The sequence below is a fragment of the Oncorhynchus gorbuscha genome, linkage group LG01 (assembly GCF_021184085.1).
Source record: "Oncorhynchus gorbuscha isolate QuinsamMale2020 ecotype Even-year linkage group LG01, OgorEven_v1.0, whole genome shotgun sequence".
Taxonomy (NCBI): Eukaryota; Metazoa; Chordata; class Actinopteri; order Salmoniformes; family Salmonidae; genus Oncorhynchus; species Oncorhynchus gorbuscha.
This window is the reverse complement of record NC_060173.1, coordinates 25,415,986-25,531,866: the sequence shown is the minus strand read 5'-3', so window position 1 is coordinate 25,531,866 and position 115,881 is coordinate 25,415,986. Positions and strand designations below refer to the sequence as shown.

Sequence of the window (115,881 nt, the reverse complement as noted above, 5' to 3'; positions counted from 1 at the left end):
TATTTAGTAAGAATATAGGCCTAATGGAATATAACAAAATACAAATAATATTTTCCCCACACAACTTGTGTCACGGGAACGTGTGGAAACGCTGTCATATAAAAAAAGCCTATGCATTATTTTTTTATACCCCCGTTATCTCCCAAATTGCAATCCAATTTTGATCTCGTCTCATCGCTGCAACTCCCTAACGGGATCGAGAGAGAGAGAGGCGAAGGTCGAGTCATGCATCCTCCGAAACAGGACCCGTCTAACCTTGCTTCTTATATCAAATCAAATGTATTTATATAGCCATTCGTACATCAGCTGAAATCTCAAAGTGCTGTAGAGAAACCCAGCCTAAAACCCCAAACAGCAAGCAATGCAGGTGTTGATGCACGTTGGCTAGGAAAAACTCCCAAGAAAGGCCGAAACCTATAGAGGAACCAGGCTATGAGAGGTGGCCAGTCCTCTTCTGGCTGTGCCGGGTGGAGATTATAACAGAACATGGCCAAGATGTTCAAATGTTCATAGATGACCAGCATGGTCAAATAATAGGTCTGGGACAGGTAGCACGTCCAGCGAACAGGTCAGGATTCCATAGCCGCAGGCAGAACAGTTGAAACTGGAGCAGCAGCACGGCCAGGTGGACTGGGGACAGCAAGGAGTCATCATTCCAGGTTGTCCTGAGGCATGGTCCTAGGGCTCAGGTCCTCCGAGAGAGAGAAAAGAGAATTAGAGAGCATACTTAAAATTCACACAGGACACCGGATAAGACAGAAGAAGTACTCCAGATATAACAAACTGACCCTAGCCCCCCCCGACACAAACTACTGCAGCATAAATACTGGAGGCGGAGACAGGAGACACTGTGGCCCCATCCGAGGACACCCCCGGACAGGGCCAAACAGGAAGGATATAACCCCACCAGGCAGAGACAGCAAGGGCGGTTCGTTGCTCCAGAGCTTTTCCGTTCACCTTCACACTCCTGGGCCAGACTACACTCAATCATATGACCCACTGAACGGTTGACAACTCCATTGTGTCCTCCTCCCAGAGCGCTAAGAACCTTGGTGTGATCCTGGACAACACCCTGTCGTTCTCAACCAACATCAAGGCGGTGGCCCGTTCCTGTAGGTTCATGCTCTACAACATCCGCAGAGTACGACCCTGCCTCACACAGGAAGCGGCGCAGGTCCTAATCCAGGCACTTGGCATCTCCCGTCTGGATTACTGCAACTCGCTGTTGGCTGGGCTCCCTGCCTGTGCCATTAAACCCCTTCAACTCATCCAGAACGCTGCAGCCCGTCTGGTGTTAAACCTTCCCAAGTTCTCTCACGTCACCCCGCTCCTCCGTTCTCTCCACTGGCTTCCAGTTGAAGCTCGCATCCGCTACAAGACCATGGTGCTTGCCTACGGAGCTGTGAGGGGAACGGCACCTCAGTACCTCCAGGCTCTGATCAGGCCCTACACCCAAACAAGGGCACTGAGTTCATCCACCTCTGGCCTGCTCGCCTCCCTACCACTGAGGAAGTACAGCTCCCGCTCAGCCCAGTCAAAACTGTTCGCTGCTCTGGCCCCCCAATGGTGGAACAAACTCCCTCACGACGCCAGGACAGCGGAGTCAATCACCACCTTCCGGAGACACCTGAAACCCCACCTCTTTAAGGAATACCTAGGATAGGATAAGTATTCCCCCCCCCCTTTTAAGATTTAGATGCACTATTGTAAAGTGACTGTTCCACTGGATGTCATAAGGTGAATGCACCAATTTGTAAGTCGCTCTGGATAAGAGCGTCTGCTAAATGACTTAAATGTAAATGTAAATGAGTCTTCAGTAAAGACGTAAAGGTTGAGACAGAGTTTGCGGCTCTCACATGGGTAGGCAGACCATTCCACAAAAATGGAGCTCTATAGGAGAAAGCCCTGCCTCCAGCTGTTTGCTTAGAAATTCTAGGGACAATTAGGAGGCCTGCGCCTTGTGACCGTAGTGTATGTGTAGGCATGTACGGCAGGACCAAATCAGAGAGCTAGGTAGGAGCAAGCCCATGTAATGCTTTGTAGATTAGCAGTAAAACCTTGAAATCAGCCCGTGCCTTGACAAGAAGCTAGTGTAGGGAGGATAGCACTGGAGTAATATGATCAAATGTTTTGGTTCTAGTCAGGATTCTAGCAGCCATATTTAGCACTAACTGAAGTTTATTTAGTGCTTTATCCGGGTAGCCGGAAGTAGAGCATTGCAGTAGTCTAACATAGAAGTAACAAAAGCATGGATACATTTTTCTGCATCATTTTTGGACAGAAAGTTTCTGATTTTTGCAATGTTACGTAGATGGAAAAAAACTGTCCTTGAAAGAGTCTTGATATGTTCGTCAAAAGAGAGATCAGGGTCCAGAGTAACACCGAGGTCCTTCACAGTTTTAATTGAGACGACTGTACAACCAAGATTAATTGTCAGATTCAACAGAAGATCTTTGTTTCTTGGGACCTAGAACCTCTGTTTTGTCCGAGTTTAAAAGCAGAACATTTTCCGCCGTCCACTTCCTAAGGTCTGAAACACAGGCTTCTAGGGAGGGCAATGTTGGGGCTTCACAATGTCTCATTGAAATGTACAGCTGTGTGTTGTCCGCACAGCAGTGACTGTTAACACCGTTTACGAATGACATCACCAAGAGGTAAAATATATAGTGAAAACAATAGTGGTCCTAAAATGGAGCATTGAGGAACATCGAAATTTACAGTTGATTTGTCAGAGGACAAACCATCCACAGAGACAAACTGATATCTTTCCGACAGATAAGATCTAAAACAGGCCAGCACTTGTCTGTGAAGACCAATCTCTCCAAAAGAATGTGGTGATCAATGGTATAAAAAGCAGCACTAAGGTCTAGGAGCACGAGGACAGATGCAGAGCCTTGGTCTGACGCCATTAAAAGGTCAATTTACCACCTTCACAAGTGCAGTCTCAGTGCTATGAAGGGGTCTAAAGCCAGACTGAAGCGTTTCGTATGCATTGTTTGTCTTAAGGCAGTGAGCTGCTGCGCAACAGCGTTTCAAACATTTTGGAGAGGAATGGGAGACTTGATATAGACCGATAGATTTCAAAAATATTTTCTGCGTCACAGTTTGGCTTTTTCAAGAGGCTTAATCACTGCCACTTTTAGTGAGTTTGGTACACGTCCGGTGGATAGGGAGCCGTTTATTATGTTCAACATAGGAGGGACAAGCACAGGAAGCAGCTCTTTCAGTAGTTTAGTTGGAATAGGGTCCAGTACGCAACTTGAAGGTTTAGAGGCATGATTATTTCCATCATTGTGTCAAGAGATATAGTACTAAAACACTTCAGTGTCTCCCTTTATCCTAGGTCCTGGCAGAGTTGTGCAGACTCAGGACAACTGAGTTTGAGGAAAACGCAGATTTAAAGAAGAGTTAGAAATTTGCTTTCTAATGATCATGATATTTTCCTCAAAGTTCATGAATTTATCACTGCTGAAGTGAATGCCATCCTCTCTTGGGGAATGCTGCTTTTTAGTTAGCTTTGCGACAGTATCAAAAATACATTTTTGATTGTTCTTATTTTCCTCAATTAAGTTGGGAAAAAAATAATAATAAAATCTGATGATCGAGCAGCAGTGAGGGCTCTTCAATACTGCATGGTACGGTCTTTCCAAGCTAGTCGGAAATCATCCAGTTTGGTGCAACGCCATTTCCGTTATAATTTTCTTCAGAGCTCGGGTATTTTCTGTATACCAGGGAGCTAGTTTCTTATGACAAATGTTTTGTTTTTGTTTTTAAGGGTGCAACTGCATCTAGGGTGGTTAACTGATTTTTGTACTTCGATGTCCTTGGGTAGGTGGAGGGAGTCTGGAAGGACATCTAGGAATCTTTGGGTTGTCGAGAATTTATAGCACGGCTTTTGATGAGCCTTGGTTGGAATCTGAGCAGATTATTTGTTGTGATTGCAAATGTATTAAAATGGTGGTCCGATAGTCCAGGATTATGAGGAAAAACATTAAGATCCACAACCTTTATTCCATGGGACAAAACTAGGTCCAGAGTATGACCGTGGCAGTGAGTAGGTCCGGAGACATTTTTTTTTTGTAAATTGAAATTTGCTGTCAAATGTCCGCCTTTGCGGGATGGGCGGGTTTGGTCACTATTGTAACCAGGAGGTGAGGCCTCATTTAATACAGTAAATTCATCAGGCTTAAGCCATGTTTCAGTCAGGCCAATCACATCAAGATTATGATCAGTTCATTGACTATCATTGCCTTGGAAGTGAGGGATCTAACAATAAGTCGCCCTATTTTGAGATGTGAGGTATCATGATCTCTTTCAATAATGACAGGAATGGAGGTCTTTATTCCAGTGAGATTGCTAAAGCGAACACCGCCATGTTTAGTTTTACCCAACCTAGATTGAGGCACAGACAGTCTCAATGGGGATAGCTGAGCTGACTACACTGACTGTGCTAGTGGCAGACTCCCCTAAGCTATCAGGCTGGCTAACAGCCTGCTGCCTGGCCTGCACCCTCTCTCATTCTGGAGCTTGGGGATTTAGAACCCTGTCTATGTTCGTAGATAAGATGAGAGCACCCCCTCCAGGTACTCATCAGCAGGCTTGGTCCGGTTTGTGAGTGAATCCCAAAAGAGGGCCAATTATCTACAAATTCTATTTTTTGGGAGGGGCAGAAAGCAGTTTTCAATCTGCGATTGAGTTGTGAGACTGCTGTAGAACTCATCACTCCCCCTAACTGGGAGGGCGCCAATTACTTGATGTCTACACATCTGTCTAGCTGATTTACACGCTGAAGCTATGTTGCGCTTGGTGACCACTGACTGTTTCATCCTACCGAACCCAAGCGCTATCGTGCATAAATTTATTTTGCCCCCCCACACCAAACGCGATTATGATACACAGGTTAAAAATATCAAAACAACCTCTGAACCAATGACATTAATTTGGGGACAGGTCGAAAAGCTTGCACTTACTAGCCAACGTCAATGTGTCCTATTTAGCTAGCTTGCTGTTGCTAGCTAATTTGACCTGGGATATAAACATTGAGTTGTTATTTTACCTGAAAAGCACAAAGTCCTCTACTCCGCCAATTAATCCACACATAAAACGACCAACTGAATATTTTCTAGTCACCTCTCTTCCTTCCACGCCTTTTCTTCTCTTGACTTTATATTGCGGTTGGCAACTTTCATAAATTACGGGCATTTACCGCCACTGACCTCATTCGTCTTTCAGTCACCCACGTGGTTATAACCAATGAGGAGATGGCACGTGAGTACCTGCTTTTATAAACCAATGAGGAGATGGGAGAGGCAGGACTTGCAGCAAGATCTGCGTCAGAAATAGAACTGATTCTATTTTACCCCTTGGCAACGCAGACCCCCTCGACTCAATAATTGAATAACATAGATTTCACTGCGTAGTCAGTCTGTAACATCGTTGGTGCCGCCGTGTATAACAGTATCCCTATACTCGCCATTTTTAGCCAGCACAATCTTCAGATTAGCCTTAAAGTCTTTACCACTGCCCCATGGTAAACAGTGTATGATCGCTGGATGATTTGTTTTAACTCTAATACTGCGGGTAATGGAGTCGCCAATGACTATGGTTGGTTTTCAATTTGTCAGAGCTAATGGTGGGATGATGCGGTGTCTCAGACCTCGTAACGGGAGGATTAGAGACCAGAGAAGGATCGGCCTCTGACCGTTGCTTAATGGGGAGAACCAGTCGTAAATTTCTGTCGGCTGAATGAGCGACACCGGCTGAGAATTCCTACAGCATTTCCTTCCAAAAGCCATGAGAAAATTGTCTTGCTGCGGGGACTGTGCGAGGGGATTTATACTACTATCTGTGCATATTGGTGGCACAGACGCTGTTTCATCCCTTCCTACACTTACATTACCCTTGCCTAACGATTGCGTCTGAAGCTGGGCTTGCAGCAAAGCTATCCTCGCTATAAGGTGATCGTTCTCCTGTATATTATGAGCACAGAAACTGCAATTAGAAGGCATAATGTTAATGCTACTACTTAGCTGCGGCTGGTGGAGGTCCTGACGAACCCTGTCCTGGGTGAAAAAGTTGAATGAAAAAAGTCAAGTGAGGGAAAAATATACAAATATAAAACGGTAATTAAAAAGTAAAAAAAAAAAAGTTGGCAGGTAGCAAAGTAAGGTTAGCAACAAACCGCACTGCAGCAGGTAAAGAAGTCTACAAGTTGTGACCGGAAATGACGTCAAGCCAATAAGTTAAATAAAGGTTCAATTAAAACAACAAAAAAACATCCCAAATTCATACAAGCAGTACACCTAAGCTACTTATCACAGTAAGGTTTGACCCCTCTTTGAGGGGACTTGGTTGTGGTTTGATCTGATTGGATATATGGTTGGTTTCTGTCTGTGGTTGGTCAACTCTGGTTTGAAAAAGTCTAACCTTTAGATGGGTAAAGATGCAATGAAAGTCTTTATTGCTCTTCTTGTTTTCCTGTTCAATTTTGAGGTAGTAATGCTACGAGGCATGGTCTACAGATCATGGATCCTCTCTTCCCCTTCTTCCCTCTAGATACTTAGTTCATCGCCATCTGGACCAGATAAGGATAAACTTGCCGGGAGGTAAAGATTGGTGCAAACTACAGGTGACAACCTGGAGGCAGTTGATTTAACACATTCAGAAACCACCCTTCCCTTCCCTCTAACACTGACTGCATTCAAGGCACTCTATGGCCATGTAATACCACTTCTCAATGTCCAGATTCCTCCACACGGTCTTATACAGCCCACAATCTGAGAACAGGTGGCCTTGGCACTGGAGCACAACAGCTTCAATTGCCACATGTGTTGGGGCATCCACAAGAAAAACATGTTGCAAAGAAGGGGGCAGGTGAGGTTAGTGGCAGTTCTTGGTTGGTCTCAGAATGAACTCGATGTTTCCAGAACTGTCCCTCTGAAACAGGGCCCGGCTCACCAACTCCTGTTGCTCAGGCAGTAGGGATGTCTGCCACCTTCCAGGAAGAAGAATCTGCAAAAGACAGACAGACAGACAGACAGACAGACAGACAGACAGACAGACAATGGAAACGTTACTCTCTTTGCTTCCCTCATCAGACTATGATATTGTGACCATAACCATGAACACCAAGGTTCCAAAGACACCCCCTAGGATTGTGGTCAAGATACATTTTGAAACATTTAATCATGAGCTATTTCTAAATTATTTGGCTGCTGTACCCTGGGACGCTGATTTATCTAGAGGATGAACTAAATTACACTACAGAATGTTTTATTGATTTGCCCACTGAGGTAATGGACCATCATGCCTCTAAAAGAAAGAGTACAGTTGGTGCTCGTCCATCTCCATGGATTGATGATGAACTGGGTGAGGCTTTTTCTCAAAGAAATATGGCAAAAATCTTAGCAGCCAAGTCAAAATTAGAAATTGATTAACAGAATTATAGAACATTACGTAATTATGCTGTTAAATTTAATCAAAAGAAAAAAAAGTTATTTTACAACAATGCTTTTATTGATTGTAAAAAAAAATCTAAAAAGTTATGGAACACAGTTAAGGGCTTACTTGGTACATCTATCTCATCATGCCCATCTAGTGTGGAGGTTGATGGGAGAATAGTAACAAAACAAGTTGATATTGCCAATCATTTTGCAGATTTTATTTACAAAGAAAATTAATTTACTAAGCAACAATGTAAACATACATTCTTCCAAAAAAGCTATTTTGGAGGAGGTGTTAAACCTATTGAAGTCATTACCTGATAGTAAATCTACAGGTTATGGTCTTATGGACAATTGTTTTGCTTCGCTGTGCTGCTCCCCAGATTGCAGTTCCACTGAGATACATATTTAGTTGGACACTGGAAAAGGGGATGTTTGCAAATGTATGGAAGAATGCAAAACTGTGTCCTATTCCGAAAGACAGCAAAGAACCCATTACTCCTGCCAATAGTCGATCAATTAGTTTTCTCCCTACACTCAGTAAGATATTGGAGGGTATTGTGAGTAGACAAATATGGGAGTACATGGAACATAATTATTTGATTACAGCCAATCAGCATGCTTATTGCAAAAAACATTCCCACTTCAACTGCATTGGTTGACATGACGGACCAGTGGCTCAATGCTATGGATAATGGCAAGTTTGTGGGTGTACTATTTTTAGATTTCAGTCCAGTATTTGATTTAGTGGATCATGAAATAACTTTGAATTGGGTACAGTCATATCCAACTGAAAACAGTCCACCTATATCAATGGTTCATTTTCTACCCCTAGTGTTAAACTGTGGAATACCGCAGGGCAGCTGCCTTGGTTGGGCCACTTCTTCATTTAAGATATGCCAATGACTTTCCCTATGCCTTAGCTGAAACTCAAGCTACTATATTTGCAGAAGATACTACAATTTCTGTAGCAAGACAATCGGTTCAACAGGTACAGCAAGCTTTACAAGGAGATTTGGAGAATATCAGGGAGTGGGTTTACCAGAACAAACTTGTTGTAAACACCAAGAAAACCAAAGTTATGTTGGTCTGTTCCACTAGGAAAAGGCCAAAAAAGCATGGGATACAATTAAGTATGGGAGGAGTACAAATTGAAGAAGTGGCAGAAACCAAACTATTGGGAGTGCAGCTAGATAACTGCTTATCATGGTTGTCTCAAATAACTAATCTATGTAAAAACAAATCTTAATACAGCATTCATAATCAGAAGGATAGCTAAATATTTACCAGGAAAAATTATTAAGCAAATAACACAAGCATTAATTGAGAGTCAGGTGAACTACTGTTCTGTGGTCTGGGGAGATGCATCATCAAGTGAAGTTAGGCTGCAGAATACACAGAACAAAGCAGCAAGGATTGTTTTAAGTTGGAGATATGGTTCTTCTGTTGCAGTCATGCTCAATGTTCTTGGTTAGTCATCAATCGACAAGATAATTGAAAAAAAATGCTTATTTTTTTCATAATATACATAATTTAAAACGGCCAAGTTCTATTCACAACGGTATTCAGTTGGTAAGAGACAGACATTCCGTAAATACTAGGAATAGATTGTCCATCATCTATGTGTTATCCAGACAGAAAAGAGAAATAGGCAAAATAACATTTTGATTTAGAGCAATAAAGAAATGGAATAAATTAACTGAGCAAACCAGAAACCTTTCAATATATAAATTTAAACATGATTTTAAAACCATTTAAATATAATACATAGAAATGTTGTGGGACTATAGTAGATGAAGAATCAATATTTTTTAGATTGAGTATTTATTAGGTCATTATGTTAGTATATTATGTATGTTTATAATAGTGTGTTTTTTGTGAAAATGTGTGTGTATTATACATTGTATTTTAATGTTTAAGGACTCTTGAAAGATTATTCCAAATGGGGACTAAAAGAGATCCAAATAAAATCTAATCAAACATAACAATCTGTACCAAGGCAGAAAGATGAGCCACTCACCTCTGCAGCAGGCAGGTACAGGTGCTTGTTTAGGCTGCTGGGCAAGAGCAGCCATTGCTCCAGGGAGTCCCTGGTTGTGTGGGCTCCTGTGGAATTCTGGGTCGGGTTGATGGACCTGGGAAAAAAGCACAAAAGTCAACGGGTGTGTTTGAGCAGTAAGGTTAACGAAGTCAACTGTAGACCAAAGTCGGCGAGTGAAGTTGGGGAAGGTGCATCTCCGACAGTCGAAAGTCGGACAATGTAGTGGTTTTCCAACAGCAAGGCTCAGATCAACAGGGCAGTGTCAACATACATGGACTCCTGCTCGAAGAACATCTCATTCCAAAATCATGGGTATTAATATGGAGTTGGTCCCTGTTTGCTGCTATAACAGCCTCCAATCTTCTGGGAAGGCTTTCCACTAGATGTTGGATCATTGCTGAGGTGACTTGCTTCCATTCAGTCACACATACTTTTGAATATATAGTGTAACCTGCTATTGTTTATAACGGGTTGTCTTTATAAATATCAAAATAAACTTTTCTATACCCCCATATCACACACTCTCAAACTGAAAGCATAAAGTGTGTACAATTAATAGTTTAATAGTTTAGAGAGAGGTCTCAAATATCACTTTAATTAGTATCCCCTGTAGCTAGCTTTAGAATCACTGCATAGTTGGTTCCTGTTTCAGTCACATCTTTGGACACTTTTGTGTGGGTCAACCAAAACACTAATAATTGGTTGACAAATAGTGCTTCCCACAATGCAGGTGATGGCTGTATGGTGCAGTTGGTGAGAACAAAGATGATATATTATATTGACAAGATAGTCGAGTGACCGTTCTAACAATGGAAATACATGACCTCAAAAATGGAATACAGGTGGGAGGAAGTGAGATCAGGTGGGACTAGGGCTGTGGCGGTCACGATTGTCAAGCCAATAACTGCGGTCTCACGGTAATTGACCGTTAATGAACATAAACACATTTAGCATCTCCTGGCTTTCACACATAGTGAAGTATAATAAATACCTGTAATATAGCCTACACCTTCATAATAAATCCATTACGGTAATTATTTTAGACAGGTCTAAAGAAGTATGATATCAAGAAAATGTAGTCTATTTCAGCATGAAAAGAATAGCATACTCTGAGTTGTCTTTATGTTAGGTCCTGATGTGGCTATGTTAAATGGCTGTGGGATACAGTTTATTTTATATAGTTTATTTAGCAGACAAGATTAGCTTATAATTCGTGGTATTATTTTATATTATGAAGAATACAATTGAACAAAGCTGAATAAAATATAAATATTTTCCCCAAACGATTTAAGGGAGTGCGCACATACAGCTATTCTGTGTTGAGCGGTTAACAATAGGTACTCTTATATGCTTAATTTAGAGTTAATTTAACTTAAGTTGTTCTTCAACCGTTGGGCTATATGTTTTGATTTTTAATACATTTTAAGGCTGCATGATGAGACTCTAATGATGATTTGAAAAAAGTCGCTTGAAAGGCATGAGCTCTGCTTTGTTTTTTTTTTTGCAAGCTATACACACTACAGTAGTCTCTCATTCACAATATGACAAGCACTTGATAATACCTTGAATTTCACGTTGGCATCCCCTTTGTGGTCCTAATGCACCCTAAAAAAATCCATGCCTTTTGTGGGCGGGGGATGCCTTAATCGACATCCACGTCTTCGGCGCCTGGGGAACAGTGCCTTGTTCAGGGGCAGACAGACTGATTTTTACCTTTGGATTTGATCCAGCAACCTTTTGTTTACTGGCCAAACGCTCTAACCAAATGTCCTCTGGTCTGATGAACCAAAAATATAACTGTTTGGCCATAATGACCACTGTTATGTTTGGAGGAAAAAGGGGGAGGCTTGCAAGCTGAAGAACACCATCCCAACCGTGAAGCACGGGGTGGCAGCATCATGTTGTGGGGGTGCTTTGCTGCAGGAAGGACTGGTGCACTTCACAAAATAGATGGCATCATGAAGGAGGACAACTATGTGGATATATTGAAGCAACATCTCAAGACATCAATCAGGAAGTTAAAGCTTGGTTGCAAATGGGTCATCCAAATGGACAATGGCCCCAAGCATACTTCCAAAGTTGTGGCATAATGGCTTAAGGTCAACAAAGTCGAGGTATTGGAGTGACCATCGCAAAGCCCTGACCTCAATCCTATAGTAGATTTGTGAGCAGAACTGAAAAAGCGTGTGCGAGCAAGGAAGCCTACAAACCTGACTCAGTTACACCAGCTGTCAGGAGGAATGGGCCAAAATTCACCCAACTTATTGTGGGAAGCTTGTGGAAGGCTACCCAAAATGTTTGACCCAAGTTAAACAATTTAAAGGCAGTACACTCAATTAGTATTTGGTAGCATGTGAACTTCTGACCCACTGGGAATGTGATGAAAGAAATAAATCTGAAATAATTCATTCTCTGTACTATTATTCTGACATTTCACATTCTTAAAATAAAGTGGTGATCCTAACTGACCTAAGATGGACTTTTTACTAGGATTAAACCTTTGGCTAAGGTGTATGTAAACTTCGACTTCAACTGTATGTATTCCTCTTGTTCAGATGGGATAGGACAGTGTGATGGCGATTGCGTCGTTTGTGAACCTTTTTGGGGTGGTATGCAAACTGAAGTGGGTCAAGAGTGGCAAGTAAGGTGGTGATATGATCCTTGACTAGTCTCCTAAGCACTTCATGATGACATAAGTGAGTGCTATGGGGCGAAAGTCATTTAGTTCAGTTATCTTTGCCTTCTTTGGTACAGGAACAATGGTGGCCATCTTGAAGCATGTGGGGACAGCAGACTGGGAGGGATTAAATATGTCCGTAAACACGCCAGCCAGCTGGTCTGCGCAAGCTCTGAGGACACGGCTAGGGATGCCGTCTGGATCAGCAGCCTTGCGAGGGTTAACATGTTTAAATGTCTTACTCACATCTACCACAGTCCTTGGGCTGCTTTGGTGGCACTGTATTATCTTCAAAGCGGGTAAAGGTGTTCAGTATGCAGTACGCATTTGTGTGAAATGGCTAGCTAGTTAGCAGTGCGCTTGTAGCGTTTAATGAAGTTATTTAAGGGCCACGGCTTTTGTGGAGTGATAATTATTCATGGGAAGCAGAAATTAAAGCAGGAAGCACCAGTGACTTGGTCAATAAAAAAGTGGTCAGATGAAGCAGATGCTAAACTACAGGACTGTTTTTCTAACACAGACTGGAACATGTTCCGGGATTCTTCCGATGGCACTGAAGTGTACACCACATCAGTCACTGGCTTCATCAATAAATGCATTGACGACGTCGTCCCCACAGTGATTGTACGTACATACCCCAACCAGAAGCCATTAATTACAGGCAACATTCGCACTGAGCTATAGGGTAGAGCTGCCGCTTTCAAGGTGCGGGACTCTAACCCGGAAGCTTACAAGAAATCCTGCTATGCCCTGCGACAAACCATCAAACAGGCAAAGCGCCAATACAGGGCTAAGATTGAATCGTACTACACCGGCTCCGACGCTCGTCTTATGTGGCGGGGCTTAAAACTATTACAGACTACAAAGGGAAGCACAGCCAGGAGCTGCCCAGTCACACGAGCCTACCAGACGAGCTAAATCACTTCTATGCTCGCTTCGAGGCAAGTAACACTGAGGCATGCATGAGAGCATCAGCTGTTCCCGGATGACTGTGTGATCACGCTCTCCATAGCCGACGTGAGTAAGACCTTTAAACAGGTTAACATACAAAAGGCTGCGGGGCCAGACGGATTAACAGGACGTGTGCTCCGGGCATGTGCTGACCAACTGGCAGGTGTCTTCACTGACATTTTCAACATTTCCCTGATTGAGTCTGTATTACCAACAGGTGCCATTAATGCAGGTAACAAGGGGAGGACAGAGGAGCCTCTTAAAGAATAAGTTACAGGTCTGTGAGAGCCATAAATCTTGCTTGTTTGTAGGTGACCAAATACTTATTTCCCACCATAATTTGCAAATAAATTCATAAAAAATTCTACAATGTGATTTTCTGGATTTCTTTCTCTCATTTTGTCTGTCATAGTTGAAGTGTACCTATGATGTGGGAGAACTTGCACAATTGGTGGCTGACTAAATACTTTTTTTGTCCCACTGTACATACTACCTCAATTGGCCCGACCAACCAGTGCTCCCATACATTGGCTAACCGGACTATCAGCATTGTGTCCCGCCACCCCCTCTTTATGCTACTGCTATTCTCTGTTCATCATATATGCATAGTCACTTTAACCATATCTACATATACATACTACCTCAATCAGCCTGAAGAACCGGTGTCTGTATGTAGTCTCGCTACTGTATTTAGCCTGACGATGCAATCTCAACCACACTGCACACTGCCCTAACCCATCTGGACAAGAGGAATACATATGTGAGAATGCTGTTCATCGACTACAGCTCTGCATTTAACACCATAGTGCCCTCCAAGCTCGAGACCCTGGGTCTCGACCCCGCCCTGTGCAACTGGGTACTGGACTTCCTGACGGGCCGCCCCCAGGTGGTGAGGGTAGGCAACAACATTTCCACCACACTGATCCTCAACACTGTGGCCCCACAAGGGTGCGTTCTGAGCCCTCTCCTGTACTCCCTCTTCACCCACGACTGCATGGCCACGCACGCCTCCAACTCAATCATCAAGTTTGCGGACGACACAACAGTGGTAGGCTTGATTACCAACAACGACGAGACGGCCTACAGGGAGGAGGTGGGGGCCCTCGGAGTGTGGTGTCAGGAAAATAACCTCACACTCAACGTCAACAAAACTAAGGAGATGATTGTGGACTTCAGGAAACAGCAGAGGGAACACCCCCCTATCCACATTGATGGAACAGTAGTGGAGAGGGTAGTACGTTTTATGTTCCTCTGCGTACACATCACAGACAAACTGAATTGGTCCACCCACTCAGACAGCATCGTGAAGAAGGCGCAGCAGCGGCTCTTCAACCTCAGGAGGCTGAAGAAATTAGGCTTGTCACCGAAAGCACTCACAAACTTCTACAGATGCACAATTGAGAGCATCCTGTCGGGCTGTATCACCGCCTGGTACGGCAACTGCTCCGCCCACAACCGTAAGGCTCTCCAGAGGGTAGTGAGGTCTGCACAACGCATCACCGGGGGCAAACTACCTGCCCTCCAGGACACCTACACCACCCGATGTCACAGGAAGGCCATAAAGATCATCAAGGACAACAACCACCCGAGCCACTGCCTGTTCACCCCGCTATCATCCAGAAGGCGAGGTCAGTACAGGTGCATCAAAGCTGGGACCGAGAGACTGAAAAACAGCTTCTATCTCAAGGCCATCAGACTGTTAAACAGCCATCACTAACATTGAGTGGCTGCTGCCAACATACTTACTCAACTCCAGCCACTTTAATAATGGGAATTGATGGGAAATTATGTAAAATATATCACTAGCCTTTAAACTATGCTACCTAATATGTTTACATACCCTACATTATTCATCTCATATGTATAGCAACAATACTGTACTCTATATCATAGAGTATATCATATATACTGTACTCTATATCATCTACTGCATCTTTATGTAATACATGTATCACTAGCCACTTTAACTATGCCACTTTGTTTACATACTCATCTCATATGTATATACTGCACTCAATACCATCTACTGTATCTTGCCTATGCCACTCTGTACCATCACTCACTCATATCTTTATGTAATTATTATTTATCCCCTTACACTTGTCTATAAGGTAGTAGTTTTGGAATTGTTAGCTTGATTACTTGTTGGTTATTACTGCATTGTCGGAACTAGAAGCACAAGCATTTCACTACACTCGCATGAACATCTGCTAACCAGGTGTATGTGACAAATAAAATTTGATTTGATTTAGAGGGTGCTGTGAGCCAACTATTCAACTACACAGACAGATTGAGGTGTGCTGAGCCTGCCATCGGCTGCATTTAGACAGCCCAATTCTGATATGCTTCCTCTCACGAATTGGTCTTTTGACCAATCAGATCAGCTTTGAAAATTATGTGATGTGAAAAGATCAGATGTGATTGGTCAAAAGACCAATATCAAAATTGGGCTGCCCGTCTAGACAGTCCATCATGACCTAGAATGAGTTGTGAATACACGTCATGAATAAATGTTACTACTTAAACCTTTAATATGCATGTCTTATTGGTTTAAGTTACCACATGTATTGTCCATTGCAAATTAGATGAACCTCCAGTCAGTCCATTGTCATGGATACCTGGAGTGATGTCACAGGTAAGGACAAGACAGTGTGAGTTTAATCTGTTTTGTCAGGTGAACAATGCTTGGGTGTATAAGCACGTGTAAAACTACATGTATGCATGAGTGTTTGTGCGTGTTGGCATGTAGTGTCAAGGGTGGCAGAAAAATACAAATATTAGTCCAAAATCATCACAAGAAAGAAATTGAGGCCATCATTGTTGAAGGATGTCGTCGTTTCACCACAGCATTTATTTTATTAGCAAAATAATGGAAATTAGTCCACTATTAGTCCCCATCCAATGGAAACAGAAGGGTTGGGGGTTAGGGGGATATGCAACCTGAAACCATTATGAAACTTATCGTCAACATCATAACAGTGCAAATACACCCATTCACCTCCCTTTGTCCCCCTAGTCTGCTACAAGGCTGTAGTTGTCATCCTCTTTTCAAAGTTTCTCTTTAAAATAATGATTTGGTGTAGGAATGTTACCATCCGCAATGTCACACCAACCATGTGACGTCGCATTAAATGTACATTTGCCTTTTTGGTACATGTTCCAGAAAACAAGACTGAAAGAGGATGACAAGTAAAAAGAGTCCCTTTGTATTTATATCCACACATTCATGCATGCTACTCACTCACTCACTCAAGCATACAGTCATGCAGCAAAGGCACTCACACACAGTCATGCACAAAGACACACACACAGCTCTCAGTATGTAAGAGTGAGTTGGTCTATCGAGAGCAAGTTGGTCTTAATTGGTCTATTCCATCATTTCCATGGATACAATAATTCTGATATGTCAGTCATGGAAACCATATTTGGAACCAAATAGAGCTAATATTTGCGGAGGGTGGTGTAATTAATTATAACATCTAAATACATCTATTACAATTTAGCTAACAAAAACAAACACACTGCAACTCAGGCATGCAAAGGCACAAGTACCTACAAATAGAAAAAAGTGTCCATTCCTCTCCTAGAATAAGAAGAAACAAAATGCAAAGGCCCCCCTTTAAAAAAATAAAACCTTGACCTCTAAACAAAAACATTTTAAAAACAGTGAAAAACTCCAGCCTTAGTGACAGTTGTACAAATATTTTACACAAACGTTTTCTACAAGGCATTTTAAACCCTTTCAGAGATCAACATAAGGTAAGAGGTTAAAAGAGACGTCCTTTACAAAGTGTCCATGATCCGCCCCCCTCCAGTCACAGACGTCCCCAAGAAAGTCACTGAGCGCACTCTGGCCACCACACTGCCTGTACAGAAAGAGGGTAAAACAAAATGTTTAGATAACACCTCTGATATGCTAGGTACCTTGTCATAATGCCGATACAATCCCTTCAGACATACACACCAGGTTTGGGGGGGGGGGTTTATTTGAGTATCTGGGCAATTGAGCATCTGTCCAGGCCTGACTCCGGAAAGTCTTAAGGTCCCGAACAGTTATTCCGATTCCCATGTAAAATAGCCTTTTGAGTGACAAAATATTTTTCCCAATAAAAATGCTAAATTTTTAAAATATTTTTTATGACTTTCTCGTATGTCAAATTACCAGGAAGTCTGAAAAGAAAGACTGAGTGGGCGGGGAGCTAAAAGGCTGAGTGGGTAGAGAGCTCACCTTCTCTGACAGTTCTTTGAAAACACCTATGGTGAGCAGTATTGCAGTGAGGTTATTTCAAGCAAATTTTCTGATACACAAAGCAACAAACATTACAATTGCATTCTTCATCCAATCCTGTCATACATCACATAAGGTTTAACACATGATTTGTTTATCCAACTGTTTGGTTATTCTAACAGCATCAGTATAGACAAAATGTTGGCTATATCATTTTGCTAGGTAGCCCAAATGGAATTGTCAGCACTGTTTATCATGCTAGCTAGCTCATCTTGGACAATTTTAGTTGAAAATTTGCAGGGTGAAGTCAGGGTACATGACATATATACAGTATATTGACTGTCAGACAATATTAAGACACCGATTATTGGAGGACCAAAAAAGCCGATACCGATTCAAATCAGTCAATAAATTTAAAAACAAATTGTAATAATGACAATTACAACAATACTGAATGAACACTTATTTTAACTTAACATAATACATCAATAAAATCAATTTAGCCTCAAGTAAATAATGAAACATGTTCAATTTGGTTTAAATAATGCAAAAACAAAGGAGAAGAAAGTAAAAGTGCAATATGTAAGAAAGCTAACGTTTCAGTTCCTTGCTCAGAACATGAGAACATATGAAAGCTGGTGGTTCCTTTTAACACGAGTCTTCAATATTCCCAGGTAAGAAGATTTAGGTTGTAGTTATTATAGGAATTATAGGACTTTTTCCCGCTATACCATTTGTATTTCATTAACCTTTGACTATTGGATGTTCTTATAGGCAATTTAGTATTGCCAGTGTAACAGTATAGCTTCCGTCCCCCTCCTCGCTCCTCCCTGAGCTAAAACCAGCAACACAACGACAGCCACCATCGAAGCAGCATTACCCATGCAGAGCAAGGGAAACAACCACCCCAAGGCTCAGAGCGAGTGACGTTTGAAATGCTATTAGCGCGCGCTAACTAGCTAGCCATTTCACTTCGGTTACACCAGCCTCATCTCGGAGTTGATAGGCTTGAAGTCATAAACAGTGCAATGCTTGACGCACAACGAAGAGCTGCTGGCAAACGCACTAAAGTGCAGTTGAATGAATGTTTACGCGCCTGCTTCAGTCTACCACCGCTCAGTCAGATACTTAGATACTTGTATGCTCAGTCAGAATATATGCAACGCAGGGCACGCTAGATAATATCTAGTAATATCATCAACCATGTGTCGTTAACTAGTGATCGATTGATTGTTTTATATAAGATAAATTTAATCCTAGCTAGCAACTTACCCTGGCTTAATGCATTCGCGTAACAGGCAGTCTGCATGTGGAGTGAAACGAGAGAGAGGCAGGTCGTTATTTTGTTGGACTAGTTAACTGTAAGGTTGCAAGATTGGATCCCCCAAGATGACAAGGCGAAAATCTGTCGTTCTGCCCCTGAACAAGGCAGTTAACCCACCGTTCCTAGGCCGTCATTGAAAGAATGTGTTCTTAATTGACTTGCCTAGTTAAATAAAGGTATAAAAAACATATATATATATATAAATAAAAATCGGCGCCCAAAAATACCGATTTCCGATTGTTATGAAAACTTGAAATCGGCCCTAATTAAAATCGGCCATTCCGATTAATCGGTCGACCTCTAATCATAACTATCAATTATGTCAAGAAGTTTATAGGAGTCTCCCGTTTTACATGTCTCATGATGTAATGACATGACAAATGCGAAACCCTTCCCCCGCTTTTGTTCCATGCAGGCTGAAGACCTAGCTAGCCAGTAACTAGCGAACACCTGACACAGATGAAAGTGGAATCCTAAAAGTATTCATGGTGCAGCAGTCTAAGGCACTGCATCGCAGTGCTAGATGCATTACTACAGACCCGGGTTTGATCCCAGGCTGTGTCGCAGCCGGCCATGACCGGAAGACTCATGATTCGTTGCACAATCGGCTCAGCGTTGTCTGAATTAGGGGAGGGTTTGGCCAGCCAGGTTGTCCTTGTCCCATCGCACTCTAGCGATGGCGGGCGCAGTGCATGCAGACTTTGGTCGCCAGTGTACTGTGTATCCTCTGAGAAATTGGTGCGGCTGGCTTCCGGGTTAAGCGAGCAGGGTGTCAAGAAGCAGTGCGGCTTGGCAGGGTCGTGTTTTGGAGGACTTATGGCTTTCGACCTTTGCCTCTCCCTAGTCTGTACGGGATTTACAGCGATGGGACAAGACTATCTATTGGATAACACGAAATTGGGGAGAAAAAGGGGGTAAAAAGTACAACAATGTGTTGTTACAGCCTGAATTCTAAATGGAATATATTGTATTTTTTTCTCACCCATTACTGGAAATGTGCCAGTACATATGTGCCCATTAGACACTTTGTAGTAGTCAGCAGGATAAGTGCACTCTGTGTGTGTGTGTGTCTAGGTCATTAGACGACACCATTGGACATGCACCTGTCTGGGGAGTGGGCATGTCTATTTATTTTTGTACCATTGATATGGCATGTTTCTATGCCCTAATGTGAAACCAAACTACAATTTGTGCAAGGCAAAAAGATAATGGTGGCTAAATCATTAACATAAAGAGTTATTATGTGTGAGACGTAAGGATGAAACCTGTATAAAGTGTGTGCCAAGGCTGGAAAGGGAGTTACTTCATGAACCAGCTCGGCTTGTAATACTTTATAAATTAATTAATAGAGGACTGCTCAGACAAGAAAATAAATCTGTGGTTACTGCTTTATAAATTAATTGTAAATTGAGGTGGCTCTCTGCAAAATCCCCGGATGTTTTGGAATTACTGAACATAACGCGCCAATGTAAAGATTTTTGGATATAAATATGAACTTTACCGAACAAAACATACATGTATTGTGTAACATACATGAGTGTCATCTGATGAAGATCATCAACGGTTAGTGATTAATTTTCTCTCTATTTCTGCTTTTTGTGACTCCTCTCTTTGGCTGGAAAAATGACTGTTTTTCTGTGACTTGGCTCTGACCTAACAATCGTTTGGTTTGCTTTCGTCATAAAGCCTTTTTGAAATCGGACACTGTGGCTGGATTTACAACAAGTGTATCTTTAAAATGGTGTAAAATACATGTATGTTTGAGGAATTTTAATTATGGGATTTCTGTTGTTTTGAATTTGGCGCCCTGTAGTTTGATGAGGTGGGACGCTACCGTCCCATGTACCCTAGAGAGGTTAATACTTATGTTTTGTATTTCTCATTGCTTTGCAAGTCTTGTGCCATCACTCTCTTGGGAACCAGAAGGAGAAAGTGGAGAAACTAAAAGCAGCACAGCTGAAGTGAAGGAAGTCTCCAGCTTCAGCTGGAATGTCATTCTGTTGTGTGATGAGAGATAGAAATAAGATTGTTCTATGATCACACCATACAGAGGCCATAAGTCTCTGAGTTTTTAAACATCACGGAAAGAAGGTGAACCTGAATCAAGACGAGAGGTTCCCCGTCCGGTGATCCCAGGGGACCAGGTCTACATCAGAGTGTTCCGAAAAAAAAAAAAAAAATATATATATATATATATATATAATGAAAAACATATTGACTGTTCAGGACCTTTATTACAACCTTTGTTATTACTGCACGTAATGAATTGCCTTTTATGAACAGAGTATTTATAACATTACGTTATACACGCTAAGTTATATTTAAGCAATAAGGCACCTTGGGGGTTTGTGGTATATAGTTAATATACCACGGTTAAGGGCTGTTCTTAGGCACGACGCATCACGTCGCGAATGTTATAAATGCCTTACTGCTATTAAAAACTGGTTACCAAAGTAAGTAGAGCAGTAAAAATAAATATTTTGTCATACCCGTGGTATACGGTCTGATATATGGCTTTCAGCCAATCAGCATTCAGGGCCGAAACACCCAGTTAATAATTATGTTTTGCCTACCCTAGAAGAGGCCACAGTCCTTCAGGTTGTTCTTGATGATGACATCGGTGACTGCATCGAAGACAAACTGCACATTCTTGGTGTCGGTGGCACAGGTGAAGTGGGTGTAGATCTCCTTGGTGTCCTTCCTCTTGTTCAGGTCCTCAAACTGACACTGGATGTAGGCCGCCGCCTCCTCGTACGTGTTGGAACCTGGGAGAGACGGGGCAAGGAGAGAGGGATGTACTGTCTGTTTTTCCTTAACCATTAGGAGTTCCTGAGATGTTAAACACTTTTCCAGGTGTTGCAAGATCTAATAATCTGCACAATGTGACTGCAATTAAGACAACTTGGAATGCGCTGTGTGTTCGAGTCAATTGACCCGAGCAAGACTTCTGATTCACCAGAATTTGGAATTCAAGATGATTTGTAGATAGGGTAACAGATGGTGTGTGTGTGTGTGTGTGTCTCTTACCTGCGTACTCCGGGTAACAGATAGTGAGAGGACTCTTCTTGATCTTCTCCTCAAACAGATCCTTCTTGTTGAGGAAGAGGATAATGGAGGTGTCTGTGAACCACTTGTTGTTGCAGATGGAGTCAAACAGCTTCATGCTCTCATGCATCCGGTTCTGAGGGACAGAAAGACAACCACACAATGCTTTTAGTTACATGTTCAGTGATCCCAGATCTTTTTGAACCGACTTGCCGGAAAAATGACCATTGTATTGGCAAGACAGCACAAACAGATCTGGGACCAGGCAGGCTAGTCTAGGCTTGGATGGTGTACCGTATACAGTGGCTTGCGAAAGTATTCACCCCCCTTGGCATTTTTCCTGTTTTATTTCCTTACAACCTGGAATTAGAATAGATTTTTTGGGGGTCTATATCATTTGATTTACACAACATGCCAACCACTTTGAAGATGCGAAATATTTTTGGGTGAAACCAGCAAGAAATAAGACAAAATAATAGACAGAAAACTTGTGCGTGCATAACTATTCACCCCCCCCCATAGTAATTTCTTTGTAGAGACACCTTTTGCAGCAATTACAGCTGCAAGTCTCTTGGGGTATGTCTTTATAAGCTTGGCACATCTAGCCACTGGGATATTTGACCATTCTTCAAGACAAAACTTCTCCAGCTCCTTCAAGTTGGCTGGGTTCCACTGGTGTACAGCAATCTTTAAGTCATAGCACAGATTCTCAATTAGATTGAGGTCTGGGCTTTGACCAGGTCATTCCAAGACGTTTAAATGTTTCTCCTTAAACCACTCGAATGTTGCTTTAGCAGTATGTTTAGGGTCATTGTCCTGCTGGAAGGTGAACCTCCATCCCAGTCTCAAATCTCTGAAAGATTGAAACAGGTTACCTCAAGAATTTCCCTGTATTTAGCGCAATCCATCATTCCTTCAATTCTGACCAGTTTCCCAGTCCCTACCGATGAAAAACATCCCCAACAACATGATGCTGCCACCACCATGCTTCACCGTGGGGATAGTGTTCTCGGGGTGATGAGAGGTGTTGGGTTTGAGCCAGACAGTGTTTTCCTTGATGGCCAAAAAGCTCAATTTGCCTGATCTGACCAGAGTACCTTATTCCATATGTTTGGAGAGTCTCCAACATGCCTTTTGGAAAACACCAAACACAGCCACTCTTCCGTAAAGCCCAGCTCCGTGGAGTGTACGGTTTAAAGTGGTCTTCTGGACAGATACTCCAATTTCCGCTGTGGAGCTTTGCAGCTCCTTCAGGGTTATCTTTGGCCTCTTTGTTGCCTCTCTGATTAATGCCCTCCTTCCCTGGTCTGTGAGTTTTGGTGGGCTGCCGTCTCTTGGCAGGTTTGTTGTGGTGCCACATTCTTTCCACTTTTTAATAATGGATTTAATGGTGCTCCGTGGGATGTTTAAAGTTTCTGATATTTTTTTATAACCCAACCCTGATCTGCACTTCTCCACAACTTTGTCCCTGACCTCTTTGGTGAGCTCCTTGGTCTTCACGGTGTCACTTGCTTGGTGGTGCCCCTTGCTTAATGGTGTTGCAGACTCTGGGGCCTTTCAGAACAGGTGTATATATACTGAGATCATGTGACACTTAAATTAAGTCCACCTGTGTGCAATCTAACTAATTATGTGACTTCTGAATTGATTGCACCAGATATCATTTAGGGGCTTCATAGCTAAGAGGGTGAATACATACCCACGCACCACTTTCCCGTTTTTATTTTTTTTAGATTGAAAAAAAAATGTTATTTTTTAAATTTCACTTCACCAATTTGGACTATTTTGGGTATGTCCATCATATGAAATCCAAATAAAAAACTGCAACAAAATAGCTAAAATGCCAAGGGGATGAATACTTAAAAGCAATGTATACCATATACCTGGGTATTTTGATTATATATTTTTTTCTTCTTCAAAACAATTTCTTTGAAGTTTATTAATACATTTTTAGTTACTTTAACATAATACCTGCAGTCAATTTGTGCAATAAATTAGGAGATTACTTTACAGATATTAAATTTTTTATTTCACCTTTATTTAATTAACTAGACAAGTCAGTTAAGAACAAATTCTTATTTACAACGACAGCATACCGGGGGAACAGTTGGTTAACTGACTTGTCACAACTTGCAGACTTGTTTACGTGTTGCTGTGCGTTTTGTTGCCAACCTTACTTTGCTACCTGACAACTTCACGGTTTTTACTTTTTAATTACCGTTTATATTTTTTCCCCTCACTCAACTTTTTTTCATTCAACTTTTTCACTCCGGATGCTTTATCTGGACGTGGTTCGTCAGGACCTCCAACAGCCGAAGCTAAGAAGTAACATTAACATGATGCCTTCTAATTGCAGTCGCTGTACTCATAATATACAGGAGATCGATCGCCTTATGGTGAAGATAGCTGTGTTGCAAGCCCAGCTTCAGACGCAATCGTTAGGCAAGGGTAATTTCAGTGTAGGAAAGGATGAAACAGTATCTGTGCCACCAGTAAGTACAGATGGTAACGTTAGTATAAATCCCCTCACACGGTCCCCGCAGCCAGAAAACTTTCTCATGGTTTCTGGAGGGAAATGCTGTAGGAATGCTCAACCGGTGTAGCTCATTCAGCCTACAGAAACTTTCAACCGGTTTTCCCCATTAAGCAGCGAGTCGGAGCCTGAGTCCGAGCCTTCTCTTGTCTCTACTCCTCCCATTACGGGGTCTGAGATACCGAAGCTTCCCACCATTAGCTCTGACAAATTGAAAACCCTAGTCATTGCCTGTTAGCCAGCCTGCCAGCTTAGTGGAGTCTGCCACTAGCACAGTCAGCGTAGTCAGCTCAGCTTTCCCCATTGAGACAGTGTCTGTGCCTCGACCTGGGTTGGGCAAAACTAAACATGGCGGTGTTCGCCTTAGCAATTTCACTAGGATAAAGACTTCAATTATTATAGTCATTATTGAAAGAGATCGTAATACCTCACATCTCAAAATAGGGCTACTTAATGTTAGATCCCTTACTTCAAAGGCAATTATAGTCAATGAACTAATCACTGATCATAATCTTGATGTGATTGGCCTGACAAACATGGCTTAAGCCTGATGAATTTACTGTCTTAAATGAGGCCTCACCTCCTGGTTACACTAGTGACCATATCCCCCCCCGTGCATCCCGCAAAGGCGGAGGTGTTGCTAACATTTATGATCGCAAATTTCAATTTACAAAAAAAAAGACGTTTTCGTCTTTTGAGCTTCTAGTCATGAAATCTATGCAGCCTATGCAATCACTTTTTATAGCTACTGTTTACAGGCCTCCTGGGCCATATACAGCGTTCCTCATTGAGTTCCCTGAATTCCTATCGAACCTTGTAGTCATAGCAGATAATATTCAAATTTTTGGTGACTTTAATATTCACATGGAAAAGTCCACAGACCCACTCCAAAAGGCTTTCGGAGCCAACATCGACTCAGTGGGTTTTGTCCAACATGTCTCTGGACCTACTCACTGTCACAGTCATACTCTGGACCTAGTTTTGTCCCATGGAATAAATGTTGTGGATTTGAATGTTTTTCCTCATAATCCTGGACTATCGGACCACCATTTTATGAGGTTTGCAATTGCAACAAATAATCTGCTCAGACACCAACCAAGGAGCATCAAAAGTCGTGTAATAAATTCGCAGACAACACAAAGATTCCTTGATGCCCTTCCAGACTCCCTCTGCCTACCCAAGGACGTCAGAGGACGAAAATCTGAGGAACTCAATTTAACCTTGCGCAATACCCTAGATGCAGTTGCACCCCTAAAAATTAAAAACATTTCTAATAAGAAACAAGCTCCCTGCTGTACAGCAAATACCCGAGCTCTGAAGCAAGCTTCCAGAATATTGGAACGGAAATGGAGCCACACCAAACTGGAAATCTTCCGACTAGCTTGGAAAGACAGTACCGTGCAGTATCGAAGAGCCCTTCCTGCTGCTCGATCATCCTATTTTTCCAACTTAATTGAGGAAAATAAGAACAATCCGAAATTACTTTTTGATACTGTCGCAAAGCTAACTAAAAAGCAGCAATACCCAAGTGAGGATGGCTTTCACTTCAGCAGTAATAAATTAATGAACTTCTTTGAGGAAAAGATCATGATTATTAGAAAGCAAATTACAGACTCCTCTTTAAATCAGCGTATTCCTTCAAAGCTCAGTTGTCCTGAGTCTGCACAACTCTGCCAGGACCTAGGATCAAGAGGGACAAGTGTTTTAGTACTATATCTCTTGACACAATGATGAAAATAATCATGGCCTCTAAACCTTCAAGCTGCATACTGGACCCTATTCCAACTAAACTACGGAAAGAGCTGCTTCCTGTGCTTGGCCCTCCTATGTTGAACATAATAAACGGCTCTTTATCCACCGGATGTGTACCAAACCCTGTATCATTGTTATTCTAACTTCCGCGACGCATATAAGGCCCTCCCCCGCCCCCCTTTCGGGAAAAGCTTACCACGACTCCATTTTGTTGCTCCCAACCTACAGACAGAAACTAAAACTATTGTCCCTGTTCCCATGAAAGCTAAGGAAACTGAACTAAACGACTACCGCCCCGTAGCACTCACTTCCGTCATCATGAAGTGCTTTGAGAGACTAGTCAAGGACCATATCACCTCCACCCTACATGACACCCTAGACCCACTCCAAATTGCTTACCGCCCAAATAGGTCCACAGACGACGCAATCGCAAGCACACTGCACACTGCCCTAACCCATCTGGACAAGAGGAATAGCTATGTGAGACTGCTGTTCATCGACTACAACTCAGCATTTAACACCATAGTACCCTCCAAACTCGTCATCAAGCTTGAGATCCTGGGTCTCGACCATGCCCTGTGCAACTGTGTACTGGACTTCCTGACAGGCCGTCCCCAGTTGGGGAGGGTAGGTAACAACATCTCCACCCCGCTGTTCCTCAACACTGGGGCCCCACAAGGGTGCATTATGAGCCCTCTCCTGTACTCCCTGTTCACCCACGACTGCGTGGCCATGCACACCTCCAACTCAATCATCAAGTTTGCGGACGACACAACAGTGGTAGGCTTGATTAGCAACAACGAGACGGCCTACAGGGAGGAGGTGAGGGCCCTCGGAGTGTGGCGCCAGGAAAATAACCTCACACTCAACGTCAACAAAACTAAGGAGATGATTGTGGACTTCAGGAAACAGCAGAGGGAACACCCCCCTATCCACATCGACAGGACAGTAGTGGAGAGGGTAGTACGTTTTAAGTTCCTCTGCGTACACATCATGGACAAACTTAATTGGTCCACCCACACAGACAGCATTGTGAAGGCGCAGCTGTGCCTCTTCAACCTCAGGAGGCTGAATAAATTTGGCTTGTCACCAAAAGCACTCAAACTTCTACAGATGTACAATCGAGAGCATTCTGTCGGGCTGTAGCACCGCCTGGTATGGCAACTGCTCCGCCCAAAACCGTAAGGCTCTCCAGAGGGAGAGCTCAAAGCCATCAGACTGTTAAACAGCCACCACTAACATTGAGTGGCTGCTGCCAAGACACCGACTCAACTCCAGCCACTTTAATAATGGAATTGATGGAAAAATATATATCACTAGCCACTTTAAACAATGCTACTTAATGTAATGTTTACATATCCTACATTACTCATATACTGTACTCGATACCATCTACTGCCATCTATTGCATCTTGCCTATACAGTTCTCTACCATCACTCATTCATATATCTTTATGTACATATTCTTTATCCCTTTACACTTGTGTGTATAAGATAGTAGTTTTGGAATTGTTAGGTTAGATTACTCGTTGGTTATTACTGCATCGTCGGTACGAGAAACACAAGCATTTCGCTACACTCGCATTAACATCTGCTAACCATGTGTATGTGACAAATAAAATTTGATTTGAACTCACGGATAAGTTCTGGCCTGGTTTAGATTTTATCTGTTGGAAAGATATCAGTTTGTCTCTGAATAATTTGTCCTCTGACAAATCAACTGTAAATTTCGGTGTTCCTCAAGGTTCCGTTTTAGGACCACTATTGTTTTCACTATATATTTTACCTCTTGGGGATGTCATTCGAAACATAATGTTAACTTTCACTGCTATGCGGATGACACACAGCTGTACATTTCAATGAAACATGGTGAAGCCACAAAATTGCCCTCTCTAGAAGCCTGTGCTTCAGACATAAGGAAGTGGATGGCTGCAAACTTTCTACTTTTAAACAACTCGGACAAAACAGAGATGATTGTTCTAGGTCCCAAGAAACAAAGAGATCTTCTGTTGAATCTGACAATTAATTTTAATGGTTATACAGTCGTATCAAATAAAACTGAAGGACCTCAGCGTTACTCTGGGCCCTGATCTCTCTGAACATATCAAGACTTTCAAGGACAGCTTTTTTTACATCTACATTTTTTTAAATCTGAAATTTCTGTCCAAAAATGATGCAAAAAAATGAATCCATGCTTTTGTTACTTCTAGGTTAGACTACTGCAATGCTCTACTTTCCGGCTACCCGGATAGAGCACTAAATAAACTTCAGTTAGTGCTAAATATGGCTGCTAGAATCCTGACTAGAACCTAAACATTTGATCATATTACTCCAGTGCTAGCCTACCTACACTGGCTTCCTGTCAAGGCAAAGGCTGATTTCAAGGTTTTACTGCTAACCTACAAAGCATTACATGGGCTTGCTCCTACCCATCTCTCTGATTTGGTCCTGCCGTACATACCTACATGTACGCTACGGTCACAAGACGCAGGCCTCCTAACTGTCCCCAGAATTTCTAAGCAAACAGCTGGAGGCAGGGTTCTCTCCTATAGAGCTCCATTTTTATGGAATGGTCTGCCTACCCATGTGAGAGCCGCAAACTCTGTCTAAACCTTTATGTCTTTACTGAAGACTCATCTCTTCAGTGGGTCATATGATTGAGTGTAGTCTGGCCCAGGAGTGTGAAGGTGAACGGAAAGGCTCTGGAGCAACGAACCGCCCTTGCCGTCTCTGCCTGGCCGGTTCCCCTCTTTCCACTGGGATTCTCTGCCTCCAACCCTATTACAGGGGCTGAGTCACTGGCTCACTGGTGCTCTTCCATGCCGTCCCTAGGAGGGGTGCGTTACTTTAGTGGGTTGAGTCACTGATGTGATCTTCCTGTCTGGGTTGGCCCCCCCTCTTGGGTTGTGCCGTGGCGGAGATGTTTGTGGGCTATACTCGGCCTTGTCTCAGGATGGTAAGTTGGTGGTTGAATATATCCCTCGAGTGGTGTTGGGGCTGTGCTTTGGCAAAGTGGGTGGGGTTATATCCTTACTGTTTGGCCCTGTCCGGGGGTATCATCGGATGGGGCCACAGTGTCTCCTGACCCCTCCTGTCTCAGCCTCCAGTATTTATGCTGCAGTAGTTTGTGTGTCGGGGGGCTAGGGTCAGTTGGTTATATCTGGAGTATTTCTCCGGTCTTATCCAGTGTCCTTGGCTCTGTCATAACCTCACATGGTCTCTCTTATCATTGCTATGCAGACGACACACAATTAATCTTCTCCTTTCCCCCTTCTGATGACCAGGTGGCGAATCGCATCTCTGCATGTCTGGCAGACATATCAGTGTGGATGACGGATCACCACCTCAAGCTGAACCTCGGCAAGACGGAGCTGCTCTTCCTCCCGGGGAAGGACTGCCCGTTCCATGATCTCGCCATCACGGTTGACAACTCCATTGTGTCCTCCTCCCAGAGCGCCAAGAACCTTGGCGTGATCCTGGACAACACCCTGTCGTTCTCAACCAACATCAAGGCGGTGGCCCGTTCCTGTAGGTTCATGCTCTACAACATCCGCAGAGTACGACCCTGCCACACAGGAAGCGGCGCAGGTCCTAATCCAGGCACTTGTCATCTCCCGTCTGGATTACTGCAACTCGCTGTTGGCTGGGCTCCCTGCCTGTGCCATTAAACCCTTCAACTCATCCAGAACGCCGCAGCCCGTCTGGTGTTCAACCTTCCCAAGTTCTCTCACGTCACCCCGCTCCTCCGTTCTCTCCACTGGCTTCCAGTTGAAGCTCGCATCCGCTACAAGACCATGGTGCTTGCCTACGGAGCTGTGAGGGGAACGGCACCTCAGTACCTCCAGGCTCTGATCAGGCCCTACACCCAAACAAGGGCACTGCGTTCATCCACCTCTGGCCTGCTCGCCTCCCTACCACTGAGGAAGTACAGCTCCCGCTCAGCCCAGTCAAAACTGTTCGCTGCCCTGGCCCCCCAATGGTGGAACAAACTCCTCACGACGCCAGGACAGCGGAGTCAATCACCACCTTCCGGAGACACCTGAAACCCCACCTCTTTAAGGAATACCTAGGATAGGATAAGTAATCCCTCTCACCCCCCCCCCCTAAGTTTTAGATGCACTATTGTTAAGTGACTGTCCCACTGGATGTCATAAGGTGAATGCACCAATTTGTAAGTCGCTCTGGATAAGAGCGTCTGCTAAATGACTTAAATGTAATGTAAATGTAAATGAATTTAAGTATGCCCTCTCCAATTCTCTCTTTCTTTCTTTCTCTCTCTCGGAGGACCTGAGCCCTAGGACCATGCCTCAGGACTACCTGGCATGACTCCTTGCTATCCCCAGTCCACCTGGCCGTGCCGCTGCTCCAGTTTCAACTGTTCTGCCTGCGGCTATGGAATCCTGACCTGTTCACCGGACGTGCTACCTGTCCCAGACCTATTATTTGACCATGCTGGTCATTTATGAACATTTGAACATCTTGGCCATGTTCTGTTATAATCTCCACCCGGCACAGCCAGAAGAGGGCTGGCCACCTCTCATAGCCTGGTTCCTCTCTAGGTTTCTTCCAGAGGTTTTGGCCTTTCCTAGCCAACGTGCTTCAACACCTGCATTGCTTGCTGTTTGGGGTTTTAGGCTGAGTTTCTGTACAGCACTTTGAGATATCAGCTAATGTACGAAGGGCTATATAAATACATTTGATTTGATTTGTTCAGGGGCAGAACGACACATTATTACCTTGGAAGCTCAGGGATTTGATCCAGCAACCTTTAGTTTACTTGCCCAATGCTCCTACCCGCCAGTAAGGGATGACAAATGTGCAAAGCATGAGAGAGTGTAGGAGGGGGATGAGGAAAGGAAGAAAATGAACAAGGATGACAGAGGGAGAGTGCACAATAACAATGACTGATGCGCAGGGGCTGAGAGAGAGAGATAGATAGAATGAGGGCAAGGGAGGGATGAATCTCACCATCTCCTCGTCCTCGGCCAGCACCAGGTCGTAGTCACTCAGCGCCACACAGAAGATGATGGCAGTAACTCCCTCAAAGCAGTGGATCCACTTCTTCCTCTCTGACCTCTGACCCCCCACATCAAACATCCTGGGGAGAAAATATAAATACAGACTTAGCATGAACGCGCAAACACAAATGAAAACTCAAAGTATTTTCAAACATCACACTACTCATTAACACTACAGCCAGCAAACTTCAGACCTGAATTGAACACTCTTAACTATAGAGGGTGACACACACCCAGAGGGTGTTGTGAGTTGGCTTAGACTATTGAGATAGACCCTTAGAGTGGGTACACTAGAGACTGTCTCACTTGAAGTGGAGGTCTTTGAAGGTGAAGTGCGTCTCCACAATGCCGGTGGTCTTCACCCTGGTCCTCAGCACATCCTGCTGGGTGGGTACGTACGCTCCGTGGGATATCCTATCCAGGTCATTCAGATAACTGAGAGAGAAAAGGCGGAAGGAGAGAGTGGGAGTAAGATGAGGGGGGGATAGGGAGGTCTGTCTGTTGTAGTTGTATGAAGGATGTTAGTGTACTCTGAAGCAGGAGTGTGTGCGCAAGGTTCTCCCCAAAGAATGTAAGAGGGGCACACAGACTCCTTGTGGACTTGGCTGCGCCACCATGTAAAAATCTACCCTCTGAAAAAGATGATGTCCGAAAGCGCCCTGCATTTCTAATATACAGTACCAGTCAAAAGTTTGGACACACCTACTCATTCAAGGGTTTTCCTTTATTTTTACTATTTTCTACATTGTATAATAATAGTGAAGACATCAAAACTATGAAATAACATATGGAATCAAGTAGTACACAAAGTTAACCAAAACAAAATATATTTTATATTTGAGATTCTTCATAGTAGCCACCCTTTGCCTTGGTGACAGCTTTGCACACTCTTGGCATTCTCTCAACCAGCTTCATGAGGAATTATTTTCCAACAGTCTTGAATGAGTTCCAACACGCTGAGCACTTGTTGGCTGCTTTTCCTTCACTCTGTGGTCCAACTCATCCCAAACCATAGCACTTGGGTTGAGGTTGGGTGATTGTGGAGGCCAGGTCACCTGATGCAGCACACCATCACTCTTTTTCTTGGTCAAAAAGCCCACACACAGCCTCAAGGTGTGTTGTGGGTCATTGTCCTGCTGAAAAGCAAATGATAGTCACACTAAGTGCAAACCAGATGGGATGGAGTATCGCTGCATAATACTGTGGTAGCCATGCTGGTTAAGTGTGATTTCGACTCATCAGACCAAAGGACAGATTTCCACCGGGCTTATGTCCATTCCTCATGTTTCTTAGCCCACACAACTCACTTCTTCTTATTGGTGTCCTTTAGTAGTGGTGTCTTTGCAGAAATTCGACCACGAAGGCCTGGTTCACACAGTCTCCTCTGAACAGTTGATGTTGACATGTGTCAGTTACTTAAACTCTGAAGCATTTATGTGGGCTGCAATCTGAGGTGCAGTTAACCTCTGGGGTCGGGGGCAGTATTTTGACATCCGGATGGTAAGCGTGCCCAAAGTAAACTGTGCCTGTTACTCAGGCTCAGAAGCTAGGATATGCATATAATTGGTAGATTTAGATAGAATTATGTCTGTGAGTATAACAGAACTGTTTTGGCAGGCGAAACCCCGAGTATAAACCATCCCCCAAAAATAAACATTTCAGTTTACCACTATTTTCAATGGCTAGTACTATAAATATAAGCCCAAGTCCTCCCAAATTGCAGTTCCTATGGCTTCCACTAGATGTCAGTCTTTAGAAAGAGTTTCAGGCTGGTTTTTGGAAAAATGACCCAGAAATTGCAGATTTTCTCAGTGGCTCCCATTTTGGCTGTAGTGTTTCCAAGCACGTGGAGGAAAGCGCGTTCTTTCTTATTTATCTCTGGTAATGAACATACTATTCTCAGTCTTAAACTTTATAGTTTATTTGCGTATTAGGATACCTAAGGTTTGATTATAAACGTGGTTTGAAAAAGTTTATTAGTAACGTTTGGGATTAATTTTGTATGCATTTTGATGGAGGAAAACAGTGGATTATTGACTGAAGCACACCAGCTAAACTGAGTTTTTATGGATATAAAGGACATTATCGAATTACCATTTGTGATGTAACTGGAACCTTTTGGAATGCCAACAGAAGATCAAAAGGCATTTTTTATATCGCTATTTCTGACTTTTGTGTCGCACCTGCCTGGTTGAAATATCATTTTCATGTGTTTGTATGCGGGGTGCTGTCCTCAGATAATCGCATAGTTTGCGTTTTCATTTAAATGCATTCCAGGAGACCACCTCATGAAGCTGGTTGAGAGAATGCCAAAAGTGTGCAAAGCTGTCATCAAGGCAAAAGGTGGCAACTTTGAAGAATCTCAAATATAAAATATATTTTGATTTGTTTAACACTTTCTTGGTTACTACATGATTCCATGTGTGTTATTTCATAGTTTTGATGTCTTCACTATTATTCTTCAATGTAGAAAATGTTTTGTTTTTTAAAATAAGAAAACCCTTGAATGAGCAGGTGTCCAAACTTGACTGGTTGTGTGTATGTATATAAAAATAAGACCAATATGAAAATACAATATATAGTGCATTCGGAAAATATTCAGACCTGACTTTTCCCACATTGTTACGTAAAGAGCCTTATTCTAAAATTGATGAAATTGTTTCCCCTCAATCTACACACAATACCCCATAATGACAAAGCAAAAACAGATTTAGTAATTTTTGCAAAAAATACATGAAACAATATGGAAATATGACATTTACATAAGTATTCAGACCCTTTACTCAGTACTTTGTTGAAGCACCTTTGGCAGTGATTACAGCCTCAAATCTTCTTGGATATGACGCTACAAGCTTGGAACAAATGTATTTGGGGAGTTTCTCCCATTCTTCTCTGCAGATCCTCAAGTTCTGTCAGGTTGGATGGGGAATATCGCTAAACAGCTATTTTCAAATGTCTCCAGAGATGTTCGATTGGGTTCAAGTCCAGGCTCTGGCGGGGCCACTTAAGGAAAATCATAGACTTGTCCTGAAGCCACTCCTGTGTGCTTAGGGTCATTGTCCTCCTGGAACATGAACCTTCGCCCCAGTCTGAACTCCTGAGCGCCATGGGGCAGGTTATCATCAAGGATCTGTCTGTACTTTTCTCCATTAATCTTTCCCTCGATCCTAGGACTAGTCTCCCAGTCCCTGAATAACATCCCCACAGAACGATGCTGCCACCACCATGCTTCACCGTAGGGATGGTGCAAGGTTTCCTACAGACGTGACGCTTGGCATTTCAAGCCAAAGAGTTCAATATTGGTTTCATCCGACCAGAGAATCTTGTTTCTCATGGTCAGAGTCCCTTAGGTGCCTTTTGGCAAACTCCAACCGGGCTGTCATGTGCTTTTTATTGAGAAGTGGCTTCCGTGTGGCCATGAAGGCCTGATTGGTGGAGTGCTGCAGAGATGCTTGTCCTTCTGGAAGGTTCTCCATATAGGTACTCTAGAGCTCTGTCAGAGTGACTATCGGGTTCTTGGTCACCTCCCTGACCAAGCCCCCCCCCCCCCCGATTGCTCAGTTGGCCAGGTGGCCAGCACTAGGAAGAGTCTTGGTGGTACCAAACTTATTCCATTTAAGAATGATGGAGGCCACGTTGTTTTGGGGACCTTCAATGTTGCAGAATTGTTTTGCTACCCTTCTCCAGATCTGTGCCTCGACACAATCCTCTCTATGAGCTCCACGGACAATTCCTTTGACCTCATGGCTTGGTTGTTGCTAAACTATGGGACCTTATATAGATTGGTGTGTTCCTTTCCAAATCATGTCCAATCAATTGAATTTACCATAGGTGGATTCCAATGGTTGTAAAAACATCAAGGATGATCAATGGAAACAGGATGCACCAGAGCTCAATTTCAAATCTGATAGCAAAGGGTGTGAATGCGTATGTAAATAAGGCATCTTTCTTTGTAAATGTGCAAATGTCTACAAACCTGTTTTTGCTTTGTAATTATGGGGTATTGTGTGTAGATTTGAGAAAAATAAGTATTTAATCCATTTTAGAATAAAGCTGTAATGTAATGAAATGTGGAAAAAGTCAAGGGATCTGAATATTTTCCAAATGCACTGTATATAAATAAATGTATGTGGACACCCCTTCAAATTAGTGGATTTTGATATTTCAGTCACACCCATTGCTGACAGGTGTATAACAATTGAGCACACAGCCTTGCAATCTCCATAGACAAACTTTGGCAGTAGAATTACCTTACTGAAGCGCTAATCCAAAATGTTAATCCAAAATGGTGTTTGATGGAGTCGAGGGCTCTGTGCAGGCCAGACAAGTTCTTCCACACCGATCGAGACAAAACATTCCTGTATGGACCTCGCTTTGTGCACATGGGCATTGTCATACTGAAACAGGAAAGGACCTTCCCCAAACTGTTGCCACAAAGTCTGAAGCACATAATCGTCTAGAATGTCATTGTATGCTGTAGCGTTATGATTCACCTTCACTGGAACTAAGGGGCCTAGTCCGAACCTTGAAAAACAGCCCCAGACCATTATGTACACTACCGTTCAAACATTTTTGGTCACTTTGAAATATTTTTTTCTTTCAAAAACAAGGACATTATTTGTCCATTAAAATAACAAATCGATCAGAAATACAGTGTATACATAGTTAATGTTGTAAATGACTATTGTAGCTGGAAATGGCAGATTTGATATGGAATATCTACAGAGGCCTATTATCAGCAACCATCACTCCTGTGTTCCAATGGCACGTTGTGTTAGCTAACCCAAGTTCATAATTAAAAAAAGGCTAATTGATCATTTGAAAACCCTTTTGCAATTATGTTAGCACAGCTGAAAGACACCTCAAGTCCTCAACTGGCAACTTCATTAAATAGTACCTGCAAAACACCAGTCTCAAAGTCAACAGTGAAGAGGCGAACCTGGGATGCTGGTCGGCTTCAATAAGTGCATCGACGAAGTCATCTCACAGTGACCGTACGTACATATCCCAACCAGATGCCATGGATGAAAGGAAACATTCACACCGAGCTAAAGGCTAGAGCTGCCGCTTTCAAGGAGCGTGACACTAATCTGGAAGCTAATAATAATAGCTGAATAATGAGCTCCTGTATATATTGAGATTTAAATGTTTTTTTAGAGTGAAGTACATCAAAAAAATCAAGAGAAAACTGCAAGACTCAATAGAAGACAAAACAAGGAACAAACCAAAAAGACAGGCTTTTGAAAAATTAACTATTTTTCATAAAATTGTACAGTTATCTTAGCTAGCTGAATTGCTAGCAGAATTGTTTACTTGTTGCTAAGCAGTTGCTAGGGACTCTCCTGGAAGAAGCTAGCTAGCTTACAAAGAATAACAACAAAAAATATCTAGTTAACAGAAGAAAGGAAGACAAAATAAGGACAAAAGAAGGACAGAAGAAAAAGGAAAAGAGAGAGGACAACATAGTGAAACAGTCAGCACTTCTATTGCAACTTGTATTTCGTCGTCCTAACGTAGTCTACACTGCTATCTGCCCAGCAGCTAGCCAGCTAGCATACGTCCACCGTCTACCGAATAGCAGCACTGTAAAAACTATTACACTCAACTGAACGACTTGATTAGTGTAGTGTTAGCTAGCTACATAGTTGTCTTTGCTTCGTATCCAAGATAATTGTGTAGTTTAGAGCGTGTAGTCTTAGAGTGATTATCTTAATTTACTGAGGTTAGCTAGCCAGCTATTTGTCGTCCTTAACGTAGGAGACACTGCTAGCTAGCCAACAGCTAGCCAACGTCTACTGAATAGAACTTCCGCACTCAACAACCCGGTCGCATTCCGCTTCGCTTCACAGGTAGTATCACATTTTTCATTTCATTTCATTACAGCACAACGGTTTGATTTGTTTGATCGTAGCTAGCTACATAGCTAGCTACATAGCCGTCTGTGTATCAAAGATAATTGTTGTCGTTCTTTTAACGCAACGTAACGTAATCAACACTGCTAGCTAGCCAGCTAGCCCCCGAATAGCAGCACTGTAGAAACTATTACACTCAACGGAACAACTTGATTAGTGTAGTGTCAACAACGCAGCCACTGCCAGCTAGCCTACAAAGTCAACAACGCAGCCACTGCCAGCTAGCCTACTTCAGCAGTACTGTATCATTTTAATCATTTTAGTCAATAAGATTCTTGCTACGTAAGCTTAACTTTCTGAACATTTGAGACGTGTAGTCCACTTGTCATTCCAATCTCCTTGCATTAGCGTAGCCTCTTCTGTAGCCTGTCAACTATGTGTCTGTCTATCCCTGTTCTCTCCTCTCTGCACAGACCATACAAACGCTCCACACCGCGTGGCCGCTGCCACCCTAATCTGGTGATCCCAGCGCGCACGACCCACGTGGAGTTCCAGGTCTCCGGTAGCCTCTGGAACTGCCGATCTGCAGCCAACAAGGCAGAGTTAATCTCAGCCTATGCCTCCCTCCAGTCCCTCGACTTCTTGGCACTGACAGAAACATGGATCACCACAGATAACACTGCTACTCCTACTGCTCTCTCTTCGTCCGCCCACGTGTTCTCGCACACCCCGAGAGCTTCTGGTCAGCGGGGTGGTGGCATCGGGATCCTTATCTCTCCCAAGTGGTCATTCTCTCTTTCTCCCCTTACCCATCTGTCTATCGCCTCCTTTGAATTTCATGCTGTCACAGTTACCAGCCCTTTCAAGCTTAACATCCTTATCATTTATCGCCCTCCAGGTCCCCTCGGAGAGTTCATCAATGAGCTTGATGCCTTGATAAGCTCCTTTCCTGAGGATGGCTCACCTCTCACAGTTCTGGGCGACTTTAACCTCCCCACGTCTACCTTTGACTCATTCCTCTCTGCCTCCTTCTTTCCACTCCTCTCCTTTTGACCTCACCCTCTCACCTTCCCCCCTACTCACAAGGCAGGCAATACGCCGACCTCATCTTTACTAGATGCTGTTTTTCCACTAACCTCATTGCAACTCCCCTCCAAGTCTCCGACCACTACCTTGTATCCTTTTCCCTCTCGCTCTCATCCAACACTTCCCACACTGCCCCTACTGGATGGTATCGCGCCGTCCCAACCTTCGCTCTCTCTCCCCGCTACTCTCTCCTTCCATCCTATCATCTCTTCCCTCTGCTCAAACCTTCTCCAACCTATCTCCTGATTCTGCCTCCTCAACCCTCCTCTCTTCCCTTTCTGCATCCTTTGACTCTCTATGTCCCCTATCTTCCAGGCCGGCTCGGTCCTCCCCTCCCGCTCCGTGGCTTGACGACTCATTGCGAGCTCACAGAACAGGGCTCCGGGCAGCCGAGCGGAAATGGAGGAAAACTCGCCTCCCTGCGGACCTGGCATCCTTTCACTCCCTCCTCTCTACATTTTCCTCCTCTGTCTCTGCTGCTAAAGCCACTTTCTACCACTCTAAATTCCAAGCATCTGCCTCTAACCCTAGGAAGCTCTTTGCCACCTTCTCCTCCCTCCTGAATCCTCCTCCCCCCCCCCCCTCCTCCTCTCTGCAGATGACTTCGTCAACCATTTTGAAAAGAAGGTCGACGACATCCGATCCTCGTTTGCTAAGTCAAACGACACCGCTGGTTCTGCTCACAGTGCCCTACCCTGTGCTCTGACCTCTTTCTCCCTCTCTCTCCAGATGAAATCTCGCGTCTTGTGACGGCCGGCCGCCCAACAACCTGCCCGCTTGACCCTATCCCCTCCTCTCTTCTCCAGACCATTTCCGGAGACCTTCTCCCTTACCTCACCTCGCTCATCAACTTATCCCTGACCGCTGGCTACGTCCCTTCCGTCTTCAAGAGAGCGAGAGTTGCACCCCTTCTGAAAAAACCTACACTCGATCCCTCCGATGTCAACAACTACAGACCAGTATCCCTTCTTTCTTTTCTCTCCAAAACTCTTGAACGTGCCGTCCTTGGTCAGCTCTCCCGCTATCTCTCTCAGAATGACCTTCTTGATCCAAATCAGTCAGGTTTCAAGACTAGTCATTCAACTGAGACTGCTCTCCTCTGTATCACGGAGGCGCTCCGCACCGCTAAAGCTAACTCTCTCTCTCTGCTCTCATCCTTCTAGACCTATCGGCTGCCTTCGATACTGTGAACCATCAGATCCTCCTCTCCACCCTCCCGAGTTGGGCATCTCCGGCGTGGCCCACGCTTGGATTGCGTCCTACCTGACAGGTCGCTCCTACCAGGTGGCGTGGCGAGAATCTGTCTCCTCACCACGCGCTCTCACCACTGGTGTCCCCAGGGCTCTGTTCTAGGCCCTCTCCTATTCTCGCTATACACCAAGTCACTTGGCTCTGTCATAACCTCACATGGTCTCTCCTATCATTGCTATGCAGACGACACACAATTAATCTTCTCCTTTCCCCTTCTGATGACCAGGTGGCGAATCGCATCTCTGCATGTCTGGCAGACATATCAGTGTGGATGACGGATCACCACCTCAAGCTGAACTTCGCAAGACGGAGCTGCTCTTCCTCCCGGGAAGGACTGCCCGCTCCATGATCTCGCCATCACGGTTGACAACTCCATTGTGTCCTCCTCCCAGAGCGCTAAGAACCTTGGCGTGATCCTGGACAACACCCTGTCGTTCTCAACTAACATCAAGGCGGTGGCCCGTTCCTGTAGGTTCATGCTCTACAACATCCGCAGAGTACGACCCTGCCTCACACAGGAAGCGGCACAGGTCCTAATCCAGGCACTTGTCATCTCCCGTCTGGATTACTGCAACTCGCTGTTGGCTGGGCTCCCTGCCTGTGCCATTAAACCCCTACAACTCATCCAGAACGCCGCAGCCCGTCTGGTGTTCAACCTTCCCAAGTTCTCTCACGTCACCCCGCTCCTCCGCTCTCTCCACTGGCTTCCAGTTGAAGCTCGCATCCGCTACAAGACCATGGTGCTTGCCTACGGAGCTGTGAGGGGAACGGCACCTCAGTACCTCCAGGCTCTGATCAGGCCCTACACCCAAATAAGGGCACTGCGTTCATCCACCTCTGGCCTGCTCGCCTCCCTACCACTGAGGAAGTACAGTTCCCGCTCAGCCCAGTCAAAACTGTTCGCTGCTCTGGCTCCCCAATGGTGGAACAAACTCCCTCACGACGCCAGGACAGCGGAGTCAATCACCACCTTCCGGAGACACCTGAAACCCCACCTCTTTAAGGAATACCTAGGATAGGATAAAGTAATCCTTCTCACCCCCCCCCTTAAAATATGTAGATGCACTATTGTAAAGTGGCTGTTCCACTGGATGTCATAAGGTGAATGCACCAATTTGTAAGTCGCTCTGACACGTGCAGCCCAGTGACGCAAGCCTACAAGACGAGCTAAATGCCTTTTATGCTTGCTCCGAGGCAAGCAACACTGAAGCACGCATGAGAGCAAAATATCTAACGGACGACTGTGTGATCACACTCTCCGCAGCCGATGGAAGAAAGACCTTTAAACTGGTCAACATTCACAAGGCCGCAGGGCCAGATTGATTACCATGCGCGGAGCATGCGCGGACCAACTGGCAAGTGCCTACACTGACATGTCCAACCTCTCCCTGACGCAGAGTCGAATACCAACATGTTTCAAGCAGACCACCATAGTCCCTGTGCCCAAGGAAGTAAAGGTAACCAGCCTAAATGACTACCACCCCGTAGCACTTATGTCGGTAGTCAGCCAAGGCTGGTCATGGCTCACATCAACACCATTATCCCAGAAACCCTAGGCCCACTTCAATTCGCATACCGCCCCAACAGATATAACCGCCATCGATAAAAGACAGTACTGTGCAGCAGTCTTCATCGACCTTGTCAAGGCTTTCGACTCTGTCAATCACCATATTCTTATCGGCAGACTCGGTAGCCTCGCTTTTTCCGATGACTGCCTTGCCTGATTCACCAATTACTTTGCAGACAGAGTTCAGTGTGTCAAATCGGAGGGCATGTTGTCCGGTCCTCTGGCAGTCTCTATGGGGGTGCCACGGGGTTCAATTCTCGGGCCGACTCTTTTCTCTGTGTATATCAATGATGTTGCTCTTGCTGCGGGCGATTCCCTGATCCACCTCTACGCAGACGACACCATTCTATACACTTTCGGCCCGTCATTGGACACTGTGCTATCTAACCTCCAATCGAGCTTCAATGCCATACAACACTCCTTCCGTGGCCTCCAACTGCTCTTAAACGCTAGTAAAACCAAATGCATGCTTTTCAACCGATCGCTGCCTGCACCCGCATGCCCGACTAGCATCACCACACTGGATGGTTCCGACCTTGAATATGTGGACACCTATAAGTACTTAGGTGTCTGGCTAGACTGCAAACTCTCCTTCCAGACCCATATCAAACATCTCCAATCGAAAATCAAATCAAGAGTCTGCTTTCTATTCCGCAACAAAGCCTCCACTCACGCTGCCAAGCTTACCCTAGTAAAACTGACTATCCTACCGATCCTCGACTTCGGCGATGTCATCTACAAAATTGCTTCCAACACTCTTCTCAGCAAACTGGATGCAGTTTATCACAGTGCCACGCCTTTTGTCACTAAAGCACCTTATACTACTCACCACTGCGACTTGTATGCTCTAGTCGGCTGGCCCTCGCTACATATCCGTCGCCAGACCCACTGGCTCCAGGTCATCTACAAGGCCATGCTAGGCAAAGCTCCGCCTTATCTCAGCTCACTGGTCACGATGGCAACACCCATCCGTAGCACGCGCTCCAGCAGGTGTTGATTGATCATTGATTCTCATCATTCATCATTCTCATTGATCATCCCTAAAGCCAACACCTCATTCGGCCGTCTTTCGTTCCAGTACTCTGCTGCCTGTGACTGGAACAAATTGCAAAAATCGCTGAAGTTGGAGACTTATCTCCCTCACCAACTTCAAACATCAGCTATCTGAGCAGCTAACCAATCGCTGCAGCTGTACATAATCTATTGGTAAATAGCCCACCCATTTTCACCTACCTCATCCCCACAGTTTTTATTTATTTACTTTTCTGCTCTTTTGCACACCAATATCTCTACCTGTACATGATCATCTGATCATTTATCACTCCAGTGTTAATCTGCAATATTGTAATTATTCGACTACCTCCTCATGCCTTTTGCACACATTGTATATAGTCTCCCCTTTTTTCTCTACTGTGTTATTGACTTATTAATTGTTTACTCCATGTGTAACTCTGTGTTGTCTGTTCACACTGCTATGCTTTATCTTGGCCAGGTCGCAGTTGCAAATGAGAACCTGTTCAACTAGCCTACCTGGTTAAATAAAATTTTAAAAAATCCACAGCTAACACAATCTCAATCGTACTCCACACTGCCCTTTTCCACATGGACAAAAGGAACACTTACAGTTGAAGTTGGAAGTTTACATACACTTAGGTTGGAGTCATTAAAACTTGTTTTTCAACCACTCCACAAATTTATTGTTAACAAACTATAGTTTTGGCAAGTCAGTTGTGTCATGCACAAAGTAAATGTCCCAAGTAATTTTTCCAACAATGGTTTACAGACAGATTATTTCACTGTATCACAATTCCAGTGGGTCAGATGTTTACATACACTAAGTTGACTAACTTTAAACAGCTTAGAAAATTCCAGAAAATGATGTCATGGCTTCAGAAGCTTCGGATTGGCTAATTGGCATCATTTGAATTAACTGGAGGTGTACCTGTGGATGTATTTCAAGGCCTACCTTCAAACTCAGTGCCTCTTTGCTTGACATCATGGAAAAATAAAAAGGAATCATCCAAACAATTTTTTTTTGTAGACCTCCACTTGTTTGGTTCATTATTGGTTACAAGTCCAATGCTCTAACCACTAAGCTACCTGCCACGCCAACGACAATGAGGTCTACACCCGTTGTATTCAGCTCATTTTTGATTGGATTAGTTCTCTTTATTTCCCCACCTTTATTTAACCAGGTAGGCCAGTTGAGAACAAGTTCTCACTGCGACCTGGCCAAGATAAAGCAAAGCAGTGCAACAAAAACAACAGAGTTAAACAAATGTACAGTCAAAAACAAAATAGAAAAATCTATGTACAGAGTGTACAAAATGTAAAAGATTAGGAGGTAAGGCAAAAAAATAGGCCATAGAGGTGAAATAATTACAATTTAGCATTAACACTGGAGTGTGCAGATGATGATGTGCAAGTAGAGATACTGGGGTGCAAAAGAGCAAAAATATAAAAATCAATATGGGGTTGAGGTAGTTGGGTGTGCTATTTACAGATTGTACCTGTACACAGCCAGGGATCGGTAAGCTGCTCTGACAGCTGAAGCTTAAAGTTAGAGAGGGTGATATAAGACTCCAGCTTCAGTGATTTTTGGAAATCGTTCCAGTCATTGGCAGCAGAGAACTGGAAGGAAAGACAGCCAAAATAGGTGTTGGCTTTGGGGATGACCAGTGAAATATATCTGCTGGAGTGCATGCTATGGGTGGGTGTTGAAATGGTGACCAGTCAGCTGAGGTAAGGCGGGGCGTTACCTAGCAAAGACTTCTAGATGACCTGGAGCCCGTGGGTTAGGCAACGACTATGTAGCGAGGGCCAGCCGACCAGAGCATACACGTCGCAGTGGTGGGTAGTACAGTGGGGCAAAAAAGTATTTAGTCAGCCACCAATTGTGCAAGTTCACCCACTTAAAAAGATGAGGCCTGTAATTTTCATCATAGGTACACTTCAACTATGACAGACAAAATGAGAAAAAAAAATCCAGAAAATCACATTGGATTTTTTATGAATTTATTTGCAAATTATGGTGGAAAATAAGTATTTGCTCAATAACAAAAGTTTCTCAATTCTTTGTTATATACCCTTTGTTGGCAATGATTGAGGTCAAATGTTTTCTGTAAGTCTTCAAACACTGTTGCTGGTATTTTGGCCAATTCCTCCATGCAGATCTCCTCTAGAGCAGTGATGTTTTGGGGCTGTTGCTGGGCAACACAGACTTTCAACTCCCTCCAAAGATTATCTATGGGGTTGAGATCTGGAGACTGGCTAGGCCACTCCAGGACCTTGAAATGCTTCTTACGAAGCCACTCCTTCGTTGCCCTGGCGGTGTGTTTGGGATCATTGTCATGCTGAAAGACCCAGCCACGTTTCATCTTCAACCTCCTTCCATCAGCAAGGGCATTTTCACTCAAAATCTCACGATACATGGCCCCATTCATTCTTTCCTTTACACTGATCAGTTGTCCTGGTCCCTTTGCAGAAAAACAGCCCCAAAGCATGATGCTTCCACCCCCATGCGTCACAGTAGGTATGGTGTTCTTTGGATGCAACTCAGCGTTCTCAACTCAGCCCTCCAAACACGACAAGTTGAGTTTTTACCAAAAACATATATTTTGGTTTCATCTGACCATATGACATTCTACCAATCTTTTTCTGGATCATCCAAATGCTCTCTAGCAAACTTCAGACGGGCCTGGACATGTACTGGCTTAAGCAGGGGGACACACCTGGCACTGCAGGATTTGAGTCCCTGGCGGCGTAGTGTGTTACTGATGGTAGGCTTTGTTACTTTGGTCCAAACTCTCTGCAGGTCATTCACTAGGTCCCCCCTTGTAGTTCTGGGATTTTTAATCACCGTTCTTGTGATCATTTTGACCCCACGGGTGAGATCTTGCATGGAGCCCCAGATCGAGGGAGATTATCAGTGGTCTTGTATGTCTTCCGTTTCCTAATAATTGCTCCCACAGTTGATTTCTTCAAACCAAGCTGCTTACCTATTGCAGATTCAGTCTTCCCAGCCTGGCGCAGGTCTACAATTTTGTTTCTGGTGTCCTTTGACAGCTCTTTGGTCTTGGCCATAGTGGAGTTTGGAGTGTGACTGTTTGAGGTTGTGGATAGGTGTCTTTTTATACTGATAACAAGTTCAAACAGGTGCCATTAATACAGGTAACGAGTGGAGGACAGAGGGGCCTCTTAAAGAAGAAGTTACAGGTCTGTGAGAGCCAGAAATCTTGCTTGTTTGTAGGTGACCAAATAGTTATTTTCCACCATAATTTGCAAATAAATGCATTAAAAATCCTACAATGTGATATTCTGGATTTTTTCCCCTCATTTTGTCTGTCATAGTTGAAGTGTACCTATGATGACAATTATAGGCCTCTCATCTTTTTAAGTGGGAGAACTTGCACAATTGGTGGCTGACGAAATACTTTTTTGCCCCACTGTATATGGGGCTTTGGTGACAAAACGGATGGCACTGTGATAGACTACATCCATTTTGCTGAGTAGAGTGTTGGAGTCTATTTTGTAAATGATGTCGCCAAAGTCAAGGATCGATAGGATAGTCAGTTTTACGAGGGTGTGTTTGGCAGCATGAGTGAAGGATGCTTTGTTGTGAAATCGGAAGCCGATTCTAAATTTAATTAAGGATTGGAGATGCTTAATTTGAGTTTGGAAGGAGTGTTTACAGTCTAACCAAACACCTAGCTATTCGTAGTTGTCTACATATTCTAAGTCAGAACCGTCCAGAGTAGTGATGCTAGTCGGGCAGGCGGGTGCGAGCAGCAATCTGTTGAAGAGCATGCATTTAGATTTACTAGCATTTAAAAGCAGTTGTAGGCCACGGAAGGAGTGTTGTATGGCATTGAAGCTTGTTTGGAGGTTTGTTATCACAGTGTCCAAGGAAGGGCCGGATGTATACAGAACGGTGTCGTATGAAGTTTCATATGAAGTGTGTGTGTGTGTGTGTGTGTGTGTGAGAGACTGCCTTGCTCAGTTAGCAAGCTAGCCAACTAACAAGCTAGTGCACATTATTAAACCTAAACAATTTTTTTATTTTATTCAAGCACAAAACTCTTTAGCTAGATGTAAAATATGTAAAGACTTGCTACAGAAGCTTTTAAGGTAAAACAAATCAATTGTTTACATTAAATAAAAATGATATTTTGATATTCAAATTAGTAGTTAGTCTTGTCCCATCGCTGTAACTCCCGTACCAACTGGGGAGAGCCATGAGTCCTCCGAAACACATCCCCTGCCAAGCCACACTGCTTCTTGACACTGCTTGCGTAACCCAGAAGCCAGCAGGACCATGCATGCACCCAGCCGGCCACAGGAGTTGCTAGAGCGCAATGGGACTAGGCCATCCCGGCCTTGCCAAACCCTCCCCTAACCCAGACAATGTTGGGTCAATTGTGCACCACCTCATGGATTTCCCGGTTGCGGCCGGCTTTAGAATAGCCCTTGATCGAACCAGTGGCTTAGACCGCTGTGCTAGTCGGGAGGCACCAAGTTACAACAATTCTGATGTCGGCTCCCAATTGGCTGAAAGTCAAGTTGTCGTCCACTGCCGACTGCCGAGCAAGTAGAAACAGCAGCTTCTTTGTTACAAGGTCGGTATGCAGCAGTAAATATTTCGTTCTCGCAAGATAGGTAATTATCATAGGAGGCAATTAATTATCGGCAGTCAGATTTTCTGTCTCACACTTAAGGAATGGAACACAAAAATTATTTCCACATGTTTTTCTTAACAGAACATGGTTTTTCTTTGCCCGAATCAACTTAATTGGCTGTTTAAAAAAAAGATGTGTATACTGTGGAAAATATTTCAATAAAGAAATTAAATAATGTATTTGCACTTAATCACTGTTTGCTACTTTATTTGTTATCATTTAAAGCTTTAGGTTACAGGAAATGGCAGTTACAGGTGTTCATTTACATTTTAGTTTCTCTTATCTTGCATTTGTCAAGTGCAAGTGTTGGTTTAGGAGAGGAGGGTTAGGAAGGGGATTATTTAAGATACTCTTTGAAGAGATCAGGTTTCAGGTGCTTTGGGATGGGAAGGGACTGCTGTCCTAGCTTCAGGGGGAAGCTGGTTCCACCATTGGCGTGCAAAGGACTGAGAAGAGCTTGGGCTGAGCGTGAGCTGCCCTCTCGTAGGGGTGGTAGGGCCAAGAGACCAAAGGTGGCAGAACAGAGTGCTCGGGTTGGGGTGTAAGATTTGAGCATAGCCTGAAGGTAGGGAGGGGCAGTTCCTCTTGCTGCCCATAGGCAAGCACCATGGTCTTGTTGTGGATGCGAGCTTCGACTGGAAGCCAATTGAGTGTGCGGAGGAGAGTGACATTGGAGAACTTGGGAAGGTTGAAAACCAGGCGGGCTGCAGTGTTCTGGATAAGTTGCAGGGGTTTGATGGCACAAGCGAGGAGCCAATCCAACAGCGAGATGCAGTAGTCCAGACAGGATGTTGTAGAGCAGGAACCTGCAGGAGCGAGTCATTGCTTTGATGTTTGCAGAGAACGACAGGGTGGTGTCTAAGGTTTTTCCCGGCAAAAAATATATTTTGTCGACAGAACGTTCCTTGTTCTTTTGACCAATCGATTTGATTTAAATTTTAAAACTTGGATTTTTCCATATATAAAACACACCCCTTTGTGTTTTAATAAAATAAACTATATGCATTGAGCTCGTCTGATGCTTTACACACACTGATGAAATAAGTCTCAAATGACTCAAGGAGGGAGCCAGAGACCAAGACAACCAGAAGAAAAAAAACGTAACCTGACCCTCTTCCTCTCGGCTTTCGTAGATTCTGCCGTTACGCTCCTGAAGTTGCCGACAACAGGTTACACAAGGAGTCTGCAACATTTCATGTGGAATGCCAATTTATCTTACCATTTTTACCAATCTGAGTTCCAGTAATAGTTTTTATATGCACATTTTTCACTTGAATTTATAATATCATCTTCATATCTCAAAATCATTGTCAGGTGGTTAATCAATATATAAATGAAAATGATAAACCTAAAAAGTAACTTCTATTGTCAACTATGTAAAAATAGCCAAAAATGACAAGAAATAAAAACATTGCAGCCTGCGGATAGAATATATCCTAATAAAAATAAATATCCTATAAATCACATTGGCTCATCATGGCCTGTCCGCAGTTAACTCGAAACATTGTATGAACTATTAACTTGGGCCTGAGTTTCCAGCGCCAGTGAGCTCGGGACAGACACAGCTGTAGGCAACTTGCGCAAGGGATAAGTAATCAGGTAGGCCTATTTTATGATGTTTCCACTGGATCAGAGCATGACATTTTTCCCCTTTTACGCTGAGTGGTTATCGAAAGGGAGAGAGCTGGAAATATTTTTCAAATACATTGAGGAGCAATTGTCACTCTCAATGGATGTAAAAACAGACTTACTTTGCCTCATACAGCAAGTATGAGCAAAGTAAACACAGCTCATTAGCAGTGGTGCGTTAAGCCAATCAGAAATATTATCAGATCCCCAAATGGGCACATTTATATGCCTACATTTGTGAGCAGGCCATGCAACCTATAGGCCTACTTCTATACGCAATCCTTACTCAACATTGATAGCAGCGCTCCAAACGAAAGACAATGACAAATTCACAAAAATCATAAATGGAATGAAATAAACCAAAACTTGTTTTCACAAGTGTTAGCATACGTTCTGCAAACAATGTGCCCACTACAACAATGAGATTGGTAAAAGACTGGTAAAAGACTGGAATAATAATATATTGAATGCATTAACAGAAATGATCGTAACAAAACAAACATTGTAGATTAGAAATTAAAGAAATGAACGGTAAATATACTACTACTGATGTGTGTAATTAGGAAATTGATTGACAGACAATCAAACAATTCACACAAGGAAGTTACAAAAAAAATGTATGTACACAAGTTGATGGGAGAGAGCGAATTCTGGAGAGAGACATTCATTGTGCATTTTAGCCACACTTCCTTTCTTCTTGGACTGTGCCATCCCGTGGCCTCCGCAATGGATTAGTTAAGTGAGATGGGCTTGAATAAGACAGGTGTCTCATGTGCCATAAAATATATAAATGTTCTGCTGGACAAAAATATAAATTCAAAAAAATATTTTGACCAACAGCCTATCGACTAATTAGGGTCAGCCCTACCAGGGTCACACTAAGGTTCTTCGCACTCTGGGAGGGCGGCACTGGAGTTGTCAACAATGGAGGTCTTTGGGTGGGCAGGCCTTCCTCGAGAGGAAGAGCAGCTCTGTCTTGTTGCAGTTGAGCTTGAGGTGGTGGGCCGACATCCAAGCTGAGATATCTGCCAGGCACGCAGAGATGTGTGTCGCCACCTGGGTGTCAGAAGGGGGGGACAAAAGTAGTTGAGTGTCATCTGCATAGCAATGATAGGAGAGACCGTGTGAGGATATGACTGAGCCAAGTGACCTCGTGTATAGAGCGAAGAAGAGAAGGCCTAGATTTGAGCCCTGGGGGACACCAGTAGTGAGAGTATGTGGTGCAGACACACATCCAGGAAATTAGCTTAGCAAAGTGTCAATCTCATTGAGGAACTTTCCAAGGGCACCTGGGTGGGCAATAGATGGCAAAGTTGAGTGGAGAAGTGACATCATGGAATTCAAATGAGGATGGACAGGTGAGAGTGAGATGGGAAAATCTCCAGTTAGGAGAAATGAGTATCCCTGTGCCACCACTATGACGACCATATGCTCTTGGACTATGAGAGAAAACGTAGTCAAATGGAGAGCAGATGGAGTAGCAGTGTTCTCTGGGGTGATCCAGGTCTCCGTCAAGGCCAAAAAGTCAAGGGACAATGGCAGCATAGGCTGAGATGAACTCGGTGTTCTTCACCGCAGATCGGCAGTTCCAAACGTTACCAGAGATACGGAATTCCACTGGAGTTGTGCGTGCAGAGTACATTAAATTAGAAGGGTTGCAGCCAAGGCATGGGGAGCATCTGTCAAGCCTACAAGGAGAGGAGTAAACAGGTATAGAAAAACAGTTCCCAAAGCTACAAAAGAGCTTAATTAGATAAAAAAAATAACTAGGTAAGATACTGGTGTGGTGCCTTTCTCAAAGAACAGAACAGTCTTAGTTTTGGCGACAAGACCGCCACTCACGTGACCGCCACAACTGCTGCTGAGAAACCAGGGGAGACTGAAGTACTAATAGCAGAGGTGAAGAGGACACCTCCCTGTACTTATTGCTGACTGCCTAGAAGAGGAGAAACCACTCCCCCTCCTAAACAGTCACTGATAACCCAAACCAGTCACAAATTGCCCTGCCCCTTAATCCTGGTTGATGTGTCAATCATCTGCAAGTTATGAGCAGTAAGTAGTCCACACACCAAGTAGGCCTCTAGGAAGACAGGCAGCACATAACGTAGACGGACCTAGCGAGCAAAAAGATAAGTACCATCACTCATCAGGGGTCCTCTAGTTATAGAATGGTTCAAAAACGCACTGCCCCCCACCTCGTAACTCATCTTCACCACCTTGTTAAAGAACCTTGGGGCAGAACTCTGTTGTGTGTGTGTGTGTGTGCTACTCACTAGGCGGCGGAGTCGTTGAGCTGGTACTCTCGTGACCGGCTGAAGCAGGACTGGACCCCCCCGTCCTTCCAGAGGCGCTGGATGACTCCGGCCAGTTCGCCGGTCATGAAGCCCTCCTCTGCCGATCCCGCCAGCACAAACAGCTGACGAGCATCATCCTGGTGGGGGACAGGAGACACAACCAACGGTTAGGAGGCAAAAGCAGTAAGGTAGGGTTTATTCTGACATTCTCACCATTGTTTTAAACCTAATATGACTTGCAGAGCCTCTCCCACCCTAGCTGGGTGAAGTTTGGGCTATTCAACTATATTCTTAGAGGGGATAGATTTTAAAATGGTTATTAACTGGGGGGCCCAGACATTTTCTACATGGGATTACACTTCCTAAAACCGGTATATAAAACAATGCACAAATTACAATCTTATAAAGCACTTTTAATTCAAATTAAATGTTGCTGTAAGTGCTTTACAATTAGCCTAATTCTGTGCATCAAATTGTTTAAATAGTGGAACACATTTGTACTTATTACACACTGGACCTGTATCACATCACATGACTGATTTACATAACTTAATCTAAGTTTTTATTTACACACAGGAAACCTTTAACGCATGACATTTCTCAGTTGACCAGCATCATATTGGCTCCCAAGTGGCGCAGTGGTTTAAGACACTGCATCTCAGTGCAAGAGAACTGCAGTACCTGGTTCAAATCCAGGCTGCATCACGTCTGGCCGTGATTGGGAGTCCCATAGGGCGTCGCACAATTGGCCCAGTGTTGTCCGGGTTTTGATGAGAATAAAAAAAATTCCAGAAAATCACATTGTAGGATTTTTAATGAATTTATTTGCAAATTATGGTAGAAAATACATATTCGGTCACCTACAAACAAGTAAGATTTCTGGCTCTCACAGACCTGGAACTTCTTCTTTAAGAGGCCCCTCTGTCCTCCACTCGTTACCTGTATTAATGGCACCTGTTTGAACTTGTTATCAGTATAAAAAGACACCTGTCCACAACCTCAAACAGTCACACGCCAAACTCTACTATGGCCAAGAGCAAAGAGCTGTCAAAGGACACCAGAAACAAAATTGTAGACCTGCACCAGGCTGGGAAGACTGAATCTGCAATAGGTAAGCAGCTTGGTTTGAAGAAATCAACTGTGGGAGCAATTATTAGGAAATGGAAGACATACAAAACCACTGATAATCTCCCTCGATCTGGGGCTCCACGCAAGATCTCACCCCGTGGGGTCAAAATGATCACAAGGACGGTGAGCAAAAAGTCCAGAACCACACAGGGGGACCTAGTGAATGACCAGCAGAGAGCTGGGAACAAGTAACAAAGCCTACCATCAGTAACACACTATGCCGCTAGGGACTCAAATCCTGCAGTGCCAGACGTGTCCCCCTGCTTAAGCCAGTACATGTCCAGGCTCGTCTGAAGTTTGCTAGAGAGCATTTGGATGATCCAGAAGAAGATTGGGAGAATGTCATATGGTCAGTTGAAACCAAAATATAACTTTTTGGTAAAAACACAACTTGTCGTGTTTGGAGGACAAAGAATGCTGAGTTGCATTCAAAGAACACCAATACCTACTGTGACGCATGGGGTGGAAACATCATGCTTTGGAGCTGTATTTCTGCAAAGGGACCAGGACGACTGATCCGTGTAGAGGAAAGAATGAATGGGGCCATGTATCGTGAGATTTTGAGTGAAAACCTCCTTCCATCAGCAAGGGCATTGAAGATGAAACGTGGCTGGGTCTTTCAGCATGACAATGATCCCAAACACACTGCCAGGGCAACAAAGGAGTGGCTTCGTAAGAAGCATTTCCAGGTCCTGGAGTCTAGCCAGTCTCCAGATCTCAACCCCATAGATAATCTTTGGAGGGAGTTGAAAGTCCGTGTTGCCCAGCAACAGCCCCAAAACATCACTGCTCTAGAGGAGATCTGCATGGAGGAATGAGCCAAAATACCAGCAACAGTGTGTGAAAACCTTGTGAAGACTTACAGAAAACGTTTGACCTCTGTCATTGCCAACAAACGGTATAACAAAGTATTGAGAAAAACTTTTGTGATTTACCAAATACTTATTTTCCACCATAATTTGCAAAGAAATTCATTAAAAATCAAACAATGTGATTTTCTGGATTTTTTTTTCTCATTTTGTCTGTCATAGTTGAAGTGTACCTATGATAAATTACAGGCCTCTCATATTTTGAAGTGGGAGAACTTGCACAATAGGTGGCTGACTAAATAGTGTTTTGCCCCACTGTACATATTAGATGAATAATGTAGGGTATGTAAACATATAAAAGTAGCATTGTTTAAAGTGGCTAGTGATGCATTTGTTTTTACATGTATGGCAGCAGCCACTCAATGTTGGCTGTTTAACAGTCTGATGGCCTTGTATGAGATATTCCGTCAATTTCTCGCATGGAATAGCCTTAATTTCTCAGAACAATAATAGGCCGACGAGTTTCAGAATAAAGTTAATTGTTTCTGGCCATTTTGAGCCTGTAATCAAATCCACAAATGCTGATGCTCCAGATACTCAACTAGTCTAAAGCTGGCCAGTTTTATTGCTTCTTTAAATCAGCACAACAGTTTTCAGCTGTGCTAACATAATTGCAAAAGAGCCTTCTAATGATCAATGAGCCTTTTAATATGATAAACTTGGATTAACTAACACAACGTGACTTTGGAACACAGGAGTGATGGTTGCTGATAAATGTATATATTCCATTTAAAGAAAAAAAAATCTGCCGTTTCCAGCTACAATAGTCATTTACAACATTAACAATGTCTACACTGGATTTCTGATCAATTTGACGTTATTTTAAAATGGGCATTTTTTTTGCTTTTCTTTCAAAAACAAGGACATTTCTAAGTGACCCCAAACGTTTGAATGGTAGTGTATGTGTTGCCACCCTAGGGTCACACACTACTCAAAGCAAATGTAGAACTTTTATTAAATCAAAAACATGTCAAACCGTCAAAAATACCATATGACATATGTTGGCCATATCGCCCTAATCAACCCTACCCCTGCCTCTTACAGTCGAACCCTACCCCCTGCCGTTTAACCCCATTGACTCACAACCTCATCGACTCCCAGTCACAGATCTAGGATCAGCTTTCCCCTCACCAAATCTTAACTAGGGCCAGCACGATACTAGTATCGCGATACTTGTTTGTATCATGGCGAGGAAACAAAACACGAAGTGGATTAACTTCTTTAGGAAAACAGCCTGATGTTGGAAACCAACATCATTTGTTGTCATCCAGAGTCACATGTATTTATTTTCCATACTATAGCACATAATTTTATATACAGACATTTTTTTTAAAGGACCAAAGAGTTTGGAAGGACCAAAGATGGGTCTGCTTCATGTTTTCATTTTAGCGACACTGGCATCATACTAGCCCTAATCCTAACCTGAACTATAAGGAGTTAAAAGCACGAAACTGCTCTTGGATCAGTGTCTAGTGCTCCCAGTGTCCTACTCCACTCACCGCTCTGGCTGCATCAGAGAAATCGATCTTGAGGCGCCCCATGGCTCTGATGATGGCGATTATGGACTGGATGGTGTTGCTGTACACCACTGCTTTGTACTGCTTACACTCTTCCTCTGAATAGCCCGCCTCATGGATGATCCTGGGAGAGAGATGGGGGGGGTTGGCTCTGTACTCAAGCATTTTGGATTTGAAAATGCTACAATGACTATAAGGTTATTAAGGTGCAGACTGTCAGCTTTAACTTGGTGAACTTTTTAGAAATTACAGCATGTTTTGTACATAGTCTCCCCATTTTTAGGAGACTAAAAGTATTGGGACAAATTCACTTGTGTATTAAAGTAGTCAAAAGTTTAGTATTTGGTCCCATATTCATAGCATGCAATGATTACATCAAGCTTGAGTCTATGAACTTGCTCAAAGCATTTGCTGTTTGTTTTGGTTGTGTTTCAGATTATTTTGTGCCCAATATAAATTAATAGTATATAGTGAGTCATTTTAGAATCACTTACATTGATAATAAGAATTGATGTTTGTAAACACTTCTACATTAATGTGGACGCTACCACGATAACGGATAATCCTGAATCGTGAATCATGAGTAAGTTCCAGAAAAAGAAAAAAAAATCATACCCCCAAGACATGTTTACCTCTCACCATTAAAATAAACTTGGGAGGTTAGCATTTTTTGGGGGTGATATTTGTGCATTTAACTTTCCTCACTCATTATTCAGGATTCATTCAGGATTATCTGTAATCATGGTAGATTGCACATTAATGTAGAAGTGTTTACAAATATATTATATTCTTATTTACAATAAAAGTACCTACAAAACAACAATTTATGATGTGTGAATGTCCCAATACTTTGTGTAGATAACGAAAAACTTACTTCATCTGTTTGACAATTGTACTCTTCCCTGACTCCCCCGCACCTGAGAGAGAGAGGGAAAGAGGCCAATTAGTGAGTGATAGGCAGACATTACACATTTAACACATTCATTCATCGCTGTTTTGACTTGAGAAATTGGGCTGATCATAACTTGTTGTAGGCCTAACTCACATTTTACACAATGCCCTACGAGAGTTACCTGTCCAGATACTGAGTAGCTAAAGCTATACAAAGTTGAGAAACCAAGTGTCTGATCAGCTCTTATACAGGCATTAGTTTAAATTGGATTAATCAACTGGATCCTCCCACCAATGAGATTATAGCTCCAGCGTGACAGACAAACTGATTTCACATAGGATTTACGGTATTTTGCCGTGAAAAAAATGGCCAATGTTTATATGACCACCTTACAAACCGGCCCAGTTTTACCACATTCTTGCCTGCATACGCCTTTAATACCTCTTTTATATCTCCCATACGGATGCTGGTGATGAGTGGTAGTAGTGGTGTGCAGATGTGGGTGTGCATCAATTTTAATAAATCCAGTGAATATACACCATCAAAAATAAATACATTATTAATTTGTTTAGGCATGTCCTAAAACAAGACTAATAATGAAATAAATGGTTAATTAAAAAGAGACAAGACACACATACCCCGATCACAGTAAACACACATTTTATAGTATGAATATAACACAAATATTTGTGTCACAGGAACATATGGAACCGGTGTCATATAAAAGTGATATTTTGAAACAGAGCTCAAACCCATGCTTTTTCGATCCACCTTTCCTCTCCTTCCTACCCTCACTCCACTTTGTAAGGGAGCAGGCTTAGGGTCTTACATTGAGAGTATCCTCATCATGACACTGTTAGAAAATAAAAGCAATCCTATTTTCAAAAGCATGCGAGTCTCATGTACAACTAGCCTTGCACATCTTGCGGAATATTCAGAGTTGGAAACTTGCCATCGGAATTAACAGGAAAATATGCAAATTAATATAAATACCATTTTAAATGTAGATGTTTTTTGCAATGGATATATTTACCATAACATATGGAGTCAAAAACCTTTACATTATCATGAGTAGAGAATTGCAAATGATTAAATCCTTCCAATAGGAACAAAACAATTTAGTTACAAATTGAACTTTAATTATACGAGTTGACTCTTCACATGGGATGATTTCACTCAACAACAAAAGAAAGGGAATATTGAATGATCCATCGCATCTCCCAAAAACGTTTTCAACATACATCTGTAAAATGACAGTCTAGAAGCTAAAGCTTTGGTTGTCCATGTCTTGTCCCTGGACCTCCTCAATGTCCATGTCTTGAACATTAGACTCTGAGGCCTCATCTTCACTGTCACTTTCCAACCTTGTTGAGGGTGGCTCGTTATCAGGCTTAAAAAGCCTCAAATTTGCGCAGATGGCCATCCAATTTTTCAACCCTTGTATTGGTCAGCCTGTTGCGTGCCTGCCTTGGTGTGTGTTCCCGAACTAAGACCATCTGCACTCTGAGGTGACTGATGTTGGGATTTGGAGGATGATGGAGGCAACAGGGGAAAGAACCTCAGATCCACAAGTCCCTTCCACCAGGTGGCTGATGAGATGTTGGCACAACTGCCATATTGCATCTCCATCCCAAAGCCCTTGCTTGGAAGTGTATTTCACCAGACTGCCAAGAGCCTTGCCCTCATCCAGGCCAAGTTGGCGAGACACGGTAGTGATGATACTATAGGCCTTGTTGATCTCTGCACCAGACAGGATGCTCTTGCCAGTATACTTGGGGTCCAACATGTATGCTGCAGCGTGTATGGGCTTCAGGCAGAAGTCTTCACACTTTTTGATGTATTCCAGAACTGCAGTTTCCTCTGCTTGGAGCAACAGCGAAGTGGGCAGGGTAGTACAGATCTCTTTTCTTACATCTGCAAGCAGAGTCTGAACATCAGACAGGATGGCATTGTTTCCCTCAATCCGTGCAATGGCTACTGCTATAGGTTTCAGGCTGCTTACCACTCTCCCAAAATACATCATCCAGGAGGATCCCCTTGATAGGGCTGTCCACAGCCGCAGACTGTGATATGGCTAGTTCTTGGAGAGACTCTTTCCCCTCCAGGAGACTGTCAAACATGACGACAACGCCACCCCAAATGGTGTTGCTGGGTAGCTTCAACGTGGTGCTCTTATTCTTCTCACCTTGCTTGGTGAGGTAGATTGCTGCTATAACTTGATGACCCTTCACATACCTAACCATATCCTTGGCTCTCTTGTAGAGTGTATCCATTGTTTTCAGTGCCATGATGTCCTTGAGGAGCAGATTCAATGCATTAACAGCACAGCCAATGGGTGTGATGTAGGGTAGGACTCCTCTACTTTAGATCAAGCAGCCTTCATGTTCGTGGGCATTGTCTGTCAGCAGTGCAAATACCTTCTGTGGTCCAAGGTCATTGACGACTGCCTTCAGCTCATCTGCAATGTAAAGACCGGTGTGTTCGTTGCCACTTGTGTCTGTGCGCTTGTAGAATACTGGTTAAGGGGTGAAGATGTAGTTAATTATTCCTTGCCCACGAACATTCGACCACCCATCAGAGATGATTGCAATAGTCTGCTTTATCTGATTTCCTTGACCTTCACTTGTAGTCTGTTGAACTCTGCATCCAGCAAATGAGTGGATAAAGCATGTCTGGTTGGAGGGGTGTATGCTGGGCGAAGAACATTCAGAAATCTCTTCCAATACACATTGCCTGTGAGCATCAGAGGTGAGCCAGTTGCATACACAGCTTGAGCAAGACATTCATCAGCATTTCCCTGACTACTTTCCTCGATTGAGTCAACTCCTGATTCCGGGAAGACCATGAGCTGTTGCTATCGATGAGGTGTCCGAATACTTCTATTCGAGATGAAAATTATGAGAGATACTTTTGTCAGAGGTTGCTTGTTGTGAGCGCTGAGGGAACTTGATGCACTTGGCCAGATGATTCTGCATCTTTCTTGGATGATTTGGCACAGTATTTGCAAATGTACACAGAATTTCCTTCTACAATAGCTGCAGTGAAATGTCTCCACACATTATATAGTACCGGTGTTGCATTTTCCTGTAAATAAACCCCAAATACAATTCCATGTCCAGATAAATAGTTAAGCAGTTGATTAAACAACTCTTTAGTAAGATTTGTATTTATTTAAATGAAACATGTATGGAAACATGTATGGAAACAGGTGAATGAAAACTCAGTTAACAGGCTCAAGCAACCTAAAACCCACATGGTAGCAAAAACTAAACAAGCAGAAATGGTTAAGTTAGAAATTATTTAAATACACTTTGCTGTAGGCTACGATTTATTAGTTAACAAAAAATAATGTAATATAAAATATATTCACCCCACCCAGTATTGTAATCAAAACTTACCAGAAAACATGTAGTCCTTGGTTCGGACAGTGTAGTAGTGTCGGCTCAAAAGCATCTCATTAGCGTGCAAACTCTTGAGAATCAGCTATACATGTGGTGGAAGAACGCACTGTGCATGCAGAGGGTTGCAATTCCATTAAATCGGGGATAGTTTAACCAAAATATGCCACAAGACCAAGAATTGCCTTGTGTACCCCCACAAAAAAAGGTTCACTGTTATAAGCTAACTTGTTTTGATGAATTTAAGCAAAATTCCCAGCTTAACTTCCTATGGAAAATTTCTGGAAATTTCCTCCCAAGTTTCCAACCCAATGTACAACATCTGCGGGCTTTTGAGTTGCCTATAAAGTGACCGAGCAAAATAATAGACCTACACTTGATTTGGGCTACATTATTGGATGCTAAATGTTTCTGATCAGTGACAGATGAGCAAACAAATAGATGAGCTATGCCACTACTACTTATTTGCCCAGTGAGAAACCAGTTAATCAAATAGCCTATACAAACAGCAATTCGGTGAAACAAAATCACATTGATTGAGACAAGTCAGAAGTCACAGCCTTTTGCTCGTGAGTAGGCCTAGGCTACTAAGCGACTGCGAGTCAAGAGCAAAATAATCCACTTGTTAAAACTACACTGAACATAAATATAAAAACAACAACTTAATATTTTACTGAGTTACAGTTCATAAGGGAAATCAGTCAATAAAAATAATTCAGCTCTAATCCATTTCACAAGACTGGGAATACAGATATGCATCGGTTGGTCACAGACACCTTAACTTTTATTTATTCACGCACCCCAAGAAAAATGGGGTGCGTGAATAAAAAATAAAAAAAGTCTGGTGTGACACCATTTGCCTCATACAGCGCGGCACATCTCCTTCCCATAGAGTTGATCAGGCTGTTGATTGTGGCCTGTGGTATGCTGTCCCACTCCTATTCAATTTCTGTGTGAAGTTGCTGGATATTATAAAGGAAATGGAACACGCTGTATTACACATCAATCCAGAGCATCCCAAACCTACTCAATGGGGTGACATGTCTGGTGAGTACGCAGGCCAAAGAACTGGGACATTTTCAGCTTGTACAGATTTTTGCGACAAGGTGCCATGCATTATCATGCATAAACATGTGATGGCGTCGGATGAATGGCACGAAAATTGGCAGTAGCTTATGACTGCCCATACCATAATCCCACCGCCACCATGGGTCACTCGGTTCAACGTTGACGTCAGAAAACCACTTGCCCACACGACACTATACATGCCGTATGGCCGGTACAGTTAAAACCAGGATTCAGCTGTGAAGAGCACACTTCTCCAGCGTGCCAGTGGCCATTGAAGGTGAACATTTGCACACTGAAAACGGTTACGACGCCGAACTACAGTCATTTCAAGACCCTGTCGAGGATGACCAGCATATAGATTAGCTCCCTTGAGATGAATTCTGACAATTTGTGCAGAAATTCTTCAGTTGTGCAAACCCACAGTTTCATCAGCTGTCTGGTGGCTGGTCTGAGACGATCCCGCAGGTGAAGAAGCTGGATGTGGATATCCTGGGTTGGACGTACTGCCAAATTCTCTAAAGCTACGTTGGAGGCGGCTTATGGTAGAGAAATTCAATCTGGCAACAGCTCTGGTGGACATTCCTACAGTCAGCATGCCAATTGTACGCTCCCTCAAAATGAGACATCTGTGGCATTGTGTTGTGTGACAAAACTGCACATTTTAAAGTGGCCTTTTATTGTCCCCAGCACAAGGTGCACCTGTGTAATAATCATGCTGTTTCATCAGCCTCTTGATATGCCACACCTGTCAGTTGGATGGATTATATTGGAAAAGGAGCAATGCTCACTAACAGGTATGTAAACAAATTTATGCACACAATTTGAGAGAAATAAGCTTTTTGTGTATATGGAACACTTCTGGGATCTTTTATTTCAGCTCATGGAACATGGGACCAACACTTTACATGTTGCATATATTTTTGTTCAGTGTACATAACACGCTGGCAAAATGTTCTAATAAATTGAGACAACTAGATAAGATGATCATGAGCAGCACTCACCTCAATTTAGCTAACATTTCCCCAGCTTAATTGTAGCCTAACCAATATCCCAACGGAGATTCAGTGTACACAAAAAGCTGACATTTATTTATCAAGACGAGTCCCCACGCTTGTCTCAAAGCAGCCAGATAGCGCTGTCCCAATCAAAACGGTGCAGAAATTGTCATCTAGTTGACCACATGCAGGTAGGCTATTGCTTCAAATATATTACGATTGGATGACTTTGGGATTTTCAGTAAGAAATCATTTGATACATGCCTTCAATTGCATTAGCGTACTTTATTCCAATATTTTCATAATTCAGTGATATTTAATCGCACAGTAATTCAGTTGTGGTTAAGAAAACAGTGCATGCTTAGTGGTGGGCTATGCGAAGAGATGGAAGTGACATGCCTCTAAGTTTTTAGAACTGGAAGGAGGACGGTGCTGCCTAGCAACCATCAAGAGTTTAAAAGTACAGTGCGTGCCAATGCCACCTTCAGCATTAGTTTCACACTAAGCTGTAGGCAGATGTTTACCGAAATGATTACTAGGTTGTCAGGCGGGGAAAAAAATTCCGCTTTGATACCGACAATACCTTTCAGATTTAAGGTATGGTAAAGTCGGAGAAACAGCTCAGTATTAAAGGTTGGTGCAGTTCAGATATTACCTAGCAGGGATATTCTACTCTTACCCTATGAGGTCCGGAGCCTGCTGGTTCTGTTCTACCTGATAATTAATTGGTGTCTGAGGTCTAAAATCAGTCCCTGATTAGAAAGGAACAATACATTTTTTTTAAAGTGGGACTGGCTTCGAGGTCTAGAGTTGCGTTTGAAGGACCTAAAACATCCTTTAACAGTTCTGATAAAAGCGAAAGAAAGTAGTAAACCTTGAAGCGTGGCCTCTCATCCTCTAAAGCCTTGGTTGGTGTATTGAGCTCCTCACACATTTTAATTACCTCCGCTCTGCTGAGGGCTTGAGTTCCCTGGAGAGCACTGCTCTCCAATTCGCTGTCCCACATGACAACACACACATCCCGTATAGGAAACACACATGGCTAATTTGTCACTGAAGTAACACACAGTTAACTGTCTCACTCAGAGGTAACACACACAAGCACACACCTCAGGAAACCTCACTGATTACATTGCTATTTAATCTAAAAGTCTGTCAGAGCTCAAACACAGCCCAAGACACACAGTTTGCTGGATGGACAAATAAGACTGCAGGCCTTGTAGCTCAATTTGTAGCTCAGTTGGTAGAGAATAGCCTTTTGCAACGCCAGGATAGTGAGTTTAATTTCCAGGACCACCCATATGTAAAAATGCATGCACCCATAACTAAGTCATTTTGAATAAAAGAGTCTGCTAAATTGCACATCAACTCAGCAAAAAAAGAAACGTCCTCTCACTGTCAACTGCGTTTATTTTCAGCAAACTTAACATCCCTGACCAATAGGGGGGGGTCAAAATCAAAAGTCACAGTCAGTATCTGGTGTGGCCACCAGCTGCATTAAGTACTGCAGTGCAACTCCTCCTCATGGACTGCAACAGATTTGCCAGTTCTTGCTGTGAGAGGTTACCCCACTCTTCCACCAAGGCACCTGCAAGCTCCGGGACATTTCTCAGGGGGAGTGACCCTAGCACTCACCCTCTGATCCAACAGGTCCCAGATGTGCTCAATGGGATTGAGATCCAGGCTCTTCACTGACCATGGCAGAACACTGACATTCCTGTATTGCAGGAAATCACGCACACAAAACAAGCAGTATGGCTGGTGGCATTGTCATGCTGGAGGGTCATGTCAGGGTGAGCCTGTAGGAAAGGTACCACATAAAAGAGGAGGATGTCTTCCCTGTAACGCAGAGCATTGAGATTGGCAGCAATGACAACATGCTCAGTACGATGATGCTGTGACACACCGCCCCAGACCATGACGGACCCTACAACTCCAATCAATCCTGCTCCAGACCTAGGTGTAATGCCCATTCCTTCGATGATAAATGCGAATCCGACCCCGAATCACCCCTGGAGAGACAAAATCGCGACTCATCAGTGAAGAGCACTTTTTGCCAGTCCTGTCTGGTCCAACGACGGTGGGTTGGTGCCCATAGGCGACATTGTTGCCGGTGATGTCTGGTAAGGACCTGCCTTACAACAGACCTACAAACCCTCGGTCCAACCTCTCTCAGCCTATTGCGGACAGTCTGAGCATTGGAGGGATTGTGAGTTCCTGGTGTAACTTGGGCAGTTGTTGCCATCCTGTACCTGCCCCGCAGGTGTGATGTTCAGATGTACCGATCCTGTTCAGGTGTTGTTACACGTGGTCTGCCACTGCGAGGATGATCAGCTGTCCATCCTGTCTCCCTGCAGCCCTGTCTTAGGCGTCTCACAGTATGTACATTGTAATTTACTGCCCTGGCAACATCTGCAGTCCTCATGCCTTTTTTATGTGGTGTTTTTCAGAGTCAGTAGAAAGGCCTCTTTAGTGTCCTAAGTTTTCATAACTGTGACCTTAATTGCCTACCGTCTAAGCTGTTAGTGTCTTAACGACCGTTCCATAGGTGCATGTTCATTAATTGTTTATGGTTCATTGAACAAGCATGGGAAACTGTGTTTAAACCCTTTACAATGAAAATCTATGAAGTTAATTGTATTTTTACGAATTACCGTTAAAGACAGGGTCCTGAAAAAGGGACGTTTCTTTTTTTGCTGACTTTATTGTAGGTCAACACGAACACCACTGGCCCAGGGGACGGAAATGTCCTTCTGAGCATCTGAAATAGAAACATTTCTTCTAAGCACAATACACAATGAGACAACTCACAGCTCCAACACACAATCTGTGAAGATCCACCCATTCAAAACGAGTTTAATCTAAGGATGCATGCCGACACCACCAGCGCAATTCCTGGCATAGGAAAATCAATGTGCTTATGAGTCAGTCTGACTGCACACACACAAAGGATATCCCATTTAAAGCAATGTAGTGGATCAACGTGTTAAAGATTTAAGATTACAGACAACCAAATGTTCTGTTGAAGACACTTGTCCACATACCCCCTCCTGTGGAGTGCTCCTGAACTGCTTAGAGCCAGCCAGCCAAGCCCCCCCCCCCCCACCCCACACACACACACATGCCCCATGCAGGTGCTACTGTGGGGAAAAGAACCTGCCATAAAAATTCAAATTAGGCTCATCTAAAATGACACGTTGTCTACACATCACCATCAGAGTATGTGAGAGGTCGGAAATCACACTCATCACTCATGGAGTGGAGCTCCACATTCTTTCCAACCGCTCGGCTAAACACTCCGCTCACAGGAAAGAGAGAGGAAAAAAAAAAGAACTGCCACTCAAAATCACTCCATTCATAAAATTTCTATTTAACCAACACCCATCTATTTTTGTGACTACCTGGACCTACCATTTGGTTTTGAAGTATTGAAACCAAGCCATATGATTTGAAAGATAAAGTATTTTAATGTACATGAAAAGGTGAATGTAAGAAGCGCTCATCATTTCAAATAGGCTACATGTCGTATTAAAACGGCATATAAACACTAAATTAAGTAAGGAACCAGATAGGGAGCCTAAGAAGGAACAAAAATGAATTATTTTGGCTATATTACTCCAAGGCTATAGCCTACAAACAAATACTCTGAAGCACTTGCGAGTGCGACACTAGGCTGGTAGGGACATAAAGCACTCAGCATTTCATTGAACTCAATCATTATAGTCCATAAATTGCACATATATGCTGTGACTTACTTAGAATTAAATACAAATGAAACAAAAATGCCTTAGCCTGCAGTGCCTTTGAATTTATTTTTAGAAACAGAGTTTGGCCAGAGTCTGTGGCTTCAGGCTTGCCTGGAGAGCAGGCCAGCAAGTGGAGAACATCCTCTCCATGCTTGGAGAACCACTGGGAATGCTCAACACCCTTCGGGCCACTCTTGCCAGGCTGGGCAGATAGGCCTACCTATTTAAAAAAATATGCATAAAGGTTTAAAGGCAAAATAACCCCAACAAAACAGAAAGATTCTTGAAAGTGGGAATATGCCAGGCCTATTGGGCCAAAATCAATTACAGCCAACTGTATAGCCTATATAATAGATTTTTTTTTTTTTTTAAATCTGATTTTTTTGTTTCTAAAATACTTTGCTACAATGACACACTTAGCGACCCACCTCGTTCCTTTCTTTTAGAATGTTCACGTAGTACACCATCATGCTTTCAGGGACAAGTGTCTTTCCAGATTCCACAATTTCACAAAGCCCCACCGGGCCTTCACAACTGGACTGCCGACGTTATCAACCCCTTCGGGTAATCAGGCTGGCTCCTCCGTCGCGACGTTACCTGAACGCCCATCTGCGGCCTGCTAACCGTTAGCTGTCTTACCAGCTGCTATCTGAATAGACATATCGGACAATTTATTTATTTTTATTATTATTATGTTTTCTTCTTGGGCCTCTATAACTATATCTATTGTTTTTATTTTTGTTGTTGTGTGATTTGGATTAATCCCCTCTACCACACGGAACCCACTAATCTACTGATGGAACGCAAGAGGTGGCTAATAACAGACCTCCATCCTATGCTAGCTTGCTACAGATGGCCTGGCTAGCTGTCTAAATCGCCGTGACCCCCAACCAACCTCTCCACTCACTGGACCCTTTTGATAACTCGACTAAGCATGCCTCTCCTTAATGTCAATATGTCTTGTCCATTTCTGTTCTGGTTAGTGTTTATTGGCTTATTTCACTGTAGAGCCTCTAGTCCTGCTCACTATACCTTATCAAACCTATTAGTTCCACCACCCACACATGCAATGACATCTCCTGGTTTCAATGATGTTTCTAGAGACAATATCTCTCTCTTCATCACTCAATACCTTGGTTTACCTCCACTGTATTCACATCCTACCATACCTTTGTCTGTACATTATACCTTGATGCTATTTTATCGCCCCCAGAAACCTCTTTTTACTCTCTGTTCCAGACGTTCTAGACGACCAATTCTTATTGCTTTTAGCCGCACCCTTATTCTACTCCTCCTATGTTCCTCTGGCGATGTAGAGGTGAATCCAGGCCCTGCAGTGCCTAGCTCCACTCCTATTCCCCAGGCGCTCTCTTTTGACGACTTCTGAAACCGTAATAGCCTTGGTTTTATGCATGTTAACATTAGAAGCCTCCTCCCTAAGTTTGTTCTATTCACTGCTTTAGCACACTCTGCCAACCCGGATGTTCAAGCTGTGTCTGAATCCTGGCTTAGGAAGACCACCAAAAATCTGGAAATTTTAATTCCAAACGACAACATTTTCAGACAAGATAGAACTGCCAAAGGGGGCGGTGTTGCAATCTACTGCAAAGATAGTAGGACAGAACTCTGCAGGCTATCCAGGTCTGTACCCAAACAATTTGAACTTCTACTTTTAAAAATCCACCTCTCTAAAAACAAGTCTCTCACCGTTGCCGCCTGCTTTAGACCACCCTCTGCCCCCAGCTGTGCTCTGGACACCATATGTGAACTGATTGCCTCCCATCTATCTTCAGAGCTCGTGCTCCTAGGCGACCTAAACTGGAACATGCTTAACACCCCAGCCATCCTACAATCTAAACTTGATGCCCTCAATCTCACACAAATTATCAATGAACCTACCAGGTACCTCCCCAAAGCCTTAAGCACGGGCACCCTCATAGATATCATCCTAACCAACTTCCCCTCTAAATACACCTCTGCTGTCTTCAACCAAGATCTCAGCGATCACTGCCTCATTGCCTGCATCCGTAATGGGTCAGTGGTCAAACGACCTCCACTCATCACTGTAAAACACTCCCTGAAACACTTCAGCGAGCAGGCCTTTCTAATCGACCTGGCCGGGGTATCCTGGAAGGATATTGATCTCATCCCGTCGGTAGAGGATGCCTGGATATTTTATTAAATGCCTTCCTAACCATCTTAAATAAATCAAATCAAATTTTATTTGTCACATACACATGGTTAGCAGATGTTAATGCGAGTGTAGCGAAATGCTTGTGCTTCTAGTTCCGACAATGCAGTGATAACCAACAAGTAATCTAACTAACAATTCCAAAACTACTGTCTTATACACAGTGTAAGGGGATAAGGAACATGTACATAAGGATATATGAATGAGTGATGGTACAGAGCAGCATACAGTAGATGGTATCGAGTACAGTATATACATATGAGATGAGTGTGTAGACAAAGTAAACAAAGTGGCATAGTTAAAGTGGCTAGTGATACATGTGTTACATAAGGATGCAGTCGATGTTGTAGAGTACAGTATATATACATATGCATATGAGATGAATAATGTAGGGTAAGTAACATTATATAAGGTAGCATTGTTTAAAGTGGCTAGTGATATATTTACATCATTTCCCATCAATTCCCATTATTAAAATGGCTGGAGTTGGGTCAGTGTCAATGACAGTGTGTTGGCAGCAGCCACTCAATGTTAGTGGTGGCTATTTAACAGTCTGATGGCCTTGAGATAGAAGCTGTTTTTCAGTCTCTCGGTCCCAGCTTTGATGCACCTGTACTGACCTCGCCTTCTGGATGATAGCGGGGTGAACAGGCAGTGGTTCGGGTGGTTGATGTCCTTGATGATCTTTATGGCCTTCCTGTAACAACGGGTGGTGTAGGTGTCCTGGAGGGCAGGTAGTTTGCCCCCGGTGATGCGTTGTGCAGTCCTCACTACCCTCTGGAGAGCCTTACGGTTGAGGGCGGAGCAGTTGCCGTACCAGGCCGCCAGGATGCTCTCGATTGTGCATCTGTAGAAGTTTGTGAGTGCTTTTGGTGACAAGCCAAATTTTTTCAGCCTCCTGAGGTTGAATAGGCGCTGCTGCGCCTTCTTCACGACGCTGTCAGTGTGAGTGGACCAATTCAGTTTGTCTGTGATGTGTATGCCGAGGAACTTAAAACTAGCTACCCTCTCCACTACTGTTCCATCGATGTGGATAGGGGGGTGTTCCCTCTGCTGTTTCCTGAAGTCCACAATCATCTCCTTAGTTTTGTTGACGTTGAGTGTGAGGTTATTTTCCTGACACCACACTCCAAGGGCCCTCACCTCCTCCCTGTAGGCCGTCTCGTCGTTGTTGGTAATCAAGCCTACCACTGTTGTGTCGTCCGCAAACTTGATGATTGAGTTGGAGGCGTGCGTGGCCACGCAGTCGTGGGTGAACAGGGAGTACAGGAGAGGGCTCAGAACGCACCCTTGTGGGGCCCCGTGTTGAGGATCAGCGGGGAGGAGATGTTGTTGCCTACCCTCACCACCTGGGGCGGCCCGTCAGGAAGTCCAGTACCCAGTTGCACAGGGCGGGGTCGAGACCCAGGGTCTCGAGCTTGATGACGAGCTTGGAGGGTACTATGGTGTTGAATGCCGAGCTGTAGTCGATGAACAGCATTCTCACATAGGTATTCCTCTTGTCCAGGTGGGTTAGGGCAGTGTGCAGTGTGATTGAGATTGCATCGTCTGTGGACCTATTTGGGCGGTAAGCAAATTGGAGTGGGTCTAGGGTGTCAGGTAGGGTGGAGGTGATATGGTCCTTGACTAGTCTCTCAAAGCACTTCATGATGACGGAAGTGAGTGCTACGGGCGGTAGTCGTTTAGCTCAGTTACCTTAGCTTTCTTGGGAACAGGAACAATGGTGGCCCTCTTGAAGCATGTGGGAACAGCAGACTGGTATAGGGATTGATTGAATATGTCCGTAAACACACCGGCCAGCTGGTCTGCGCATGCTCGGAGGGCGCGGCTGGGGATGCCGTCTGGGCCTGCAGCCTTGCGAGGGTTAACACGTTTAAATGTCTTACTCACCTCGGCTGCAGTGAAGGAGAGACTGCATGTTTCCGTTGCAGGCCGTGTCAGTGGCACTGTATTGTCCTCAAAGCGGGCAAAAAAGTTATTTAGTCTGCCTGGGAGCAAGACATCCTGGTCCGTGACTGGGCTGGATTTCATCTTGTAGTCCGTGATTGACTGTAGACCCTGCCACATGCCTCTTGTGTCTGAGCCATTGAATTGAGATTCCACTTTGTCTCTGTACTGACGCTTAGCTTGTTTGATAGCCTTACGGAGGGAATAGCTGCACTGTTTGTATTCAGTCATGTTGCCAGACACCTTGCCCTGATTAAAAGCAGTGGTTCGCGCTTTCAGTTTCACGCGAATGCTGCCATCAATCCACGGTTTCTGGTTAGGGAATGTTTTTATCGTTGCTATGGGAACGACATCTTCGACGCACGTTCTAATGAACTCGCACACCGAATCAGCGTATTCGTCAATATTCCCATCTGACGCAATACGAAACATGTCCCAGTCCACGTGATGGAAGCAGTCTTGGAGTGTAGAGTCAGCTTGGTCTGACCAGCGTTGGACAGACCTCAGCGTGGGAGCCTCTTGTTTTAATTTCTGTCTGTAGGCAGGGATCAGCAAAATGGAGTCGTGGTCAGCTTTTCCGAAAGGGGGCGGGGCAGGGCCTTATATGCGTCGCGGAAGTTAGAGTAACAATGATCCAAGGTTTTACCACCCCTGGTTGCGCAATCGATATGCTGATAAAATTTAGGGAGTCTTGTTTTCAGATTGGCTTTGTTAAAATCCCCAGCTACAATGAATGCAGCCTCCGGATAAATGTTTTCCAGTTTGCAAAGAGTTAAATAAAGTTCGTTCAGAGCCATCGATGTGTCTGCTTGGGGGGGGATATATACGGCTGTGATTATAATCGAAGAGAATTCTCTTGGAAGATAATGCGGTCTACATTTGATTGTGAGGAATTCTAAATCAGGTGAACAGAAGGATTTGAGTTCCTGTATGTTTCCTTCATCACACCATGTCCCGTTAGTCATGAGGCATACGCCCCCTCCACTCTTCTTACCAGATAGATGTTTGCTTCTGTCGGCGCGATGCGTGGAGAAACCCGTTGGCTGTACCGCCCTGGATAGCGTCTCTCCAGTGAGCCATGTCTCCGTAAAGCAGAGAACGTTGCAGTCTCTGATGTCCCTCTGGAATGCCACCCTTGCTCGGATTTCATCAACCTTGTTGTCGAGAGACTGGACATTGGCAAGAAGAATACTGGGAAGTGGTGCGCGATGTGCCCTTTTTCGGAGTCTGACCAGAACACCGCCGCGTTTCCCTCTTTTTCGGAGTCGTTTCCTTGGGTCGCTGCATGCGATCCATTCCGTTGTCCTGTTTGTAAGGCAGAACACAGGATCCGCGTCGCGGAAAACATATTCTTGGTCGTACTGATGGTGAGTTGACGCTGATCTTATATTCAGTAGTTCTTCTCGACTGTATGTAATGAAACCTAGGATGACCTGGGGTACTAATGTAAGAAACAACACGTAAAAAAACAAAAAACTGCATAGTTTCCTAGGAACGCGAAGAAATTTAGAACCAGGAACAGATATAGCCCTTGGTTTAACCAGACCTGACTGCACTTAACCAACACAAAAACATCCTATGGCGTTCTATGGCGTTCTGCATTAGCATCGAACAGCCCCCGTGATATGCAGCTGTTCAGGGAAGCTAGAAACCATTATACACAGGCAGTTAGAAAAGCCAAGGCTAGCTTTTTCAATCAGAAATTTGCTTCCTGCAACACTAACTCAAAAAAGTTCTGGGACACTGTAAAGTCCATGGAGAATAAGAACACCTCCTCCCAGCTGCCCACTGCACTGAAGACAGGAAACACTGTCACCACTGATAAATCCACCATAATTAAGAATTTCAATAAGCATTTTTCTACGGCTGGCCATGCTTTCCAACTGGCTACTCCTACCCCGGTCAACAGCACTGCACCCCCAACAGCAACTCGCCCAAGCCTTCCCCATTTCTCCTTCTCCCAAATCCGTTCAGCTGATGTTCTGAAAGAGCTGCAAAATCTGGACCCCTACAAATCAGCCGGGCTAGACAATCTGGACCCTTTCTTTCTAAAATTATCTGCCAAAATTGTTGCCACCCCTATTACTAGCCTGTTCAACCTCTCTTTCGTGTCGTCTGAGATTCCCAAAGATTGGAAAGCAGCTGCGGTCATCCCCCTCTTCAAAGGGGGGGACACTCTTGACCCAAACTGCTACAGACCTATATCTATCCTACCCTGCCTCTCCAAGGTCTTCGAAAGCGAAGTCAACAAACAGATTACCGACCATTTCGAATCTCACCATACCTTCTCTGCTATGCAATCTGGTTCAGAGCTGGTCATGGGTGCACCTCAGCCACGCTCAAGGTCCTAAACGATATCTTAACCGCCATCGATAAGAAACATTACTGTGCAGCCGTATTCGTTGATCTGGCCAAGGCTTTCGACTCCGTCAATCACCACATCCTCATCGGCAGACTCGACAGCCTTGGTTTCTCAAATGATTGCCTCGCCTGGTTCACCAACTACTTCTCTGATAGAGTTCAGTGTGTCAAATCGGAGGACCTGCTGTCCGGACCTCTGGCAGTCTCTATGGGGGTGCCACAGGGTTCAATTCTTGGACCGACTCTCTTCTCTGTATACATCAATGAGGCCGCTCTTGCTGCTGGTGAGTCTGATCCACCTCTACGCAGACGACACCGTTCTGTATACTTCTGGCCCTTCTTTGGACACTGTGTTAACTAACCTCCAGGCAAGCTTCAATGCCATACAACTCTCCTTCCGTGGCCTCCAATTGCTCTTAAATACAAGTAAAACTAAATGCATGCTCTTCAACCGATCGCTACCTGCACCTACTACTCTGGACGGCTCTGACTTAGAATACGTGGACAACTACAAATACTTAGGTGTCTGGTTAGACTGTAAACGTCTCCTTCTAGACCCATATCAAACATCTCCAATCCAAAGTTAAATCTAGAATTGGCTTCCTATTTCGCAACAAAGCATCCTTCACTCATGCTGCCAAACATACCCTTGTAAAACTGACCATCCTACCAATCCTCGACTTTGGCGATGTCATTTACAAAATAGCCTCCAATACCCTACTCAACAAATTGGATGCAGTCTATCACAGTGCAATCCGTTTTGTCACCAAAGCCCCATATACTACCCACCATTGCGACCTGTATGCTCTCGTTGGCTGGCCCTCGCTTCATACTCGTCGCCAAACCCACTGGCTCCATGTCATCTACAAGACCCTGCTAGGTAAAGTCCCCCCTTATCTCAGCTCGCTGGTCACCATAGCATCTCCAACCTGGACACGCTCCAGCAGGTATATCCATCTAGTCACCCCCAAAACCAATTCTTTCTTTGGCCGCCTCTCCTTCCAGTTCTCTGCTGCCAATGACTGGACGAACTACAAAAGTCTCTGATACTGGAAACACTTATCTCCCTCACTAGCTTTAAGCACCAGCTGTCAGAGCAGCTCACAGATTACTGCACCTGTACATAGCCCACCTATAATTTAGCCCAAACAACTACCTCTTTCCCAACTGTATTTTATTTATTTTGCTCCTTTGCACCCCATTATTCTTATTTCTACTTTGCACATTCATCCATTGCAAAACTACCATTCCAGTGTTTTACTTGCTATATTGTATTTACTTTGCCACCATGGTCTTTTTTGCCTTTACCTCCCTTCTCACCTCATTTGCTCACATTGTATATAGACTTGTTTATACTGTATTATTGAATGTATGTTTGTTTTACTCCATGTGTAACTCTGTGTCGTTGTATCTGTCGAACTGCTTTGCTTTATCTTGGCCAGGTCGCAATTGTAAATGAGAACTTGTTCTCAACTTGCCTACCTGGTTAAATAAAGGTGAAATAAAAAATTTTTTAAATTAAATTCTATATAGTCAACACTACATCACTGCACTCGGTCCTCATCTTTGTAAGTCATCTTGATTTTTCACCTGTGTCTTGTATCAGTTTCTTTATAAAAACATTTAGTGAACTCCATGACAATAGCTAAAGCAAGGGGTTATAGCAGCAAAGAAGTAAACTACAAATGCATGCTGGCCCAGACATGCCCTGAGCTTGTGATGTGAGCGCAACTGGAGTGAAAATGGATAGGCCTCTTGGCCCAGGCAAATTGGGAATACTTTGCTCCAGCTCTGCTCACACTCTCTGATCCCCATACTGCTGCTGCAGTGAGCGTAATGTGCAATGTTAAGGTCTCCTACTCTGACCATGATGTTTGATATTAGCTAACGCAGGGTGGTCCACTGTGGAAAAAATATGGGAAAAAACTCTGGCTATTACAGACAGGAGGTTGGTGGCACCTTAATTGGGGAGGACAGGTGTGTGTTAATGGCTGGAGTGGAATGGTATCAAATAAAACACAAGGATTCCATTTGTTTGATGCCATTCCATTAGCTCCTTTCCAGCCATTATTATGAGCCGTCCTCCCCTCAGCAACCTCCACTGGTATGTACTCATGAGCTTATTTCAACTGTCATACCCCATCAGGAATAAAAAACATAAGCTTGTTTTACTGTTTGGAAACAAAGTACATGTAAACAAACACTATAGTCTCAAAACATGGTTAAAACTACACATTTTTATTTAATGGATGATCAGTCCTTGCATCCATAGCTCTAACAATTCAAAAGAGGTTACATTTCTCCAGCCCTATCCCTCTGCTTTTTACCAGTGGTGGTGATAACACTATTGTTTTAACTGCTAACCAAAAAAAAAAAGAATCCCAACTCAGAGTAGGTTTTAGAATGATGTTTTAAGACACTTCCCAGACAAACTGAGCCAGGACTAAAAACAGCTCAAAAAGGTATTTCAGCTAGTAATCACGACAGTTTGCGGTAACGCAAAGGAAAACTAGTGATGACGGCACTCATTGGTTATTCTTCCTCATTTGCAACAATGTCAAACTCGATGAGGCGTTGCCAGATGTGAACTCTATAGCACAATTTAGACCACGACAGTGAATGTGACTGTACATTGAATGTTGCAATGGTAAACCTTTTGATAAACAGTGCCTTCGGAAAGTATTCAGATCCCTGGACATTTTCCACATTTTGTTAAGTTACAGCCTTATTCCAAAGTGGATTCAATAAATTTCTCCTGTTTCCATTGATCATGCTTGAGATGTTTCTACAACAACTTGATTGTTGTCCACCTGTGTTAAATTCAATTGATTGGACATGATTTGGAAAGGCACACCTGTGAGTGTATTAATTATATATATACACACACACACACACACACACACACACACACACACACACACACACACACACACACACACACACACACACACAGGTGTGCCTTTCCAAATCATGTCCAATCATATATAGCAAAAACCAAGCCATGAGGTCTGAAGGAATTGTCCATAGAGCACAGAGACAGGATTGTGTCCAGGCATAGATTTGGGAAAGTGTACCAAAAAACTTCAGCAGCACTGAAGGTCCCCAAGAACACAGTGGCCACCATCATTCTGAAATGGAACAGGTTTGGAACCACCAAGATTCTTCCTAAAGCTGTCCGCCCCGTCAAACTATCCAATCGGGGGAGAAAGGCCTTGGTCAGGGAGGTGACCAATAACCCGATGGTCACTGATAGAGCTCCAGAGATCCTCTGTGGAGAACAACTCTCCCCTGCAATCAGGCTTTTATTGTAGAGTGGCCAGACGGAAAAAAAGGCACGACAGCCCACTTGAAGTTTGCCAAAAGGCACCTAAAGGACTCCCAGATCATGAGAAACAAGATTCTCTGGGTCTGAAACCAAGATTGGCCTGAATGCCAAGCGTCACATCTGGAGGAAACCTGGCACCATCCCTACGGTAAAGCACGGTGGCAGCAGCATCATGTTGTGGGAATGTTTTTCAGCGGCAAGGACTGGGAGACTAGTCAGGATCGAGGCAAAGTTGAACGGAGAAAAGTACAGAGAGATCCCTTGATGAAAACCTGCTCCAGAGTCCTCAGGACCTCAGACTGGGGTGAAGGTTCACCTGCCAACAGGACAAACGACCCTAAGCACACAGCCAAGACAACACAGGAGTGGCTTCAGGACAATTCTAAATGTCCTTGAGTGGCAAAGCCACAGCCTGGATTTGACCCTGATCGAAATTTGTTGGACAGACCTGAAAAAACCTGTGCAGCTACGCTCTCCATCTGCAGAGAAGAATGGGAGAAACTCCCCAAACACAGGTGTGTAAAGTTTGTAGTGTCATACCCAAGAAGACACAATGCTGTAATCTCTGCCAAAGGTGCTTCAATGTACCAAGTAAAGGGTTTGAATACTTATCACATTTACATAGAATTTGAGTTCATAAATTAGAAATAAAACAATAACTTTTTTTCTTGCCTAATGTTGACATGAATAACCTTTTAACCAATTCTGATATTTTGAATGCGATAGGCATATTGCACTGAATCATACATGGTTGTTAATGGCAGAATTTGGATAACACCCTAACTCTAAATCACTTTGGCACAGTAGGCATCAAATCACTTGTCAATAATGTTGCAGAAAATGTTTGAAGGGTCTATCATTTTCACCGAAAACAATCAAAGGTTAACATAGGCCCTAGGATGCTTTCAATTGCCCAAAGTATAGACATCTAAAAATAAAATACAAGTGATATTGCACTCCAAAGGGATAAGTTGAACTAACATGTAGGTTAATGAAATAATCAAAATAAGCCTAGTTGATACGTATTTTGCCATTTCATGTGAATTAGGCCTCATGCGAAATCGTTGTCAAAATACTGTTGCATATAGGCCTAGATTATTTATGGATCCGTCATTACAAAAGACCCCCCCCCCCCAAAAAAACAACAATTCTACAATTACAATTGTGCAGGAACCACAGACTCACTTCCTACTTAATATGTCAACTAGATGGAACTCATAACTAAAAAGTAGATTCATGCATAGCTTTTATTTTTACTCATACGAGTAAAATGTTTATTCTCAGTACTTATGACCAATTTTCTATACTTGAGACACTTTGTGGATACAGCACCTGATACTGCAATTAAGCCCTGGCCTAGAACATGCAGAGAACCCAATAGCTGGGAAAAGCTGCTTTAATGCCAGAGACCCTACTGGCTAATTGGGGCAGATTCACAGCAGTCAGGTAAGTTTGGTTCACCCAATCTTAGAGCTGAAGTGACTTCAGAAACTGTTCCACATTTTGTTGTGTTCCAAAATGAATTTAAAATGGATTACATTCAATATGTGTGTCACTGACTTACAATACCCCATAGTCAAAATTGAATTATGTTTTTAAAATTTTTGACAAATAAAAAAATCAAAAGCTGAAATGTCTTGTTAATAAGTATTAAATCCCTCTTATGGCAAGCCTTAAGTTCAGGAGTAAAAATGTGCTTAACAAGTCACAAGTTGTATGGGCTCAATGAGTGCAATAGTGTTTAACATATCTTTTTTAAAAGCAGATGGAATTAAAAACATACTTTATTGGCTGTGATAGGAGAAAACGGTTATGCCATAACACTAACCTAATTGACAGAGTGAAAAGGAAGCCTGTAGAGAAAATAAATATTCCAAAACATGCATCCTGTTTGCAACAAGGCACTGAAGTAAATCTGCAAAAAAATGTAGCAAAGCAATTAACACTGTTTTCAGGAGAAAAAAAGTTGTTTGGGGCAAATCCAATAAATTACTGAGTACCATTCTCCATCATGTTATGGGTATGCTTGTAATCATTAAGGACTGGAGAGTATCTCAGGATAAAAAATATTAACATAATGGAGCTTAGCAGAGGCAAAATCCTAGAGGAAAACCTGGTTTATTCTGATTTCCAGACTCCGGGGGATTAATTCCCCTTTCAGCAGAACCATAATGTAAAACCAGTGGTATAAAGTACTTACGTACAAATACTTTATAATACTACTTAAGTAGTTTGTGGCATTTATATTTTTGCCAACTTTTACTTCACAACATTTCTAAAGAATATAATATCCATACATTTTCCCTGACACCCAAAAGTACTCGTTAATTGGACCATTTTCATGTCAAAATGTAACACGCTTATCAACATAACATCCCTGGTCATCCCTACGCCTCTGATCTGGCGGACTCACCAAACACAAATGCTTCGTTTGTTGGTGTGTGCCCCTGGTTATCCGTCAATTTAAATAAAAGAAAAACATGGAAAATGTGCCATCTGGTTTGCATAATAAAGAATTTTAAATGGTTTATACTTAAGTACATTTGAGCAATTCCATTTACTTTTGATTCTTAAGTATATTTAAAACCAAATACTTTTAGACTTTTACTCCAGTAGTATTTTGCTGGGTGACTTTCACTTGACTCATTTTCTATTAAGGTATCTTTTACTTATGTATGACAATGGCGTACTTTTTCCCCAACACTGCCTAAGACAAGGCCAAATCTACACGGAAGTTGCTTACCAAGTAGACAGAGAATGTTCCTAAGTGGAAGAGTTACAGTTTAGACTTAAATCTACAGCAAGACTATAGATATGATTGTCTAACAATGATCAACAACCAATTTCACAGAGCTTGAATAATTTTGAAAAAAAATAAGAAAATGGGCAAATGTTGTACAATCCAGGTGTGGAAAGCTCTTGGAAACTTACCCAGAAAGACTCATCTGTAATCGCTGCCGATGGTGCTTCTACAAAGTATTGACTCGGGTGTGGGTACTTACAATATGTAAATGAGATTTCTGTATTTAATTTTCAATAAATTTCCAAACATTTCTAAAAACATGCATTCAATTTGTCATTGTGTGTAGATGGGTGAGAAAATATCCATTTTGAATTCAGGCTGGAACAACAAAATGTGGAATAAGTCAAAGGGTATGAATACTTTCTGAAGGCACTGTAGGAGAGTTCAGTTCATCCCCAAGCCTTAGAGCCAGGTAAGTTTAATTAATAATGCCTAGGTCTTCCAGCAGCAGTCAGGTGAGTGGTTCATCATGCCCCAGTTGCGTTTGTTCAGCCTGCTGTTGACCTCACTGCTGGTAATGTGAACCAGCCTGTGCATGTTGCCAAGCAACCGCCAACCACCAACTGGAGAGACAGGACTACCAAATGGCTGAGGGAAGTGACTAACACAATATACTCAAAGATATAAATGAAGTTCATGGGTAAAAAATAAACTTACATATTTTTCTAATTGATACAGAATATTATAATCCCTGAAAGGCAATAATAGGAAATGATCAAAGTAATATGATTGTGTCTCTGGTTGTATTTATTATACTGAACAAAAATAAAACTCCATGTGAAGTGTCATGTTTTTATTTCATTAATTGGTAGTTAGTCTTGTCTCATCGCTGCAACTCCCCTACGGACTCGGGAGAGGCAAAGGTCGAGAGCCATGCGTCCTCCAAAACACGACCCTTGACACACTGCTCGTTTAACCTGGAAGCCAGCCACACCGATGTGTGGGAGGAAACACTGTCCAACTGACGACCGACGTCAGCTTGCAGGCGCCACAAGACACTAGAGCACGAGTCCAGGAAATCCAGGCCAGCCAAACCCTCCCCTAACCCTGACGACGCTGGGCCGATTGTGCACCGACTCATGGGTCTCCCGGTCACGGCCGGCTGTGACACTGCCTGGGATTGAACCGGAGGCTGTAGTGACACCTCAGCACAGCCTTAGACCACTGCACCACTTAATGAGCTGAAATAAAAGATCCAATAAGCACAAAAAGCTTATTTCTCAAATTTTGTGCACAAATTGATTTACATCCATTAGTGAGCATTTTTCCAAGGCCAAGATAATACATCCCCCTGGCAGGTGTGGAATATCAAGACGCTGATTAAACAGCATGACCATTACACAGGTACCCCTTGTACTGGGGACAAAAGGCCACAAAAGAAAATGTGCAGTTGTGTCACATAACAAGTCACGTGCAATTGGCATGCAGACAGCAGGAATGTCCACAAGAGCTGCTGACAGAGAATGGAATGTTAATTTGTCTTATATGTCTAACCGGCTTCACAAACTCAGACGACCATGTAACCACGCCAGCCCAGGACATCCACATCCGGTTTCTTCACATGCGGGATGGTTTGAGACCAATCACTCAGACAGAAATACTCCTCAGTTTCATCAGCTATCTGTAATAAAGCCCTTTTGTGGGTAAAGACACACTAATTGGCTGGGCCCGGCTCCCCAGTGGGTGGGCCTAGGCCCGACAATGGCTGTGCCCCTGCCCAGTCATGTGAAATCCACAGATTAGGACCTAATTTATTTATTTCAATTGACTGATATGAATTGTAAACCCAGTAAAACCGTTGAAATTGTGTTTCTATTCTTGTTCAATATATTTACTTTTCTTTGGTCTTTTGTGATATTTGTATATTGTTCTGTACAATGTTCGTGTGATAAAATAAAAATATTTATGGCCATCCAAAGTTTAGGCTAAATCACAAGTTTAGGGAAGAAAGACTGGGGTAGACATTTCCTACAGAGGCTTTGGGTAGCACTTTTTGCAACAGATGTGTGTAATGTAGCTCGTCATGGCCCTCAAAGGCAAGCATGCCAGGTACACTGGCCCCTTTCCAATTTGCCTAACACTGCAACAGATCCACCACGGAAGATGCCATTGCCATCGCTATTCACACGACCGTAGCACATCTGGACAAAAGGAACACCTGTGAGAATGCTGTTCATTGACTACAGTTCAACATTCAACAGTAGTGATGCACCGATATGACATTTTTGGCCGATATTGATATCCAATATTTCCCTTGCCAAAGAAAACCCATACCCAATATTTAAAAAATGTGCGGCCTTTTAACAATTTAACTGTACTAGAATGCTCAACACACACACGGACACAAAGGTCTAAGGCAATGCGTGTCTCAGTGCAAGAGATGTCACTACAGTCCCTGGTTCGAATCCAGGCTGTATCACATCCGGCCGTGATTGGGAGTCCCATAGGGCAGCGCACAATTGGCCCAGCGTCGTCTGGCCAGTCATTTTCAATAAGAATTGGTTCTTAACTGACTTGCCTAGTTAAATAAAAGGTTGCACACACAAACACTGACCAAAAAGTTATTTTATTGGAATTTATATATGTCCCCAACTAGGGGGCACTATTTTTAATTTTGGAAAAATAACGTTCCCAAAGTAAACCGCCTATTTCTCAGGACCACATGCTAGAATATTCATATAATTGACAGCTTAGGATAGAAAACACTCTCAAGTTTCCAAAACTGTAAACATATTGTCTGTGAGTATAACAGAACTGATATTGCAGGCGAAATCCTGAGAAAAATCCAATCAGGAAGTGACTTTTTTTGAAACCCCTGTCTTTCTATGCATCCCTATTGCCCATTGAAAGGGCTATGGAACCAGATTTTATGTGTCTTCCCTAAGGTGTCTACAGACTTTAGACGTAGTTTCAGGCCTTTATTTTGAAGGATAAGCATAAACGACTACATTGCGTCAGTGGCAAGCTGAGGGCTCTCAGAGTGATTCTTGCGTAAAAGACAGAGGTAGTCATTTTTCCTCTCGCTCCTACTGAAAAGCCAATTGTCCTGGTTGATATATTATCGAATAGCTATTTGAAAAACACCTTGAGGATTGATTGTAAAAAAACGTGTGCCATGTTTCTGTCGATATTATGGACATAATTTGGATTTTTTTCTGCGATGTCGTGACCGCTATTTCCGATGGATTTCTCAACACAACGTGACCAACAAAAGGAGTTATTTTGGGTATAAAAATAATCTTTATGGAACAAAAGGAACATTTGCTGTCTAACTGGGAGTCTCGTCAGTGAACACATCCGAAGATCAAAGATAACCAGTTAATTTGATTGCTTTTCTGATTTGTGAAAAAGCTTCCTGCTGCTAGCTGGACATAATGCTATGCTAGGTTATCGATAAACTTACACAAACGCTTGTCTTGCTTTGGCTGTAAAGCATCATTTCAAAATCTGAGATGACAGGGTGATTAACAAAAGGCTAAGCTGTGTTTCACTTGTTTTAATGAATATGAATATTTTCTAGTAATATTTTTTGACCGTTGCGCTATGCTAATTAGTGTAGTTGATGACAATTCTCCCAGATCCGGGATGGGTAGTTCTAAACATAGTCAAAACCTATTTCTTTCACTTACTTGCTGTGCTGTTTTGTTGTTAATTTATTTCATTCTCAACCAGGATTTCTATGAAACACCGTTTGGGTCTTTGAGTGTCACATAACACTATTTGACATGTCATATTACACTATTTGACATGTTATAAGCTTGTTGACCAATCAGGACTTGAATATGACTGCACGTCACAATTTAACACGTTCATACATTTTTTACGTAGTTATTACACCATCACTCGTATTCCATATGTCACAACGATACATCGATACGTATGCTATGATGCTGGTAAAGTTGTCTTGTGCACCTACAGTGCTGGCCATAAAAAAAGCTAGCTAGCTCATGGAAGCAAACAATGTTCCCCAAAAACATTGCAAAACGACAATCTAGGTGTCACCTAAAATAACCCTCATTTATAAGACAGTCCTTATTTGATTATGTGAAGCTAGCCACAATAAGGATTAGCCACAATAGCGGACTTTGTGGTTAGCCTTCAAAATAAAAGTATGGCATAATTCTACTATTTGTATTCATTTGCATCACTGTCAATGGCATACTTTTATTTTGAATGCAAACTGCAAATTCCACTATTCTGCCTAATCCTTATTGTGGTTAGCTTCACAACACATAACTGTTAAGTGACTGTCCCACTGGATGTCATAAGGTGAATGCACCAATTTGTAAGTCGCTCTGGATAAGAGCGTCTGCTAAATGACTTAAATGTAAATGTAAATGTAATAACCGTGTCGAGCCTGACTAGCCAGATAAAGTTAGCTTTGGGCAACAGGGTTAAGTAGCTGGCTAACTATTTATTTTCATAAACTGAAGTTCAATTTCAAAAGGCAAACAACAATGCTTACACACAAGGATTCCTAAATCATTGCTAAGAATAACGAAAATGACTGCAGTTTCTACTGGTCATTGTTTTCAGGCTGGTTGTATTGGTGCTAGCTAGGTACCAAGCTAAAGCTAGCTACCCCAGAAGTTGCGGTCAAATCGATTGCGTTATTACCAACACGGTATTGTAAACATATCGTTCGTGGCTGGTGCTACTGTATCTTTTTTGACATGTAAAGACCCAAACGGCATTCTTTAGTATGTATGTCATGAAGCGAATAGAAGTGACGAAATTACTGTGCAACTCCGGTAGGTCAACATCTGAAAAATAGCGTGGTAGTGTGTACCGGTGCTCGACCAGTCGGCTAAAACCAATATCACCCACGACAGAGAACTGCTGATTGTCAAAGGCAATGAATTCTATTATCTTGACTTCAATGGATTTTGCATTCAAGTAGTCTCGCTGAATTTCTCTTGCTCTTTCTAAATGACTGCTCGACTTGTTGACTGCTCGATCCAAACAGCAGACATTGTGTGGGCTAGGTTAGGAATGCTGTGTTGCACAACATTTTACGTGGCGTTATTACGTCATGTACCTACGTTATATAGGTATGCACGGTAGCTTTGACATCAGTTTTTAACATCGGTGTTAAACTAGATAATCGGGCCGATACCGATGTTGCCATTTTCAGCCAATATCGACCAATTCCGATATGTTCACCGATATATTATGCATCCCTATTCAACATTATTGTCCTCTCCAAGATCGACACCTAGATCAGAGCCCTGGGTCTGGACACCAGCCTCTGGCAACTGGATCCTCGACTTCTTGACTTGCAGACCGCAGGCTGTGAGGATTGGCAAAGCTGATTGTTGATTTCAGGAAGCAGAAGAGGTTACATTCACCGATCTACATCAATGGGACTGTAGTAGAGACTCACAAGTTCCACATCACCGAGGACTTACCATGGACCAACACCACCACTTGTCAAGAAGACAACAGCGTCTGTACTTCCTAAGGTGGCTGAAGAAGTTTGGCATGCCGCCCCAGGTCCTCTCCAAATACTACAGCTGCACCATTGAGAGAGGGCCTGATCGGCCTGGTACGGGACTTGCTCCATCCACAACCGCAAGGCCCTCCAGTGGTTGGTGAAGATAGCCCGTGCTTCCACTCATCCAGAACATCTACTCAAAACGGTGCCTGAGGAAGGCACGCAGCATCATCAAGGAACCCCCACACCCCAGCAACGAGTTATTCTCTCCCTTAACATCGGAGCATGACTTCTGATACAAACAGGCTTAGAAACCGTTTATGGATAAATATTTGACAGACAAGACACAGTGTGTGCTTTCTATAATAGAATAATAATAATAATAATAATAATATAGCTACCCCAGAAGCTTTCTGATGGTGTCAAGTCCAGTTTCCTCTACTATGAAAGGTGTACTGCAGGGGTCAATTTAAAACCTGTTCTCTTCACAATTTTCATAAATATTTGTCTATGTATTATATCCTGTAATATTCATCTGTATGCAGAACATAAGTTTATGTATGCCATTGCACCAAATGTTTGTTGACCAAGCTGTTAAGAGTTGCAATCCGATTGCTACATACAGAAACCTTGTTGATTTAAAACTTGTACTTAATGCGGGCAAAACTAAATAGATGTTCTCTAATTCACAGAAGTATTTGTCAGATGGGCTACATATTCACTCATTGGATGGTTCTTTCATCGAGTGGGTTCCCGTCTATAAATATCTGGGTGTTTGGATTGATAAAGATCTAATGTTTAAAAATATATACATACTGATGCTAGTTAAGAAGCTACAATTTAAAGTGGACTTAAGAAATAAAATGTTGCCTCTCCATGAACAGCAGGAAGCAGATTGACTGCACAATGTTCCTGCCAGTTCTTGACTATGACGACACCATTTACCAGAATGCAGCAGCCACTACTCTTAAACCTTTGGATGCAGTCTACCATAGCGCACCTAGTTTTATTACAGGTGAGTTTTGATACTCATCACTGCATCCTGTATCAGAGGGTCTGCTGGACCTCACTAAAATCCCATAGATCACTTCTTTACTCCCTTCTCGTTTACAAAGATCTGATCCACAAGCTTCCAACATAGCTCACAAAAATATGAGATACCAAACCAGTTCGAATGAGAGGTCCTGCTCGTCTCTACAGTTTGGTAGTTAACTTTTTGTTAACGCAGCACAGTTATGGAATACCTTATAAAACAAATTACAACCTGGATTCCCTGGTGCTGATAGGACAGTTTAAAAAGCTTGTTGAATAAGTTCACTGAAGAGTGCAACGGTTTCAATTGATTTGTACAACTTGTTGTAATAACCTGATACAATGCATTTATAGCCATCTTGAAGTCATTTTTTGTTGTTGTATCGAATTAATTTTTTTGGTCCTCAGGGCACCATTACAAAATGAGACAGGTCTCAAATTGAGTTCCGCTGAACATGTAAAAGTTACTAAAAAATATCTACAAGTGAGACTGCTGAACACTTGAACGATGACCTGCTCTGATTCTCCGCACATTAGCACACGTCACAACTGCTGCTACCAGACTCCTATTAAACACTTGACCCCCAATACACATGTAAATATTGTTCTATAAAATTGTGCCTTCCTGTACTATACTTAAGCTGGTCATTTATGAACATTTGAACATCTTGGCCATGTTCTGTTATAATCTCCACCCGGCACAGCCAGAAGAGGACTGGCCACCCCACACATGCTCTCTCTAATTCGCTCTTTCTCTCTCTCGGAGGACCTGAGCCCAAGGACCGTGCCCCAGGACGACCTGACATGATGACTCCTTGCTGTCCCCAGTCCACCTGACTGTGCTGCTCCAGTTTCAACTGTTCTGCCTTGTTATTATTCGACCATGCTGGTCATTTATGAACATTTGAACATCTTGGCCATGTTCTGTTATAATCTCCACACGGCACAGCCAGAAGAGGACTGGCCACCCCACATAGCCTGGTTCCTCTCTAGGTTTCTTCCTAGGTTTTGGCCTTTCTAGGGAGTTTTTCCTAGCCACCGTGCTTCTACACCTGCATTGCTTGCTGTTTGGGGTTTTAGGCTGGGTTTCTATACAGCACTTTGAGATATCAGCTGATGTACAAAGGGCTATATAAATACATTTAATTTGATTGATTTGATTTAAGCTAAAATGTTTATTATATTCTGCAATTTACTATGTTCGTATTCCTATTTTTTTAAATTTACCATTCCTTATTGTTGCTGCATTGTCAATAAGGAACGTACGAGTAAGCATTTGTTTGATGATGTATACCATGCATATTCCGTACATGAACTCAGCAAAAATAGAAACATCCTCTCACTGTCAACTGCATTTATTTTCAGCAAACGTAACATGTGTAAACATTTGTATGAACATATGATTTAATAACTGAGACAAACTGAACAAGTTCCAGACATGTGACTAACAGAAATTGAATGTGTCCCTGAACAAAGGGGGGGGGGGGGTTGTCAAAATCAAAAGTAACAGTATCTGGTGTGGCCACCAGCTGGATTAAGTACTGCAGTGCATCTCCTCCTCATGGACTGCACCAGATTTGCCAGTTCTTGCTGTGAGAGGTTACCCCACTCTTCCACCAAGGCACCTGCAAGTTCCACATGTCTGGGGGGGGGACATAGCCCTCACCCTCCAATCCAACAGGTCCCAGATGTGCTCAGTGGAACTGAGTTCGGGCTCGTCACTGGCCATGGCAGAACACTGACATTCCCGTCTTGCAGGAAATCACGCACAGAACGAGCAGTATGGCTTGTGGGATGCTGGAGGGTCATGTCAGGATGAGCCTGCAGGAAGGGTACCACGAGGGAGGAGGTTGTCTTCCCTGTAACGCACAGCGTTGAGATTGCCTGCAATGACAACACGCTCAGTACGATGATGCTGTGACACACCGCCCCAGACCACAACGGACCCTCCACCTCCAAATCGATCCCGCTTCAGAGTACAGCCCTCGGTGTAACGCTCATTCCTTTGATGATAAATGCAAATCTAACCATCACCCCTGGTGAGACAAGTGAAGAGCACTTTTTGCCAGTCCTGTCTGGTCCAGCGACGGTGGATTTGTGCCCATAGGCGACATTGTGGCCGGTGATGTAATGCAGGTCCTCACCAGACAACAGGCCTACAGACCTCAGCCCAGCCTCTCTCAGCCCAGCCTCTCTTAGCCTATTGCGGACAGTCTGAGCACTGATTGAGTATTCCTGGTGTAACTCGGGCAGTTGTTGCTATCCTGTACCTGTCCCGCAGGTGTGATGTTCGGATGTACTGATCCTGTGCAGGTGTTACATGTGGTCTGCCACTGTGAGGACGATCAGCTGTCCGTCCTGTCTCCTAGTAGCCCTGTCTTAGGCGTCTCACAGTACGGACATTGCAACTTATTGCCCTGGCCACATCTGCGGTCCTCATGCCTCCTTGCAGCAAGCCTAAGGTATGTTCACACAGATGAGCAGGGAACCTGGGCATCTTTCTTTTGGTGTTTTTCAGCAGTCAGTAGAGAGGCCTCTTTAGTGTCCTAAGTTTTCATAACCATAACCTTAATTGCCTACCTTAATTGTCTGTAAGCCATTAGTGTCTTAACAACAGTTCCACAGGTGCATTAATTGTTTATGTTTCTTTTAACAAGCATAGAAAATAGAGTTTAAACCATTTACAATGAAGATCTGAAGTTACTTGGATTTTTACAAATTATCATTGAAAGACAGGGTCTGGAAAAAAGGGACAATATTTTTTGCTGAGTTTATAACTAATAAAACTTTAACACTAGACTACTGGAGTTGTCAATGGACATTCTCTGGGAAGCCAGGGTGTGGAGGCGGAGTCTTTGCATGTAAACACACCACACAGACAGCACTCCTGAGCCCTATACTACAAATCAGGTTTGAGGTGTTGGCAAAGTAACTTTGGTCCACTGAGTTCAAAATGGGATAACCTGTACCACGAAAGTGGCTTACCTTTTATCCAGGTACATTTCTATAGCAATGAATCCTTCAGAACTAACCTGTTCCGAGGCAGGCTAATACAGGGCTAACTCCACTTATCCTGAATGAAGTGCCTGAGACACAAGTTGAGGACCAATGAAATCTGATACCCTCCCGTTCACAAAGATTGTGTTATCACCCCATTCATTTGAGAAAGACAACAGATTAAATATGTTATTAATCAAATGTGTGAAAAATATTACTGTTAAAATACCTATCACATTACACATTTAGTATGGAAGCAAATGCTGTCATTACTACGTTTTCACACGATTGCATTTAGAAATCTGAGAAAGCCAAACCAACAGTGGCAACCAAATATAGACATAATGGATGGCAGTTCCCATTCAAGTCAAGACTGGCAGCTATTGCTAGCGTACCCATGAGTCGAACAGTAAAAGTGCCAGTGTTACAGGTTCCACAACCCTTTTATGGATTACGTCTATGGCCACAACACAACAAGCTGTTCCACAGATAGGAGTGATAGGAGTGGGGGAAAAAGCACTTGTGCATTGATAAGCACACTAAAGACTACATTAACGATAACCTGAGTACATTTTTTTAAAGACAGCACTTCTAAATGCCTATATCACACCATAGCCTGCTGAATTTGAAAGATACCCTTTCTTTCAGTTACAAGCCCCAAGCAATATCCACCGTTGTAGTTCGGATGAAGCCTGACCTGGAATGTGAGGCGAACTGAAGCTGGCTATTAGGGTTGCAAAGGGTCGGAAACTCGCAGGTGAATTTCCAGAATTTTTCCATGGCAAGTTTAACCCAGGAATTTTGCTTAAATTCATCAAAAAAAGTTAGCTTATGACAGTGAACCTTTTTTTGTGGGGTACACAAGGCAATTCTAGGTCTTGTGGCATATTTTAGTTAAACTATCCCCAATTCAATGGAATTGCAACCCTCTGCATGCACAGTGCACTCTTACATCACATGTACAGCTGATTCTCAAGAGCTTGCACACTAATGAGCTATTGAGCACACACTACTAAACTCTGAGCCAAGGACTACATGCTTCCGGGTAAGTTTTGATTACAATACTTGGTGGGGTGAATATATTTTATATGACATACATTATTTTTTGTTAACTAGTAAATAGTAGCCTACAGCAAAGTGTAAATAATTTCTAACTTGTTAGTTTTTGCTAGCATGTGGGCTTTTAGCTTGTTTGAGCCTGTTAACTGAGTGTTAATTGAACTGCTTCCATTTCTTACAAATGAGTTGTTTAATCTAACTGCTAAACTATTTATCTGTACATGGAATTGTATTTGGGTTTTTTTTTTACAGGAAAATGCCACGGTCACTATCTGATGTGTGGAGACATTTCACTGCAGCTATTGTAGAAGGAAAATCTGTGTACATTTGCAAATACTGTGCCAAATCATGCAACAAAAATGCAAAATCATCTGGCCAAGTACATCAAGTGCCCTCAGGGCTCACAACAAGCAACCTCTGACAAAAGTCGCTTTGGATAAAAGCGTCTGCTAAATGGCATATATTATTATTATATTATTATTAAGTCCCTCTACTTCTATCAAGGTGAAAATGATGAATCAGACACCTTATCGATAGCAACAGCTCATGGTCCTCCCGGAATCAGAAGTTTGACTCAATGGAGGAACGTAGTCAGAGAAATGCTGATGAATGTCTTGCTCGAGCTGTGTATGCAACTGGCTCACCTCTGATGCTCACAGGCAATGTGTATTGGAGGAGATTTCTGAATGTTCTTCGCCCAGCATACACCCCTCCAACCAGACATGCTTTATCCACTCATTTGCTGGATGCAGAGTTCAACAGACTACAAGTGAAGGTCAAGGAAATCAGATAAAGCAGACTGTATTGCAATCATCTCTGATGGGTGGTCGAATGTTCGTGGGCAAGGAATAATTAACTACATCTTCACCCCTCAACCAGTATTCTACAAGAGCACAGACACGGGACAAAAGACACACCGGTCTTTACATTGCAGATGAGCTGAAGGCAGTCATCAATGACCTTGGACCACAGAAGGTATTTGCACTGCTGACAGACAATGCCCACGAACATGAAGGCTGCTTGGTCTAAAGTGGAGGAGTCCTACCCTACATCACACCCATTGGCTGTGCTGCTAATGCATTGAATCTGCTCCTCAGGGACATCATGGCACTGAAAACAATGGATACACTCTACAAGAGAGCCCGGGAAATGGTTAGGTATGTGAAGGGTCATCAAGTTATAGCAGCAATCTACCTCACCAAGCAAGGTGAGAAGAATAAGAGCACCACATTGAAGCTGCACAGCAACACCATTTGGGGTGACGTTGTCATCATGTTTGACAGTCTCCTGGAGGGGAAAGAGTCTCCAAGAACTGGCCATATCAGTCTGCCGATATGGACAGCCCAATCAAGAGTATCCTCCTGGATGATGTATTTTGGGAGAGTGGTAAGCAGCCTGAAACCTGCAATATGGCAGTTGTGCCAACATATCTCATCAGCCACCTGGTTGAAGGGACTTTGTGGATCTGAGGTTCTTTCCCCTGTTGCCTCCATCATCCTCCAAATCCCACCAACAGCAGCCGCCTCAGAGCACAACTGGTCCTTGTTTGGGAACACACACACCAAAGCACGCAACAGGCTGACCAATACAATGGTTGAAAAATTGGGGGCCACCCGGGCAAATGTGAGGCTTTTTGAGCCAAACAACAAGCCATCCTCAACAAGGTTGAAAAGTGACAGTGAAGATGAGGCCTCTGATGTTAAAGAAGTGGACATTGAGGAGGAAAACATGGAAGCCTGAGAGGAAGACAACCAAAGCTTTAGTTTCTATACTATCATTTTACAGATGTATGTCGAAAGATGCGATGGATCATTCAACATTCGTAACTAAATTGTTTATTTTTTATTTCTATTGGAAGGATTTAATCATTTGCAATTATGTCTACTTATAAGGTAAAAGATTTATGTTTCTGTCTCCATATGGTATGGTAAATATATGCAATGCAAAAAACTGTTGTTTGCACCTCTGAATATTCCCCAAAATGTGCAACCCTACTGCCTATCTTTAAAATAAATAAAACATTTAATATTTTAATAGTACACACAAAACATACATCTATTCGAGAAGCAAACTGAGAAACATAATAAATGATAAAGCCTGACCATCACACAAATAACGTGGGTACAGACAAACAGACACATTATTATGCTGTGGGAATCTTAGTTAGAACTATTATTACAGCAAAAAGGAGGGTGGAAGAAGCCATGTCCATTTTCAGCAAGAGTTTAATGATTCATCTACTACGATTTGTCATATGGCTCAATTCCAAGTCTAGCTAGCTAGCTAACTATATGACTACTTAACCATAGGATGAATTCATTGCAGTTTTGTAGCCAGATTAGCTTGCCAGATACACTACATGGCCAAAAGTATGTGGACACCTGCTCGTCTAACATCTCATTTCAAAACTTTGGGCTAACCCAGATTCGTCCGTCGGACTGCCGGATGGCGAAGCATGATTCATCACGCCAGAGAACACGTTTCCACTGCTCCAGAGTCCAATGGCGGCAAGCTGGCGGCAAGCTTTACACCATTCCAGTCGATGCTTGGCATTGTGTATGGTGATTTTAGGCTTGTGTGCACTGCTCGGCCATGGAAACCCATTTCATGAAGCTTCCAACGATCAGCTCTTGTGGTGACAATTTGGAACTCTCTAGTGAGTGTTGCAACCAAGGAAAGACGATTTTTACACGCTAAGTGCTTCAGCAGTTGGTGGTCCCGTTCTGTGAGCTTGTGTGGCCTACCACTTTGCGGCAGAGCAGCTGCTGCTCCTAGACATTTCCACTTCACAATAACAGCACGTACAATTGACAGGGGCAGCTCTAGCAGGGCAGACATTTGACAAACTGACTTGTTGGAAAGGTGGCATCATATGACGGTGCCACATTGAAAGTCATTGAGCTCTTCAGTAAGACCATCCACCCCAATGTTTGTCTATGGAGAATGCATGGCTGTGTGCTCGATTTTATACACCTGTCAGCTACAGGTGTGGCTGAAATAGCCAAATACACTCATTTGAAGGAGTGTCCACATACTTTTGTATATATAGTGTAGCTATGAATCATTATTTTTCAAGCTATCTGAGTGCACACACAGCTGAACATTTGAGAGCCCTTTGTTCAATAAATCAGGGTCAATCAGAATAACCTGGCTGTAGTAGCTCAAACGGCTTTGCTAAGGCAGTGCAAATCAAGACAGGATACTTTGGTTTACTAGCTAGGTAATGTAAACCACCTAGTTAATCTGATCATTGAGACTAACATTAACGTTAGTTAGCCGTGACACCTGAGTCACTGAGATACCTAGACGGATTTAGCTAGGCGTTTAAACTCAATTCCACCATTTACAATGGAGTTGAGCAGCAACAATAGTTGCAATAGTTCAGTACAATAGTATATGATAAAAACAATTTCATGTGACGTCAGAGCTCTAGTCCGCTCACACTAATCCCCGCTCAACTCCATTGTACATCGTTGAGTTTAATCGGATAGGGATTAGCTAGCCAATAAGGCTAGGGATAGTTACCTAGCAAGCTTAGTTAGTTCATTGTCAGTAGGACTAACTCAACAGGACTAGCTAAATAGCTAACGTTAGCTAGAAATTTGAATGTGTTCATTTTTATTCCATTCATAAAAAGTTGCCAATATTGGCACTATCAAACCCTTGTACACCACCTGTATAAAACTAGTTAACATTAGCTGGGTATATAGCTAGCTAGTTAACCAAGGTTAGCGAACTAGCTAATTTTTAATTCAACCATTCATTCGTTCAACACTCAGTCTTGGTCTCACCGAGCAGAAGCAGTTTAACCTCCCGTGCTGCTTTTTCCCCGTCGTCCCGTAAATTTCGGTCGATCATTTTACTGCGCTCCTGCGCCTGTTTATCATCCGTGCTCAGAGTACACCCCATCTTCAAGCCGATTCCCAAAACGTAACAGTTATAAAGACCAAATATATACAATGCAATAACATGCACAAGCTAAAACAAGGAGGTTGTCTCCCTCTGAGATTCAAACACGCCCTTGCCTCGCACCCAGTCTAGCCAAATAAATTGTTTCTCAGCCTCACTTCTAAAATTACTTTCCTTCAAAAAAGCTTTTCGTTGTGGTTTCTATTTATCTTCTATAACGATTTAAAGGTACTCAGATGATCATTTCACAATTTTAAAAAGAGCAACGGTTAAGCAGCATTTTTTTGCCTGTTTGAGCTGTTGATCAATGAACTGTTTCCCGTTGTTCACGTACCCGATGTCTGCGCATGCGTGATAGCGCGCAGCCCTTTGCTCAAAATTGTATTTTCTGTCGGCACAGTGGCAGCTGGCCCAAAGATTTGACTATATACCCTACAAACAGTGTAGATACAGTATCTGGATGAGGGTCCATTTCCCTGTTCAATTGCACTTTAATAGTCATTGATTTAACATCATCAATGTTCAATTCTAATTTAGAAAATGCTAATAATTCACAATATAGTTGATAATGTGTTGATATGTGATTATATGCTTTATAATGTCAAATGCATGGGGTTGACTGTGTAGGGCCTATGGAGAGGATCCAGACAGGCTAGCCAGCGTAATCTAAAATGGATTATCGAGAGTTAACGGAGACTAATGGAGATTAGGTATTAAATTAACTAATGAATGCCTTCATTTGCATAACTGATGTTTGTTTGTTTGTTGGCTGCTGCGGGGCATTGTGCCCAGTCAAGATGCTCAGTCATTTAGATGATGACATGTTGTAATGTTTTTATGGATCCCAAGACTCCCTGAAAAACAGTGTTAATACATCTGAATAGTAATATATCTGAAGACGGTAGCCTATGTTTCAAAGTCATATGTTGGGCCAAATTTCAAATCTACATTCAATGTGTGTGTTTGTGTTCATACGTAGTAGATGTTTTGCGTGCAAGTGTTTGTGGAGATTTTAATTCATATTTCATTTATGCTGTCATAGTAACTGACATAGTTTATGAGCAGGAGTGGATTTGCATTGAAAGCTACTGCCATAATAATAAGAGTTATACACAGCAGCCCTATATAATGTCAGACAGAGATGCTATTCAGGGCCATTGGTTGAAAGCAAAAATAAGCTTTCTTATTGAACATGTTCAGGTAGTAGCCTAACTTCCTTTTTCACTGTTTCTACACCTTGCCTACTGACATGACCCTGACATAAGGGACATAACCCTTGGGTAGTTCTTCACTCCAACCACATCCAGAGGGATTAGACATTCAAATGACTGTATCCTGACAGATGCCTAATGGATCATAGAATACAGAGAGAGTGAACCTCAATCATAGAAGTAGAATGAGTAGAATGGACAAAGGACGTTCCAATCTAAGCAACTCTTTGTGGTGTGTGGACCACCACAGTCATACTGGGTCACGGCTGACTATTTGGAATGTTTGATTATCTCATCTTTGCTCAGAATACTGTGCCTCTTTCAGTTCTTCACACATGCAGCTATGGCATATTACAGATCCATTAAATATTATGTAAAAAGGTGGCTTCATTCTATTGTTTATATATCTATGGCTTCACCATAGATATAGTCACACAGGTGCAATGCTTAGATATATAAAAAAGGCAATGGGAGATATGGTCATAATCCTCCTCCTTGCTTTACATGGCATTTCCATTTCAGATGGGGCCTTACATGCAAACAAGTGGCAGAATTATTTTGATCCATCACATGGAAAGATTTTCCTAAGCAACCACACAGGATTGGAGAGCACAGACAAAAACAAAGATTTGGTAGGGCTCAACACAAGGGGCTTACATTTCAGCACAAAGTCTTTCCTTTTTCTCTGTTGTCACACATTTCTGTGCCCTCATTAGATTTATAATCTGAAGGGACAATTCACTGCTTTTAGACCTCAAATTCATTATCTACAACACCATACCAGTGTCTACTTGCGTTTGAGTAAACAAACTTGTTATAAAGTATAAAGATGGTCTGTGATTTTTAGTGAGATTAACACCGTGAGTTAAATCTGTGAATAGGAGTTGTACCAGTTTCTTAGGGGGCGAAGACAGGACAAGAGACTTGTTTAGTTATACACAGGCTTGCCATGCGAACAACCCTATCACTAAGGTTCCAGTTAAGCAGTGCTTTCTTTTAGCAGTAAGTGATTGCACCCCCAGTATGTGTGTATGTGTGAGGTTAATGGAGAGTTTAAATTAGTGCCTTGCTAGCACTGTGGTACTTATTATGCTCCCAAGAGAACATGATCTCCACGTGGGACTGACTAGAGTGTGTGTGTGTGTGTGTGACGTCTGTGTAATGTGCACAGGGTCCCACAGGGTGGAAAGAAATGCACAGACAGCCCAAAATGTTTCTATTCAATTTCCTTTAGGGCTCCTTTAGGGGTTACATAGTCTTCCCACTGAGGGATGAGATTCCTCATTCTCGACCCTCCCTCACAATCTCTCTCCACCTTTTCTCGATGCTCTGTCTATATCCATTTCTTCTGTCTTTTTTTCTACTCTACCCCCTTTGCTCCCTCACTCCAGGACCAGTAACTCCTTGCTATACAGCAGAGGTGGCTAAACCAGGTCCAGAGGATCCACAGTATGTGCAGTCGTGTTCCAATCCAGCTTTAGAACATCTGAATAAATTATTAATTGACCATGGTTAGTGTATTATTTAGATCAGTTGTGTTAGTAGTGCTGAGCAGGAACAAAAGTTGTCACAACCACAGCCCTCTAAAACCAGGGTAGGCCACAAAACATTTAACTGCAGCTTTAAACTATTTTGTTTAAACTATACCAAACTATACCAGACCATGGTGCTTGCCTACGGAGCTGTGAGGGGAACGGCACCTCAGTACCTCCAGGCCCTACACCCAAACAAGGGCACTGCGTTCATCCACCTCTGGCCTGCTCGCCTCCCTACCACTGAGGAAGTACAGTTCCCGCTCAGCCCAGTCAAAACTGTTCGCTGCTCTGGCCTCCCAATGGTGGAACAAACTCCCTCACGACGCCAGTACAGCGGAGTCAATCACCACCTTCCGGAGACACCTGAAACCCCACCTCTTTAAGGAATACCTAGGATAGGATAAGTAATCCTTCTCACCCCCCCCCTTTAAGATTTAGATGCACTATTGTAAAGTGACTGTTCTACTGGATGTCATAAGGTGAATGCACCAATTTGTAAGTCGCTCTGGATAAGAGCGTCTGCTAAATGACTTAAATGTAAATGTAATGTAAATGTCTATACCCATAATCCCATGTCATTATTCAAGTACACTAACAAGGTGCGTTGGGGTTACTATGAGAACAAATCACTGTCTGAGAGAGTAACTCAGATGTTTAGGAGGTTGAACTGCTAGTTGCACCATCACATGGTGTTGTGAAACAATGTCCCTTTGTGGTAGTAATATGATTGATTTGTGAGTTGCCCCTTGCACACCCTATAATTCTGTATTTCTTTGTGACTAATTTGTATACAGGTACTCCAGAAAAACTACATGCCTGATTAGCAGAAGAGTGGCAACCCTGATTAGAAGCACCTGCTGCTGTGTGGTTCTTTACAAATGCCTTTTTGAATTCAAAGAAAATTGTACCTACACACTGAAGAAGGCGGTAAAGCTGAAACGCTATCCCTGATCTTTTTGAGTGCAAAGCTATTACACCTCTTTGTTAATAAGATGAACAACAGCCTGGTGAGCATTTGGAACTGAGGATGTCACCCCTTTTCACTAATCTTGACCATGTTTCTACTATAAATGGCCATGCTGGTCAAGAGTGTTAGTCTTGATATCAGGCTGGGTCTCTAAGTCTAAGTCTTGGTCTTGTCTTGATAAACAGGGTATTGTAGGTCTCTCTGTGTCAAGAGGCTGTGTCTTGGTCGGGTCAGGTCAGGTCTGGTCTTGGTCAGGTCTTGGTCTGACTCCCATCTCTGCTGTCAGCTGGTGGTGTCCCGTCAGTACTAAAACACTTAAACAATTATCCACTAGATGGCAGTGAAGTCGCTAAAAGACAACTCTGATCTAGGCAGCAGGTCAAATCAAATCAAATTTTATTAGTCAAATGCACCGAAATATAAAAACTGTAGATCTTACTGTGAAATGCTTACTTACGAGCCCTAAACCAACAATGCAGTTCAAGAAATAGAGTTAAGAAAAGACTAATAAACTAAAGTAAAAACGAAAATAAAAAGTAACACAATATAGTAACAATAACGAGGCTATATACAGGGGTCATCGGTACCGAGTAAATATGTGGGGGTACATGTTAGTTGAGGTGATTTGTATATGTCGGTAGGGGTAAAGTGACTATGCATAGATAATAAACAGTGAGTATCAGCAGTGTAAAAACAAAGTGGGGGGAGTCTTATGGCTTGGGAGTAGAAGCTGTTAAGGAGCCTCTTGGACCTAGACCTGGCGCTCCGGTACCGCTTGCCGTGCGATAGCAGAGAGAACAGTCTATGACTTGGGTGACTGGAGTCTTTGAACATTTTTTGGGCCTTCCTCTGACCACCACTCTGACACCGCCCAGGAGTGGGAAGGTGAACGGAAAGGCTCTGGAGCAACGAACCGCCCTTGCTGTCTCTGCCTGGCCGGTTCCCCTCTTTCCACTGGGATTCTCTGCCTCTAACCCTATTACAGGGGCTGAGTCACTGGCTTACTGGGGCTCTCTCATGCCGTCCCTGCAGGTGTTGCGTCACCTGAGTGGGTTGATTCACTGTTGTGGTCATCCTGTCTGGGTTGCCGCCCCCCCCTTGGGTTGTGCCGTGGCGGAGATCTTTGTGGGCTATACTCAGCCTTGTCTCAGGATGGTAAGTTGGGGTTGAAGATATCCCTCTAGTGGTGTGGGGGCTGTGCTTTGGCAAAGTGGGTGGGGTTATATCCTTCCTGTTTGGTCCTGTCCGGGGGTGTCCTCGGATAGGGCCACAGTGTCTCCTGACCCCTCCTGTCTCAGCCTCCAGTATTTATGCTGCAGTAGTTTGTGTGGGGGGGGGGCTAGGGTCAGTTTGTTATATCTGGAGTACTTCTCCTGTCCTATTCGGTGTCCTGTGTGAATCTAAGTGTGCGTTCTCTAATTCTCTCCTTCTTTCTTTCTCTCTCTCGGAGTACCTGAGCCCTAGGACCGTGCCCCAGGACTACCTGACATGATGACTCCTTGCTGTCCCCAGTCCACCTGGCCATGCTGCTGCTCCAGTTTCAACTGACCTGAGCCCTAGGACCATGCCCCAGGACTACCTGACATGATGACTCCTTGCTGTCCCCAGTCCACCTGGCCATGCTGCTGCTCCAGTTTCAACTGTTCTGCCTTACTATTATTTGTGTCATGTTTTGTCTTATTTTGTCTTGTCATTTTGCTTTTCCCTCTGTTCGTTTTCCCCCTGCTGGTCTTTTTAGGTTCGTTCCCCTTTTTCTCTCTCCCTTCCTCTCTCTCTTCTCTCTATCGTTCCGTTCCTGCTCCCAGCTGTTCCTATTCCCCTAATCAATCATTTAGTCTTCCCACACCTGTTCCTTATCTTTTCCCCTGATTAGAGTCCCTATTTCTTCCCTTGTTTTCCGTTCCTGTCCTGTCGGATCCTTGTCTATTGTTCACCGTGCTGTGTTTGTGTATCGCCCTGTCGTGTCGTGTTTCCCTCAGATGCTGCGTGGTGAGCAGGTGTCTGAGTCTGCTACGTTCAAGTGCCTTCCCGAGGCAACCTGCAGTTCTTGATCAAGTCTCCAGTCTGTTCTCGTCATTACGAGTAGAATTATGCCTTTTGATTGTAAAGTTACTTTACTGGATTAAAAACTCTGTTTTCGCCAAGTCGCTTTTGGGTCCTCATTCACCTGCATAACAGAAGGATCCGACCAAGAATGGACCCAGCGACTATGGATTCTCTCAACTCTACTCTCGAGTTCCAGGGAGCGATGCTCGGCAGACACGAGCAGGAATTGTCTGCTGCTCGGCATGCCGTTGAGACCCTGGCCGCTCAGGTCTCCGACCTCTCAGGACAGTATCAGAGTCTTCGTCTCGTGTCATCAGCTACTTCCGGTTCTTCCGAGCCTCCGGAACCTAGGGTTAATAACCCACCATGTTATTCTGGGCAGCCCACTGAGTGCCGCTCCTTTCTCACCCAGTGTGATATCGTGTTCTCTCTCCAACCCAACACATACTCAAGAGAGAGAGCTCGGATTGCCTACGTCATATCACTCCTTACTGGTCGGGCTCGGCAGTGGGGCACAGCTATCTGGGAGGCAAGCGCTGAGTGTACTAACAATTATCTGAACTTTAAAGAGGAGATGATAAGGGTTTTTGATCGCTCAGTTTTTGGGAAAGAAGCTTCCTGGTCCCTGTCTTCCCTATATCAAGGTAATCGATCCATAACGGATTACTCTATAGAGTTTCGCACTCTTGCTGCCTCCAGTAACTGGAACGAGCAGGCGTTGCTCGCTCGTTTTCTGGAGGGACTCCACGCTAAGGTTAAGGATGAGATTCTCTCTCGGGAGGTTCCATCCAGCGTGGATTCTTTGATTGAACTCGCTATTCGCATTGAACGACGGGTAGATCTTCGTCACCGAACTCATAGAAGAGAGCTCGCGTTAACTGTGTCTCCCCTCTCTCCGACACTACCGTCTTTCCCCACTGACTCAGGTGTTGAGCCCATGCAGCTGGGGGGTATTCGCATCTCGACTAAGGAGAGGGAACGGAGAATCACCAACCGCCTCTGTCTCTATTGCGGTTCCGCTGGTCATTTTGTCATTTCATGTCCAGTTAAAGGCCAGAGCTCATCAGTAAGCGGAGGGCGACTGATAAGCGCTACTAGACGGTCCTCTCCGTCAAGTACATGTACTACTTTACCGGTCCATCTACGCTGGACCGGATCGGCAGCTTCCTGCAGTGCATTAATAGACTCTGGGGCAGAGGGCTGTTTTATGGACGAAGCCTGGGCGCGGGAACATGACATTCCTCTCAGACAGTTAGGGAGCCCACGGTCATGTTTGCCTTGGATGGTAGTCCTCTCCCCAGTATATTATGTGAAACACTACCTTTAACCCTCACTGTATCTGGTAACCATAGTGAGACCATTTCTTTTTGATTTTTTGTTCACCTTTTACACCTGTTGTTTTGGGTCATCCCTGGCTAGTGTGTCATAATCCTTCTTTTGATTGGTCTAGTAATTCTATCCTTTCCTGGAACGTTTCTTGTCATGTGAAGTGTTTAATGTCTGCTATTTCTCCTGTTTGTTCTGTCCCCTCTTCTCAGGAGGAACCTGGTGATTTGACAGGAGTGCCGGAGGAATATCATGGTCTGCGCACGGTCTTCAGTCGGTCCAGAACCAACTCCCTTCCTCCTCACCGGTCGTATGATTGTTGTTCTGATCTCTTTAGGAAGCGTTTTGCATCCGCTCCTATCCTTGTTGCACCTGACGTCACTAAACAGTTTATTGTTGAGGTTGACGCATCGGGGGTGGGCGTGGGAGCCATTCTGTCCCAGCGCTCCGATACTGACGATGGGGTCCACCCTTGTGCGTATTTTTCTCATCGCCTGTCACCGTCGGAACGTAACTATGATGTGGCTAACCGCGAACTGCTCGCCATCCGTTTAGCCCTAGGCAAATGGCGACAGTGGTTGGAGGGGGCGACCGTTCCTTTTGTCGTTTGGACTGACCAAAGGAACCTTGAGTACATCCGTTATGCCAAACGACTGAATGCGCGTCATGCTCGTTGGGCGTTGTTTTTCGCTCGTTTCGAGTTCGTTATTTCTTATTGCCTGGGTACTAAGAACACCAAGCCTCATGCTTTATCCCGTCTCTTTAGTTCTTCTGTGGCTTCTAACGATCCCGAGGGGATCCTTCCTGTTGGGCGTGTTGTCGGGTTGACTGTCTGGGGAATTGAGAGACAGGTTAAGCAAGCACTCACGCACACTGCGTCGCCGCGCTTGTCCTAGTAACCTTCTTTTCGTTCCTGTTTCTACTCGTCTGGCTGTTCTTCAGTGGGCTCACTCTGCCAAGTTAGCTGGCCATCCCGGCGTTCGGGGTACGCTTGCTTCTATTCGCCAGCGGTTTTGGTGGCCTACTCAGGAGCGTGACACGCGCCGTTTCGTGGCTGCGTGTTCAGACTGCGCGCAGAAGTCTGGTAATTTTTTTCTGCTTCTGCTCCTGGTCTTGCTGGGTCTCAGTCTGTTCCCTGCCATCGCATCTCTCCTGTTCTTCTTCCTGCCCTTGCTGTGTCTCAGTCTGTCCCTAGTTGTTACTCTCCTGGCCTGTTTGGTCCTGTTTGCTCTAAAGCTTTCAGTTCTCTACCCGTGTCTCATTTTTTTTTTTTTTTTTTTTTAGAGTAGTACCCTAGTTTCCCTTTTTATCGTTTTTCGTTACGGTCCTGAGGAGAGGAGTTGGGTTCTTTCTCGGGACGTGCTGGACCGTTTGATCTATGATTTCCTCCGTTGCCGCCAGTGTTCCTCCTCGAGAGCGCCAGGAGGCGCTCGGTGAGTGGGGGTACTGTCATGTTTTGTCTTATTTTGTCTTGTCATTTTGCTTTTCCCTCTGTTCGTTTTCCCCCTGCTGGTCTTTTTAGGTTCGTTCCCCTTTTTCTCTCTCCCTTCCTCTCTCTCTTCTCTCTATCGTTCCGTTCCTGCTCCCAGCTGTTCCTATTCCCCTAATCAATCATTTAGTCTTCCCACACCTGTTCCTTATCTTTTCCCCTGATTAGAGTCCCTATTTCTTCCCTTGTTTTCCGTTCCTGTCCTGTCGGATCCTTGTCTATTGTTCACCGTGCTGTGTTTGTGTATCGCCCTGTCGTGTCGTGTTTCCCTCAGATGCTGCGTGGTGAGCAGGTGTCTGAGTCTGCTACGTTCAAGTGCCTTCCCGAGGCAACCTGCAGTTCTTGATCAAGTCTCCAGTCTGTTCTCGTCATTACGAGTAGAATTATGCCTTTTGATTGTAAAGTTACTTTACTGGATTAAAAACTCTGTTTTCGCCAAGTCGCTTTTGGGTCCTCATTCACCTGCATAACAATTTGACCATGCTGGTCATTTATGAACATTGGAACATCTTGGCAATGTTCTGTTATAATCTCCACCCGGCACAGCCAGAAGAGGACTGGCCACCCCACATATGCTCTCTCTAATTCTCTCTTTCTTTCTCTCTCTCGGAGGACCTGAGCCCAAGGACCGTGCCACAGGACGACCTGACATGATGACTCCTTGCTGTCCCCAGTCCACCTGACTGTGCTGCTGCTCCAGTTTCAACTGTTCTGCCCTACTATTATTTGACCATGCTGGTCATTTATGAACATTTGAACATCTTGGCCATGTTCTGTTATAATCTCCACCCGGCACAGTCAGAAGAGGACTGGCCACCCCACATAGCCTGGTTCCTCTCTAGGTTTCTTCCTACGTTTTGGCCTTTCTAGGGAGTTTTTCCTAGCCACCGTGCTTCTACACCTGCATTGCTTGCTGTTTGGGGTTTTAGGCTGGGTTTCTGTACAGCACTTTGAGATATCAGCTGATGTACGAAGGGCTATATAAATACATTTGATTTGATTTGATTTGACCTAATATTTTGGTCCTGGATGGCAGGAAGCTTAGAAACAGGGCCACACACACTACCCTCTGTAGCTCCTTACAGTCGGATACCAAGCAGTTACCATACCAGGCAGTGATGTAACTGGTCAGGATGCTCTCGATGGTGCAGATGTATATCTTTTGGAGGATCTGAGGACCCATGCCAAATCTTTTCAGTCTCCTGAAGGGGAAAAGGTGTTGTCATGCCCTCTTCATGCTGTCCTGGTGTGGATGGACCATGGTAGTTTGTTGGTGATGTGGACACCAAGGAACTTGAAACTCTTGACCCGCTCTTCTACAGCCCTGTCAATGTGAAATGTAGCCTATATCACATGCATTCACTGATTTGTAAAGTTATTCATCCAACCAATTATAACCTAAAAGAGTACACATCTCTCATCATTAGAATTTATTTTATTTTATTGTGTTGCTTTGTAAAACTGGTTGATTCCACCCATACTAACAGAAGGCCTAAACCCCTCACCCCTTTCATCTCCCTGTCGGTGTCTATGTTACAAAGAAAGATGATGATCCATAACAGTATTGCTTTATAGCCATATATATAGTTTGGCTACCTATCCTGTATGTTTGCAACACATGTTCCAAGACAATTACATTATTGCGTATCGGTAACTTATGTTACCGCTCTAGTCGGGCACTGCATAACTGACAAGCATCAAACAGTACAGAAGCCAGTGGTTAGTGGAAATACGAGGCCGGCTTTATATTTTCTTATGAAGAGGAAGTCTGAAGTTAAATGTGGCCGCACTGCAATCAGATGCTGTGGATAATTAGAGTGACCTCATTTCCTTTGGCACCTTGGGGCATTTCTCCATATAGAATCAAACAGGAGAGCACTGCTTTGTTCACGGGTCTTTTCTTCCTCACACACAGATAAGTGGACCATCATTTTTCATGGGAAATGTGTAATAAAGGGGCATCCCATCATAGAATGAAACCCATAGCACCACTCTTGAACTTAGACAACAAAAGAACACTCTGGTGCGTGGGGGATGTGTGTGTGTGTATCACTAAATCTTGGATTATAGTTCATGCCCCCTCGGCACTACTGCATCTCTTTTATACTGATCATGTGACATGTCCACTCTTTTACCTCTAAAAGCTCATTCATTAAAGCTTATGAATGTACACACAACACAGTAGTACACTCTTAGAAAAAAAGTGTTTCAAACAGTCTCTTTGGCCATCCCCACAGGAGCACCCAGGTGGGTTCCATTTGGGTTCCATGTAGAACCCTCTGTGAAAAGGATTCTACAGGGAACCCAAAAAAGTTATACCCTTCAAGGTATAAAAACAATTCTGAAGCCTATGGCCCTCTTGTATATGTTTATTATGGAATGACACTGCTTCAGTGCCTATTGCCTATATGGCTAATAGAACTGATGCAGGAACAGATTTCGTCCAAAAGTAAAAGGTATTTTTTGGAATTTATGTCACTCACATAACATATTTATCAAAGAGCAGCCTACAGAAAGGCACTGTCATAAACACACGAGTTTGCTTTGGGCAATAATGCAATGAAAATCCCAGGTAGAAACCCAACAGAAAATAAAAGGGAGAGAAACCCAAGGCCTGACATTTAGTTGATTGGTAGGCTTAGATCAATCCTCTGACTATTCTAACCAACCGTTTATCAAATCTAGGAAATCTACATAGCTCAAGACTATTAACCCACTGATGTTAGGCCTATGTAACAGTATAATTTTAAACCGTCCCCTCGCCCATACCCGGGCGCGAACCAGGGACCTTCTGCACACATCAACAACAGTCACCCTCAAAGCATCGTTACCCATCGCTCCACAAAAGCCGCGGCCCTTGCAGAGCAAGGGGAACTACTACTTCAAGGTCTCAGAGCAAGTGACGTAACCGATTGAAACGCTATTTTGCGCGCACCGCTAACTAAGCTAGCCGTTTCACATCCGTTACACTTAGGTGTAAGAGATGGCAGCTATCACATGTCTTAAGGTCTCAGGCATAAAAGTGAATCAGAGAAACTACCTCTGTTACACAAACACTGTAACAGAAAGCAAAACATGATGCACCTTTGGACATTTATCATTCATTGAATGGCAATGTGCATTTGTTTTGTCACAATACAATACCCAGCACCCTGGGACACAGTCTACACATACACAAGAATGGAAGCAGACAGAGATGCTCCCCTGGAGCAGTTGATGGGCTACATTTCTTGTTCAAGGGCACATTGGCAGTATATAGCACCTGAGACAGTGATATCAGCAGCAACCCTCAGGTTGCACGCTTACATCCCAACAGATTTGTCAACCGTCCAGTCACTGTCCCTTTTAGACATACCATAAAGCTGCCCTTCTCAAATGATATGACAGTGATAAACAGGCATCAGATACAGTAGCTCTAAATATGGTTCTGGGTATCATATACCATTGTGCTGCCATCATTGAATACTGGTTAATGCTTCAGATGATCAATGCTCTGTATCTAAAAGACCAATCACGAAGTGACAAAAGAATGGGCCAACGTTTAGCATTGTTTGTCACAGGAGGTTGGTGGCATCTTAATTGGGGAGGACGGGCTCATGGTAATGGTTGGAGCGGAATTTCCACGTGTTTGATGCCATTCCAGTCGCTCTATTACAGCCATTATTAGGAGCCGTCCTCCCCTCAGCATCCTCCACCGGTGTGGTGTCTAATGGTGTAACGTAGACACAGGGAGTCACGAAGCAGGTGCAGTGAGTTTAATAACGAACATGGAGCAATACAAAACAATAGAAGTGTCTGAGATAGAAACAAACATTACTACCTGATGACTAATAACAAAAGATTGCTATATAAAGGGTAAGTAATCAAGGGAGTAATGAAGTCCAGGTGTGACTGAAGATGAGACGCAGGTGTGCGTAATGATGGTTGCCAGGTGTGAGTAAAGATGGGTCGCCAAGACCGGTGGTTAGTAGACCGGTGATGTCAAGCGCTGGTAAGGGGGAGCGGGAGTGGATGTGACAAATGGGGTGGAAGCTGCAGACATGCTTGTGTTGTGGTCAGTAGGAGTCTCTGCAGAGACCCCAGCATGGAAACACTAAACCCCTTTTTTTACTTACTCATCTGTTATGTATGAATTGTATTGTGTGCATATTTGGGACATAACTACAAAGACCCATATCCAAAACTGAGGCACAATCTGATAGGATGTCAGATTACTATGTTACATTGTACAGAATAGTATGTAATATGCTACTATTAACCATGACTCGGGACGAGAATAACATGAGAATGATATGTGAGCTCTTCCATTCTTGGCCTGAATTATATTTAAGTACCTTATATGAGCCTGTTCGATTTTTGGTGTGTAATTGTTTGAGTGTGGAGGCCATTATTCCCTCTAGTAATTCCATCAGGGTAAGGTCACACTCAGACTGGGGCAGTTTACGTCAAACATGGTGAAGGTCAAGACGACAGAGTTTTAAAGGTTAACATCCTCCGGCTACAGAATAACTATGGAGATGAGCAGAGTCTCGTTCCCTCATTGTGCTGAGAGGGAAAACCAGACTGTTCTACATGGATCCATTTTGTGGAGCATTTTTCACATTCTCCATAACCATTTTTCTCTAACTACGTTTGTAAAGTCCCTCATATGATTGTTGGGATACAAGTAAGTGAGAAACAGCTAGGCCCATTAACATGGAATACATGGTTTATACAGCAAATAGGTGTGATAAGGGAGGTATAAAGGCAAAAAAAGGCCATGGTGGCAAAGTAAATACAATATTGCAAGTAAAACACTGGAATGGTAGATTGGCAGTGGAAGAATGTGCAAAGTAGAAATAAAAATAATGGGGTGCAAAGGAGAAAAATAAATACAGTAGGGGAAGAGGTAGTTGTTTGGGCTAAATTATAGATGGGCTATGTACAGGTGCAGTAATCTGTGAGCTGCTCTGACAGCTGGTGCTTAAAGCTAGTGAGGGAGATAAGTGTTTCCAGTTTCAGAGATTTTTGTAGTTTGTTCCTGTCATTGGCAGCAAAGAACTGGAAGGAGAACCGGCCAAAGGAAGAATTGGTTTTGGGGGTGACCAGAGAGATATACCTGCTGGAGCGCGTGCTACAGGTGGGTGCTGCATTTAGTTTTACTTGTATTTAAGAGCAGTTGGAGGCCACGGAAGGAGAGTTATATGGCATTGAAGCTCGTCTGGAGGATTTTTAACACAGTGTCCAAAGAAAGGCCAGAAGTATACAGAATGGTGTCATCTGCATAGAGGTGGATCAGAGACTGACCAGCAGCAAGAGCGACATCATTGATGTATACAGAGAAGAGAGTTGGCCCAAGAATTGAACCCTGTGGCACCCCCATAGTGACTGCCAGATGCCCGGACAACAGGCCCTCCGATTTGACACACCGAACTATATTAGAGAAGTAGTTGGTGAACCAGGCAAGGCAATCATTTGCGAAACCAAGACTATCGAGTCTGCCGATGAGGATGTGGTGATTGACAGAGTCAAAAGCCTTGGCCAGGTCAATGAATACGGCTGCACAGTATTGTTTCTTATTGATGGCGGTTAAGATATCGTTTAGGACCTTGAGGGTGGCTAAGGTGCACCCATGACCAGCTCTGAAACCAGATTGCATAGCGGAGAAGGTATGGTGTGATTCGAATCTTCCGGACCCTGTAGATAGGTGCGCCCTCGACAAGGACGGGGGGAGACGAACGGGGGCGCGAAGAAAAGGCTTGACACAGGAGACATGGAAGACTGGGTGGACGCGACGAAGATGTTGCGGAAGAAGAAGTCGCACTGCGACAGGATTAACGACCTGAGAAATACGGAACGGACCAATGAACCGCGGGGTCAATTTGCGAGAAGCTGTCGTAAGGGGAAGGTTACGAGTGGAGAGCCATACTCTCTGACCGCGACAATACCTAGGACTCTTAGTCCTACGCTTATTAGCGGCTCTCACAGTCTGCGCCCTATAACCGCAAAGTGCAGACCTGACCCTCTTCCAGGTGCGCTCACAACGTTGGACAAAAGCCTGAGCGGAGGGAACGCTGGACTCGGCGAGCTGGGACGAGAACAGAGGGGGCTGGTACCCAAGGCTACTCTGAAAAGGAGATAGCCCGGTCGCAGACGAAGGAAGCGAGTTGTGAGCGTATTCTGCCCAGGGGAGCTGTTCTGCCCAAGACGCAGGGTTTCGAAAGGAAAGACTGCGTAAGATGCGACCAATAGTCTGATTGGCCCGTTCTGCTTGACCGTTAGACTGGGGATGAAAACCGGAAGAGAGATTGACGGAAGCCCCAATCAAACGACAAAACTCCCTCCAAAACTGAGACGTGAATTGCGGACCTCTGTCCGAAACGGCGTCTGACGGAAGGCCATGAATTCTGAACACATTCTCAATGATGATTTGTGCCATCTCTTTAGCGGAAGGAAGCTTAGCAAGGGGAATAAAATGAGCCGCCTTAGAGAACCTATCGACAACCGTTAGAATAACAGTATTCCCCGCTGACGAAGGCAGACCGGTAATAAAGTCTAAGGCGATGTGAGACCATGGTCGAGAGGGAATGGAAAGCGGTCTGAGACGACCGGCAGGAGGAGAGTTACCTGACTTAGTCTGCGCGCAGTCCGAACAAGCAGCCACGAAACGGCGCGTGTCACGCTCCTGAGTAGGCCACCAAAACCGCTGGCGAATAGAAGCAAGCGTACCCCGAACGCCGGGGTGGCCAGCTAACTTGGCAGAGTGAGCCCACTGAAGAACGGCCAAACGAGTAGAAACGGGAACGAAAAGAAGGTTACTAGGACAAGCGCGCGGCGACGGAGTGTGAGTGAGTGCTTGCTTTACCTGTCTCTCAATTCCCCAGACAGTCAACCCGACAACACGCCCCTCAGGGAGAATCCCCTCGGGGTCGGTAGAGGCTACAGAAGAACTGAAGAGACGGGATAAAGCATCAGGCTTGGTGTTCTTAGTGCCCGGACGATAAGAAATCACGAACTCGAAACGAGCGAAAAACAACGCCCAACGAGCCTGACGCGCATTGAGTCGTTTGGCAGAACGGATGTACTCAAGGTTCTTATGGTCAGTCCAAACGACAAAAGGAACGGTCGCCCCCTCCAACCACTGTCGCTATTCGCCTAGGGCTAAGCGGATGGCGAGCAGTTCGCGGTTTCCCACATCATAGTTACGTTCCGACGGCGACAGGCGATGAGAAAAATACGCGCAAGGGTGGACCTTATCGTCAGAATGGGAGCGCTGGGACAGAATGGCTCTCACGCCCACCTCTGACGCGTCAACCTCGACAATGAATTGTTTAGTGACGTCAGGAGTAACAAGGATAGGAGCGGATGTAAAACGCTTCTTGAGGAGATCAAAAGCTCCCTGGGCGGAAACGGACCACTTAAAGCACGTCTTGACAGAAGTAAGGGCTGTGAGAGGGGCTGCCACTTGACCGAAATTACGAATGAAACGCCGATAGAAATTCGCGAAACCGAGAAAGCGCTGCAACTCGACACGTGACTTAGGGACGGGCCAATCACTGACAGCATGGACCTTAGCGGGATCCATCTGAATGCCTTCAGCGGAAATAACAGAAACGAGAAATGTGACGGAGGGGACATGAAAAGCGCACTTCTCAGCCTTCACATAAAGACAATTCTCTAAAAGGCGCTGGAGAACACGTCGAACGTGCTGAACATGAATCTGGAGTGACGGTGAAAAAAATCAGGATATCGTCAAGGTAAACGAAAACAAAGATGTTCAGCATGTCTCTCAGTACATCATTCACTAATGCCTGAAAGACAGCTGGAGCATTAGCGAGACCGAACGGCAGAACCCGGTATTCAAAATGCCCTAACGGAGTGTTAAACACCGTTTTCCACTCGTCCCCCTCCCTGATGCGCACGAGATGGTAAGCGTTACGAAGGTCCAACTTAGTAAAGAACCTGGCTCCCTGCAGAATCTCGAAGGCTGACGACATAAGGGGAAGCGGATAACGATTCTTAACCGTTATGTCATTCAGCCCTCGATAATCCACGCAGGGGCGCAGGGTACCGTCCTTTTTCTTAACAAAAAAAACCCCGCTCCGGCGGGAGAGGAAGAAGGCACTACGGTACCGGCGTCGAGAGCAACAGACAGATAATCTTCGAGAGCCTTACGTTCGGGAGCCGACAGAGAGTATAGTCTACCCCGGGGGAGAGTGGTCCCCGGAAGGAGATCAATACTACAATCATACGACCGGTGAGGAGGAAGGGAGGTGGCCCTGGACCGACTGAAGACCGTGCGCAGATCATGATATTCCTCCGGCACCCCTGTCAAATCACCAGGCTCCTCCTGTGAAGAGGGGGTAGAAGAAACAGGAGGGATAGCAGACATTAAACATTTCACATGACAAGAAACGTCCAGGATAGGATAGAATTACTAGACCAATTAATGGAAGGATTATGACACACTAGCCAGGGATGACCCAAAACAACAGGTGTAAAAGGTGAACGAAAAATCAAAAAAGAAATGGTCTCACTATGGTTACCAGAAACTGTGAGGGTTAAAGGTAGTGTTTCACATAATATACTGGGGAGAGGACTACCATCCAAGGCGAACATGGCCGTGGGCTCCCCTAACTGTCTGAGAGGAATGTCATGTTCCCGAGCCCAGGCTTCGTCCATAAAACAGCCCTCAGCCCCAGAGTCTATCAAGGCACTGTAGGAAGCTGCCGAACCGGTCCAGCGTAGATGGACCGACAAGGTAGTACAGGATCTTGATGGAGAGACCTGAGTAGTAGCGCTCACCAGTAGCCCTCCGCTTACTGATGAGCTCTGGCTTTTACTGGACATGAAATGACAAAATGTCCAGCGGAACCGCAATAGAGACAGAGGCGGTTGGTGATTCTCCGTTCCCTCTCCTTAGTCGAGATGCGAATACCCCCCAGCTGCATGGGCTCAACACCTGAGCCAGTGGGGGAGATGGTAGTGATGCGGAGAGGGGGACACTGTTAACGCGAGCTCTCTTCCACGAGCTCGGTGACGAAGATCTACCCGTCGTTCTATGCGGATGGCGAGTTCAATCAAAGAATCCACGCTGGAAGGAACCTCCCGGGAGAGAATCTCATCCTTAACCTCAGCGTGGAGACCCTCCAGAAAACGAGCGAACAACGCCGGCTCATTCCAGTCACTGGAGGCAGCAAGAGTGCGAAACTCTATAGAGTAATCCGTTATGGATCGATCACCTTGACATAGGGAAGCCAGGGCCCTGGAAGCCTCCTTCCCAAAAACTGAACGATCAAAAACCCGTATCATCTCCTCTTTAAAGTTCTGATACTCGTTAGTACACTCAGCCCTTGCCTCCCAGATTGCCGTGCCCCACTCACGAGCCCGTCCAGTAAGGAGAGATATGACGTAGGCGATACGAGCTCTACCCCTTGAGTATGTGTTGGGCTGGAGAGAGAACACAATATCACACTGGGTGAGAAACGAGCGGCATTCAGTGGGCTGCCCAGATTAACACAGTGGGTTATTAATTCTGGGTTCCGGAGACTCGGAAGCCCAGGAAGTAGCTGGTGGATCGAGACGGAGATTGTGAAACTGTCTTGAGAGGTCGGAGACCTGAGCGGCCAGGGTCTCAACGGCATGCCGAGCAGCAGACAATTCCTGCTCGTGTCTGCCGAGCATCGCTCCCTGGATCTCGACGGCTGAGTTGCGAGGATCCGTAGTCTCTGGGTCCATTCTTGGTCGGATTCTTCTGTTATGCAGGTGAGTGAGGACCCAAAAGCGACTTAACAGAAACTGAGTTTATTAAAGTCCAAAACAGAGATAACATAATCCTCAATCCTTTACAGGAAATGTCCAAACGGGGAAAACATAAATCCTCTAGTTGTTGAGGGGAATTGCAGGATAAGCGGCAACAGACTGCAGGTCCCTTCGGGTAGGCGCGGGCCGTAGAGGACAGAGACACCTCCTCACACGCAGCATCTGATGATAAGGCAAAACACGACAGGACGGAACAAGGACACAGCAAACAGCAAACAAGAATCCGACAAGGACAGAGGCAGAAACCGAGAGAGAAATAGAGACCTAATCAGAGGGCAAAATAGGGGACAGGTGTGAGAGAGTAAACGAGGTCGTTAGGAGAATGAGGAACAGCTGGGAGCAGGAACGGAACGATAGAGAGAGAGAGGGAAAGAGAGAGGGAAAGAAACCTAATAAGACCAGCAGGGTGAAACGAATAGAAGAGAAAGCACAGGGACAAGACATGACAATATATGACAATACATGACAGTTTTACTGTGGATATAGATACTTTTGCACCTGTGTTCTCCAGCAACTTCACCAGGTCCTTCGCTGTTGTTCTGGGAATGATTTGCACGTTTCGCACCAAAGTAAGTTCATCTCTAGGAGACAGAATGCATCTCCTTTCTGAGCAGTATGACGGCTGCGCGGTCCCATGGTGTTTATACTTGCATACTATTGTCTCTACAGATGAACGTGGTACCTTCTGATGTTTGTAAATTTCTCCAAAAGATTAACCAGACTTGTGGAGGTCTACAATTTTTTTTCTGAGGTCTTGGCGGATTTCTTTTGATTTTCCTATGATGTCAAGCAAAGAGGCACTGAATTTGAATGTAGGCCTTGAAATACATCCACAGGTACACCTCCAATTGACTCAAAGAATGTCAATTAGCCTATCAGAAGCTTCTAAAGCTATGCCATAATTTTTTTAAATTTCACTAGCTGGTTAAAGGCACAGTCAACTTAGTGTATGTAATCTTCTGACACACTGGAATTGTGATACAGGGAATTATAAGTGAACTAATCTGTTTGTAAACAATTGTTGGAAAAATGACTTGTGTCATGCACGAAGTAGATGTCCTAACCGACTTGCCAAAACTATAGTTTGTTAACACGAAATTTGTGGAGTGGTTGAAAAACGAGATTTAATGACTCCAACCTAAGTGTATGTAAACTTCCCACTTCAACTGTAGGTAGTCACCTCATACAAGTACTTGGGAGTGTGGGCAGATGGTACCCTGTCCTTCGCTCAGCACATATCAAAGCTGCAGGCTAAAGTTAAATCTAGACTTGGTTTCATCTATGACCATCCTACCCATGCTAGATTACGGAGACATAATTTATAGATCGGCAGGTAAGGAGGATCTCGAGCGGCTAGATGTTCTTTAGCATTCAGCCATCTGATTTTCCACCAATGCTCCTTATAGGACACATCACTGCACTCTATTCTCCTCTGTACACTGGTCATATCTGTATACCCGTCGCAAGACACACTGGTTGATGCTTATTTATTAAACCCTCTTTGGCCTCACTCCCCACTACCTGAGATTATTACTGCAGCCCTCATTTCCAACGTACAACTCCCGTTCTGCCAGTCACATTCTGTTAAAGGTCCCCAAAGCACACACATCCCTGGGTCGCTCCTCTTTTCAGTTCGCTGCAGCTAGCGACTATAACGGGCTGCAACAAACACTCAAACTGGATAGTTTTATCTCTTTATTCAAAGACTCAATCATGGACACTTACTGACAGTTGTGGCTGTTTTGCGTGATGTACTGTTGTCTCTACCTTCTTGCCCTTTGTGCTGTTGACTGTGCCCAATAATGTTTGTACCATGTTTTGTGCTGCCACCGTGTTGTGCTGCTACCATGTTGTTGTCATGTTGTGTTGCTGTCATGCTGTTTTGTCATGTGTTGCTGCCTTGCTATGTTTTGTCTTAAGTCTCTCTTTATGTAGTGTTGTCTCTCTTGTCGTGATGTGTTTTGTCCTACATTCATATTTTATTATTCTTTTTTTTTATCCCAGCCCCTGTCCCTGCAGGAGGCCTTTTGCCTTTTGGTAGGCCATCATTGTAAATAGTATTTTTTTTCTTAACTGACTTGTTTAGTTAAATAAAGGTTCAATGAAATAAATAAAATAAAAATGACTCTAAAACAGGCTATAGGCTACATGTGCACCACCAAGTCAGAACAGTAGGCAAAATTAAGAGGGGAAAGGGGACTAAATTATTAGGGTGAGGCACATGGGCTACTAACAGCTTACTACACAACATACACTTATTATTACTTTCTTAGCTACAATATACATATATCCCTGACATATTACATAATTTATGCAGCAGCATACAATACATTTTTGGACTCACCTTTGTTGGGTTCTGAGAATATGAAATATACTTATTCATGTCAATGCGGGAGAGAGGGTAATGTATAACGTTTACATTATATCATGAACCTAAAACCTTGTTATGGCGTGGCGGCAAATTTCCTTCGTGAGCAAAGTTTGTCATCAAAGTTTGGCATGCTCTGCATTTATGGTCCTTTCAAGACAATTGGGAACTCAGAAAAAAACAAGGTTGAATCATGATGACGTCAATGATCTTCAGTTCGTGGCTCAAGAAAGACTTGCAATTCCAAGTTGGATGACCGTTCAAAATGTTTTTTCCAAGTTGTTTTTTTTCTTCAGAGTTTCCAGTTGTCTTGAACTCACTGGTGTCAGATTTCCCAGTACCGAATTTCCAGTTGTTTTGAGCGAGTCAGAAGTCAAGCTGGATTGACAGCATGGCCAATGTTGAATGTTTATAATTTGAAGCTTGTAAAAGAGACCCTTGAACCCAGACTTGGGACCACACACCCACTCCACTGAATAGCAGGCTAGTGATAGCTTTGCAATGCTTGCAGTTAGCCACTGATACCTTCCAAACCACTCATTGTTGAATTTGCAATTTACAACTTGTTTTGTAATGTTTATGTCCAATGGCTGAAGAGCACAAATATGTTTTATCTATAATTTATCTTCATTATTTCTCTTCATATGACAAGGATTAAAAAGGATTTGACTGTAGACTGTCAACTTGATTCATGATGATGACGGCTAGGTTGCTAGCTAAGATTTTGAAAGTATGATGTTGACATGATCAGTCGAATCAAAGTTACTGTAGATATAATGTGATTTGACGTCATTTTATAGGTGGCTATGGCCTTGAGCCTTTTTGGATGGGCAATTCTAATGTAACTCTATGGCAGCACCCAAAGGACTTGAATTTTCAAACTCTACCCTTAGATTTGGCGGTGACGTAGTGTCCCCATGAGTGACAGAACACTGATCCAATCCAGTATGGGGTGGAGCTACATGGACCACATGGACCACCTGACCCTGAAGCAGAACTGCCTCACAGGCTTCCGCAGCCAGCTGGGGCCCAGATCCTGCTTTGAGATCCTGGGCTTTGACATCCTGCTGGATGCCAAGCTCAAGCCCTGGCTCCTGGAGGTGGGTGGTGTTATGCATGGATTCCACTTCTGACACCAATTGTGGGTTTGTTAGGGAAGACACAAGAGTCATGAGTACGGTTAAGCCATGCCATACAATCATCTGCCAGTCCTCATGGGAATAAATTGTGCTGGTGCTAAGGAGAATTACTGTGCACTATTTTGAAGATCAATCTCTATTTCTAATCAATTAATTGTCTCAGCTAAGAATTGAGCCAACCCTGCTTCTTCTAAACTTGTTCAAATCACTACTCTATGCTGCCCCTACACACTCTACTCCCTGCAGGTAAACCACTCCCCCAGCTTCTCCACAGACTCTCAGCTGGACTGGGAGGTGAAAGATGCCCTGCTGACCGACGCTCTGACCTTGCTAAACCTGGTGGCTATCAATCACAGGAGGATTCTGGAGGAGGACAAACGCATGACCAAGGAACATCTCCTGCAGAAGCACCAGCCCTGCCCCAAGGCACGGTTAGTTCATGAAGTGATGTTTTTGATTAACATTCTGAATCCTAATGTGTAAGTGTGACTCAGACTTGTGTGTAAATGATTGAAAATGCAAGATTTGTGGAACAAGTTGAAGTTTTGGATCTCAGATTAGAATTCTGCATAATTGATTGATTTGATCTTTGGTATGTGTTTTCACCAAAAGGGGGCAGCCTTGTATCACGTATTCAACTGGGACCAAACCATTATACTGTCCTAACCAAAGACTGGTTGAACTGTATCATTAATCTCACAGGAGGAAACAGTTGCTCAACAGCCAGGAATCATGGACGGCTGAGCTGGAGAGGCATGAGCAGGAGCACTGTGGTGGCTTCCTTAGAATCTACCCCAGAGACGACTCCAACAAGTATGACAAGTTCTTCCAGCAGTCTGGGCCACTCTGCCAGGAGACCTTGGGCTCCAAAGCCAGGGAGGAGTGTGCCAGGTAGGCCTCTGAGTAAAGGGACACACCAATGTAGAGAGAGGAATGAGACAATGTAGGCATTGTACTGGTATCCTTGTAGTGGACAAAGAAAATAAAGACATATATATTAGCATAGTGACTCTCTCCAGATTAATTTCACCTTTAGTTAACCAGGTAGGCTAGTTGAGAAGAAGTTCTCATTTACAACTGTGACCTGGCCAAGATAAAGCAAAGCAGTTCAACACATACAACAACAGAGTTACACATGAAATAAACAAACATAGAGTCGATCATACAGTAGAAAAAGTCTAAATACAGTGTGTGCAAATGAGGTAAGATAAGGGAGGTTAGACCAGAGGAAAGAGTGCCTCTTACTGGCTCTCCAACACCACTTCCAGCAGCATCTGGTCTTCCATCCAGGAACTGAGCAGGAGCAACCCTGCTTAGCTTCAGAAGCAAGCCAGCAGTGGTATGCAGGGTGGTATGCTGCTGGCTGGTATGCAGGGGCCTGGTTAGGCTGTACATTAGTCATGGAAGGACCTTATGGGGCTTTGTTAAGCAAGAACAACAGACTCACCCTACAAACGCACACACACCCCTTTGTGATAGTAGTATAACTACTTAGTTATGGTTCAACATGTATCAAACACAGGAGATTAAAAACATGTTGAATCAATTTTGTATTTTTCTTGTCCTACCGGTTTGACTGACAGAGAGGAGTTCAACTCAGGTTCTCACAGGATGTGACCTGCCTCCAGAACAGTTAACTACTGTAAGTAAATCCTATCTTGCATCTTTCTAATACCTCAGGGGGACCGAAAGCACATTATTTACACTTAATGCATTACAGAACCAAGTCCTGGGAGAGAGAGATGCCTCATCTCCTATCACAAATAGAAGAGTATATCTTTCTATGCTTATGGTACATATGCTGAAATATACAGGTAACTTAAAAAATAAAGGAGCCACCAACACAAAGTGTCTTAGATTCTACAAGTGTCTGGAACAATATTGGAGGGATGCGACACCATTTTTCTACAAGAAATTCCATCATATGGTGTTTTGTTAATGATGGTGGAAAACGCTGTCTCAGGCACCGCTCCAGAATCTCCCATAACTGAGATCTGGTGACTGAGACGGCCATGGCATATGGTTTACATCATTTTCATTCTCATCAAACCATTCAAGTACCAGGACATTTGACATTTTAGCCCAAAACCTGGTTGCCTCTGCCAGGTGACTGACACTTGGCCGCAAGAGGCTCTTCCAGCAAGACAATAACCCCAAGCACAAATCAAAATCCACAACAACAACAAAAAATTGGATCACAAAATCAGCATTTTGCAATGGACATCTCAGTCTCCGGATATCAACCCCATTGAAAACGTGGTTTGAATTTAAGAGAGCAGTCCATAAGCGCAGATGAAAGATAACAAGGATCTGAAAAGATTCTTTATGGAAGAATAGATTTAAGATCCCTCCCAATGTGTTCTTCAATCTCATAAAAGATTTTTAGAAAAGGCTCAGTGTCATTATCCTCTCAAGGGGAGGGTGCTGGAGTATTTAAAACAGGTGTACCAATAATTTTGACCACAATTTATTTGTTAAACAAAATCTCTTTCTCTGAGCAAATTACATTTACATTACATTTAAGTCATTTAGCAGACGCTCTTATCAAATGTATTAGTACAGTAGCGATCCTCGCTATATGAGCCACATTACAATTCACACCAAGCTGATTAACCCTATTTGCACGATGCCTTTCAAACAAGAGACCCGCGTTTGCTTCCCTGCCCCGCTGTTTGCTACACTGGTGTCAGAAGTGGGATGGCGGGTGTAAGGCCACCGGACTGAGTAGTCGAGTCATGGGGACGTGCCTTCCCATTCGGAGGAGGCAGTGTAGAGATCCTCGCTGTATGAGCCACATTACAATTCCCACCAAGTGTCTTATCCCTATTGGCGCGATGCGTAGGGTATATGCTACAGCATATTTTGCATACTATATAGCTCAGCATTTGTATTATATATTTTATACAGTCTTTTTTGCTCATCTTTATCAAGGTTGCCAGTCATTTTGCACCTGACTGTATATA

At 43.7% G+C, this 115,881-nt stretch overlaps 1 protein-coding gene across 1 annotated transcript; it reads right to left on the bottom strand.

The window, feature by feature from the left end:
- Positions 1-15,931: 15,931 nt before the first annotated feature.
- Positions 15,932-91,386, bottom strand: LOC124035303 (guanine nucleotide-binding protein G(i) subunit alpha-1). The gene is made up of 9 exons (XM_046348770.1): positions 90,919-91,386; positions 54,754-54,796; positions 53,862-54,003; positions 50,345-50,502; positions 31,318-31,446; positions 30,962-31,091; positions 21,691-21,844; positions 21,237-21,428; positions 15,932-16,977 (listed from the first exon to the last, which is right to left on the bottom strand). The coding sequence occupies exons 1-8, from the start codon at positions 91,034-91,036 to the stop codon at positions 21,238-21,240; spliced, it is 1,065 nt and encodes a 354-aa protein (XP_046204726.1). The 5' UTR covers positions 91,037-91,386; the 3' UTR covers positions 15,932-16,977; position 21,237.
- Positions 91,387-115,881: the final 24,495 nt, after the last annotated feature.

Bases quoted from the DNA above. Each gene is read 5' to 3' on its own strand.
- LOC124035303 (XM_046348770.1), bottom strand. From the start codon at position 91,036: ATGGGGTGTACTCTGAGCACGGATGATAAACAGGCGCAGGAGCGCAGT. The intron at 21,845-30,961 runs GTGAGATTCATC...TCTGTCCCTCAG, and splicing joins TGGCCGAGGACGAGGAGATG to AACCGGATGCATGAGAGCAT. The intron at 21,429-21,690 runs GTAAGAGACACA...CGTCTCTCCCAG, and splicing joins CTGTTACCCGGAGTACGCAG to GTTCCAACACGTACGAGGAG.